Source organism: Beta vulgaris, chromosome 5 (genome assembly GCF_026745355.1).
Source record: "Beta vulgaris subsp. vulgaris cultivar EL10 chromosome 5, EL10.2, whole genome shotgun sequence".
Taxonomy (NCBI): domain Eukaryota; kingdom Viridiplantae; phylum Streptophyta; class Magnoliopsida; order Caryophyllales; family Amaranthaceae; genus Beta; species Beta vulgaris.
Window position 1 is genome coordinate 4,572,559 of NC_079206.1, and position 142,837 is coordinate 4,715,395.

At 35.6% G+C, this 142,837-nt stretch overlaps 13 protein-coding genes and 1 long non-coding RNA gene across 26 annotated transcripts; 4 read left to right on the top strand and 10 right to left on the bottom strand.

Annotated features, from left to right (window-relative positions):
- Positions 1 to 2,102: 2,102 nt before the first annotated feature.
- LOC104892325 (heat stress transcription factor B-2b) lies at positions 2,103 to 4,331 on the top strand. The gene is made up of 2 exons (XM_010678223.4): positions 2,103 to 2,798; positions 2,901 to 4,331. The coding sequence occupies exons 1-2, from the start codon at positions 2,523 to 2,525 to the stop codon at positions 3,639 to 3,641; spliced, it is 1,017 nt and encodes a 338-aa protein (XP_010676525.2). The 5' UTR covers positions 2,103 to 2,522; the 3' UTR covers positions 3,642 to 4,331.
- Positions 4,332 to 11,721: 7,390 nt separating this feature from the next.
- LOC104892326 (hypothetical protein) lies at positions 11,722 to 30,776 on the bottom strand. 4 transcript variants are annotated; one of them, XM_010678225.4, is made up of 26 exons: positions 30,358 to 30,773; positions 30,187 to 30,251; positions 29,023 to 29,311; positions 28,738 to 28,804; positions 28,452 to 28,602; positions 25,914 to 26,081; positions 25,596 to 25,688; positions 25,268 to 25,465; positions 25,066 to 25,167; positions 23,069 to 23,287; positions 22,755 to 22,823; positions 21,726 to 21,812; positions 21,449 to 21,634; positions 21,191 to 21,349; positions 20,691 to 20,783; positions 19,644 to 19,715; positions 19,090 to 19,207; positions 16,354 to 16,526; positions 15,615 to 15,699; positions 14,635 to 14,781; positions 13,691 to 13,797; positions 13,401 to 13,478; positions 13,228 to 13,323; positions 12,802 to 12,897; positions 12,531 to 12,705; positions 11,722 to 12,447 (listed from the first exon to the last, which is right to left on the bottom strand). In XM_010678225.4, the coding sequence occupies exons 1-26, from the start codon at positions 30,518 to 30,520 to the stop codon at positions 12,302 to 12,304; spliced, it is 3,402 nt and encodes a 1,133-aa protein (XP_010676527.2). In that variant the 5' UTR covers positions 30,521 to 30,773; the 3' UTR covers positions 11,722 to 12,301. The 4 variants fall into 4 exon arrangements, 3 of the variants coding, with proteins under 3 accessions (XP_010676527.2, XP_048501094.1, XP_048501095.1); XM_048645137.1 differs by lacking the exon at positions 25,914 to 26,081; XR_007274638.2 differs by lacking the exons at positions 11,722 to 12,447; positions 12,531 to 12,705; positions 12,802 to 12,897 and having other exon boundaries at positions 13,264 to 13,323; positions 13,619 to 13,797; positions 30,358 to 30,776.
- A 2,403-nt stretch (positions 30,777 to 33,179) lies between these two features.
- LOC104892327 (E3 ubiquitin-protein ligase At4g11680) lies at positions 33,180 to 38,529 on the bottom strand. Its single transcript, XM_010678226.4, has 5 exons — positions 37,927 to 38,529; positions 37,205 to 37,327; positions 36,971 to 37,103; positions 36,221 to 36,385; positions 33,180 to 33,508 (listed from the first exon to the last, which is right to left on the bottom strand). The coding sequence occupies exons 1-5, from the start codon at positions 38,379 to 38,381 to the stop codon at positions 33,338 to 33,340; spliced, it is 1,047 nt and encodes a 348-aa protein (XP_010676528.2). The 5' UTR covers positions 38,382 to 38,529; the 3' UTR covers positions 33,180 to 33,337.
- A 3,943-nt stretch (positions 38,530 to 42,472) lies between these two features.
- LOC104892328 (replication factor C subunit 2) lies at positions 42,473 to 47,686 on the top strand. Its single transcript, XM_010678227.4, has 7 exons — positions 42,473 to 42,702; positions 43,401 to 43,507; positions 43,596 to 43,697; positions 43,819 to 44,014; positions 46,810 to 46,938; positions 47,021 to 47,215; positions 47,291 to 47,686. The coding sequence occupies exons 1-7, from the start codon at positions 42,550 to 42,552 to the stop codon at positions 47,399 to 47,401; spliced, it is 993 nt and encodes a 330-aa protein (XP_010676529.2). The 5' UTR covers positions 42,473 to 42,549; the 3' UTR covers positions 47,402 to 47,686.
- A 2,400-nt stretch (positions 47,687 to 50,086) lies between these two features.
- LOC125497956 (uncharacterized mitochondrial protein AtMg00810-like) lies at positions 50,087 to 51,361 on the bottom strand. Its single transcript, XM_048645686.1, has 2 exons — positions 51,221 to 51,361; positions 50,087 to 51,085 (listed from the first exon to the last, which is right to left on the bottom strand). The coding sequence occupies exons 1-2, from the start codon at positions 51,359 to 51,361 to the stop codon at positions 50,087 to 50,089; spliced, it is 1,140 nt and encodes a 379-aa protein (XP_048501643.1).
- A 12-nt stretch (positions 51,362 to 51,373) lies between these two features.
- LOC130591666 (uncharacterized mitochondrial protein AtMg00820-like) lies at positions 51,374 to 51,709 on the bottom strand. Its single transcript, XM_057395339.1, has one exon. It carries the CDS (start codon positions 51,707 to 51,709, stop codon positions 51,374 to 51,376), a length of 336 nt encoding a protein of 111 aa, XP_057251322.1.
- Positions 51,710 to 56,690: 4,981 nt separating this feature from the next.
- Positions 56,691 to 61,239, top strand: LOC104892329 (RHOMBOID-like protein 2). Its single transcript, XM_010678228.4, has 5 exons — positions 56,691 to 57,311; positions 59,228 to 59,391; positions 59,532 to 59,695; positions 59,951 to 60,201; positions 60,879 to 61,239. The coding sequence occupies exons 1-5, from the start codon at positions 57,013 to 57,015 to the stop codon at positions 60,988 to 60,990; spliced, it is 990 nt and encodes a 329-aa protein (XP_010676530.1). The 5' UTR covers positions 56,691 to 57,012; the 3' UTR covers positions 60,991 to 61,239.
- A 1,533-nt stretch (positions 61,240 to 62,772) lies between these two features.
- Positions 62,773 to 70,357, bottom strand: LOC104892330 (protein IQ-DOMAIN 22). The gene is made up of 4 exons (XM_010678229.4): positions 69,774 to 70,357; positions 65,509 to 65,709; positions 64,002 to 64,079; positions 62,773 to 63,827 (listed from the first exon to the last, which is right to left on the bottom strand). Exons 1-4 carry the CDS (start codon positions 70,230 to 70,232, stop codon positions 63,033 to 63,035), a joined length of 1,533 nt encoding a protein of 510 aa, XP_010676531.2. The 5' UTR covers positions 70,233 to 70,357; the 3' UTR covers positions 62,773 to 63,032.
- An 8,931-nt stretch (positions 70,358 to 79,288) lies between these two features.
- LOC104892331 (uncharacterized) lies at positions 79,289 to 90,100 on the bottom strand. 4 transcript variants are annotated; one of them, XM_019249436.3, is made up of 15 exons: positions 89,688 to 90,085; positions 84,850 to 85,231; positions 84,655 to 84,759; positions 84,491 to 84,562; positions 83,536 to 84,055; positions 83,186 to 83,226; positions 83,016 to 83,084; positions 82,836 to 82,936; positions 82,472 to 82,550; positions 82,290 to 82,388; positions 82,129 to 82,197; positions 81,919 to 81,968; positions 80,593 to 80,674; positions 80,386 to 80,480; positions 79,289 to 80,271 (listed from the first exon to the last, which is right to left on the bottom strand). In XM_019249436.3, the coding sequence occupies exons 1-15, from the start codon at positions 90,044 to 90,046 to the stop codon at positions 80,154 to 80,156; spliced, it is 2,241 nt and encodes a 746-aa protein (XP_019104981.2). In that variant the 5' UTR covers positions 90,047 to 90,085; the 3' UTR covers positions 79,289 to 80,153. The 4 variants fall into 4 exon arrangements, 3 of the variants coding, with proteins under 3 accessions (XP_019104981.2, XP_010676532.1, XP_048501093.1); XM_010678230.4 differs by lacking the exon at positions 89,688 to 90,085 and adding an exon at positions 86,371 to 86,788; XM_048645136.1 differs by lacking the exon at positions 89,688 to 90,085 and adding an exon at positions 85,658 to 86,327.
- Positions 90,101 to 104,463: 14,363 nt separating this feature from the next.
- LOC104892332 (cytochrome P450 87A3) lies at positions 104,464 to 107,423 on the bottom strand. Its single transcript, XM_010678232.4, has 9 exons — positions 106,829 to 107,423; positions 106,411 to 106,732; positions 106,161 to 106,310; positions 105,830 to 106,081; positions 105,638 to 105,727; positions 105,469 to 105,547; positions 105,248 to 105,354; positions 105,005 to 105,132; positions 104,464 to 104,908 (listed from the first exon to the last, which is right to left on the bottom strand). Exons 1-9 carry the CDS (start codon positions 107,026 to 107,028, stop codon positions 104,791 to 104,793), a joined length of 1,446 nt encoding a protein of 481 aa, XP_010676534.1. The 5' UTR covers positions 107,029 to 107,423; the 3' UTR covers positions 104,464 to 104,790.
- On the top strand, positions 105,252 to 108,365 carry LOC109134988 (uncharacterized). The gene is made up of 2 exons (XR_008969300.1): positions 105,252 to 105,382; positions 108,093 to 108,365. It is a non-coding gene; the product is annotated as an uncharacterized LOC109134988 (long non-coding RNA).
- A 4,791-nt stretch (positions 108,366 to 113,156) lies between these two features.
- On the bottom strand, positions 113,157 to 116,918 carry LOC104892334 (adenylate kinase isoenzyme 6 homolog). 6 transcript variants are annotated; one of them, XM_010678235.3, is made up of 5 exons: positions 116,697 to 116,832; positions 116,259 to 116,339; positions 114,669 to 114,886; positions 113,690 to 113,835; positions 113,157 to 113,581 (listed from the first exon to the last, which is right to left on the bottom strand). In XM_010678235.3, exons 3-5 carry the CDS (start codon positions 114,852 to 114,854, stop codon positions 113,365 to 113,367), a joined length of 549 nt encoding a protein of 182 aa, XP_010676537.2. In that variant the 5' UTR covers positions 114,855 to 114,886; positions 116,259 to 116,339; positions 116,697 to 116,832; the 3' UTR covers positions 113,157 to 113,364. The 6 variants fall into 6 exon arrangements, with proteins under 6 accessions (XP_010676537.2, XP_010676535.3, XP_010676540.3 ...); XM_010678233.4 differs by lacking the exon at positions 116,259 to 116,339 and having other exon boundaries at positions 116,693 to 116,870; XM_010678238.4 differs by lacking the exon at positions 116,259 to 116,339 and having other exon boundaries at positions 116,708 to 116,868.
- A 12,561-nt stretch (positions 116,919 to 129,479) lies between these two features.
- LOC104892335 (hypothetical protein) lies at positions 129,480 to 131,576 on the bottom strand. The gene has a single exon (XM_010678239.4). The coding sequence runs from the start codon at positions 131,338 to 131,340 to the stop codon at positions 129,631 to 129,633; it is 1,710 nt and encodes a 569-aa protein (XP_010676541.2). The 5' UTR covers positions 131,341 to 131,576; the 3' UTR covers positions 129,480 to 129,630.
- An 851-nt stretch (positions 131,577 to 132,427) lies between these two features.
- On the bottom strand, positions 132,428 to 141,737 carry LOC104892336 (uncharacterized). 2 transcript variants are annotated; one of them, XM_010678240.4, is made up of 14 exons: positions 141,352 to 141,737; positions 141,199 to 141,249; positions 141,046 to 141,106; positions 140,925 to 140,957; positions 139,612 to 139,736; positions 138,829 to 138,963; positions 138,165 to 138,241; positions 137,792 to 138,051; positions 135,929 to 135,985; positions 135,640 to 135,808; positions 134,824 to 134,881; positions 134,655 to 134,740; positions 134,519 to 134,575; positions 132,428 to 132,927 (listed from the first exon to the last, which is right to left on the bottom strand). In XM_010678240.4, exons 1-14 carry the CDS (start codon positions 141,533 to 141,535, stop codon positions 132,847 to 132,849), a joined length of 1,434 nt encoding a protein of 477 aa, XP_010676542.2. In that variant the 5' UTR covers positions 141,536 to 141,737; the 3' UTR covers positions 132,428 to 132,846. The 2 variants fall into 2 exon arrangements, with proteins under 2 accessions (XP_010676542.2, XP_048501090.1); XM_048645133.2 differs by having other exon boundaries at positions 139,612 to 139,716; positions 141,352 to 141,381.
- Between the last annotated feature and the right edge of the window lie 1,100 nt (positions 141,738 to 142,837).

Here is a 142,837-nt window from a genome sequence, read left to right on the forward strand (position 1 = left end):
CACTTGCACTAGGTTTCATCTAAACCAGAGTCAGAAAAATTACATGATCAAAAGTTAATACAATTAGCCAAAGTAGGAAACTTGTTGGTTCATTAGTTATAAATATGTTCACCAAGCACCTCAAGCTTGGTTGTCATTATATATGTGAGAGAACATATTGAAGAAGGGTTATTCGGTACAATCTACACAGTCCTCTTTACAACTAGTAGATATAATGACAAAATCTTTATCTGAAACTCAACACTCATATCTTTGCCTCAAGTTAAGCCTTTGTGTGATGGAAAAAGTCCAACGTGAAGGGAGGGGGTGGTTTGAAGAAATTACCACTTGTTAATACATACTGTTTGCCTTACCGAGAGCTACATCACAGTGTATAATTTCTGTTATACTCATGCTCACACCTAACATTACTCCTGCAATGCTAAATATTACCCCAATATTTCTTAAAATTGCCTCGATTCCATCAAAAAATTTCTTTTCCGAAGCCACCACCTCCAGCCACAACCACGTCTAGCCCACCAGCCACCTTCTCCACCACTCACCTACTAAAAAAGTTGAAATATTTTCGAGGACATGGGGTGAACGTCCGACCAGATATTGGGGCCATGGGCATTGGGCGGGACGTTCGCCCCATGTCCCCAAAAAAAATTCAACTTTTTTACGAGGTAAGTGGTGGAGGAGGTAGCAAGGGTGGGGCTGGTGGAAGAAAGGAAAGGGATAAAATAGTGAATTAAAAGTGATCCCAGGGTAATTTTTTAAAAAATTGGAGCGATGTTTAATAATCTGTGATTACTTTTGTGTTATTTTATCTTGTAGCTCTTGTACAAGTGTCTTTTGTTATAAGTTTTGATTTGTTAAGGTTATGAATTGTATAGTAATGTAAAGTTTCTCCTAGATTAGGAATTTAAAATGTCATAAGAGGCGTCATTATTAAGATGCATGAGTGAATAAAAAAATAAACTTTTGCTCAGTTCATCAAAAAAAAATTATGTGGAAGATTTGAACTTTGTTCTTTAATTAGTTTAGAAAGTTACTAACTCTGTTCAAGATCATTCATACATTAATCAAAGCTGAATAAAACTGTCATGCCCACTTAAAAGATGTTACATAAATATTGTTCTACAACCTTAAGGATTACTAAGTAGATCAAATTTAAGTGCTCGTTTGGTTGAATGTAGAGAGTATAATTTTCTTGAAAATTTATTTTTTTCATGTAATTATATTTTTTAGGAATTGCTAAATGTTGTTTGGTGATTTATTGAAAGTGAAAGTTATCAAGAGAATTTCCACATACCTAGCCCTAGGTAAGTAAATATCCTTTATTTTGTGAAAAGTAAAACTTCCTAGAAAATTCTACTTCTTATGAATTTATCAACCAAACAATATCAAAAGATTTAAATTCATAAAAATTCCAACTACCTATGCTAAAATGTACTATATTCGTCCCAAATTAGTTGCTACATTTTGACCGTAGCCACTATTCACGTCATAACTTTCACTATCTTTTATTCTATATACATAAGAAAAAATATAGTCATGTTGGATCTTGTTTGATTCGTTCCAATTTGTATTTTTCAAATATATAATTTTTTCATATATGTAACTCAAGATATTGGTGTTTGAAGTTGCATCTCGTAAACTGTGAAAAACAAATGTAGCAACTAATTTGCAACGGATGGAGTAAGGCTATGTTCAGTTCACCTTATTTTTGCTTATTTCAGATCTAATCAGATCAGATCAGATCAGAAAAAATAAGTTCAGATCATGCTTATATTTAAAAATCATTATATCTTTCATTATATATTAGTAAAAATTATAATAAATGAATATTAATGAAGTACTCATTGATACGAATCAAACAAGACCTCATATGACTATATTTTTTCTTATATATTGAGAAAAATCTAAAAGATAAGATCTTGTAATCAGATCAGATCAGTTCAGATCAGATCAGTTCAGATCAAATCAAAAAAAATAAGTTTAGATCAGATCAGATAAATTCAGATCAAAAAATTTCAAGTGAACTAGACATAGCCTAAATCAAACAACACCTAAGATTTCATATCCCAAACTAGTAATTTATGACCACAGTTTTCCATGATATTTTCTTTAATTAATCAAAAATGAAAATGAAGGTTCTGGAAAAGACGTAGCCGTAGCTTCTCGCACTTTCCGCTCCACATTCAAGCCCCACCACACATGATACACACTCACACATTCCAATACTCTCATCTTTTTTTTTTATTTTCATTTTCCTCCCCTCTCTTTCTCTATAGGAGTAGTATTTCATATATTTCGCTCCTTCTGGAACATCGCACGCCCTCTCTCTCTCTCATCATTTAAATCCCTACCACGAACTTTCTAGAAACAAACCAATCTTCTCTCCTCATCTCATCTCCTTCCTTCCAAACTTCCAACTTCCTCTCTCTTCTTTCTCTCTCTAAACATCATTCTCTCCTTTCACTTTCTAATCTTACCTTCTCTTTCTGGATCTGAAATTTGTTCCAGATTTTTTTAACACTATGCCTCCTATGCCGGCAGATCAAAACGGAGATTCCGCCGGCGCCGGCTCCGGCAGTGGAAACGGCGTTGATTCTCAGCAACGAACTCTTCCGACGCCATTTCTTACTAAAACTTATCAGCTTGTTGATGATCCATCCGTCGATGAATTGATCTCATGGAATGATGACGGATCTAGCTTCATTGTTTGGCGACCTGCAGAATTTGCTCGTGATTTGCTTCCTAAATACTTTAAGCATAATAATTTCTCTAGCTTCGTCCGCCAACTTAATACTTATGTATGTAATTGTAACTCTCTCTTTCTTTCTCTCTCTTCCTTTTTATTGGATAAAGAAGATGATTCGTGGATCTAATTTTTTTACTTTTTTGGATTTAATTAGGGTTTCAGAAAAGTTGTGCCAGATCGTTGGGAGTTTGCTAATGATTGCTTCAAACGAGGCGAGAAATTGCTCTTACGAGATATTCAACGCCGGAAAATATCGCCGGCGCCGGCAATTAATTCACCGATGGCGACAGTTGTGACACCGATAGCTGTTCAGGCGACGGTGACAGTAGCAGCGCCACCTCCGGTGGCGGTGAGGACGGCGTCTCCGTCGAACTCCGGTGACGAGCAAGTGCATTCGTCGAATTCGTCTCCGTCTCCTATCGTTGTGACGCCGCAGAGAACGACGACAAATTGCGGTTCTTCGACGGAGATTTTGGAAGAGAATGAGAAATTGAGGAGAGAGAATTTCAATTTATCGCAGGAGTTAAATCATTTGAGAGGATTGTGTAACAATATACTAGCGTTAATGAGTAATTATGCGTCGGGGCAACATGAGACCGGCGGATTAACGGAAGGAAGGCAGTTGGAATTGTTACTGGCTAAACCGGTGACAGTTGAACCTGAACATTGCGGTGGTTCTAGCGGTGGCGCAACCGCGAGTGGAGGAGATAAGGTGGAGGAAGAGATAGAAGAAGGAGAAGGATGTCCGTGTCAGCCGTGTCCAAGGTTGTTTGGGGTTTCCATCGGAGCGAAACGAGTGAGGAGAGAGGGAGACGAAGAAAACCGCCGTAGTGGTGAGCCGGTACCACCACAACAAGAAGAGCAAGGTTCCGGTGATGATCTCACCCGACAATAATAAATTGACAAGCGTGAAAATCAAACCGTATTAAAATTGTAAGATTAGTAAGGGTAAGCCATAAAGTATTTGATGATCAATGGTTAAAGAGTGGAAGAAAGAGACATGAGTAGAATAAGGACGCGTGTGCAGAGGTGGGGCCCGATGTCCGTTTAGAGGATAAGAAAATTGATGATGATATACGGCAGATAATTTGAGGAAATAGAATTTGTGGGATTCTTCTTTAAGTTGTTTCTGGAAAGTCAATGTTAGGATGCTTTCTCTGGAAATTGTGAGGAGAGAGACTGCAGTATACAGCTGGGTGGAGCCAACATCAAAAGTTAGAGAGTTGAGACCCACACGTGAAACACGACAAAAGATTCGCAAAAACTTTTACAAGGAAAAAGTGTCAAGAGATTCAAAGTTTTACCCCCAAAAATGAATAAAAAATTATAAGTGTGTTTTTGTAGCACATTTTATTCTGTTGTAGGAATTGCTAGATTAAGATGTAAATAGTTTAGTTGTATAATACAAGTGGGATATGAAAATGATAAAAGTTGACGTTGGAAAAGCTTAGAGAGATTTGGTTGATTCAGGATTACAAGGACAGATCAGCATTTGCTTTTTTATTTTCTTTTAGGGTAGGAAAGATATTGGTTGTATACTTCATGTTTTTTATTAAAAAAAAAAGTAGTAAGAAAAAATTATCTAGACTGACAGGATTTTTACCGAGAGGTTCATTATAAGTCAGGCATTTTTAAAATCTAAACTCTTATTACTCCTTAAATCTCAAGTAAATATTTGAGGATTTTGAACTTCGGTTCATCATAAGTCATATATTTTTAAAATCTAAACTCTTATTACTCGTTAAATCTCAAACAAATATTTGAGGATATTGAACTTCGGTTCATTATAAGTCAGATATTTTTGAAATCTAAATTCTTATTACTCCTTAAATCTCAAGTAAATGCTTGAAGATAGAAATTGAAAACCTAGATCTTATTAGGAAAGAAGAAAAAATTTACCACTTAAGCTAATTAAAATTTTATATACTTCATGTCATAGGTTCATGAGATGTTGCTTTCAATTATCAAAAGCGTGTGCAGAACGAATGTAGATTAGTCAATTACAAGGACTTAGAATTTGAAAATAATTTACGAATTCTATATAATATTAGTAGCTAATTAGGCTGCTCAACCGTTTTGAATGAGGTCCACGTTTTGTAATGTTTTGAGGTGAACTGCCAAGCTTATCTATATTAAACTGGGGAAACTTGTTAGAAGATGCGTTAATACAACAGTCAAGAAAATATAAATTTAGATTATGACGTGGTTAGATCACTGTACTTGAACTTTTATATTATTGATCTTGTGATTTGTCTGAATTTACCCTTAGAATTACTAAATGTGTAATATGATAGAGTAAGAACAGTTAACTGTTGTCCATGAACATTGACGTAAACTATTGGGGTATAAGGTGGCCCAAATTCTTAATTGGCCCATGTTACCCAATTAATTATTAGTGGTATTTGTTGGGAAGATTTCCCTAATCAAAATGTGAAAGTCAATGCTTACTTATATCATGAGTATATGGCGCAAACTCATTTCTCAACTTTGTTAAATAGTTCGAGCACTTCATCTTGAGATTTTGGAGTTAGAAATATCTTGAGATTTCTTCAACTGATTTATTTTGCTGGCTTATTTTTTCTGGTGAAATACGGAAAATAGATTAATCGTTAATGGCTAAAAGCCTTAGTACAAATTCTGGGGTGGGGTGGAGGGGAGGGGGTGGGGGATGCCAAGGGGTTAGGATTAGGGTAAGGAGAAGGGTTTAGGGTTAGGGTTAGATTAGGGTTAGATTAGAATTAGGGTTAGGGTTTAATGATGGCAAAATTGTAAATAATGCTAACGGTGAGTTAACGGCAGTTAGAAAAAGGGTATATGGTGCACGTTTTCGAATAGTCGGGGGTATATGGTGCATTTCTGACACATTGAGGGTATATTGTGAATTTCGTGATTTGTCGGGGATATTTGTTGAAATAACTGTTTAAAGATTTAGTTGTATAAATATAGAGTTTCGGCCCCGTAAATAAATTTAGTTATGTATATAGAGTTTTGGCCCCGTAAATACAAAGTTTTGACTTCTCTCCTGACTAATCTTATGGTAGTTGAATGTGAAACCTCGAGATCACAAGTAGAATTCTCGCAGAGAGAAAGTGTCATTTTTTAAGTTATAAAAAACCTTTGTGCCTATCCAAATTCCAAACAAAGGCTTAAACACACCCTATAGTTATCATGAAGATTCAAATGCCATAATTTAATTCTTTTGGTGAGCTGCACTCAAATATCACCTACTCTCCCATTAAATCATACTCTATTGATTACAAGACAAATATAGAATGACTTAAAGTTGACCTATAAATTAAAAATAACACACAAAACTTCCACAAATGATAGTCTTTATGTAGATATCACAACATTGATATCAGTTTAAAATTTTCCAATTTCCTTCCAAATAATTCCACAAAGGAAACTACCCCTACACTTCACTACTAACATAACCTCCCTACATAAATTTCACCAGTAGTAACACACAACAAACAAACAAACAAACAAACAAACAAACAAACCTCAAAAACATCCATAATATGTTGGAAATAACAGTTATTTCAGCTCAAGGACTCAAAAACTCATCCTCTTCTTTCTCTCTTTTCTCTCACCACCTTAAACCCTTCATCACCATCACTACCTTAAACCCTTCATCATCATCATCATCATCATCATCATCATGTGAATACATCAAGGGCTATAACAACTGCCACGTGTACTCTACAAGTGTAGATGAACAAGGAGGTAACAACCCAACATGGGGTGATAAGTTTCTTCTACCATTGGACCCCACATTCTTCACTAGTAACAACTACTCTTGTGTTTATCTTGAGCTCTTTACTAAACGGGCCTTGTTGGGCCCTTTATTACTGGGCTGGATTCAGATACCTTTTTGGGATATATTTGATGGGCATTTTCCTCTTGGGTTAGCCCATCATTTGAGTTACCGGTTAAGGGAGAAAGACGGTTCAAGAGGGTATGGGGTTGTTAATGTTGCTTGTAGATTTGTAGGTAAAGTTCCGGTTATACGTCAACCTTGGAGTTCAGGTGAAAGATGTTTGACGGCGGTGGACACGTGGCGGAAGGTGACTGGTATACCGGTGACTGCGTGGCAGATGAGATTGAAGTGTAGAGATAAGATGGATAATGTAAGACGTACCATTTAATTTGATTTATGAGCAGTTAGACAACGAGAGAAAGCATGTAATTATTATTGTGGGCTCACGTATTAGTCCCATCAAGCAATTTGTCTTGGCCCTTGGGCTGTTCATCATTTTTTTTTACTTTCTCCGTTCTCATTTGATGGCTAGCTTTATCGTGTCATATGTATGGAAAATGGAGTAACTTGGGAATTGAGACCAATGTTATCAGGATCGAAATCCTACTTTGGATCATAGGGGTTGGTAGGATTGAATTAGTGAGATTGGATTGTAGGATCGTAAGATCCTACAATTTTGTAAAATAGAGATTATTATACTAGAATATGGTGAGAAACTCATATTAAAAATTTATAAAAATTAATACTGACTTATTACATTAACAAATTGTGATAGTTGTTCAATACTATTCCATCCGTTTCATTTTAACTGTTACATTTTGACATTTTACACTATTCACAAATTGCACTTTGACTCTCGTTTGTGATTTATATGTGAATAAAAACATAGTTATGTGGGATTTTGTTAGATTCGTCTTAGTATGTATTTTATTAATATGTACTTTTTATAATTTTTACAAATACAAAACTTGATATATATATCGTCAAAGTTTTGCATTGGCATAGGTGAAAAGGGTAAGTGTAACAATTAAAATGAAACGAAGGGAGTATAAGATTGAAGTAACATGCAACCAAAATCTAATAGCAGAAATATAATATGTGAAATTATTTTATGATTTTTTTATAATCGGATCTCGTAGAATCGTAGGATCGTATCAAGATCCTACCATGTGATTTCTTGTAGTTGGGTAGGATCGAAAGATCCTACAAAATTAAGATCCTACGTAGGATCGGGAATCGTGAGGTCTTTCCGGATCGTAGAATCGTAGGATCGTAAGATTTAGATCAGGATTTTAACAACAATGGTTGGGACCTTGTTTAATTCGTTTCAATGTGTACTTTATTAATATCTAATTTTTACAATTTTTAGCATAGCATGAGAATGCATACTTACATGAGAAATGAGAATGAATTTTACGCGCTATAATTTTAATGAACAAGTGATGTGTAACTCTAATGAAAAAAATGATGTAACTCAAAAAAAAAAATTTAAAAAATTTGGCCTCAAAGTTTTCAAAGGTATAACTTTAATGAACAAGTATTGTAATTCTAATTCAACCATGTGGTTGAAATTAATTTTCATTTCTCATGTAAGAAACATTCTCTATATACGAAAAGTGATTTTGAATTATTGCATAGTCAGTTTTTAATATAAACATGATTAATGTAAATATAACGATTATCAATCAATTGTGTAATATTGAAGTAATTTATAAAATTTTAAAACGTAATTAAAAGATGACGGTGTTGGATGGAACTCGATATAATTTTTTCCTCTTATTTTCTCTATATTCTTTTTGTCTTCACCAGTTCCCACTTGATTATTTTCTTGTGGATAATAATTTCAAATCTCATATGTGGAGTTTTTGGTAGGAGAAGATTTGCGCTCTTTATAAAGTTGGTTGCAATCACACTAAAGAATGAGCATGTTCATGGCATACTGAAAGGTGGAAAAAGAAGGGAGAAGAAAGAACCTTCATTGTAAGTTCTCTCGCCGAAAACAAACAATTGCACGACTTCCACTAGTCTTGATCTATCAGTGCGTTGTTACATTTCAATCATAAAATATCAATGTGTTGGAGATCGTAGCATAAAATAGCATTTTTTTTTTTTTTTTTAATATATGTGGATTACATAGCATAAAATTTTCCAATCGAAGGCGCCACGTGACATCGTTCCGTATTTAGGAAAGCTTTTTAATATATCAGTATAAATCTCTATTATATAAGCCAAGGGAGGAGGTGTGGTGTCCTCTTTTGAAGTGACTAAAATACCCTTAATGATCTAATTAATGGAATAAAAAAAATTACAAAAGCAAATCATTTAAAAATTCTCATTCCAACTTGCCATTTAAAATAAGTTTAAAATGGTATATGCATCAAATACTTCAATCAAAAATTAAATGGACAAAATATTTATACCTTATAAAAAAAGATGGCATACATAACGTGCACATGAAAAGTTTGAACATTCACTATCTTTGATACTATTTAATTCAGTTAAACCGACTCATTATTTTTGTTTCATTCTGTTCAATATTCATTCACAAAAAATTAATGTTAACAATCACTCACAACCTTTTTATTTTTTTACATTAGCGAATTAATATATATCTAAATTCATCTAACTGTTAAATTTTTCACATTTAAGTTTAATCATAAATAAAATACGAATAGAGTATCTAATAGAATAACAAATTTTGAAATTAACGCACGCATCGCGTGCATATGAAGGCTAGTATGATTAAACGGAAGGTTCAATTATTCCTCAAAAAAAAAAAAAGGAAAGTTCAATCATGTAACTTTTGCTTTAGTATTATAAATTTTATGCTATATAATCCACATACATTAAAAAAAATAGAAAATGCATTAGGTAAGATTCGATCCCAAGATCACAAGCACATATACTAATGTCTTAAACCACTAAACCAAGTGATATTTAATGTTAATATTTCAAAGTAAAATATTAATAAATAAAAGATACAGTTACCTGGGGCGTAGCTCGGGCCTAAAAACTAGTTAAGATTGGTTAAATCATTGCGTCACAACTCTAAATAGAGGTCTTACAGGACATCAATTAAAATTTTGTATTGAATATTAAATTTTATTATTTGAAAAACTACATTAAAATTCAGACTTTTTATGGGTAAAAAAATGTATTTTTAATTCAATAGTATTAAAACATTTCATATTTTTTAATAGAAGGCTATATGACTCTAATATTATGAACACTTTCCTATATGAATGTCGCGTGTTCAATACATGATCACCACATTTTTATTGCACAAGTACATTTTTTTTTCTTGAAGTGAAAAGAGTAAAGTTTGTTTTTTGGCAAAATAAAAAGTTTAGAAAATAACAAAAGAAAGAGAACAACAATTCTGTGTGATAATGCCTAATCTAGTTCACTGACCTTTTGAGAGACAAACTTACTTAGCAATTGGCTTCCTGCATGCTGAATCGTCTTCCAGCCTATGCATTAATCCATATCTTCGGCGCCTTCCTGTCTTCCCACATCTTTTAGTCAAGGTGGAAAGAGTTGTACGTCACTTTATTACGTACAAGCCGTGATGGAATAATTAAGAGATACTTTTTTTTCTTTTATTCATTTATCATATTGAGATAATAGACTTTACGTAAATATAATGAGGACTCTTGTGAGAACGTCTCCTCTATGTAAAAACACTTTTTCATATGAGAATAAATCAGAACTTTTGGATCTAATCTAATCTAACCGTTTGAAAAACACTTATGAGAAATGGCAATTTCATAGTTTAGGTTTATACTTACCTCCTTCTTCCATGCCACTTTGTTTCTCTCTCTAAATATTTACACAACTTCTCTTTCTCTCTCCTCTGTAGTATGTCGTTCATGGAGATTTCTTCAAAGTTCAGTTAGATTTTTTGCGGATTCCACACTATTCTTTCTAGAATTCAACAGATACTATTCGAACTTTTCTTGCAGATTTTAGTTCGTTTCCAGATATTATTCGAATTCAGCAGTAATGGCAATTTTCTTCCGAATTCCACACTATTCTTTCCAGAATTCAACCACGTGGTCCGCCAAGTGATCGCATTAAACAGGCACACGCCGTCAGTACACCAGCGCCTACCAGCACCCACCATTTTAACGCTTACGTGTAAGGTCAGAGATTGTACTGTACACGTGTAAGGATAAAATTCTATTACGAGGGAACCGACCTACTGATCTCTTACTATAAATAGGCTACCTGCACTGACTACGAGGTATGTAATTACTATTCACCTACCTTCTTTACCTGCACATACCTGTTGTACCTTGTATTACTTAGGCATCGGAGTGGGTTTCCTCGGCAATAAGCCGAGATCAGTCATCCTTGTTCATTGTGTAGGTACACCGACAATCCAACTAAATCATCACCGCCATACACGACGTCGCCGAACCTTGTCTACCCCTTGAAGGCCATCGGTACCTTGACGTTCACTGTTTCACACCCGAAACACTAAATACTTAGCTATGACATACAAGTGATGTGACTCTTATGATGACAAAATTATCAAAATACCTCATTAGATTTATGGGTTAAAAATTAGCTAACTAAAATCCTATTCTTTTGAACTGAGAGCAACTAAAACTGAATAATGAATAAATAATAAAAAACAGGGCCTAAAATTTGACCAAATAGACATACTCCTCTCTTACTTTTAAATTAGTCCTATAGTGAATTCCCTACTCCACTCGAGGACAAACTCCTTTCCATCACTGTCCAAGTCTCTCTTAAACTAAATGCTTATATTTCACACTCCTCCTTAAACTTTTGTGACAAGTGAAATGGAAAAATTTATACTCTTTATATTCTACTATGATTATTAGACTTTGTACTTTAACACTATGTATAAACTTTATTTTGACCATAGTTTATAATTAACATATACAGCAAAAATTTTGTGTGAAATCTACTTTAACTCATGTGGTCAATCTCATAAGGCTCTGCCATTGTTGACAATTATTTCTTCCAATTTTTCAGTCCTTCCATTATGACTTTTAGCGTTATTCACTATTCATCTTGCATCATTTATACGCAAGGAAATATATACTAATGTAAGTGAGTTCCTTCCAAATGTATGTGATCGCATCATCAACTATTTATAATCTTCACAATATAAATAATGAAAATTATGCATTGACCAGCATACAAATTAAAATTAGTAGAAATTACAGAGGAAGCAACTTTGAACTTGTCGCATAAATTGCCACTACAAACAGATTGGCATTCCTTGGATGCGTCAATTGCGCAAAATCAAAACTTTATCAATCGTTTATAAAACTAAACAAACCGTAAAGACCCAACAAAAACTGGGTACAGAACTTTTGTTTTTTTTCACAAGAACCTAATAAACCTATCTAATCCACTCTGCAAACTCTACCCACACATTTTCCCTTCTTTAGGTTGTGTATGAGGTGGGGAAATGGTAAGTGAATAACAGTTATTGGCGAAATCTATCAATTTAACAAAACTACTCCATACTCAAATTTTCATTTCTGAACACCTTTTGTTCTCTCGTCTCGTGCTTGTCAAATATTATTAGCTGATTTTGCCAATAACTGTTATTACCTGTTACTCGGGGTATCGTAAAAATAAACTAGCTACCTAATTCTTTTAATCATCTCAAGTTTATCAATCTTACATTATAGGCCAAAATCTGCACCAACTAATTTCAACTACCTAATCTTGCAATGAGAGCAAATCAACCTCCGTCTTCGTTCCAACAACATTCGAGTTTATACACCTCAAGTTGAAGATATAATCACATTTTCTCACCATGCTTCATGAAATTTTTTCTTCAATGACTTAAAGCTACTTCGTCCTGATTCTGAGAACCGAAATGATGAACTTCTTTTTAGCAGATCTGATATGACGGCTGAACTTGATGTAGATTCAATTTTTGGATTTTCTTCATACTCTGCATATAAAGGATATTATAGGTTACTAACAATATTACTACAATAAAATCTGGATAGAAATTCCCAAATTAAAATGTTTCACCTGAAGATGGAGGGAGGCGATATTGCCTCTTGAGGAACTTTGACGCTTCTGTATCCTTTTTGTGACATAATATTCGAATCAAAGTATTAGCATCATCCAATAATCTATGACCTGATGGAACCCCATTTGAGATGCGCTCGCTTGCAGTCATTAACATTTGGATGATGCTGCTCGTCTGCAAAGGACCAAGAATGAGCAAGGATAGGAAGCAGCTTTAATACTAACTTTAAAAGCCACATAGCTAGCAGGTGCATCAAATTATCAGTCAAACCTGAAGGCAAAACAAGCCTAACACTTGATGTGCAAATTCCGTTTCTCGCAAAACCATAGAACGAGGAAGGCCTTCTCCATCAGCCACAAAGAAGTCCTGCCAAAAGGAACCTAGGTTCTTATATATTTTCGAAAACCAAACATATGTAAACAGAAGTCCAAGCAACTAAAACTAAGTCTTGATCCCCAGAATTAGAGTAATAAAAGGAGAAAGAAAAGATAGCGACTGAATTTCAGATGATCACGATCTATATCCTGCAGCATCTCCACATATCTTTCTTTTTTACTTGGTGGATCTGCTCAGGGATAAGATGCCATTCACTGCACTGCTTCTTTCTTACCCCTTTTCCCTCAAACACCCCCCCCCCCTAACACGCCAAATCAGACAGAGTAATTCAACCACCACAGAGAAAGAGACATCATATACCTCTAGTGCTCTCAAGTCATCCTTCATCGAAATCATATCTGACTCAGAAAATGCACGGGAAGGCCCTCCATCTAGCAATACCCAAAGGTATGCTTCCTGAACCAGACAAAAAAATCAGAAGCATGGGTAGAAAGGAGAATTAATACCCAAGCTAATTGAACTCCAGAACATACCAATGATGCTTGAAAAATACTTGAAACCACAGGATCTCTGACGGTGTCATCAACTACTCCACATATTTGGTTCAGCACCTACATCAATGCACCTCATATTGTCAGTATCACTCAGAAGCAAAAATTTAGTTGACCCAAATTCACTAAAAATTAATAATACTCTACATGAGATTTAAAACAATAAATGAGCATAAATTGCTTCACTAGCACACTTCAACCTTTCTTTAGTTGGTGCAGATTTTTGGCTTGTATTGTACGTAACAAACACAGATATGAGGTCAATTACTTACAGCATCAACATTTGGAAGAACCGTGTCTAGACGAGCTCTTTCAACACCACCACGGTATAATTGAAATAGGAAACTCTCTCTAAGGTCCCAGAAAACAGCTTTCGTTCCTACATAAACAGTACATGGGATTCAAACTACTACTCTCTACTTCCAGTGTCAATTAGATAATCAAAATTCATGCCATCCTATGAAGGGAAAAGAATATGTGGAAACTGAAATCATCTCCCTTCTGGGTAATCAGAAGAAATATTGTGATAGAAATTGTCAAAACAATCACATAGATCTTTTGCAACATGATCAAAATCACGGACACATGCGGTCCAAAGAAACAATGTAACAAATTGAAGTCAGAATGAATAACAAGTGGTGCTTGCACACAGTTCTGTTCTACTGAATATATATTGCTAAGAATTTGGCAAAGAACTAATTCATACACACTTTGTATTGTCCTCTAATTTCTATGAAATTTTGAGGCTCAACAGTCATCAGTGGCCAATAAGTCTGGTGACAGCATCTACAGCAACATCACTATTAATATATGTGGTTATCATGCAATGTTGTTACTCCATCTTGTGCAAATTAGCAGTGGTTTCAACAAATTCTACTAATATTCAGACTTAGGTTATATTTGGTTAACAATGCATTGGTATTACAAAGTAGCATTTACTATTGTCTTGATATTATGAGATGACCTAGAATGTTATATTTATATTTTAAAGTCACATGAAATGTGGTATTAATATTGCAAATTGACTTACACAATTTCATTTTTATAGAAAGTCACTAAAATGAATTATATTTTGGATCAGATTCAACGACAATATATTAAGTAGATGGACATATTGCTCCAAGTTTGGCGAGAGATTATACTTTAGAGCTTTGAAAACAAATTATTAATTCTCTTTTTCTCTAAGACATAACCACTTTGAAAGTTTGTCACTTACCGGTAAACTCAACAACTTTGATGATAGCATTTGTGGTACTATTTAAGATTCCATCAAACGTCGTAGCAAATAACTCGTCAATCGATTCTTCATTCATTGACATAGTTCTCTCCAAGACTTCAGAAAGTTCTTCTTCTATAATGTTAACTGTCAATACAAATAGATATTCAGGTCAACAATCAGAACACCCAGCATGGATCCCATGGCTGGCAGGATGATGCAAGTTCCATAGTCTGAAAAAGTACTATAAGCTGCGAAAATATAATGCCAGTGAATCACATTTTAAAAAATCCATTGTTCAAACATTATCGACATTATAATATCCAACCAAATATGGTCAGCTAAATAAGAAGTTAACCTAATTTCCAAATCTTATCCACTGATTATATTGGTTTAAACCAAATTTCTTCTTTTTCTCATCACTTACTCTGATCAGTCTTTGCTACCTGAAGTAGTCTCTTTTAAGTGTGAGAACAGCATTAATAAAGATTGACGACGCTTGGTTGATCAAGGCAATAGACTAAATTAAAAAGAAAGTGTTCTTGGATATAGGAGAAAGACCAGCATCAAAGATCATATAAGTCAAAAGTTAAAGACCTAGATTAAATAAGTAACCCTCCCTCTACCGATTTTTGGAACGCGAATAGACAAATCACTTGCTGCCCACAAATCCAAAAAAGCAAGCAAGTACAGGAAGTATCAGTAACAAGTAGAAAATGACAACGGACAAGTCAGGAGAAAGACCAGCATCAAAGATCATATAAGTCAAAAGCAAAAACCTAGATTAAATAAGTAACTCCCCCCCCCCCCCCTCTTCAAGGAAACTCTACCGGTTTTTGTAACGCAAACAGACAAATCAACTTGCTGCCCACAAATCCAAAAAATCAAGCAAGTACAGGAAGTATCAGTAACAAGTAGAAAATGACAAGGGACAAGTCAGGTGAAAGGACGAAAATTGCTAGACAAGTGAAAGCACTTACACCATCTTCGATTCACAGATGGTCTAACAAGTCCCCATGATTTCCTCATGCCATCTTCCAACGAACCAATTTGATTTCTGATAAACTGCAAACAGACATGGAAAACATATTAATTAAGTCAAAATTTCATATTATTGATAGCCAAGGAGCTAATGTGGTAACAAAGATAACTGAACAAGCTTAATACTAGAAGTCAATGAGAAAATGTCTCAAACACTAAGCATTCAACAGCTAAGCCATGACAAACAAAAGCATCAAAGTAAATTTTAATCCATTCTAGCTCTGGAAATAAAATTCTCCAGTTTCAAGCAATGTTACTCGGACTGTAGAACTCATTTGAGGTAAGTGTACGTATCAAAGTGTTAGACTCAACTATTTTATGAAAAGATTCTGTCATTTTGGTCCAAAATGCCGCAGTCCATTCTCCAAAACCAAGTTGCAAGGCCAATGTGGAATAGAAACTAGTAAATAAAGAAATGACACAACTAAGCAGATCTTTCTTTTTACACAGTTCTTAATTTTCATCGATTCTACAGATTCTGGTAAATAACAGTTTACAGTCAACTATCTTTTCAAGACAGTTACCAGATTCAGATAGTGAAGTATGCTTACGTCCAGATACATGGCTGAAAAAACATGGTTCTGGGGTATTAAGACTGGCATTCTTCACAAAAAAAATAATGCTTGCTTACTTTTCTTTTCCTTTTTCTAGGAGGGGGTGTGGGGAGGGAAAACTCACCTGAAGAGTGTTTAGTCTGACACAGAGCTTGGATATTGTCAACTGATCTAGAGTATTGCTAGAATTATCATCCAAGATCTTGAGCTCAATCGTCTTCTTCCTAGTGATAGGAACAAGAGTTTCTTCATACCGTGTCAATGAAGGAGCTTGTGGATAAAGGTGGCTCTTGTCAACTGCAATTTGTCACCCACAAGAGATCAATGGTGGAAGGGAGAGAGATATAGTACAGAGATTAAGATATTTATCCTCAAGCAAAGCAAGACACATGAGGGGAAAAAAAATAAAGAAGGAAAAACAGAGTAAAAGAGAGGTTAACTTTTCAGACTCTTGACAAATCTAAATGATCCGACAACCTACTCCTATTTCAAAACATAAGACACCCGTGTTTTTTGAGATCAAAAGTTAATCGTTATTTTCTCTCATTATGCATATATATTTTTTTATTGATAAGTAATAAAGAACCAGATTAGAAAGACGCCAAAGGGGTGTAACCCATACACAAAATGAGGGTAATGACAAAAAGCTTAGGCCCTCCAGCTATCGTGGAGCAATTTATTGTAATGAATTGAGAAATTGGGCAGTGAAGTAAAGAAGTAGATGATGATATTTGATTGATGGAAATGCAAATTACAGAAAATAATAGGATAATTACCAAGTTTTAAAGTGACTTTGTCACACTCCCAAACTAACCTCTATAATAAACTTCAATATTTTCTTGATGATTTCTTCCCTCCCTAATCTCCTCTATATATAGTCTACTTGCCTTATTCCCCAAGCTAGCATATTAACTAGAGACTAGAGTATATTACTAAAATACTCTTGCTCCCCTAGGCTAGTCTATTCCATTTATCTACAAACTCAAGAAAAGTCAAGTGGTGCTCAGCTACTATAACTTGACTCCAATTATGATAAAGTCTGAAATAAATAGAGCTTAAAAGTTCACAATAGCTCCACAATACTTTCTCTCGCAATCTAGTGGAACTTGAACCATTATATAGATATTAGCTCAAGTTTGTACCAAAATGTACCATAATATTATCTTTCATAATTTCTATAATACATTAAAGAAAAAAATCAACACTCTAAATTTTAACATTGAAGACCGTGGGTGCCTTTTGTTTCCAAATAGGGAGATAGTTATCCAAACAGTGAACACAACACAACACAACACAACACCTGAAAAGCTTGCCCTAACTCCCATAACTTCAGAAGCATCAGCACCATATTCAGAAAAAATCACTTCAACTATGGATCCATACCAAATCAGAAGTGAAAATGAAAAGATATATGATATGCATGTCTTACAATCATCACATGGACGAAACATATCCTCCATCCCACAAGTTACAAGAGATATTTCTTGTTGAACATATAGAAAACGAAAGAACAAAAAACACCGCTTCCTTGCAGCTGGGAGTGGAAACGGGACTGGGGCAAAAAAAATTAGCTCAGCAGATTGACAGAAGAGAGACCAGCACGACTAGAAAAATTCTAGATTCTAAAGTTGGGGATTCTAGAAAATGAGTGGATCTTTTGACTACCGGGTTACTAGACGAGGCTTCCTTCCAGTCTCCTCCTCCATCTCCTAACAGGTCATAGGAGGGTCGTCTACCGTGATAAAGTGGTATCCAACCAATCAGATGGTTGATCAAGACCCTAAGTGACTAAGAATGACTCACAGCCAGGGAGATATCGCTCGACTTTCTGTTAAGACTTCTCACTTCCCATTAGATGTGTGTCATATATACCTTACTCCAGCTCCACATATCTTGTGTTTGGTGTTAAATAAAAACCCCATAACTATTGACAGTTCCCGCAAGCCCAGGAGGATCTCACAAGTCATAGGTGTGATTCTTTGCCTTTGGAATGAGTTCATTTTCGGTCCATTACTGATCTCATAGACTACATCCCCTTGAATTGATGGGCTGTAACGAAGTCAGAGATTTGGTTCCACTTTCTGTCACGACTTTCCACTATTGTCTAGATTGGGTCTCTCACGCTTTATTTATGCAAACCCCATATTAGCCTCTCTTAAGCTAGTCATGTAATTACATTTTCGTCCCCTTCCTTGCTCTTATCTCAAGCTACCACATATTAGCCTTATGATTGCCCCTATCCCCTTCCTTGTCCTAGCCTTGTAGGTGTCGAGGCATAGGTTATTGGCCTTGTCAATGGCAGTAGATCCCTTGGTCTGGGCATTGGCATCAGATTTCCTGCCTTGCCAAAAGTGGCTAATTTAGACTAACCAAGTAACCATCACAAGAATGAGGAACGTCTAAGGGATCATCGAAAAGAAAGACACAATATGCCCACCAAAGTGTTCTACCCATTTTGGCTTTATGAGCATCTAATTAGGGCTTGTTCTCTTCGGCATAAAACAGCTGAACTGAACTGAACTGATCTGATCTGAACTGAAATGAACTGAATTGAACTGAAATGAAATGAATAGTGATATGTGAGACTGAAAGTATTGTCAAGAGCTGAACTGAACTGAACTGAAAATAAGCTGGGAAGAACAGGCCCTTAGTAGAAGAATACACTTGTACCAAATTTTACATTTCAGACCAGAATTAGCAAAGCATCAGGCCCAACATATCCTTGCCAGTTCTTTTCTTTAAAAAAAATTCTTTTCGTAAAGAACACATCATAAGAAACTCAAGATCAAGGAAGTAATACACTCAGCAAGCAACATTTCTAAACTCAAAAGTACAGTTATTTTCCTTGTGTACACATTACCTAATTGGCCAACCATTTTGGTCATATAAGTGTCCAAGCTGTGTATGACTAGAGAAAGTACAGCTTGTAAATGTGTGATATTCACAGGAAGATTCAACCCAAAAAATTGATCAATTGTCTGCAGCAAGAAAAGGACCAGGTCAAACCAAGAATATCATGCAAAAGAAACAAGCAAGTTGGCTTTATACCATCAGAAATTAGCACACATGTACAGACGAGTCAACAAATATAAAAAAATATTTTTTTATTCCTCCCCTCCCCCTGTCATTGTCAATTATTCTAGTTCCTCTGCTGTCAGGTCAGGGGAATTTTTGCTCAAGGTAGATTAGCTTTCCCTTTACACTACGGAATGTACCTCAATTTGCTAGTACAAGCAGACAACATAAATATTAACATAAATATCCACAGTTGCTAGAGGGCCTTCTCGACTTCTTATTTTTTCTAACCCCCCTAGTCATCTTGAAGGTTATCATACAGCTTTCACAAGGAAATGAGAGTCCAGGCTCTATTAAGCCAATAACATAATTGTAAATTGATTAAGACAAAGCACTTACCTCCTCAATCATCCTAAATACCTCAACAACAGATATTGCATGTTTCTGTTGAGATGACAAAGGTTCCCACTCCTGCATCAGCCAGAAGCACAATTATTTTGGAACAACCAGTTCTACATTCAAAATGGGGTGCTTTTTCAGACGGGATGCTTTCCACAGATCAAAGATAAAGATTACAACAGAGGAAGCATGATATCCTTGGCAAATAGATGTCACATCTAGACTTCGACCCTATTTAGTTCATCTTAAAATAATAATATCTAGTAAAAATGAGTTGAGTTTAATGAAAATAAGTTTTAATCAGTAAATTGTATAAGAGTAAACAATAAAGAGTCAGCAAAATCAGTTTTGATTGGTAAAAAGAATTTCAGTTCAGTAAAAATTAGTTATAACCAGTAAGAGTTATTCAATTCATTAAAATAGGTGAAGAGGACTTATACATTCTATTTTGTTTCCTGTCCTCAATCACATAAAAATCATCATCAGCATGTATACTTACGGCCCGTTTGGTAGTCGTTAATAAATTGCGGTAATGGGAATGAATTTTAAGTGTAATTTTATTAGGGAAGCACTCCTAAAATCTCCATGGGGAGGTATTTTTTCTCCATGGACAAGCAATCTCACCCCATAAACTTGTGTTTTTGTCTCCAAGGGGAAGCAATTTTCATTATTACTTATTACCACCTATTTATGACCATGGGAATGGATAATGATATTTCTCACAAATTTACACACAAATTCATTCCAATTACCACCATTTATGACCAACTACCAAACGGGCCATTAATGCATTTATCCAACAATAATAACCGCCCAGGCGGCTCGAAAACCTTTAGAGGTCCAAAGGTACTCTCACCTCCACACTTTAAATTACATTAAACAGAGAGGTTGCTACTTAGAGACTTGCTAAAAACACATTCCACACATAAATATAAGGGTAGTAGAAAAAAAAAAATCAATACTAACAATAATTATAATATTCATGATGGAAATAGTAGGAGCTCATTGCTTTAAGACTCATCAGAAAGATCCAGAAAGAGCACAAACCTCAAGATCAAAGGCACGGCCAATCCAGTCCAGTATATATGTATGTTGAGAAATCAACCAATCAAGAATAAGTGAAGCAGAGACATCTGCAATCTGCCAAACCAGATGAAAAAAATATATATTTTTGTTCTGTTATAGTAAGCAAACAATAAACTATTCTTTCGTACTGTTTAGCCAGCAACCCCTAAAAACAAAAGCATCTATCTTAGATGAGATAAACCAAAAAGGGACCAAGTCTTGCAGAAATTCAATACTCCTTCTTACTAAGACTGCAGAATGTTCTTGTAAATTTATGGTCAATACCGGGTATATAAGCAGTGAACTCGAATTTAGAGGTTAATTGTATTCTGGCAACTTTACGTAAGGCAGAGTTTGGTTTTATGGGGTGATGTACTGGTTGAGAAGAGAAGGGAATGGGTCAATTGGACTTCTGGATGCATCAAAACAGCAACCTATGGAAATCTTGGAAATAGACTACATGATACCCTGACAACCCTCACCTGATAATGGTCCAAATCAGCTTTCAAAGGCTGATGAAAGCTATTCCCTTTACAGCTGAAAGAATATAGTTGAGTCAGCTCCCGGTCAAGCATACGAGCAGCAGCAAGAACCACCTTGACATCTTGAGAAAAGCATGATATGCCCTGTATAAATGGTCTCTACTCATCCGAAAGAGACGGGAGACCCCGTCAGAATACATAAGCCAATTCGAAAGAGAAAATAAATAGATGAATATCAATTCAATTTGGATAAAATACCAATCTTTCCCAAAAGAGTTGATGCAATAGTGTGGCTGAAATCATCCCGGCTTCAGGACACCATAAATGTAATACAGGGCAAAATACAGTAAGTTCTCTCTCAGCAATCAATTTTACAGCATTTGCAAGTAATGCCAACGGATGCATCCCCTCTAGATTAGATTTCTGATCCAGGGAATCAAGCACCTATTCAACAAAAGACGTCATGTCAAATACAACTCATGATCAACAAAATTGACTCAAATACATGATACGATAACATATTAGTCAGACTCACTTGCATGTATGCAGCTTGAACAGAGCTCTGAATATAGATCTTTAACCTTCTCGAAGCATCTCCAGTGGAAGAGTCAGGTTTAATTAACTGCATAGCAAAATAGATCGTTTTAGAAAAGACCAGAGATAAATGTAATCCTGAACTTGTTACCAGCAAGATAATCTGTTTTCAAGCGGAATCAGAAAAGCCATTAACTCACACTAAGAATGGCAAATGAGGGGGTGATTCATTTAAGCCGTCCCAGAAGAAAAGAGAAGTCTTAATACCAAATTCAGTTTCATATTAGCAACAAACGATGGGTATCTTTTTGAGGAACGGGTAACAGCTTCTGCACATTTCATTGCAATTTCTGAGTACAGCAATGTGTTCCAAAATTCTAAGCAAGAAACAGTCAAACTCACCATTAGGGGTGGGTAAGAACAGAACTGTCTGTGAACAGTTCGAAATAGGTTCGATAAAAGATCGGTTTGAACTCTTTTGGTTTGTTAATAAGCCAAGCTTGAGCTTAAAATTATAGTTCGAATATTAAACAAGCCAAACTCAAATTCAATGGTGTTTGACTCGCAAGCTCATAAGCTCATTAACATAAGAAATAAAATACATTTTCATGAGATTGTTATATAAATGTTACATCAAGCCCTAGATGATCAACCCAATGGCAAAGATAGGGGGATTTTCAGCAAAACTTGTTCAAGCAGAACACTAATATAAAGTCGTCTAACAACAATATTCATAGTGCTTATTGTTGGAACATGGGTTAACTAGTTGAGTTCGAAAGTCGGATTATTCTTATCAACCCAAGCTTGAGCCTGATTTTAAAGTTTGAGGTGGGTTCGAGACTTCGAGTTCAGACTCGGTAAAATTAATCAAACCCAAGTCGAGCCATGTTAGAGTTCGACTCAACCCGCGGCCAGCGCCCAGCCCTACGCACCAGCATCATTCATGATAAAAAAGCAAAACAGCGAGCATCATGAAACCAATGGATTCTTCAAATATTAATGTCTCTGCAACAACTTATCAATATCTTACCTCGCCATCTAGATCAAGAACTGCCGTCGCCATAGCAAAGGTCAGTATCCTCTTCAAGTTGGATGGTTTCTGCAAAGTCAGCTCATTGTTAGGGTAAAGGATCTGACAAGGTGATAGGCACCAATAGAGATATACTAACATAGATCAAACACATATACTAAAATTACGCGACTTCAGTGGCTAGAAATTCAAGCATAAACAATATAGAAGATTAGGATGTTAGGCAACAAAATGCAACCGACATCCACAATTCCATCCCATATGAATCCATAATATACAAATAAAATAGTAAATACGAAAACATAAGAGCTAACCTGATTAAAATGCCCATGATAATCTTGTAGTTTCCCCTCACACCAAATATGCATGGAGAGCAATATAGCTTGAACCAAATTTAGTCGAAACACACTTTCTTGCCATTCAATTGTACAGAAGAAGCATTCCACTCCTTCATAAAGGGATTCAGCACCTAGAATGTTCTGCACTTGGGTAGTTGTGTACTCTAACAGATCTTCTTTATCTGTTTGAACAAACTTCGACAGAGAAACGGCTCAGAAAGGTCAATGATATATATTCTTCTTAAAAGGAGAACAGGCTCAATAGATGTTCTAAGTTGGTATATCGATAAGTCATATTTATATATAATTTTTAGGTGCATTTAGGTTGCATTTTAGAGCATTTAGATCCATATTTAGGTTCAATATTGCGTCATATTCTTAAGTTATGTTATTCTACTCCTATTCTGTATGTTTTCTTGTTTGTGATGAATTTTAGGTATTGAGAACTTATTTGGAGTATGATTAGCTAAACTTTATAAGCACTTGGAAGGAAACTACAATGTATAAGGATCGTTTGGATATTTCATAGTACGAGTTTGAGCTATAACAAAGCGTAAAATCATTAGAAGAATTGTGAAAAAAGAGTCACGTCTACTCTTATGGCCATAACTTTTGACGTATGATAATGGAATAATTCCAACAGATTTGGAAACTAGACTTGAAGAGCTTTCCAACGGTAGGTGACACGCCCCAGGAGACTTCTAGTCAAGGAGTTATGTCTTTCTGAAGATTGCACTGCTTCTGCTCTAATCTGCTACCGTACGCGCGGATCACTAATTCGCCTATTTAGTGATTTATTCAAGACTTCCTTATCTTGTAAATTACTTTCCTAGTGATATTAAGTTATTTAATATTATTTAGATTAGGAAAAACTATTTTTCCTCTCTCCCCCTTTTTCACGTTAAGCTTTTAGTTTTAGTTTTAGTTTTCTTCTTCCTTTTCCTCTCTAGTTTTTAGTAAACCCTAGTTTTTATTTTTCTCCATTAATACATAAGTTCTATCAGTTTCTTTCATTGAGTTCTTTAATAATTTTTTCCTATGTAGATTTAGATTTTATTTTTTATTTCATGATTGAGTAGTTTTGATTTCTAGGATTTGCGAATCCATGTTTATATGCTATGATTCTTGATTGATACTTATTGATAGTTTGATTAGTTATTGATATCTCTAATTGATTAGTTTTTTTATTGTTAATCTTGCAATCTGATGAATTGTCCCATTAAATATTGCTAATAATTGTTTGTTTTGACTAAAATCTTACTTTTAGAGGTTTACCTACAACTAGCAAATCTGATTATGTTAGCGACCATGCATATGTTGATTTGAGACCGTTAAGACCCAACCGTAGGATTAGCCCGTGTTCTAGATATCTGATTAATTGAACTATTGATGATACTTTGATAGATTATAGTTATAAGCATGGTGAATCATTACCCTAGATCCTTTTAGTTTGATTTTCGTAGTTTAGAACCTTAATTATAATATTTCTGATCTTGTTTAGGTTCTCCATACCTTAGAAGCTAAATTTATAACTACTATCTCTCTGTGGATTCCACCCTACATACCCTACTACATTGTTAGAAAGTTTTGCAGGAACTATTTTTGACAAGTGTCTATCATATATGGAAAAAAAACTTCATCCTAAGCCGTGTTGCGCTGAATGTCTAAGCATTGCTCAAGAGACCCACTGTTCGTGAAATATATATTGATCACAAGACAAAAGAAACCACTTCAACAACTTGATTTGGTCAAACAAGGATAGATGGAGAAGAAGCTAACATCTAATTCCTAGCCCTTCCCACGCCCACCACCTCACCCCTTGTCCAGAAGTTGTATTTCATCAGAAGTAAACTGAACAAACAAACAATTGATAGACTCCAAAAGGCAATTACAACTCAAGTTCCAAAATGATGACATCTGAGACACCTCAAGAAACTACAGTCAATATCGAAAGCAACAATGAAACTTGATACCTGTTTAAAAAGAACCCAACTGTATAGTGCATCATGAATGATCTGAGTGATCCCAAGGGCAGACCACGTCAACTTGATGAGCTTCAAAATTTCTTTCACCTCCTATATTAGTCAATCACAAATTTAGTTCTCACATTGATACCTTTAAAAAGATAATCTGAATGAGAAGGCATGAATCTACAAGATGAGCAAAAGAAAATACCGCTAAAATTTGTCCTTCTTCAAGGATATCGAACACTGTAGACAACAGTTTCTCATAAAGCCGGACTTTTAAGTGGTTACCACCGGGTAAGTCACAGCTATTATCTCCATGTCCTGGCTTGTGGATCATCTCTGACGCTGAATCTCTGATGGAAGTTAGAACCTCAGATCGTTCAGTGGGAGACATCATATCCCATTCCTAAAAACAAAATAACACAAAGTACTTGCATGTTGAATATCAGCCACCAAAGGAGACATGCATTCAACCACTTTGTATGAAAGATGCTGAAATTAACCAAAAGACAATAGCTGATTATCAAAGTCCATACCCTTGCATTTCTGATCTTTCCAATAAAATATTTCACAGTTGCATATTCATTAGTCAAGTGGCTTAGGCAACAGAGTTCTTCCAACATATTTGCCTGAGATAAAAGACTTGATCAGAAAGTCACAAAACTGAAGGGTTAGCTAAGCAAGTTAGAATGACCTGAAGATGTAATGCCTGTAAAACAGCTCGACATAAATCACTAAACAAGACCCGTAGTTTGCTTGTCAGCTGACTGCCAAATCAATACCAAGGTCCTCTATCATGGACCAGCATCTTGCTCCAAGCTAAGATGTGTACATTTACTTTCTCATTCATTTACCTGTCGATTTTTCCACTGGACATAGGACTTTTCATTTGGAAAACTTGATCTTGAAATGCCTTTAATAAGCCACAATACAATTTCCAAAACATCAATTTGTACACAAGATGTCCTAGAAGCACATCGCGTCAAACTTTGCCTGATGCATAAATCCATTGCTTCTGAAACCTAGTACAACTTTCATCAATCAGAGAAGTGGACAGCAAAAAAAGAGTATAATAAATAGTTCAATATGCTAATTGCTAATTACCCAAATCTGTAAAGTATACAACAAAACATGCAGGAAACAGAATAAAAAATAATTTTGAAAGCTGATGTATATGAACAAATCAAATTCCATTCACCGATTTGTGGCAACTTGATACTACATTACTCAGAGGGAGAACTGGCCGTCGGGAAGGCATGAAGCACACACAGCCAGCACAACTGTGGCACTGGCTGACACAAGATACAAGGCATGGGCCATGAGTGGTGCACACCATGCGCTGAGGTGCACGAAGCATGGTGGGAAACACAACATTGGCCCACAGGCCAAGCACAAAATGTGGCGTGGGACTTCACAGCAAAAAAATCATTTACATTATTAGTATTGTTAATTAATCTTACTTTTCTAAATTATCTGATATTCTAACTTCTTTCAATGGCATATTACGAATAGTATTTAGTCATCAGTAATTTTAAAAAAAAAACTTAAAATCGACATGAAAGTTCTTTTTCTTAATTACTAAAAAATAAAAATTCAACAAAAAAATAAAATAGCCCTCAGTCAAACCTACTCAGGTCAAAAAATTAACTTTTTGTAAAGTCTTGAGAGCACAAATAAAAGAAATGCAAATGGTTAGCACAAACCCGACCTGTACGACATGCAAGCTGGGCAGTGCGTTGGCTGAACTTCAGCTTAGGATGGGAATGCACAACCCCAGTGGGCCACGCTTGGTCAAGGCCTTGGAACAAAGGCATGGCATGTGAACCGACCAGAAAATTATATTATTATGTATCAACTGGCTCAAAGAAAGTCAGCAGCCAATACATCAAGGTTCAAGGTTGTGAACTCTACAACTCCAGATAACATGTGAAGATGAAACAAGATTCATCCTTCTGGGAAATCCTTAATTGTTAAAGTCATAAAGGAAATGATTAACAAGCCATACACTACTAAAGACGGTGTAAATGTTGAGCAAAAGCAAGAAAAGCACTTATTTGATTTAATAACTGACCTCTAACAATCATACAAAATCAAACATGGAAACATCAAAATATTTTTTGATCTCACAATAAGGATCATGTATCCTACTCGAATCCTTATCCCATGTTCTGTGTAGATAGTACAAGTTGAGCCTTCATGTCAAGTTAGATAAAGTCAGCCTCATGCACCTGGTCATTTATTCTTAATCTGGCTCTGTATTGTATTGTTTTGTGTTTGTGCTTCAAATTGGCACCCAAATAATCGATGATTACAGCTTTCAGTCCCCAAGCTTCCTGATTAAGGAGGGCAATGGATCCTAGAGCTGATGCAAATTTTGTTGGACATGATTGCTCTAATAGGACTTGCATTGATTTTTAAAATTCAATGGAATGATCAGCCTTTTTAACACATCCGATTCTTTATAATTGCAACATATGGGATTGACACATGAAAGAGAGAGAGAGAGAGAGGGGAGACATGACCTGTCACCTATGTGACAAATAATTCAGTAAGGCTTTTGTTGTATACATAGTTACCCAAATAGAAATGACGTACGTATTTTGTGACTAAACGTGATATTCATCTATGATAGGCATCTAGGATTCGAGTAGGATAAAATGAAATTGATTTTAGCCTTTATTTCCATCTTCTCCAAAACAAAAACCTAAATGACAAATTACAGTTATTTAACTTTTTCTCACACTTAGGAAACTTAGTGAAGAACCTTCAAATCTCTTCCATCTAAGGGGTTGCAGCTTGAGAGCGAGAGCGAGAGAGAGAGAGAGTTTTTATGTCTGATATGTAACAATTGAAACCATGGCAAAGGAGGGATTATTCCATCATTTGAAGAAGACAAGACATAAGTAGGGAGATAGAAGGAAAGCAGTCAAGAGCCTGAAGCAAAAGGAGCTCATCCATTAGTCTTTCATGTTTTATCACTTCAATCTACCAAAAAGTATTGTGCCAATAAATCAGTCTTGTAGTTGTTTTAGAAAACTATACTATTTTCAAAAGCTAATATAAACAAGATAGGTTTCAGAAAATTTTTGCTAATATAACCAACTTACATGGATTTTGAGTGGTTGTTTGTCTATAACTTATAAAGAAAATATTAATGTGCAGAGCCAACAACTTGCATAAATTAGGAAGAATGCTTCCTAGTAAAACTTGATTCCTATCCCCTTTAGTATTTGTCAAATGAAGACTTGTGGATACTCAAATTTAATGTGTTAGTTCAATTAACCAGATACATGAGAACAAGTAGATAAGCAATAGATGAAACTTTGAGAATTTGAGTTCAAGCACAAGCCACAAGCCCAATAAAAGCAAAAGAAAAAAAATAAGAAACTTGCCTCCATCTGAGTGCGTATGGTGTTGAGTAGTTCCAAATTTCTATCTTGAAATTGGGCTGGCAAATATTCTTTGTTCTTTTTTCCTTTCAACCCTGCTAAAAGTTTGGAAGTCTTGTCCCTTTTCCGATTTTGTTCACATAGCACTTCGATCCTAAAGCATGATGACAAAAAGGTGACTACCAATCTTACTAGATCAAAGCAAAGTATTGCATAAGGAGGGGAGCACTTATATTGACAATAAAGCACATAGAAATATTCCACAAGAATGTAAGGGAAGTATAGTTACCCCGAAAAGACTAGAGATGCAACCAGTACTCCATAAGCCGACTCCCGCAAGTCATCATCAGACAATCCTTCAGAAACCCTAGAACTGAATATGAGTTGTCTAAAAGCCAAAAGTCCACGACTTATTCAATCAAAGGTAAAACAGTGTTGAATTCATAATGAGGAACAGTTAATTCCACGCAATACATCATAAAAAAAATTAATATATCAATTGTATGATTTGATGAGTTATGATTTTTCAATAAGAGGTAAAGGAAAAATATGCATTAATAAGCTAGCACCACACCTGTCTGCAAGTGAGGTAATCCTAAAGGAGGAATAACTCCACTATCAGCCAACTTCAAGGGCCTAGTTATCATATCTGCGACCTTGAACCCATTTTCATCCTTCCTTGTGGCCATCTTGTAATTAGAAACTTCCCCTACTTGGGTTGACAATTCTGGTGCAATAGTTGATTGTGGTGCAACAGTAGTTCTCTTACTGGCTGCAGCCGGAGGAGGCCGACGCTTAGGAGGTGATCTGGATAGCTGTGGTTGTGAGACAGTATAAAAAGAACTCCCTGATTGAGAATGGATCTGCATGGAAAATTTTCAAAGCATGTAATGAGCATTTGTATAATTAAATTAAAATCTCTTAAAACAGCCAACTTTGAGGGTTTATCATCATTATTCAGTATACACAAACTAAAGTTCCAATAATTCTTAATCAAACGAGGCAGTAAACTCAGATATTAACTTATTAAAGTTCTATTACTATTAATGGGTGGCTCCGTGATTTCCTATGGGTGCAGGCATCCCAGATAATTCAGTCTTATGGTTCTTCACTATCTGCATATGGTCTCTTTTTCCTAGGTGCTCATTTTGTATGGGCTTTTAGTTTAATGTTTTATTTAGTGGGCGTGGTTATTGGCAAGAACTTATTGAATCCATCGTTTGGGCCTATAATAAATTAAAAGTTGCTCCTGCTACTCAGCCTAGAGCCTAGAGCCTAGAGCCTTGAGCATTGTACGTGCTGTAGGAGTAAACCATTAACTTCTGGGTGGAATTGCCACAACATGGGCGTTCTTCTTAGCAAGAATTATTGCAGTAGGATAATGGCTAGGAGGATTTTGAAAGGCATTATGGCATTAAGATTTACAAGGTTTAGCCAAGGCTTAACTCAGGACCCCACTACTCATCGTATTTGGTTTGGTACATGATGATATTACTGAAGAACGTCCTTATCAGAATATTTTCGCTTCTCACTTTGGCAATTAGCAATCATTTTCTATTAAGAACCACAAATTACACGTATCATCTATCAAAACAAAAACATGCTCATCTTTTCACTGACTTATTTTTGTGTTGGTGCAACCAAAATAAAGATATAAATTATGACAATTCTAACATACTCAAGCAATAATCAATATCACAATTAAAACATCAATGCTAAAAATGTTTCAGACTTTTACCATTGTAGGATATGCTAATTCATGATAATAACAATTCGTCGCTTCATCAACATCCAAAACACGCCCTGCAGAAAAAAAAAAAAAAAAAACCCAAATTCAAAATCAACAAAAACTTGAAAACCCAGAAATTACAAAACCAAAAAAAAAAAAAAATGAAATATCTCTTCTCACCAGAGTTGACGCAATTGATGACGTAGTCAGCACTAAGAGTGTCGAGGTTGATGTCGGAGAGAGAAGAATTGAAGCCAGAAGATGAAATTATGAATTCTAGAAGCTTCTGACGATCACGGCGGTAACGTTCAAATTTCAACGAAGTTTCTTCTTCCATTTCCATATTTTCATGGAATTTTGAGCTGGAAAAAGAATTGGTGAGAAAATAAGAAGAAGAAGAAGATGAAGATGAGGGTTTATTTTTTTTTTGAAGGTGAAGAATTTGGCGTTGAAGTTGATGGTGCAAACAACTTCTGTAAGACTGAGTAATGCGTGCTACACGCTTTTGAAGATTTCTATGTTTGTCTTCAAAGACTCAAAGAAGAACACTAATGTGTAATGTTTAAATCTAATAGAGTAAATCTTTTTCGGCCGTTACTTTCTTTGTTTACTTTGTTTATGTTTTGATTTCTTTCCTTTTTGCCTCTCTTTTTGACTTTTGGTAGGACCATCAACCATGAGAGATGATCATTTGCCTAGGAAAAAAAGTTGAGAAAATTTAAAAGAATGGGTTCCTAATTCCTACTTTTGAATAAAGAATTACAATTTACATCAATTGTTTTAGGGTTTTGAATAAAGAATTACAATGTAGGATTTTAGGATTAAAATTTTCGAAAATTTTAGAGGTGTTCTCTATATGTATAATAGATTTTAAAAAAAAGAGTTAAATTTAGAGAAAATAAATTAAGTTTAGAAAAAACTTTCAGTTTCCAAGGAACAGTTAATCCTTCATTCACCTGCAAATCATCAACAGATAAGAAATAGTATAAGGTGGAAAGTCAAAGCTCCAGACTCTACTACCTAAGTTTCAAGTAGGGAGGTGTGCTAGAACATGAGTCACCTTATTGTCGTACCTATGAAAAAAGACCAAGAAATAGAAGTAAAAACTAGTATTTGGGCCCGAGCGTTGCTCCAGATTGGTACTGTTTTACAAACTTGATATGACTTTTTTCCCATTTTCATTAAAATATATTAAGGAAAATCCAACATTTAAAAGGTACAAATATAATAATGTGGACACTTGTAACATGATTAAAAGTTGATTGAGATGATAATTGTATCATATATAATTGCAAGAGGTCATGGTTTCAAATCTTGTTGCAAGCTAATTTTACTTTTGTTATTGACATGACTTGTCACTTGTGAACACATTGGACAATTCTAGTGGAATAACAGATGTGTCATGTGGCGTGTATACATTGTGTGAAGGTGTCATATGGTGTGTATACATTGTCACGCACGCCTTTTAATATATTTGTATAGATATTAGCAAGAACCAAAATGTCATTAATAAGTAAATGAAAAGTATTAAGGCATTTTTCTTTGCAATTGATCCCATGAACCACATTTAAGTTTTTTATTTCCACAAGCATGTTTATGAAGCCGAACTGCAACACGATCTTCATGCCATTGAGAACAACACTCTCTTCAAGGCATTTAGTATCTAATTGTTATTGCAATACAGCACAACCTAGTAAGAAACCCTCCGAAGACCTTAACCCAACTCCAAACCCCACCCTACTCTCAAACAAGACACCCCCATCGACATTAATCTTCACTACACAAGAAAGAGGATCAATCCAATGAACTAGGAGATTCACCACTAACCATTTATGCAATCAGCTTCCTAACATAAGAGCACATTTAAATGGGTGATGGCACCTCGTTTTTTAAGATAAATCGATTACGAGTACTCAAAATAGCCCAACAAAGAAACATAACACGGACTTGCAAATCTTCATCTAATTTGTGAAACACCTCAATGAATGATGGAAACTGACGCTCCAAGCCTCGACTACCTACTTAAATGGGATGAGTTTCATAAGGAAATGGGAAAAGAAGGGAATGGGGATTGGTGTTAGGTCTCAAAAGTATACATGAGGAGATAGAGAGATGCAAGGTGAATAATGATAGTATACAAAGAAAAATTAAGAAGGGTAATTAATTCTACAACCTGGTATAGAGTTTGTCTTATAAAAGACCGCTTATTCTAATAATTTTTGCTTGGTATAAGAAATATAGTCATTACTTACTCTCTAGGTTTCATAAAGATGTTATTCATCCTATATTACTTGCAATACTATTCAAATGTCTCACTTTGACCATAATTTTGAACTAATTTATCTAAACATATGTTAGTAGTGAAAACTTCAAGATCAAATAGAATATGTTTCTTTCCATTCCTCGTGAGCCACTTATCTATCTCAAACAAGAGATCAAAGTGATTTTCTGAAATTTAGAGCAACATTTGATTTCTAATAACAAATTAGCTAAAGAATTAGAGTGGGGTTTAATATCATTGTTGGTAAAGGAAGTAATCTAATTTCTATAGTTATTAATTAGGGTGTTTAACTTCACAATTGGTAATAAGTCGGTAGTGATTTGCTACTTTTGAAGGATTTTAGTAAAACCCATCTGAATTTAAGCATTTTAGTGAAACCTCTTACCACCACCTCTTATGCTGAGCTCTCTTTATATCAATTATTGTTGCACTGGAGAAAATGAACTACGAAAATTTATATGAATTATTTTTGCGATGGCGAAAATGAACTACTCTTGCTCGACGTTTCATAATTATACATTAGACGTTGCTCAAGGAAAATAGAAGATCACTCTTACAGTCTTTACTCTTACCCCCTTTCTCAAAGACAACGTGTTTCCATTTTCACAACAAATATGAGATCAAAAATATCAGTTTGGGTGATTAATGTTTTCTGCTACTAAGTAAATTCCTAAGCATATTATGTTCACACAAAAAAAAAAAAAACCGCTAACTCGTAGTGTACATTAAAATTTGCTTATTTGATTGCGCAATTATAAGGCTCAAAGCCATTATATCTGGATTCTGAAGAATTCCAATAGCAGATGTAAACATGATAAATTTACACATACTGTACAACATTTTACAGCTATGACAACTCAAAACTTTTCCCTGCAATGTTTAAACTTCTCCGTCTCGGTTGTAACGCTTCGATATATCGTATTTGCAAAGCGGGCAGGTGGAGTTGATATGTAGCCACTTGTCCACACAAGAGCAGTGGAAATGGTGATTGCAAGGGAGCTCTCTAAGCTCAATGCCATCTTCATAAGCACATAGGCAGATGCAACACTCCTGAAAAAGATCTAGCAACATCAGGAGAAATTTGACTGTTCCAACTATAGGAAATACCCATTGATTACAATCAAAGAAATAATAACTGATAATGTTCAGAAAAAATTGTGAACCTTCAATATAAAGTAGATATAGTAAGATCTAGTGTATTTAGGAAACTAATGCTGACTTGCCGCTCAAGGGCCAAGGCCATGGATCCTTGCAGCACAAACAAAACTACACCAAAAGAGCTTTCTAGTCCAATACTCCCCCTCAAGCTGGAGCATGGAGATCACGAGCACTCAGCTTCGACAATAGAATTGGAAACTTAGTGCTAGAAATTCACAATGGACCTTCAGAAGGATATAGATAAGTACACGAACTAACTTGATTTTTCATATTGTTATAAGCTTATAGCTAAAGAAAATATCCGCTCAAAAAGAATCAGATTACATAAACCTAGTGTATAAAGTAAAGTAGATTGGAAACAATCACTATAAACAATCCTAAACACTAACAACCCAAGAATGCAAGACCAAAGCAGATTTCAGTATCGCCAAGACAAAGTAAAGAGTATTTACAAGAAGACCTTATTTTCCCCAAAAAAAATTGAAATTAATGAAATGAAAAAAAAAATAATGGAAGAGAAAAGACAAGTAATGGCTACAACGAAGACAGAAAACAAGTGAATGTATTCTACCAAAAAAGAAAAATGTGAAGGGTGAAGAATATTAGGAAACCAACCACCATGAGGTAACAAAAGGCAATAGAATATTAAAAAAAAAAAACATTATAATTTGCAACGGAGCTGAAAAGGCTCTACAAAGCGGTATATATCCTATATCCTAGTAAATTTATCCAAGTGAAGTCTTGTATGATCACTTCCTCGTGCTCTTAGGCCTCCCTCGTATTATAATCAATTTACATATCTTGGTCTTCAAAGACCTAAACATAGAAGAATTGAATCTGATCCTAATGTGTTTAAATAATGTAAACCTACCATTGTCAATTGTGCATCATGTCTTCAGTGGAAGTGCAGAAGCCGCTTTCACTAATCCCAAATCCAAATCACCTAGTTCCTAAATCTGTTCTTCCCACCATGGATGCATATCAGAAAAAGTACCCTCACCCTGCCACTCTGTTTGTGCAAGCATTCTTCACCAAACAAAACATCATCAGTCCAGTTGCAATTCGAGCTTAACTTTAGGTTTTAGAAAATCTTCAAGCAACTCTCCATTCATCATGTTGCCACAGCAGTTGTGCTTGGATATAACCCCCAGATTCTACACTATCTCGAAAGCTCCAACAAATTAATCAAACTAGTCTCATCTTACCCTCCATAACACCATTAGCAAGCATGTGCCTAGGCAGATAATCTTCAAAAATATCCGGAAGTACATTTAAAACCAAAGCAACGTAAAAAGGATTCCACAAACCAGCTACAATCCAATATTCTCAAGGAAGTGTGTCCCTTGGTGTCCTCATGGCTCATGCAGCACAACCCCCCCCCCCCCCCTTCTCCACTTCAAGGTTTTTTCGCCTATCATATGTGCCTCTGATAACTTGATTCCATGGCCTCTTTCTTTAAGCACGTCAACAGGGCCTCTCTATGTGCTCTATCATACTACATTATTACTAATTCTCCAAAATGACAACAAGAAATCTAAATCTTTTAAGACCAGAGGCGAGTCGCACTACACTATCCAGACAAATCCCTATCATGCGCTCTATAGGGGGGGGAAAGAGTTGTAAAGCAAAGGAAGAAAATAGAGAGGAACAAAAAAAAGACAAAGAGAAAGGAGCGAGCAGAAAGAGCTTCAAAGAGGTGAAAGACTTGCTGTTTGTCTTAATCCTCCTTGAACTCGGAGATCTAATCTGATCGTCCTCGACACACTATTAGAAGAAAAAAAAGAAAAAAACAAAAAAGGAGACAAGGATAGTCTTAGCTGGAGTATAGTTTGTCAGGACTTGCACCTCAAAGCCCCAGCAGAACGCTCTGATTCTGAAGCTAATAAATTTCGAGTTGTAGAAGCTTTTAATAGTATCGCCTATAACTATATCTATCTAATCATGTCATATTTCCCTATGCATACACTATTGAGGGGACATTTCTCACTACATCTCATGCCAACTGTTACTTGGTGCATTGATTAATTTATTTCTTGCTGCAATCAGGAGCTTCTGACGGACTTATATTAGATGCACAGATACTGATGGTACTCAGATGCAACTCCTTAAAAACAAAAGACAGAAGGAAAAGTTCTCAAGGATATTGAGCTAGTTAACCTTAACGAAGAGATGGGGAGGGGAGAGAATTAATAGAGTTAATCCTAAAAAATGTGTTTCACTGCTATCTTGATTACTTTTAACTTTTAAGTGCCCATGCACACATCCCCTGTCTTACAATTTAGCCACCCCTTAATTTAGATTTTAGTCCATTTAATTGAACATTTGCTTCATTGGAATTGTTACCATTAGCATGATCTGAAAAGACAATTACCACATTGGCATACAAAAGACTCTCCATATAGGAGAACATTACTCTTACGTCGAAGGACCACACAACTTAGCCTAGTTGTATTTGTTTGGCAAAAACTTAGTCTAGTTGTGCAATTACGCAAATGAGCATACATATTAGTCTAGGAATGAAGGGTATATAAATAAGGGAGCAAGTACAATGAAGGTAAACAGTCAAATTAGAAAGTTTTGATAGCTGGAAAGCACAGAACTTACAGCATCTTCTGCTGTTAATGTACGTTCAACAGCGCAATCTGTTCCACACCCCTTTATAATTCCTCCGCAAGGTGCTTCAGTCTCTTCATTCATTTTCTTCTCACTATCACTCCTGTGAAATGTATATTTTGGTAGGTTATCGATCTCTTCTTTGGATGCTCCCCCCTGCTTAAATCCAAGATAAATAGGTCATTATGGAGAGGAAGTAAAGCAGAATTACAAAATAAGTGAACTCAAAAGTCAAAATATACTGTGACAGATGTCAGTGGCAGCAATAGCAGAACTCTAGTAGTTCAGATGCATTATTATTAAAAGAAAATCAGTTTGATCAGTAAAGATAATTTCAGTTCATTAAGATCAAGGCCTTAGTATCACCAACGCCGTAAGTTCCAATACTTAGCACATGCATACAACATGTTTTTCAGTTACCCTATTCCCAAAGTTAACAGGAGACCCAGTTCTCACTAATACTTTCCTTAGAGCACATCTCCCACAAAAATCTCAAGAAGAAATGAAAAAATTGTGTTAGCATCACTTAGTTCAGTACTCCAATGGGAAGTGCAACTCGCATTGGATAGTGATGCCCGCATAGTGTTTATTAATTAGCAATGAATTACCAGAACAAATTTCTAAGACAATAAAGTTGACATAAATTACTCACGTAAATGTTACTAGGGATACATCCGCAAGTGTAGCAACAAAGTAAAAACTTTAAATGGAAGCAAAAAAGGCATGAGAGATGAGAGTTACCCGATCTGCCAAAATATATAAGATAGCAATAATACATGGGAGGCAACAACAAACAGCCGCAGCAATCACAGACGCCAGAGCCACGCAGAAGATGACAAAAAACAGATCAAGAACCAAAAATGCTATGCAAAGCCTGCAAGCCCATCACAAAGCCAAAGAAAGTTTCAGATAGTTTGACATCTCACTTCCACAGAATCCACACAAGCATAACGAAGAATCAGAATCAGGACATACCAGTAAAGGGTGGGGGAGTCTTGCTCCAAGGCATGGCCACCAATACATATCCAATAAAATCCAAGTATCCACCACATAAAGGAAAACATTGTATTTACAGATTCCAAATGCCTTATCACGGTACTGCAAAAAGAAATAGGAATCAATCACTAAACAATGTGTTATATAAAATTAGCCAAGCTTTAGTCTCGAAACCCGAAAAAAAAAGTTTAAAAAGCAAGATCACTCAATCAAGTTCAACTATAGATGTTCCTTTACAATCAGAAAACTACAAATTCACGCTCTATCAATAAACTTATTAGCCTAATATAAACGTAAATTAAGCCCTCTAAAACAATTGTGCACCACCAAAATCAACATCCTCAAAGAGTTGGCCGTCATCGAAACGTCCATAGTCTTTTCACACACTTCCTATAGCCTTCAAGCTCAAAACTCAACCAATTCAACACCTCTCATACAGCCCTTTCGACATGCTCAGCAAGAATCCGCAGATAGTCTTAACTCACAAAAAACAATATTCTCTCCTCTTAAGCTATAGCACATCGTTAAAAAATTCTACTCTCACTCTCTCATATCAGCTACTGTACAATAGTAAAAACTTCACAATCTCTAATTAAATCTAAAACATAAACATATATGTAGTGTTAAATTGTTAATGCCACAACAAATCATATAAACTCAAAATTAAACCAAAATAACATCAAAAACAATCAAATCATCACCTAGATTCCTCATAGTAATCCTCACGGCCATCTTGAAGAGCAATCCTCCGTCTCCTACGCCGGCGAAACTCAGCAAAAACACAAAAAACATGAAGAAGACACTGAAGAGCATATCCAATCACCCAAACCCTAAGCGGAAGGCGAAGTGAGTCATGACGAGTGAAAAAAAGCGCAACGGAAGCAGCGAAGACGAAAGCGGAGTTCCAAGCAGCGTCAAGTGCGACAACTGGAGAAGAATAAGCCCAATCAACTTGTCTCTCTTCAATTTCTTGTGCTGCCGTTTCTCTTACTGCTACTGAAGCACCTCTCATCGACCTCCTACCTCCGCTTGCGCGACGAATCATCCGCGCTGCGTGGCGTAGGCCTTGAGCTCGCATCGACGATGGTAGGTCTGCTGCCGCCGTCGCCGGCGCCGGCGCCGTGGATAGAAACGGTGTCGCATCGAGGCTTGACATTAGAGTTTGAAATTTGGCGAAATATGAAATTTTTTGGGATGTAGTTGTAAGAGTTAAGAGTGGTGTGAAAATGAAATGGAGCGTTAAGAGTTTGGGGTTTGAGTTAGAGAGAAGGAGGTGATGACTGTCAGATGAGTATGGTGGGGTCCACTATGATGCTTGGTGATGGAAAGTTTTATGGAGTGTGAATGTGTGATTTTTGGCATTTGGATTGTAGTATGATTCATTTTTTTCCCTCGTCGCGCCACTTTCATTTTTTTTATTAACAAATCGAATTTAAAATAAATACAGTTGGTGTTGTACGGCCCCGTTTTTTTAATTTGGAAAATATGATCGGAATTCAATGAGAGAAACTTAACTGAAGAGATAATTTGAACGGAAAATTAGTATAAAATTAGTTATTAGGCTCGGGTATATAACAAAATTTTCATTTTATTAATATTGTACTTTGATATGATAGTACTAAATACAACTTGATCTAGTAGTTAAAACTTTAGTACATGAACTTGAGGTCATGGGATCCATTTACAGTGTGTTTGGTTCATTTTTAGTAAAGGAAAGAAAGGGAAGAGAAAGGAAGGGAAGAGAAAGGAAAAGAATGAAAGAGAAAGAAAAAAAACCTTAATTTCCCATGTTTGGTATAAATTTTCTCTTTCCTTTCGAATTCCCCCGCTTTTGGGAGGAAAGGAAAGTGAAATTTTATTAAAGAGTCTTTCCTTCCAATTCCTCCCATTTCCTTTCCCTTAATTTTTTTTAATGAACCAAACATAGGAAAGTAATATATTTCCTTCCACTTCCTTTCCTTTCCTTCCAAATTCCTTCTACCAAGGTCTACTTTTATAATAAAATTAGACCGTCTCTTTTTTTTGCTAACACAATGCTTGCTTTTAGTTTATAACTAGTTTTTTTTTGCTCGGACGATGTTTTGAGTCAGTTACAATAAATAAATGTGTTATTATTTTAAAATTTTATAAATTCTTTTGCTACTTTTCTTATTTTTTGTACATTAGGAAATTAAAAAATTCACGTCACGACATGATAGATTAAAAAAAATAAAAGGTTTGAGTTTGAAAACAATACCTTAATGCTATGTTTGGATATCAAGATTTCATTTCAAATCCTGAATTTGGATGAAATCTATTGTTTGGATGGCATGGAATTTGAAATTATGGAATTTGTCCAAATTCTTATCAAAAGCTTATATTAGTAGAATTTCAAATTCAAGCTATTACCTTGTCATTTGAAATTCTCTCCTCATACATATCCCAACTCCATGAGTAAACCCACACTTTCTAATATTTATTTCTCTCTCTTTTAGTAAACCCACACTTTTTCTCTCTCCTCCATTAAACCTCTATTTGTCTCTCCTCTATCAAACCCCTTTTACAAAACAGTGATTAGGAATTGAAATACAAACTTTAAATTCCATATTTCAATTCTATTATTTGAAATGAAATACAAGTTTCCAAACACTACCTAAAAGGAATTGTGGTAACAAAATATGACATCAATATTCTCTTGTAAGCTACGTAATGAGAGTGCTAGATATATACATACTTGTTTAAGTCTTTTTAATTAATTATAATTATTACAAGACTTCATGATATTTTATTTGAAACATTAGACAACAAAGTCATAGTGTATTGATGGTTAAGTGCTTATTTTTCATTTCAAATATCACGTGTTCGATACCTTGCGCTTACACATTTTTTTAAAAGTGATGAGTAAACATAAATATAAAACATTTGCATTAGAAATATGAGGAGAGTGCCACGTGGCACATAGATTTTCTTTCACACACCTTTTAATATATTTGTATATATAAATTAGGCTGATGTACTGAGGTACTAACATTTTCATGTTAATAAATTTCGTATAATGTTGCATATTTTATTGGTTAGAATTTTAGACTTTAGTATACTACATTACTAGACCTCTCTGTTTTTTAGTTGCATCATTCGCTTTTTCACATTTGCCAAGGCGATTCTTTGAACGTTAATATAAAGAAGATAACAAACAATCTCTCTTAATACAATGGCCTTTAAAATATATTTATTGGTTAATTCAATCTATGTAGTAACTAGTTTTATTCATTAAGTATTACATTATTTGATATAATCAGTGACTAAAATAATCCATTCAGTTAATAGTGCACTGCCAAGTTATTTTTACAAAATTTATGATATAGTTCAAGATTCAAAGGAAAACAAAGGAATGAAAATAAAATGGACTATTAGGTTGTTGTTGTTGTTGTTGTTGTGTTGTTGTTCAATTTAGCCCAAAAGAACATGTCTTGAATGTTAGGCTCTACAGTCCATTATTATAGGACAATAAAACAAAACAAACCTGTTCATTATTTTGGATTTTTACCAAACTATGACATCTCAAATCAGACTTCATCAAACTAATTAATTTAGGCTAACATACATATCGGTTTGGACTACAAATCAAAAAACTAAATTTCATTTAAAATTCGACTATATCTAAACTAAAATCCAAGCTTTCACATATAAGCATGGATAAATAGTGTCGTTTGTCTTGTAAGAGACCGCCTACTTTTAAATTAAAATTAGGCAATGCGAAGCCCAATATTAAAGCCCAATAGTGACTAGCTTAATTTATTTCTATCACTAGTTTAATCCATTTAGTTACTAGGTCTACTTTTATATTAAAATTAGACCGCCTCTTTTAATAATTTTTGTTTATTCTATGTACTAAGATTGCCTAAAGGAAAGATACTTTACCCAAAGTAATATACCCTAAAATTGAACATTAGGGAAATTTGGAACATGCATGTTTGAAGAAAGTTACCTAATATTTTTCCCAAAAAATAATTTCAAAACCTTACTACTTCAAAATAATCTGGATTTTGAACTTCTCAATTTTATTTGTGGGTTTCCAGTTTTATAAGATAATTTATTGGAGGAATTATCACATTTTTTTTGACATATTTCGACTTTTCGTAATTGTACTAAAAGAGCATATCAAAAAGTTGTTATAAAAAAGTTGTTTTAATAATAATAGTAATGATGATGATAATAATGATGATGATAATAGTAATAATAGTAATACTAATGATTGTAAATTTGTAATGATAGTATTGTAGTAGTAGTAATAATAATAATAGTAAGCTATAATAATAGTAATACTTATAATTGTAATAGTAGTGTTATAGTAGTAGTAATAATAATAATAAGCTATTTTTCCATCTATTTCCATTTGTTAGTTTTCCAAATAAAGTTGATTAAAATGAGTATGAAGACTTTTAATTTAATTATATAAATTACTAACATACGATTTTAGAATCTAAAACCAAAAACTTGAAACCTCATAATAATGCTAAATAGATAATTCATTTTCTTTTTGGTATTTTATACGTTTTACACCTGTGTTTATTTCATCCCAACCTCTTTAAAATTCTACATAATAACCTTAAACTTAGATTATTATTTTTATGCAATGGCCTTACCGCTAATTTCATTTAGTTTTTATAATCTAGTTACACTAATATATCTTATACATAATTTAACCCTTGAAAGGGAATATTGACAACTTGGATTAGTTCCACTTAATTATGAAAAATAAATAAAATTGATGATGTATAATTAGCGTTAAAGAATACTCTTCTGTCTTTCTTTTCCTTCTAACTTTTTTGTGCACGTCTCCCAATGTACATATTTGAACTTAAATTTCTTTTATTATATATTAACAAAAATTATAACGATTAAATATTAATAGAGTACTAATTGAAACAAATCAAACAAAACTCTACACGAGTCATGACTATATTTTTCTTATAAATTGAAAAAAAAACTCTCTAAATATAGATAGTGTCAAGATATCAAAGGTCTGTTTTTTTCACCATAGAACAACTAAACTGATTGCAGCTGACCCGTACCAATTATAGCCGAACCGAATCAATTATAGCTCAATTGAATTGAACTGATTGCAACTGAATTAAATTGAACTGAAAATAAGTTGGAAGAACCGGCCTAGGTGAGATAGAGAAAAAAAAAAAAAAAAAAGTAGAGTATTGTTGCATTAAAAAGTAAGTTGTTCCAAATACACAAAACCTCTATTCGTTTAGTCGCCAGGTCGCCCTAAACAAAAAAAAAAAATTCTCACTCAACTGTATATTGAGTGTTTGGTTGTAGCAAAAAAAAAAAGCATGGCGTCGTCTTCATCGAGCAGCGGGTACGACATTCCATGGGTGGAGAAGTACAGACCCACTAAAGTTTCTGACATTGTTGGCAACGAAGATGCTGTCTCTCGCCTCCAAGTTATCGCTCGCGACGGCAACATGCCCAATCTCATCTTAACTGTACTTTATTTCCTCTTTTTCATCTACTTCCGTCTTTCATCTTACACTATAAGACAAATTTGTACTCGTTTATGAATTATGCCTTTTAATTTACATACTGTTTCTTGCAATTACTGATTTTTTTGGTGGGTTTTATTCTAAATTTCGTCTTTTCCCGCCAATTTTACATCTAGGTTACTTTGTGGGATTGGAGCTTTGTGTTGTTAAATTATATAACTAGAGAGTTTGATTTTTATTTAGTGCTGTTTTGGTATAATTGAAAGTGTGCGTATCTGTCAGATTGTAGGAAAATTTCTTGTGTAAATGACATATGCTGTCTGTATCTTTGCAATGCTGTCTTGGTTTGTGAATAAGGTAGATTTAGAGAACTGTTGAATATGATGAAGAGGGGAACTTTCTCTTCCCTTTCATGCCATGAGTTGGGTTATGTTGGGGGTAACTTAAGGCGTTTAACGAGCAAAGCGACTTTTGATTGTTATGTCCAGTATATAGCATACTGTATAGTGTATACTCATTCACAAGTGGTATTTATTGGTGGAATCGGAGTTTCTAGTTTTAGGACGATGCGGTAATGTAAGCAGAATTTGCCTGGAGCTAGGCTGGAGATATTTGTGTGAGTGTGTCTACTTAGGATGATGTTACTGTGGCAGGTTAATGCTTTATGCTGCAATTTGATGAAACTTCAATCATATGTTCAGGGTCCTCCAGGTACAGGAAAGACAACGAGCATATTGGCTCTTGCACATGAGTTGCTAGAATCAAACTGCAAGGAGGGAGTTCTGGAGTTAAATGCTTCAGATGATAGGTATTCTGATTTTATACCCCCTAAAAGATTGTAGATTGCTCCTGAACTTCCGAAATATTTACTGCATTTGTTGCTTTGTTTTGTGCAGGGGTATTGATGTTGTCAGAAACAAAATTAAGATGTTTGCGCAGAAGAAAGTTACTCTGCCTTCTGGGAGACACAAAATAGTTATATTGGATGAAGCGGACAGGTAACTGAAGTTTAGTATTCTAATACATGCTTCATTCATCATTGAGCTTCTCTGACATTCCTCTTGCATAAATTGTGTGCTGTTTTGTTAAATTTGTTTTTCTTTACCGGGGCTGGAACAGCATGACATCTGGAGCTCAACAAGCTTTGAGAAGGACAATGGAAATATACTCAAACACTACCCGCTTTGCTCTTGCATGTAATACTTCTTCAAAAATCATTGAGCCCATTCAGAGTAGATGTGCATTGGTCCGCTTTTCAAGGTTGTCAGATCAAGAAATCCTTGGGCGTCTCATGATTGTTATTGAGGCTGAGAAGGTAGTTCTTTTTGTAAGCTGAAGTTTAATTGTTCATTGTTAACTTATGCTGTTTCTCCTTCAATATGGTCTTGTTTCTGGGGTCAAATACGATAATGTGGGATTTGAGCTACTTCTTACAAATGATGGTACTTGAAATATTGTATTAACTAGTAAAAATTAACACCAATGGTCTGGACTATTGTTGACCTTCTGAATATAACCTCAACAGGTGATTAACTCATAATAATCACAACTATTGTGTCACCCTTCACAAAAATTAAAATAGTCTCAATTCTTTGTTAAGCAGTTGAAGAGGTGACGTGACACATTTCTGATTGACATGCTTTTCAATCTTTATTCTTTTATTTATCTCCCCTGACCTTCCTCCTCTTCATCCTTCCCTGACCATGCCAGCCATCCAACACCCATCCAACCAGCACATCACCTCACCATATCCACACCTGATTAATATATTGAAAGTAATGGATACCTCTTATGAGATCATTGATATTTAGGTAATGTTATATTATTAGATTTATTCTATTTACTCTATGGCGAAATTTTTCTCTGAAACAACATGCCTAGCTAAGCTAAATCTTCCTATACCAGACAGAATACTTGTTTGCTTATAAAGAAAAAACTCAATTGATTTGGATCCACTGACTCCAGTCTTTCTTTCCATCCTTCATTCAATAGTTTCATAGCATAGGTATGCACTGCAACAAAATAAGACTGCTTGTTTCTCACGATGTACGAGTCAACCAAATTGTTGATCAATTATGGAGAACTATCTCATAAGAGCTGTGGATTCTTTTTCAGTTTGGGCTTGTCTGTTGTCCCCCTGGTGTATACTAAAATTCTGTTTGAGTCCTTGGATCGGGCAGCTTGGTGTTGCCAGAGCTCCTCCCCCCTGAACGTAGCTGTGTCCAAGATCTAAAGCTATTGGAATCAACATTTTCGATAACAGGTCAAGTGAGTGGTGATATGATTGAGGCAAGGTTCTTATGGGGTCACTAAGTATTGACCTGAAGCTCTTTGGCTTCCCAAATCGTGGTTCTTTAGAAGCCATACTTTTGTCTAAGTGGATACAAGTTACCAATTTCTTTTTTCGTTTGCTTTCTTCCCTCTCCAGTTACATACTTGTTAGGCTTAGGGTTCATATATATGGATTTTAGAGCATGCCAAAGATGTGTTTTCGTGGAATTGAGTGGTGGTGGTAATGTCGGTAGTCATGGGGGTTGGGTCATGGGTTGTTGCCTTGTGGGTTGGTGCCTTGGTGGTGGTGAAGATGGCTATGGAAGGGTGTTGGGGGAAAGGGAAGGAGGTGAGGATCAGAAAAAAAAAAAGGAAAGGCCTCAAATATAAAAAAAGAAATTAATTAGGTGAAAGGATGGATTATTTTGGGAAGGGTAGGGTAATAGCTAAATAGTTGTGTATATTTTGATTTAATCTATTACTAGAATTGAAAAGAGTAATATCTTCAGCCGCAATTTATTACAGCACCTATGTTAGTGCTAGCCACTACTTGTCCTTTTACTGATCCAAGAATGATTGTATGATGTCACACTTGATGAGTCATTGTCCTTTCTTAAACGGTTATTTTGTCTTTCCTAGAAAGATTCTAGGTAGACTAGTTGGCACTCTCTCACAGGGAGTTTTGCCTATTTATACTGCTGTATTTTCCTACTGCTGAGACTACATGATTTTGCAATGCAATGAAATCAAACAATGAGATCACATACACACTTGAATTACTCATTTAGCAGTCTTCAGGGATATTTTGAGAATGTCAGCAATAGTTAAGACCTATCAGCTATAGGTTTATGAGTTGTCACAATCATGTAGTTTTCGTATATGAAGATAGAGCTGCCATTCTAGGTTTATGAGTTGTGACAATCTTCTATTTTCCCTATCAAATATTGCTTTATTGCTGTTTAGGTTTATGAATTGTAAGGGTATCTAGTTTTCGTATATAGAGATAGAATTGTCTTCTAGTTGGAACTTTTAATGTGCATTTATCATTCCTTCAGAAACCAACTCAGTCATTACCTTCAATATATTCTGAAGAGCTTAATACGAACTTGCACAGTAGAAAGCGGGATCCATGTCGTGCAATAATTCTAGAAGCATTCTTGATGTGAATTTATATGCTACAGTTTTGGACTGAGAAATATTATTTCATTCTGGGACAGTTAATTTAACTTGCATTTTCACCTTATTCTCTGTTTTCTTTAGTAACTCTTTGTGGAGGTGTTTCTTTTTGTCATATCAGACAATGGCATTCACCTGCTTGATTGTTGGGCTTCATAACAGAAATTCTTTTGTTAGCGACCATGTGAGCTTACTAAGGATTCCAATTTTTTCTTGATACATCAATTTGGATCTGATGCATCATTGTGCTATAACTCACTATGTCCTCTAAACAAGCTTAATTAGGTGGCTGGTGATCTTTGCTATCTAAATGGCTTCCCTAATCCATGGAAAATGATGTGGACACCCGATACCCCTACCAGTTTTGTTACTATTGGAAATCCACTATAGGCTTGCAAGCAGACCATGATCTCTTGGCACTGTGATGGGTCTTCTTTTTGTGATTTGTGTTTATTTATAGAGTGAATGATGAAAAAATTTCTTTTCTGTGAAGGCTTTATTAGTTTGTCTATCACTTCATTATTTACTGTGAAAGCTACAGAGTGGAGAGTGGGAAGATCTGTTCTTGTTGCATATCAGTTATGGGTTCTATTTTTTATTTTTCATGCAGTGTGTTGATTTATTTGATTAAAACTGAAATACATTATGTATTCTGTGATGAAGGTTCCGTATGTTCCAGAAGGTCTTGAAGCCATAATCTTCACTGCTGATGGTGATATGCGGCAAGCTTTGAATAATTTGCAGGCTACTTACAGTGGATTTCGATTTGTCAACCAGGAAAATGTTTTCAAGGTAGCTACTAATTACCATAGTTATCTTAGCTTCAAAAATATGATGATCACTATCTTATTGCTCACTATCTGTTGGATGACAGGTTTGTGACCAGCCTCATCCTCTGCATGTTAAGAACATAATTCGTAATGTGCTTGGAGGAAAGTTTGATGATGCTTGTGGTGGTCTGAAGCAACTTTATGATATGGGTTATTCCCCTACTGACATAATCACAACTTTTTTCCGTGTTGTCAAAAACTATGACATGGCTGAGTATCTGAAGTTGGAATTTATGAAGGTATGACTTGCTCATTGACCTTGTATTTCCCTGTTGCTGGTGCAACGCCGCCTGATTTCTCTTTTATGTATACAGGAAACTGGGTTTGCACATATGAGAATTGTTGATGGAGTTGGCTCTTATCTACAATTATGTGGACTTCTTGCCAAGCTATCTCTTGTCAGGGAAACAGCCAAAGCAGTCTGATAAACTAGTTAGATAGTCGACTTAAGAGTGGTTTCTGTCGATCTAGTGCAGAAGCTTCTCTGCTGCAAATATAGCTGTTACTTTGTTTCGGAGTTAGCTAAGTGTTGTAAGAAAAGCTATATCTAGGCAGGGCCTAAGACGTCTGGTTAAACCTCTGAATTCGACGTACCAATGCTGACATGCATTCAGACAAAGAAAATTGAAAGCAAGTTGTTAGTGTTCTTATGCTTGTAGTTGTAGCTAATGATGATGTTCCAGACGAAATGAAGCTGGAAAATTTTAGCACTTTGACGATTTCAACTGCGGCTAAAGAAAAAGACCAAAAGGCTATCTTGCACTTTAATCAGTATTGACAATCGTAGCTGTGGCCTAAGTATCGATATGCTGGTTAACAAGTCTTTTGGCTAAAGCATCAATTTTGGGACCTAAAGTGGAGTGCATCAATTTTAACGTTACATAGTTGGAAATCTTTGATTTACGTTTATCCAAAAAAGTTTATATTGTGATATCCCAACTAGTAAATCACCAATTTTAGGGTAATTTTATAATATAAATCACATGAAACTCTATCTATAGATAGAATACGGTAATTCAATTTATCGATTTCATATTTCACCATAATTTGGAATTTCATGTCAATATTTCACAAAATATTCTAAAGTTGGTCAATCTTAATATCTCGGGGATATTTAGATGACAATAATACTTCCTCTCTCTTTTACCCAACTCATGATTTATTATTGCTTTATATGGCTTCTTCACTCCCAATTGATGATCTGCATCTTGCATCTTCACATTTTTTATCCTACAATTTTATTATTCTCTACCTTGTAATTTGAAAAATCCTCTTCTAAAGCAAGCATTAGCTCTATTCATAAGCCGTAACTAATGAAAAAAGAAGCTCTCACTATGTGATTGGATAGAGAAAGAGGTGAGAAAGAAAAGGGAGGAGAGGGAAAGGAATAGTGACGAGTTTTCCTTTCAAAGCTTTCTATGGTTGAAGAGATTGTTTCTTAGTAAATATGGAGGAATTCGTAAGTCCGTTTCCCTTGTTCAGTCGTCCCCCTTCCCGCCGTCGCATCACTCCTCCCCCTTCCTTGTAGTCGCTTCACCCCTTCACCAACGTCACGTCACCTCCTTCCCCTGTAGTCGGTTCCTTATCTAGGTTTTGTGCCATGTGCTTCCCGTTCGAGTAGTCTAGGTCCACTCCCCTACCCATTTCCATGTTTTAGGCCCTTGAAGTGTTAGGTCATAGGTTCCCCTTCCCAGATCCATGGTTCCAGTTAGCGGTAATTAGGTTGTAGTATCCCCTTCCCCGTTCCCTGCTAGTGTTTGTTGTTGTGTTTGGTTGGCTCGTTAAGGAAGAAACAGTTTCATAATTATTTCATACGTATGTGAAGGTTTCTTTCAGTTTTTGAAGGTGCAGTGTTGTGTATGACATGGTATAATGACTCGGGTGACCAACATAAGCCAAACTATTCTAACAATGAGAACATTAGCAGGGCTGGGGGTGCGAATTCCAAATCTTATGACGAGTTAGATAATGAATTTTTCATCAAAGTTAACAAAAAGATACTATTACATACGAAAATATTAAAAAAATTATTTCAAAAAGAAGAAAGTAATATATTTAATAAACCATCAAAATTTCCCCCTTCAGAAATTTCTTAAGAAAGTAACATACCCCGTATTTTGCATAATCCTAATTTTAAAAGAATAATGACCATAGTTGTATGTACCTAACTGGTATGCATTGTCATGATTTCGGTAAAAGGTTGCTTTCTACTGCCTTTCTCATACAAATAATTACTCATAATAGTCACAACTTCTGCTACTTACCTTCTACAAAATTACATTAAGAAATTAGAGGTTGATGAGAAGTTTATTTCAAACTTTCAAGTTATCATTTCATCATCTTTTCGCTAGTTCTACTATGACTATTGATTATGTGGACCCTCTAAAATATCCACTAATTCTCATTTTCTGAGTAGATTGTACTGGAAATGAAGTTTGTCTGCTTTGCGAAGGTTCCACATGTTTCTTCTAATAATGTTGACCAACATATTAAATGATTAAAGAAAAGGTTTAGACCACTAAACATCAAAATAATAACCAAAAGTAGTAAATAGTGACTAAGAGCATATATTCTCTAACGAGGCTTAAACCTAATGTATTACAAATGATAATAATTTGTTTACCAAGCCGAAACAAACAAGACACATCAATGTTACTACATCAATAATGCGTTCTTTTAGTCTTTTCCCAGTGAATAAGGGTACTTGCCCACAGTGGTGTAAGAAAAAGCTGGTAAATAGGTTAGGTCGAGTCGAGTTTGTGTTAGGTTTATATGTAAACTGATGACATTCATAGTGTCACTAGAGAGCTTCAATGAAACAGTAATTGTTCTCTCAATGTCAGCAGATTTCTCATTCATTCATTCTTGCTTAGCCGTCATACAAACATGTGAGACCTTATATAGGCAGCACATTGTGGATCCCTAGGTCATGGAATCAAGTGTCCTCTCACAGTGAGACACATATACAATCTGGCATTTAGCTAGCAGACAAACAACATTAAGCTGGCAAAACAAAATAGGATCAGGACCACACTACTACATTATATGTCCTATATTAGCTACCCTACACCAGCAGCATAATATAATTCCCTCTAGGAATGTACACCTCTTTAACACACCCCCTCAAGCTGAGAGTGAGGAGGCATCTGAACTCCCAGCTTGCCAAGAAGACTCTGATGTTGGTGTGTGGAGAGAAGCTTAGTGAACACATCAACAACTTGATGCTTGGTGGAGACATAAGTAGGAAGCACAACTCCTTCATTAGTCTTATCTCTGATGAAGTGACAGTCAATGTCCACATGCTTGGTCTTCTCATGATGAACAGGATTGGAAGCAATAGCCAGGGCAGCTTGATTGTCACAAAATACAGGAGTCTTGTGCATGTTTGTAACCCCAAGGTCCTGAAACAACTGTTTAAGCCACATTACTTCACAAATTGTGAGTGCCATTGACCTATACTCAGCTTCAGCACTGCTTCTAGCAACTACAGATTGCCTCTTGGACTTCCAAGATATTGGTGAATCACCAAGTAAGATGCAAAAACCTGATGTGGACCTCCTAGTGCTGGCACACCCTGCCCAGTCACTGTCACAGAAGGCTTGAAGATGAGCTGAAGATGTGTTGGCAAGAAGTATACCTTGACTCATTGAGCCAGCAAGATATCTAAGAACCCTTTTTGCTGCCTGCATATGAACATTGGTTGGCTTATGCATGAATCTACTCAATACATTGACAGTGAATGTCACATCAGGTCTTGTTAAGCTCAGATAGATAAGCTTCCCAACAAGCTTTTGATACTCTTCAGCACATGGAAGAAGATCTCCAAGAGTAGAGCTAAGTTTTGTGTGGCTATCCATAGGAAGCCTGACTGGCTTACAGTTCATCATCCCATATTCCTTCAGCAGGTCTTGTATGTACTTCTTTTGACTTAGAAAGATCCCTGAGTTACAATGATCCACCTCAATTCCCAGGAAATATCTTAGGATCCCTAGGTCCTTCATCTGAAAATGACTGCTCAGCAATGCTTTTGTTCTCTCAATAGCATTCATACTATTACTTGCTATGATCAAGTCATCCACATAGACTAAGATCACAAGCATCACATCTTCCTGTTGTTGAGTAAATAGAGAATAATCAGATTTAGCTTGAGTAAAACCATTAGCTTTCAGAGCATTACTGAGCTAAGCAAACCATTGTCTGGGTGCTTGCTTGAGCCCATACAATGATTTGTTCAGCTTGCAAACTTTGCTGTTGTGCAATTGTTTCACATAGTCTCCCTCACTTTGCACTACAAGTCTGTGTCCAAGCCCCTGATATCCAGGTGGCAGCTTCATATACACATGCTCTTGCAACTCACCATGAAGGAAGGCATTTTTAACATCCATTTGATGTAAATGTCATCCTTCTATGGAAGCAAGAGCAAGCAAAGACCTCACAGTTGCCATCTTTGCCACAGGGGCAAAGGTTTGATTATAGTCAATTCCATGCCTCTGTCTGTTTCCCATAATCACTAGCCTTGCTTTGTACCTACTCACACTCCCATCTGAGTTGTATTTTACTTTGTACAGCCACTTACACCCTATAACATTCTTCCCAGCTGGCAAGTCAACAATATTCCAGGTGTGATTCTCTTCTAGAGCACTAAGCTCCTCATTCATAGCTTCAACCCATTTACTATCCTTCAAAGCTTCTTTGAACCCAGTAGGTTCCTTCTGAGACAGAGAGTGAGACATAAAACAGAAGAATTGGTGGCTAGTGGGAGTTTGAGTCACACTCTCAATTTTTATAGGTTGTGAGGCTTTTGTGGAGTTAGGCTTAGAAGATTTTGTGGTAATGGTGGGTGGTAGGTTTAGTTGATTTTGTGTGGTATGGCTAGTGTTTGTGGTGATGTTGTTGGCCACATAGTCCTGGTGCCATGTGGGTGTTTTATGTCTTCTGGAAGACCTTCTCACTTCTCTTATTTCTTCTGCAACTCCTGTGTCAACAACTTCACTTCCACCTTCACCAATGTTGTCATCACCTTCACCAGTGTTACTTTCACCATTTCTTCTTCTACAGCATCACCATTTCCACCACTTATCAATTCCTTCCTCATATTCTTCCCTTCATTCTTAGTGAACAATTTGTAAGGAAAGATTCCTTCATAGAACCTTACATCCCTGCTTACAAATGTTGCATTTGTAGCTAGATTCAGCAACTTATACCCCTTTTGAGTATAGGGGTATCCCAGGAATACACATGGCACTCCCTTACTTTTGAACTTGTCTTGTTCCCTGGTGGGGTTCCTAGCAACAACAAGGCACCCAAAGGTTTTAAGGTGTGAGTAGGTAGGTGTTCTTTTATACAGGATTTCAAAAGGACTTAGGTTGTTGAAGACAGGTGTGGGTAGTCTATTATTTATGTGAACAACACACATCACACAATCTCCCCAGTACTGAAGTGGAAGCCCACTTTGAAATCTCAGGGCCCTTGACATTTCTAGGATGTTTCTATGCTTCCTCTCTGCCCTGCCATTCTGTTCAGGCCTATCCACACAACTAGTTTGATGTATGATTCCCATTTTTGCAAAGAATGGTCTGCATTGCTTATCATCAAACTCAAGGGCATTATCACTTCTCAACACCTTCACTTTCTTCTCAAACTGAGTCAATGCCATATGAACAAAGTTCTCAATAGCTTCAAAGGCATTTGACTTGTGTTTTAATAAATGCACCCATGTAACTCTGCTGTAATCATCTACTATTGTTAAGAAATATCTTTGATTGTGTCTGGTTGCCAGCTTGTATGGACCCCATATATCTATATGGATTAGTTCAAATAGTTGAGATGCTCTTGATTCACTCAAACTGAATGGAAGTTTGGTGAATCTTGCAAGGGGACAAGTGATGCATATGTCACTTTGTTCAGTTTTAAATCCTACAAGACCCTTGATCTTGCTGATTCTCCTTACTGGTGCATGTCCCAGCCTCCAGTGCCACAATGTGGTCCCACTGATGCTAGGGACATCATGTATGGTGTCTGGCACTTTCACACTTCCACTTGCATTCATTGCAAGGTTTTTTTCACTTCTCTGCAGTATATCTTGCTCCTTCATACCTCTTCTTTTCCATTCATCCACTATTTCACTCAGTGGTTTATCAATTAAATAGTACAGTCCATGCATGGCCTTTCCTACTCCCAGGACTCTTTTGCTCTTCTTGTCATGTATGATACAGAACTCAGAGAAGAAATCCACTTTGCAATCTTCATCTCTTGCAAGTTTCTGAACAGATAGAAGGTTGTGCTTGAATGTTGGAATGTAAAGCACATTCTTGAGTCTGAGTTCACATTTCAGCACAGCTTCACCACTATGAGTAATCATAGTAGTTTCACCAGTGGGTAGGTTTATGTTCTGCTCTACCTTCATCTGAGTTGGATTCTTTATCATGCTCAGGGACCCAGTCATATGATCTGAGGCCCCTGAGTCTATTATCCATTCAGATCTTACACAATCAGCTAGATTGCAGCTCACCATACCTGCATAACTATAATCCATTTCCTCTTCAGTGTCTGAGCCATGATTCCTGGAAGGAGTTGGCAACATTCTCATCAGCTGCTCAAGCTGTTGTGGTGTGATGCTTGCACTGCTTGCTGCATTTGAGCTGCTATCCATATTGCTTCTCACATTAGCAGCACTTCTTCCACCCCTATTACTCCTTCCACCTCTATTCCATCTGCCTCCTCTGCCCATGTTCCATGGCTCCCTTGCCTTTTCTTTTCCTTCTCTTCCAAACCTAGGATGTCTGCTTGGATATCCTACAATTCTCCAGCATTTTTCTTTAGTGTGTCCTACTTTTCCACACTCTCCAGAGGTCATTTCACTACTCTTGCTTAGCATAGCTATAGCCTCAATCTCTTCCTTTACAGGCTTCAGAACTTCTCTCTGGCTTTCTTCTTGATGAAGATAGCTACATGCTACATCTACTGATGGCAGAGGACTCATCATCAGAAGGTGACTTCTTTGAACAACATACACTTCCTCCAGCCCATTAAGCAATTGAAACAGCCTTTGCTCTTCTTGCTGTTCATTCATGGCCTTGACAAATGCATTGATTTCATTTGTCATGGTGGTAATAGGTGGTAAGCTGTTTAGTGACTCAAGCTCTTCCCATACACCTCTCATTTCTATATAGTAGTCTGTTATGCTCCTCTCACCTTGTTTGGTTTCATACAGCTGTTTACATAGCTTATACTTTCTTGACCCATTGGTCACTTCATATCTTTTTTCAAGTTGTTTCCACATCTCACATGAGCTATTCAGGAACATAATAGATTTTTTAATGGACTCACTGACATTTCCTATAATCCAAGATATCACCATGCTATTGCAAGTATCCCAAGCCTCTTGCTTAACATTATCAGTTGCATCACGTTTTACAGTTCCAGTTACAAACCCCAGTTTTCTCTTAGAGGCTAAACCTATTTCCAGGGATCTCTTCCAGGATCTATAGTTCATGGATCCCTGAAGTTTTTCTACATTTATGGAACTACTCCCATCTGAGGGATGTAAGTATAATGGACTTGAGCTATCTATTCCAGGCACCATTTCTTTATATATTTAGAACTCAATGAGAGATAGATGATTCACCACACACCTTAACTCAGAGAATAAAATAAAGCTGAAGTTTTTAAAGACACAAACTTTATGTATACTAAGGACTTACAGAATGAAATCATCGTTTGAAGAGAACACAACAACCTTGCTCTGATACCATGATGACATTCATAGTGTCACTAGAGAGCTTCAATGAAACAGTAATTGTTCTCTCAATGTCAGCAGATTTCTCATTCATTCATTCTTGCTTAGCCGTCATACAAACATGTGAGACCTTATATAGGCAGCACATTGTGGATCCCTAGGTCATGGAATCAAGTGTCTTCTCACAGTGAGACACATATACAATCTGGCATTTAGCTAGCAGACAAACAACATTAAGCTGGCAAAACAAAATAGGATCAGGACCACACTACTACATTATATGTCCTATATTAGCTACCCTACACCAGCAGCATAATATAATTCCCTCTAGGAATGTACACCTCTTTAACATAAACAAGTTAAATTAAAATGCTTATAGCATATAGTTATGGCCCTTATGGGTTTGCCTGTGTGCGACTGGAAGTATAAAGCATTAGCCATCAAGTATACTATAATACTCAAAAAAGGATCAATTTGAATATCTTCATTTAAAGTAGGAGACAACATAATTCTAGAAGCAATGGGTGTGCGAACAAGTTTGATTGTGTGGAAATGAAATTTCCGAGGAAGATCAAGGACATAGATGCTCAGATTGCAATGGACATGTAGAGTCTGCACAACTTGATTATTATCAAGAAAGAATTGTGCTCCCAAAATCCTTTATGGAGAATAACGAAGACAAAAGTGTTAAATACCAGTACAAATTTTTGATGGCTTAGTTTGAATCGAATCTAAATAAAAAATTTAGATTTAGATTATCGTATCCAAACCACTTATTTCCTAATAAAACAATATGGGCCTTCATAGCTTAGTTAACAATTAGTAGAAGTTAAAAGAAAAAAGATTGTAAAACTAGAAGTACTCATCAATAGCGAATAATTGATAAATGTTCTCCTTATGCAAATGGACCATGCTGGGAACATAGAGTCTTCAAAAGATGTTGGCATCGGGGGGAGTTTGCGATTAAAAAGCAAGTTTATTACGTCTTATATCTCAAACACAAACTAGGTTGGTGCGAAATGTATATGGATAACTTTGAGTTAGAGTGAGACGAAATAAGCTTATTAGGAGAATGTAGGCTTAGGCTGGTCCATGAACTTAAACTCCCTATTCTATAATTTTTGTACAACTTTTAGTACCGAACACCCTTCCAATCAATAACCAAAAAAAATGAAGCAAATAAAAATCAATGAATACATAAACATATCTCTATCTAAGGATCTTAGTTACCACTATAGCTTCTACTTGTGGATGTTATCTAACTTAGTTGATATAGTTTTATGAGGATGATACTCAAAACATAGGATTGAATTACGTTTACGTCACTACGATTAGTCACTTACATACAACAAAAAACATGTACTTTCTCTGTAATATAATAACTGTAACAAATAAATATTTTATACCTCACAAATAATACGTATTTGTTGACATTGTCATATGAAAGAAATATCATTAGCAACTAGCAAGTTACCAACTAGGGGTGACAATGATGCGAGTCGAGTTCTAGTTTGAGCTAGCTCGACTCGACTTGTTAGCATTTCGAGTTGAGTTTGAGTTGATTCGAGCTCATTTGAATCGAGTTTTGTCCAAGTCGAGTATTGACAGAGTCGAGCTTTGACCGATTATATTTCGAGTAGCTTGCAAGTGTCTCGTGTTAAAGATAACAAAAGATGGAAAAATGTCTGCGTATTCGAGCTTCTCACGAGTTTTTGAGTCGAGTAACGAGTTGTTCAACTCGACTCACCAACATTTCGAATCAAGCTCGAGTTTAATTTAAACTCACTCAATCGGGCTTTGATCGAATTAATCTCAAGTAACTCGCGAGTTGTTCCTTACTACCAACTACAACTCCTTCGTAGAACCCAAAATTTCACATTCTCTCCACCCGCCGTCCCCAAACCGAGTAAGAAGTAAGAACCAAAAAACACACGGTAGGTACACGGTTACTCATACTCATATACTTAAAGCAGAAATTTGCTGTAACAACTAACAACACCTTCTCAATTTCTATCTTTATTAATCAATCAATCTTCCCACTTGACCTCGTTCGTTGTTATTCAAGTCAATTTTAACTCCACCACCTCCACCACTCTCTCTCTCTCTCCTCCTTCAAAGAGTAACTTCACCGACTCGCATCAATTCAACACCCGTTTCTCCCACCCACCCAATCAAACACTTCTTCTTATTTCAACCACTTTCATCTCACATAAACTAAAACCTACAACAAAAAGAACTCTTTTTTGTGCATTAATTTCATAGGAAAGGAAGAAAGAAAGTTGAAAACTAGGAAAAAAAATGATGGGTAGCAGAGATCTGGAGAAAAATAGGGATGTGAACAACAATCAAAGTTATAATCAAGTGAATTACCCACAACAATCATCTGGGTATCACATTGAAACTTCTGAAAGACAATGGACTTCTTGGTTGGTACCTATGATTGTTGTTGCAAATGTTGCTATGTTTATTGTTGTCATGTTCATCAATAATTGCCCTAAAAACAACTTTGGATTTGATGGTTGTGTTGCTCGTTTTCTTGGTCGATTCTCTTTTCAACCTCTTCGCCAAAACCCTCTTCTGGGTCCTTCTTCTAACACGTTAAGTTTCCTTCTTTTTCTTATTTCTTTTGTTTGTTTTCATCTGGGTTTTATTTTTTGTCACTTTTGTTCAGTTTTTTGCTGCTTTTAATGTAATTTTTTGATGAATTAATGTGATTATTCTGTGTTGTTTAGCTTCAAATTAGGTTCTTTATTGTGGTTGATTTTTGTAGCTTTATGTGTGTTTTCTGAACTATGCTTGATTTTCAGTTCTTTGGTGGTTTTGTATTTGCTTTTTCTAATATTAGAACTTTTTTGGTTGATTTTGATTGCTTTCTGATATGGGTGTGTGCTAAATACATCAATTGTTTTAGTAATTGCCTTTGTATGAGAATAAAATATGTTGAATTTGGGAGTATTGATCCCTCATATTACCTAGGAATCTGGGATTGCTTGAGTTCTATTTTTTTTGAGGTCAAATTATAAATGGGAGTTTTTCTTTCAGCATAACAATTCTTTTAATTGCTTGTTTCTGTTCTCAAGTTTTGACTATTTTGGATGGTTGAGATTATGATTAAACCATTGATGACAGCATCATCATCAAATATTCCGTACTGATTCAGTTATTTGTTTGACAGTAGTTTGAGTCGTACACTCTGATTAGAAGCAGTTGTTGTCACATTAGGTAGTGTAGTTACTTAGAAGACATGGTATGTTAGACAATTAAACCAAATAAGTAAAAAAGTTGCCAATTCTTTGTTATGGATGATAACACCCGGTAAAAACGGGGTAACTTCTAGCTATCGTACTTACATTATAATGTTTTGGGTGAGTAATACATGATCACATCATATATTTTAGGTAGACTGTCTCATCCAAGAATTTGTATTTGGCCGGGTATCAGTATATGCCTTCTCTTCATATTTTTTTTCAGTTTTTATATATGAACAATAGTTATTAAATGTATTTCCTAAAGTGGTAAAGAAATTAGTTGGTATTGATGATTTGTGTTCTAGTGGTCCCTAATGAAAGGTGTAGATTACCATTTTGAATACATGCTGAGTATTTCATTTTTTTGTTGAACTTGTTGCTTGTACTTGGTAAACAACTACATAATTTATTTGATTTTTCGGACTTTTGTGTTAAACGTTATACTGTTTTCTTCCCATTACATGCCAATATGTCATTAAGCCAGGCAGTTCACATAGAAAATGTCAAACTTCTCTACATTAAGGTACTTTTGATGGAATTAAGATGTGTGTTTGTGAAAGGCTTATTGGTATGAACTGTCAATTGACTGTAGCATTAAGTAATACAACTTGCTATGGGATCCTTGGAAGATCAGGGATTCTGGGTCAACATATAGTTTTGTACTCTCTCTATCTCACGATGGCGATGGTTTGACTTTTTACATGAAGGAGCATAACTTCAAGATTTAGTTTGAAATAAGGAAATGGCTTAACATTGTATCAAGGGCTATGAATAATAAGCTAAATTGAAACTACTAAGTACCAAGTATTTAATCGAATAGCGCATGTTGTCATAAAGTCCCAACTTAAATCCATCTTAGGAAATATTTTTGTTAGCAAAGCTTGAAACAGTAGCGTATTGGTGACGTCATTTAATGTACCAAGTAGGATGACATTTTGGCCTAGCTGTTGTGATGCAGATGATGTCCTTAATTGGAGAATTCTATTGGTGTTAAACATTGATTCTGCTGGACACTGCGTCTTTCTTATGGGAAAGAGTATTCTGTCGATGACGCTCAAAAGTTTGTGAATGTTTACTGCTTGATATGGCGTATACCCAATATCAAGCCTACTCCTTGCAGTTTGATAGCATAGTGTGTTGCCATATTAGTTAATACATACACTTCTACTCTTTAACCATAATTAATTACTTATTTGCTTAGTGCGCTTTAACCACAAAGATGTCCTTATACTGATTGCCTGATTGGTGCTATTTGACTCCTGCAGATTACTGAAACTGGGGGCTCTTCAGTGGGATAAGGTGGTGCATCAGCATCAAGGATGGAGACTCATTTCTTGTATCTGGTTGCATGCTGGTGTGATTCATCTCCTTGTGAACATGCTGAGTTTGGTGTTCATTGGTATCCGCCTTGAGCAGCAATTTGGATTTAGTATGCTCTCTCATCCCACATTAGAAATGAATCTATGCATTTAGATTTGAGAACAAGTTTTGCCTTTTTATATGTATTGTAAAAGTTAATATACCACTGACTCAATGAGTACTCACCATTGTCTTTCGGCCTTGTGGCAGTTCGAATTGGAATGCTCTACCTGGTTTCAGGAGTGGGTGGATCTGTACTATCTGCACTCTTTCTCCAACAGAATATATCTGTTGGAGCTTCTGGTGCCTTGTTTGGACTACTTGGTGCTATGCTTTCTGAGCTTCTTACTAATTGGACAATCTATGCAAATAAGGTAGCTGCCGTAACTCTCTGTTTCTTTCATATTTAATGATTTTTGGAGTTCCAGACTTCCAGTCTAGGAGCAATAGGCTGTTACTTTTATCCTATAGAGTTCCTTGATTTTTTTTTGTTGATTTCCGCAATGAGAAAATAATGGACATAAGAAAATGCTCTCTAGACAATCCACAACCAATTAATTGCAAGATTCTTAAAATAAGATGGTATATTTCATGAATTTCAGCTCAAGTGCTTCTTTGTTTTCATGTAGGCTGCTGCTCTGTTCACACTTTTGATCATGATCGCTATCAACTTGGCGGTTGGAATCCTTCCTCATGTTGACAATTTCGCCCACATTGGAGGATTTGTATCAGGATTCCTACTTGGTTTTGTTTTACTCCTACGTCCTCGATTTGGGTGGCGGGAGCGCCATCAACTGCCAGAACATGCACGTGTGAAAACCAAATACATGCCATACCAAGTGGTGTTATTCTTTATTGCCTTGGCGGCACTGGTAGCTGGGTAAGAATTTACCGTTTTTTATAGTTCCAATACTATTCAAATTTATGTCTCTCCATGAAGATCAAAGTGTCCAACCCATTTGCAAACAGATGAGGAATCTTGTGTCTAGAAATTCCGAAATAGGTGTACTAGTTTTTTTTTTTTCCTTTCATACCATATGCCCCAATGGTGTGTCCCAGCGACAGCATCTGTCGATTATGGCATCAAATTGAAACAAACTACTTTAAGTTATAGTAAATGATTTAAATCCAGGCATGTTTCCAATCCAGATATATCAATATAGTATAGGAATATATGATATTATTTCCAGAGAGGAGTAATGAGTGGCTCAAAGGCCCTGATTCATTGTATGGATTATGGAACACACGAAATCCAAACCTAAAGCACCTCACCAATCCTTGGTTACGAAAATAGGTTCTGGGTAGTTCAAATTAGGTTCGTACTCCCGACTATAGTAAATGATTTACATCCAGACATTACATTACCGCAAATGAGGTTCTTGGTAGAGTTGATTGTGAAGGGATATTAAGCTTATGCAGCCTTGGCCTACGCAAGCGCAACCAGGCCTGTCCCTAGAGTGGGATTTTGTGTATCATGTGACTGCATTCTGTATAGTTTGTTACATATTGATGTGGAGCTTGACCAAGTTAACACGGTATTTCTTCGTGCTCATGCAGATTTATAATTGCATTGGTAATGCTATTCCAAGGAAAGAATGGGAATGATCATTGCAGATGGTGCCGATACCTCACATGTGTGCCCACTTCAAGATGGGAATGCGGGAAATGATTAGAAGACATGCCGATGCCTATCCCCTTCTTTTCTTCACTTTCATATGTTCATTACCATATTTTCACGTTCTTTTTTCTCGTTCGGTTTTGGTTTATATAGATCGAATTCGGCTATCATTGTACATGAGTAGATAGCAATACAAACATCATGTTATTTGTTGTTGTTTTGTTAATGGTTGATATTGTTGATCACTGTGTTTATAGAAATGAGTTAGTAAATAGTGGAAGTTTGTTTGATTCTTGACAATTTATATCTTCTGTATCATATTACTAGTATGAATTGCATTTTCGGGGAGTGACATGTTCTATATTGAGTCATTCAATTAGACACTTGCATTTTTCTCACGGGCTTTTGTTCTGTTTCTTTATAGATTAACATTGCTTAATATGATATTATTCACATAAAAGAAATCAGATATTAATTAGATATCAATTATGATGATAATATACTTAATCAACCATGTCATATTTATCAATTTTGTTATATAGAACTAAAAGCAAACAACTAACCAATGCACTAGGTGCATAGGTTAGAAAAGCCCTATTGCAAGTTCTCTCTTGAAATGTGCCATCATGAGTTTTGAGCTAATATGGAGACAATGGAAATTGATTGTAACCTATTTTCCCAAGGGAATGTTTGGAAATATTGCTTTAATTTCAATTTCTTGTTCTCGGTGATGAAAATTACCTGTTTGAAAAAATAAGTTATTCCACGCCATATCAATTTAAGTGTTCAGAACAAGAGAGCAGAAAGAGAGAGATGAGGAAAGACTAAAGCCTTTAGTTAAAATTTCAAATGATATTATTATACATGGAATTTGAGATACAATAACTTGAGCATGTCTTAAAATATTTGAATTTTAATGGAATTGACCCGATTTCAATTCCACCATTTTCCCAAACATCTGATCTTGGCAAAATCTAGAATTTCAAGAAATTCACATTACCAAACATTCATATTCTCATAATGGAATTTAATATGAAATATTTTGGAAAAATTATGCATATTGTATAGTAATTTCCTATATGTCCCATCTTTAATTATGTACATAGATAGACAAGAAGTCTACTAAATCGGATCACTCCAAGATCCACCAGATTTTAACTATATACTTCTTCCATTTCATTTTAAATGCAACAAAGAAATATTATTTGTCAGATATAAAATATTCATTTGTTGCATTTAAAACGAAACGGAAGAAATAATTAAGACTCACTAAGAAACATAATGAAAACCCGGCCCACATCTACTGTTCTAAATCTTGCTGACAAGTTTCGAACAAGGTAGAAATCCCACCATTAGACAAAGCAACCTTGGTTATAATGACATATTTAGCATGTGGCTGAAGTAGCACTAGTTACTACTTAAGCATCATAATAATATAATATGACTAACATTGCCTTATCATTTACATTGATGATGATGGATTAAATACAGCATGATTGCATGGATTTTTGTGACCGTACGATGACCGGCACTTTGGTGTGAATTATGACCACCACTTCCACCACCGACAGCTTACCTCATAGAATTCCTACATGGGACACTTCACTCCAGTGTACTTTAATTTTTTAACTACACAATCCCATTTTTCCAACTACTTTGTCTGCTCTAACAATAATAAAGTTCATTTATAACAACTAGCAAGGCTCATGGGACCACAAACATCAATTTTCGTCATTTAACTATTGCATTTCATTTTTATCTTCAAAGCTCGAATAGAGTTAGAATGACTAGATACCTAAATGTTAAAAAGACGAGTCTATGATTCCTACCGAGTATAGAATCTGCTACTTGTCTCACATTTAGATATCTTGTGTTTTTTCAAACCAAAAGAATAACATTAGTACATTTTAGCTCTAATATTTTTTGTTCAACAATGCACAAACAGAAGCATTAGCTTCTTTGAGAAAGATCCTTAATTAAGTTAGCCTTATGAGTAGTATACTTTGATCAATAAGAAGACAAAAAAAAAAGAACAAAAATCCTAAGGCATTACATAAGTTAGGCTAATTATGATTTTAACAAAACAACTTTCTCTAATTCAGATACCCACTGTAGTAAACTACTGTACTATCCTTCACAGGCATTCCAAGCCTATCCAATCGGCCTGATCCAGGGTAAGCCTTGCTACTGAAACCAGCCTGCATAGCGGAAACCCTATGTGCATTTGATCTCGGGTTATGCTCGCCAAACCCATGAACTGAATATCTCTTGGTCGAATTCGTTCTCTCATACTGAGGCCTTTGCTTCGGAGCGCTAAGAGATCTCATTTTTGCCTTAGCAGACTCGGTGTAAGCCATATAGCTAGGACAGTCAGAGTAACCACTAAGGAAGCTTCTACAACCATCACTCTTAGTAGGAGTAAACGACCCTCTCCTTGAACTGCTACCGCCCTGAGAGGCAGCCGAGCAATACTGTGGGCTGTTTTCTGCCGTGCAATATGAGTTGTTGTCGTCAACTATCTCTTGTGGAAGTAACAGAGGCTTTAAGGTTTGGACTACTTCACATGATGCAGGGCTATGAACTGTTTGGTGAGTTGTGGAGTCTTTTGAGGTGGTGAGGCTGTGGCTTACTTGATCTGAAGTTAAAAGGCCAGAGTAGGAGGTTTCGAAGAGGCTTCTCCTTCTAGAGCTATAATGAGGTTTCCCTGTGTCTATCTCGAGAATTCTGTCTGCTCGATCATCATCTGTCAGACATGTTCTCGTGGAGGATGTAGCTCCCCGTGGGTCCCACATTGGGTCGTCCACTCGAGAGTCTGACCAAGATGAGCCGAAGTTTGGTCTTTCCTGGCTCATGGTGTTCATCCGGCTACTTGATTTTGAACTGTTCCTCTGAGGTAAGCAAAACCAAGAAGAGTAGGCTATTTAGCTTTAAATGGAGCAAGGAAGTGGAGCAGATTTCTTTGTGATCCTTGGACATTTTAGTTCATTATAAAAGAACAAATTGGTTATGTAGTTCATTAAGTTAGCTACATCAGGTATTTCGTGATTGAAGGATATATATACCTTGATCTTTGGTAAATGATCTTGCTTTATGCTTTTAGCGCGAACAACTTGCTCGAATTTATCAGGTGTTAGGGGTCCCTAAAGAAATTAACACAGATCACCGACATCATTAAATTAAACCTAGTACATTCACAAGTAAAGAACAGAATCAAGTGAAGAAGAGAAGGTACTTTTTTTGGAGGATAATAAAAGGGTGCATGAACAGGGAGAAAACTATTCCCTCTGTCCCAATTTAGTTGCTAATCAAATTTTCTTTTCAAACATCAATATTTTTGAGTTACATATATGAAAAAATTATAAAAATTATATATTTGAAAAATTCAAATTGGAACGAATCAAACATAACATGACTATATTTTTTCTTATGTATATGGAATAAAAGATAGTCAAAGTTATGACGTGAATAGTGCCTACGGTCAAAATGTAACAACTAAATTGGGACGGAGAGAGTAGGTGACTTTATGGTAAACCATAATTCAGATTAATGATTGATAAATCAATGTTAATTACTTGATAATCACAAAAGAGCAAGACTTTGAACAGTGTCAACTGTCAAAGCAAAGAAACAAGGTTGATGCAAAAGCTGATTATATCAAATTTTACTTTCTATAATGAAATTGCTAAACATACAAGAAAGGTCAATATAAGCCTGCAGAACCAAATTTTTAAATAAGCAGCTCAAAAGCAGATTGACCGAGTCTACTACTGTTTCAACAACCACTTCACTTTTGTACCTACTAGATAGATAATTGGTTTCTTTCATTTTTCCCAAAAGGTGAAGAACAACCTAATTCACACTAGCATTATTGACAAAAGAAGAAATAAAGTACACAATACTATACAACTTGGGTCATATTTTTTCAACTTTTCCAAGAAAAAGAAACTCAGTGCAGCTTCCTAGATATTTCAAATTCAAGGAACATATACAAGTTGCATAATATAAAAGGTTTAGGTTTTTTCTTCACCTTGAGAAAAAAGGCATGTTATAGCTAATCAAGTTTACTTTACAACAAGATAAGTTCAAATTTACTATTATTTTTTCAAAATGCAATGATTGCGTATTTGGTGAGTGAATTAAAATAATCAAATATTACATCAAAAAAATAACACAGGTAGTATATTAAGGAGAAAGACCATATTGAACTCGAATCTGTGACAGTATCCAATCCATGCCCAACCCATGTATATCTTGAGGAGGATTAAAGACCTATTATTTTATTTTATTTTTGTAAGGAAAATTCTCTTGCAAGAAACGGATAAATTGATTATCCTTTTTGCAAGAGATGAGAATTAAACCCTTCACATGGGTGGAATTGAACCCTTCACAGAGGGTCTTACAACTCTAGGCTAAACTTAATCGTCATTTTACTCGTATATAAAGGGCACAATTGATAAGAAATGATATTGTGACCTCAAATGAAGCTCCAATCACCTACTACACCAAGTACCACTCAATAGACAAGTTCAAATTAACATAAAGCATAAGGTAAAGAGAATAAATCCTTACAGGGTGAAATATTGGACAAGATTTGCTACTTGAAAAAGGTGTTTCAGGGATATAGGAGCGGATCGATCTGGCCCGAGCCTGAGCCCGTAGCATGGCTTGCATGCAACGCATCGTTTCTGCGGTTTTTCTTCTCATAATGTGTCCCCTAACAAGAGCCTGCAGCTTTACTAGTCCTTTCAGTGCTCTCAATGCTCTTCTAGCCTGCATGAATTAACACAGCAAAATTGATAAATGCATTCAATATTTACTGAACCCACCAAAATTCTTACCAGATTCTGTGTTATTTTAATTCAATCATCCAATATTCCAAGTATACAAAGTTTTGGCACCAAGGATAATGCACAAAATAACATACTATGTTTTCAAAAAGAAAACCAAGGAAAATGACATATTTGATGATACTGTTCATTAGGACAAAGACAATTCAACTACATAGTTCAGATCTGCAGAAGGGTAAATGCACGAGGTCTGACTATAATCAGCAATTTATCTACAGTAAAACATAGCATTGCTTCCATTTCTCATAGTATCAAACGTGGGGAGGCCCTCAAGAAGCTTGTCTTATGGATCAACAGTAAGAACATAAAGGACAATCTACAGAAACTTGTTTATATGTAGAAGAACATGTCGAAGAATTTAGACGCTGCAAAAATGAAAAGTTGAGTGGTTCAAGTTCAACGTACACATGCATGTTATGGCAAAGTGTTTATTTGCCTTTTGGATATTACCAATGGGTAGTAGCTAGTTAAGCAATGCACAACAATCAATACCCAAATGGATAAGATCTACTCCTTTCACTTGTTAAGTACTACTACTAATACAAATATGACAAGTAATTCATACAATATAATTTATGAAGTTTGTAACTATTAGGATAGTTGACAAACAAAAAAAGGATTATTGTCATTTAATTGTGAAGTAACAAGACAATCATTTCCTATGAATCTAGTTTAAACCATCAATTTTTAAAGTAATCTTCAAGTTAGAGTCATCTCAACCACAATATGTTACTCCAATTTATAAGAAACCAGAGGGTAATAGAATGGTGAACTACATATCATGTTGATGTCTGACTATGGTTAAGTGCACCAGAGGACGATGGCCAAGGCCATGTTCTTTTCGACTGAATTAAACTGAGGTGAGCTAAACTAAAATAAAAATGTGAGAAAAGTTGATGAGATGAGGTAAATTGAAACTCTAGTGAGTTAAACTGAAATAAAACTATAAGAGCAAATTAGATGAGATGAGTTGAACTGAAACTGTGTCCAAAAGAACAGACCTAAATCACTAACAACTAACAGGAAATAGGCCAACATCACATGAGATATAATAAGAACTTAAAATTCAATGTCCATTACCATAATTTATTTCCACCTGACAAGAGTGACATGAACAACATGGTCCATCCCATAATCATCACAGTTCACCAATTCAAGGCGGAATTAGACCTCAACAAGTGTGGTTTTTCAGCCATGCATCACTTCACCATTACTATTACCTTAATGTGTCGTTTGATGAGTGATTATAAATAGTGGTAATAGTAATTTAATTTATTTTAAATTTGTAAAGAAATTGTCATATCAATAACCATGAATGAAACTTAATCACAAAACATAAATTTCCTTTATAAATTTCCGTTACCACCCAATACCACCTTTTAAAATGGTAATGAATAATAATGACATTTTAGAAAGAAATTGGATATCTTGAGATGAAATAACATTACCATTGAACATTTAGTACGAATTTACACTATAATACATTACCATTTATGACATCTTACCAAACATGACGTAACAATTAACACCCCAACCGAAGCTTCTCGTTCATGATTGAGCAAATGAAGCTCATCCATGTATTTAATATTACACATATATGCATGCAAGATAGTTATCTGTCCAAACTAATAATTATTTGAAAATATTACACATATATGCATGCAAGATAGTTCTCTGTCCAAACTAATAATTATTTGAAAATAATAAGAATAAAAAAATGAAATAGTCTAGGAGCATTCCCACATGTCACATCAACAATCATGAAGATTTTAGGGGACAGCCAGTCCTAAAAGTCCAAGCCTAAAAACCCCACGAAATAAACCAGGAACAGTTGACATAAATCCAAAACACAAAGGCAATTGAATCTCAGCTTAAATAAAATATCAAAATCAATTGTCACATACATTGTAATTTGTACTAGTAAATCTACTATATTACAGATAAGATCTGAAATGAAAACATTTTGAAAAAGGTTCGAGTTGTATATACGATTACTGTGGTTGAAGCATTTGAGACATTGACTACATGATACAGTAGCAAGGATAGTGGAGAGTTGGGATTATGAACATATTAGAAGACCAAAGATAACATGAAAATAGAGCGCTTATATTGCTCGAACTCTTCATTCCACCTTTCAAACCCTTGTCGATCCTCGACAATCGAACATGGGTAGTACACCCGCACATTTGGGCCAAAAAGATTAAATAAGTTCTACAAAATAGTCAATTTGAACACTTGAAAGCATATCCGAGTCCGAGTAACATAATAGAGCGCATTAGAAATGATACTATGTAGACGGCCACCAACCACACTTACACATCCACATCCTACTCGAACTAATAAGGTTTTGGCATTGTCATTATAATGTGAATCTGAAGTGTAAAGAAGACAAGTGCATAGTATCATAATGAAGTATGCAATTGCTGGGTAATTGCTTCGAGGGTAACAAATAACAAACCATGAACTGTATTTTCCAAATCCGTGTATTGGCATTATCAACCTCTAAAACGGTAAAAACCCACTCTTATTCAATACTCAATCCATACTTGGAGAATTACCAAAATGACCCTATTTAGTTGGCAATTCAATTGTAAACTGCTATCACTACTACTCTACTAGTAATAGATTACTACTATAACGATTTGGGGTTGGATAGCTAGGTCCTGTAAATAGAAAGGTACGGCTAAACAATGAACCATGAGTTCGTTGCCTAAATAAAACAAACCAAACATTACAATTTACAACTCACAATCACAAAAGAGATCAAGGTGTGTGGGAGTGGAACCCACGAGAATTGGAATGGGCAGTATATATTGTATCCTACCTCCGTTTTTTTAGTTGCAATATTTACCTTTTTGCACAAACTTTAAGAAATGAGAAAAGAGAATATAATTGACACACTTACCCCAACTACTATACTGTAATTAAAATGGGGAGTACGTGAAGTAAGGGTAATATAGTCAAATTATCCCAAAATAATAATACTATGATATTTGTTTTTCTTATTTTCTACCAAAAAAGTGTCTTCTAAAAAACTTGAAAGTAACATTACCTAAATTATCGTGCGTAACACAATAGCTTGAAAAGTCAATGAAATAAGTGAAAACTCCCTAGATTCTTTTATTTGCTACATTGTTGTTTCAAAATATGAACCATCAACATTGACTAATTATTTTGATTTATGTAAATTAAAAATATAGTCAATTAGTCATGTGTCGTCTTATTAAATTTATCTCAATGTATAGTTTTATAATATTAAATTTTTGTAATTTCTACTTAAATGAAATAAAAAATATTAAAAATTATATAATATCTTGAAAACTCCAACAACAATATAGCAACAATCTTGACAAGGAAAAAAGGATGTAATTTGATAAAGATGCAAGCCAAAATAATCCACCAAAAGTTGTTAGAGATAGAACAAAATCTTAAAAGTGAGCCTAATAATGATCCCCCACAAAAACAAAAAGGCTACTATCATACACTCAAGTCCCAAAGCTACTTTATTTTAATTTTAATAGCACATCACATCTTCACATCATCACATGCTATGCCTACTAATATAACAAAGTTTTAAAAACACACCCCACACTACACTTGACACTAGTGAAGTGGAGTGCGGGATTGTGGTTAATAAATTCCCGCGTTTCGTAGCGTAATACTTCTTAGTCTAAATTATAGTTCACATTTCTTTTTTTTACGGTAATTTATGCAAGTAAAATTTAAGAAAAATAGTAAAGATTGAAAAAACAAAATTCAAAAAACAAATAAGTGATAGGACACGATTTTCCTGGACAAATTATGGAAAAATATGACTAAATATAAAAATAGGAATTATATTTTGGAACACCCAAATAGAATTGGGAACTATATTTTGGGACGGAGGGAGTAATCGCCAAACTTCCGTTAGGGAAAAACTAACTAGACGACGTAACACCAAACGACGCCGTTTAAAACGAAAAAGAGAGAGAAAGAAAAGAAACCAACCAAATAACCGCGAAAGTGGGATTGAATGACGACAGTAGCACACCATATCTCTTTCTCCCCACCATTTCTCGTCCTCCTGCTAACCTGCGCCGGCTGTACAGAATTATTGTTATTGTTATTATTATTATTGTTGTTATTGTTGTTGTTGTTGGTGGTGTTGGTTAGTCGGACAACAGCAGCCGCGGCTTGAGCGGCTGCAACAGCGGCATCGGCTACAGCTGCGGTGGCAGCAGCTACAGCAATAGCGTGTTTATTAGCGTCGTCATCTCCACCTTCCACGTAGGATGACGACGTGGCAGGCGGAGGATGACGTGTGGTGTTAGTATTTGAAGTTGACGATGATTTCTCTCTGTAGGATTTGACGAAGCTCCACCTGCGTTTGTCTTTGGGTTGTTTAGGGCTCGGGTCGGGTTGTTTTAAGCCCAGAAAGGCCCGAAACCACCTGGAAGCCTTGCCCATATGAGAAGGAGGGTGGTTTTATTTTTAGCGGGCATTTGAAGAGAGAGAGAGAGTGGAAGTTAGAAATGGGAGTTGATTTTATATATGGTGAGAAAAGGGTAGAGTTGAGAAGATAAAATTAAAATGCATGAATAAGGAGGTCATTGAATATTGAAAAATGAGTTGTACTTGAATTTATTCTAATTACTCTGACTCTTCTTTTGCTTCCCCACCAAAAGAGATAGTGACTATTCTATATTTCTATGTCTTGTTCCCACGTGGACCGTGTTATTCAACCTTCGCAATTTTCATCTACTCTCCTCCATAATTAAGTAGTAGTAATATTTGATTACTTCCTTTATGGTCTATGGAGCATTCATCATTAACTCATTTAATTTCTATAGATCATTAATGTTTACGAGGCAATAATTTTGCTACCAACTAAAGATGGCCATTGGTGTAGACTAGGCGGGCTAATCCGAATATCTTAGCTAGTCCAGTTGAGATTTCACGGCACCGGATTAGATTGTGAAATTTACGGTTTGGACGGGCTAGTCCACGGGTTAAAAAATCTTGTCTGTTACCAGTTTTTATTGTTCTGGAAGTGATTCTGACAATTCGTGGGCCTCACGGATTGAACTTCGACCTAGCAGGTCAACACAAAAATATTTTTTTTCAAAATTATTTAACCATTGGAATAAGTTCAACTTAAAAAATTAAGTTTCAGGTCCAATAAGTTCAGATAAGTTCAGATAAGTTGCAATAAGGTCTAATAAGTGCAATAAGTTCCAATAAGGTCTAATAAGGTCCAATAAGTTCCAATCAGGTGCAATAAGTTCCAATCAGGTGCAATAAGTTTCAATCAGGTCTAATAAGGTCCAATAAGTTCCAATCAGGTCTAATAAGGTCCAATAATGTCCAAATAGTCAATGTTTAATAAACATTTGTATTATTGTCCACTATTTTGTTATTCATAATTTCATATCACTATTAGCGGATTATGTTATTATTAGAATTTTAATTAAAGTACCACAATGATTATATAGTATTATACTTGTATTAGTGTCTATTATTTTATTATTTATTTATATTATGTCCATTATTTTATTATTTATTTGTATTATGTCTATTATATTATTATTCATATTACTATTAGCTGATTATGTTATTATTAGAATTTTTTTATTAAAGTACCACAATGTATATTATTATACTTGTATTATTGCCTATTATTTGATTATTCATATTGCTATTGAATAATATTATAATCATGGTCAAATAATTAAGGTTAACAATAATAATAATAATAATTATAGTTATAGTTATGTATAGGCAAATATATAAATAGTATTTTTTTTGTTAAATTAATTATCATAAGAGATAATTAATAATTATTATTTTTTAAAGGACGAATTATAATAATTATTATTCCATAAAAAATTTTGAGGGGTAGTATTTACGTTAATGGTAATATTTATGTTATTCATGGTCAATGTTTTTGTCTAATAAGGTCAAATAAGTTTCAATCAGGTTCAATAAGTTCTAATAAGTTTCAATCAGGTCCAATAAGGTCTAATAAGTTTCAATCAGGGTCAATAAGTTCCAATAAGGTCCAATAAGGTCAATCAGGTTCAATCAGGTCCAATAAGTCCCAATCAGGTTCAATCAGGTCCAATAAGTTGAATCAGGCCCAATTAGGTCCAATCAGGTTTAATAAGTTCCAATAAGTTCAGTTCAGGTTCAATAAGTTCAGTTCAGATAAGTTCCAATAAGTTCAAGTCCAATAAGTTGAATAGAACGCACCCTAGGCGGGCTAATCCGAATATCTTAGCTAGTCCAGTTGAGATTTCACGGCACCGGATTAGATTGTGAAATTTACTGTTTGGACGGGCTAGTCCACGGGTTAAAAAATCTTGTCTGTTACCAGTTTTTATTGTTCTGGAAGTGATTCTGACAATTCGTGGGCCTCACGGATTGAACTTTGACCTAGCAGGTCAACACAAAAATATTTTTTTTCAAAATTATTTAACCATTGGAATCATTCATTATTGTTACATAAATATAATATATACAATTGTTAATAGTAATGAATAATTTCATTATTTTTGAATTAGATTGAATTAGAATATATGTAATTTGATTAAAATATATATACAATATGGTGGAATAATTACTTGGGTTAGGCTGATTCGGTTCATGGATCATACTTGATCGATTTCGTAGGCCTGTTTGGTTGTTTTAATTGCAGGCTTTTGCGGGTTGAAATAAAAAATTGGCCCACGACCCACCCATCAATTTCACAGTTCGAGTTGGGCAAGACCGCGCTTTTGTGGGCTCAGCCCACAAGACCCAAGAGGTGGGATGGGCTAGATGGACCTGCATTGTTAGGCATCTCTACTTCCAACTATCATAATTCTATTTAAGGAAACTAATAATGATTTATAGTCGGATTCATAGAATAGGTCAAAAGTTTTCAAAATAAGGTAGAGTATTACTCTATTTTTTGACTGATAAAAGTAAAAGGAAGTTGAATGGTATGATGGGGAGTTCACTCATGGTACACCCGGGTGTACCATGAGCATGGTACACCCAGGGGTATTTTTGTAATAAATTAGAACTGTATGTGCTCATTTGACACCAAATTTGCTCATATGGACATTTTGCTCATTTAGTAATGAAATTGTTTGCTCATTTTCTTAAATGAGTACAAATGTTTGCTCATTTGTTCATTTTGCTCATTTGGAGAAAATAGTATTGGGTGTACCATGAGCATGGTAAACCTGGTACACCCAGATGTACTATAAATATTCTCTATGATGGGGAGTTGAGCTTGTTGGACATCTGAGTAAGTGATTTTGTGCAATAATTGTCCATAAGAAATTAATTTTACCATGGGATTTTCCAAAAAAAGGAAAAAAAAAAGTATTGGTAATGTTTTATTTTAACACACTACTCCTTATATTACCGATTGATTCTAATATAAAATTTAAGGAGGTTTGTTAATTATTGCCCCAAAATTACTTAAAAGTGTCCCAAATCTATTTTTTCGGACTATTTTACCCTTTATTTTTTTCCACACCATCCCCACCACCACCCTCTACCTCCCCACTGCCACCTGTGACCCTCCACCGCCGTCACCTACCTCCCCCAAACACCACCACCCACCTACGATTGTCGCGAAATTTTTTTAGGCTTGGGCGAACGTCCGCGGTGGACGTTCCACCCATGGCCGGAACGTCGGTGGAACATCCAGGCCAGACGTTCCGGCCATGAGGCGAACATCCACCGCAGACGTTCGCCCAAGCCTAAAAATTTTCGCGAAATTCAATTGATGGTCGAGGGAGAGCGGTCCACTAGTGGTCTTGGTCTCAGGTCATCGGGGGTATTGGACCAGCGTGGCCGTCAAAAGTCCGAGTACATTGCCACAATAGGAGGTGGGCGGCGAGTGAGAAGGAGAGAGAGAACTCAGAGGTTAAGGGCTTGAGAAGGAGAGAGAGATCAGGGGTTATGGGCTTGTCGTGGTAGGAGGTGGGTGGTGGTGACAGTCTGTTAGGAGATGGGTGGTGGTGGTGGTGGTAGTGACAGCCTGGCAGGAGGTGGATGTTTGGCAGGAGGTGGGTGGTGATGATTTAAGAAAAAAAAAGAAAAGGTTATAGAGTTAATTTCAACTATTTTTTGGACGATTTTAAGTAATTATGAGACGATGTATAGAAGTCCAATCTAATTTAATCCAGTATGATCATACTCTCTTTCTTCCCTATTAACTATTTGATCCATTTTATTTCTTTTTTCATGATCAAAATTCAATCCTTAATTTTTTTTGCGAGATATTCAGAGAAAAACATAATCGGAGTTTATCAATGGAGGGTACGCATGGTACTCTAGTGCTACTACTAATATTGTAGCTGTATGCGACCTGTCTGTAACTCTGTATAACTGGTTGCAGCAGGGCCATGCCACACCCCTAACACAAAGCCTACAATGCTAGGATTCAGTACTCTTCCTTCCCTTGGTTACATAAATGACAAAATTTTCGACCTATCAGTTTGGTTGTCATATTCTTTTTACTCTTTTTCCCATAAAGATCATACATCAAAAGTTAAGCATATCTGCATTCTGCGCATCAAAATAGAAAAGAAAATATGAGATAGATGTCTCAACAAGTTCAAGACTTCTTACTTCCACTCCGTGATCCTCTATTTGTCTTTTCTCTTCACTTTAACTTACTTTATGTATATTATATCTGTCATTATTTCGATTTAGACAACACTAATGATGGCCTAATAGGAGTATAGGACTATAGGAAGTATCAAGGTATGGATTCTACACACACATCTAGTAGCGTTCTATCTACTATCTGTTCCCAAAGTCCAGGAAACTGATATACATAGCTCTATTAAAAAGTTTAAAATAGAAATAAAAATTTGTTAAGCATTTATTACCTCAAATAATGTAAAATTTTATCATAAATTCATAAACTGTTTCCATTTTAAGACATGTATGAATGAGTTCACTCATGGTACAGGTGCCAGGAGCATTTTCGTAATTAATCAAAACTTCAGTGGCATTTTCGTAATTTCCGAGGCTTATCATCATCTTCCTCATCAACAACATATTAAGTTAAATTTTCCGACAATAGAGATAAAATTGCCGTCGAAAAAGTTGTCGGTGGTACTGGAGGAGACGCTCAACGGTCAATTCCGACGCCATTTTTGACAAAGACTTATCAATTTGTTGAAGATCCTTCCATTGATGACGTCATTTCATGGAATGATGACGGATCTTCCTTCATCTTTTGGGATCCTACTGTATTTGCTCGCTCATTTTGACAAGGAGAAAAGCATTTGCTTTGCGAAATTCAACGCCGGCGAAGCAGATTTCCACCGGAGATTTGATCTTCTTTCTCGCTGGAATCACGAAATCAAAACTTAGAAATTGAAACTTCAATTCCCAGATATGAGTACTTTGCATTTTGTTCATTTGTTTTGTTTGTTGTTGTTTTATTTGCTCGTTTTCTTCAATTTATTTTTGCTGGTTGTTCGGAGTGAAGACTTGTGAAGTGGAGGAGAAAGAATCAACCACCATTGTTGAGGTGTTTGTTAATGGCGGATTATAATTGTTGTGGGAGGAGAAGAGATAAAGTAGTTTGTTCATGGTGGGGGTGGTGTAGAGCAGTGCTCATTTACATAATTTGTGCTCATTCAAGTTTGCTCATTTCTTAAATGAGTAGAAATGTTTGCTCATTTTCTCATTTTGCTCATTTTGCTCATTTGCTCATTTTGCTCAATTGCTCGTTTGCTCATTTGCTCATTTGCTCATTTTGCTCACTTTGCTCATTTGGAGAAAATAGTCTTGGGTGTACCATGAGCATGGTACACCCAGGTGTACTATAAATATTCTCTGTATTTAATGCTTATATGTAGCCTTAAAAGAAAAAAAGATTTTTTTAAAAGAAAAATAATTTTTATAAAAAAAAAGGGTCATATAAATATCTTATATTTCCTCGTTTTAATTTAGTTATCACACTTTTTAAATCACAAAATCTTGGGTAATTTTTGAAAAGGAAAGAGATAGAGAAATAAAATAAAATGGTCTCATGTGCTAGGAGAGAGATAGAGATAAGGTATTACCCAAAATGAAAGTGTTACAACTAAGGCTATGTTTAGTTCACCTGAAATTTTCTGATCTGAAATTATCTGATCTGATCTGAACTTATTTTTTCTGATCTGATCTGATCTGATCTGAACTTATCTGATCTGATCTGATTACAAGATCTTATCTTTTAGATTTTTCTCAATATAGAAGAAAAAATATAGTCATGTGGGGTCTTGTTTGATTCGTCTCAATGAGTACTTTATTAATATTCAATTATTATAATTTTTACTAATATGTAATGAAAGATATAATGATTTTTAAATATAAGTATAATCTGAACTGAACTGATCTGATCTGATCTGAAATAAGCAAAAATAAGGTGAACTGAACATAGCCTAAATTGAAACTTCCTAGAGAAAGTGTCACAACTAAATTGAAACGGAAAAAGTAAAACATTTTGGTGGTAAGGACCTACCTTATGCCGGTAGCCTAGGTAGACTTTCATCTGCTAATTCCGACATTGACCAATACCTAAATGTCACATTACCTCCAATTAAATCTTTTTAAGGGCTTGTTTGGTTGAAGTTAGGAAATATAACTTCCCATGAATTTGCATTGTCCATGAAATTTTATTTCTTAGATAGTACATTTTTTTTTTTAGGGTTGAACATGAAAAATTCTATTTTCCATGAGAATTTTCACTTACCTAAGGGAGCCCAGGTAAGTTATTTCCTCCATTTTGTAGGAGATAGAACTTCCTAAAAAATTCTATTTCTCATGATTTTGCCAACCAAACAACAATACATGAATCACTTCATAGAAATTCTAATTTCCTATGCATGAGAATTATCCCCTTGCCTATTCTTCTTTGCACCATACAGGGCGCACACAACATGCTTTTTACCTTACACGAGTATCCAAGAAACACTAACAGCTCCAAATAAAAGAAAAGGAACGACTATGATTTTGCTAATATTTCCCAATTTAACCCCACTAAATTTGTTAAAAAAAGAACTAAAAGCATAACTTGACAATTCTAGCTTTCTAAAGATAATAAATGAACCTTATCAGTGGAAAATTTGTTGACTTTTGAAAAGCAAAAATGCCCTCCATGAAGTGCTTATTTTCTTGAATTTTAAAAGTAGTTTGACAACTTCAATGGTCGAAATTAACAATAGAAACATACATTTATCAAAGTCCAACGAAATTTCATTATAGAAGACTAGAAGTAAAACGAGAGGTTAGAAATGACATATGTGATAAACTCCATTGGGTGGAGTAGAGTTTGATCACATACAAAATTAGTAGGGTTCCATCCTAAAATCGATTGGTGATAGATGGACTAACTCACGAATATATATATATTAGTCATTCTCTCTCTAATTCTTTATTATAGGATAAATAGGATAAATATTTTCTAACTCACTTGTGGATTATATTCTTAATTGGCTTTTGACTTTTCAATTTAGTCAAACAACCAAAAAAAGTGTTTGGTTATTGGCTTTTTGGTTGGCTGAAAAGCTGACTTTTAAGCTAAAATGAAAGAGCTGTCTGGAATAGTTTTTTAGATTGACTTTTGGCTTATTGACCCACAAACTCTCTAATAAACAGCCAACAACCACAATTAATGTTGCCAAACACTTTTGCAAACAACTGGCTTAAACAGGCAATTTAAAAAACCAATACATACAGCTAATGCTTCCAGAATTCAGCCAGTCAAACAAGCCAACTAAACCAGCCAAAAATCAACAGCCAACAACCAACCGCCGATTGCCAAACAACCTCTTTATATTATGTCATTTAAAAAATAGCCGATCTTTTTTACTTTTGTGGGCTTAGAACAATGTCCAATCTCTATCGTTTACAACATCACATTGGCCCGCTAATGCAAAGTAATACTACTAGTAGTCTAGTACTATATGGTGTACAGAAAATGAGTGAGAGGTGTACGCACAAGACTAGAATCTTCAAACTAAAATGAGACAAAATGTGTAACAATCAGATGATCTCAATAATCCTAACTAGTAACTACTAACTACACCCACCCTTGCAACCTTTGTTCCCTTACAGCAAATTCTATCTACCTGCCGACGTTTGACCTTGTTTATTAATTTGTTTGTCTCTCTCATATATCATATCATCATATGCTCTTATTTTCCTAGTTGGGATGACAAAGGGAGAAATTATAAAGACAACTACACCATTTCGTAAATGATATTGCTCTAGAAGCTCTTCTCGTAAGAAAGGTCTTTTATGATTTTTTTTCTTACTAGAAAAAAGCATAATAATAAAAGTCACTCAACAATCATACTTAGAGATGACAATTCATTCCTTTAGCTTCGTCTCATGTCGTATTTGATATAGCTTTAAGTCATATTGTATTCAGATCTACTATCGATTTATTTTTTATGATAATGAATAATAATCACTTGAATACTTCAATTTTCAAATCCAATAATCTATTTAGGTTCAGCTCAGATCATAGTTTAAGTCAAAACATAGACTAATAATTATTCAAATTTGAGCCGAGTAGTCCAAATATGGGTAATGAGATACAAATAAATTTTGTCAAGTGTAGTTAACCTTATCGGTAAAAAAGAAAAGTAAACGTTAGCTTTGATTTAAAACCAATTGTATTATTAGTTGGTTCACTAAATATTTTCCTGTACTAGAGGGACCGAAACCATGCAAGTGATGCAACAAGTTGCATGTATAAGGGTCCAAGAGCAACATAATTTACAAAATTACTCCATAATTTACAAAATTACTTGACAAAAATCAATTGTTCATAGTGACACTCATTTATTGAGCACCAAAGTCAAAAGATGGTTCAATCAACTTCTAAAAAGAACCTTCTTTCTGGTGAATGGAGGTGAGAAGTGGACAATTTCTTGCACCCCACTTCGTGTTAATTGATATTACATAAATGCAATAAATTGTTGAAAAAAAAGCAAAAGAAGGCGCTATTTTTATCTGTACTTGTGTGCATAACAGTATCCTATATGCATATTGAAAATAATACTAGTATATACTTCGTTCGTTATTTAATAATTGTAACATATAGGAGTTCGACATTTTTTAATGAGGGCTCGTTTGGTTGAAGTTGGGAAGTATAGTTTCCCATGAATTTGCATTGCTTATGAAATTTTATTTTCTAGGAAGTACATTTTTTTATTTGGTTGAACATGGGAAATTCTATTCCCATGGGAATTTCCACTTACTTAGAGGGGCCTAGGTAAGTTATTTCTTCCATTTTGTAGGAAATATAACTTCCTACGAAGGTTTACTTCCCATGTTTATGCCAACCAAACAACAACACATATATTTACTTCCTAGGAATTCTAATTTCCCATCCATTTAAAGGTTAACCAAACAAGCTCTAAGAAGGTGAGAAAGATAGACAGAGATGAAAAAAAAACCCATGTGATAAAAAGAGAAATAGAGAGAAAACATAATCAAATTTAGTAATGTTGAAATTAATATGAAACTTCCAAATAAAGATTATATTACAATAATAAAAGAGCGGAGGAAGTATATGTATATATGCACATTTGAATAAACATTTTTGCAAGGATACTGACAGCATTTTTTTCTCTAACTGTAGTGAGAGCAGTTACAGCAAAATACACCAAAAACACTTGTATCTTTACAAATTAATGCAATAAATTATTCACTATAAAAGGACTACACTCCATAGTCCAAAAATATACTCCTAATTATTGAAGAAAAAGAAAGAAAGAAAGAAAGAAAGAAAAGAGACCATATAATCTCCTTCGCTAAACTGCTCACTAGATCATACAGCATGAGCTGTTGTATACAAGGCACGGCTCTTTCAGCTGCGAGGATCAGTTCACAGAATTTGCACAACTCACAAACAGCAGTAACGTGGAAGTATTAACCACATTTACCACTACATTTCCACCTCCGGCAGCCAAAACATATCGCAACAAATAACATAATACTCCCTCCATCGCAAATCACAATTCGCGCACATTTGCTTTAGGTACGAAGTTTTTGGAGTATGAAGTGGCTATTTGAAGATATTCATTTGAGAGAGATAAAAGTATGTAGTATAATTGAGAATTATGTGTAAATTTCATTGGGAAAAAAAGAAACAGTTGATGTGATGAGGGATAATGGGTTAAAATCATGATTGAGATGGGGTCCCAACCCATAGTCAGAATTGTTTTAGATACCCCAAAATGGCAAAATATATTTTGAGATGGAGGTAGTAAATTAGTAATGCACCACAACAGTGATAACACAATATACAATGAAGCAGTTTTCAGCTGCATACATTCTCGGACTCCTTTGTCATGTCACTCTTTTGCACTGTGTTCTTGCTTCCTAAAATGGTAACGGTAAGTTTTTTCGTACAGGAGGATGTGCGGCTGCTGGAATACTTTGAAGTATTCCAGTCATTCTCTGGATAAGGTCTTCAAATGAAGGACGCAGTTCCGGTTCGCTGCTTATTGATTATTGCATAACAGCACCGGTGTTCAGTTTTTCTTGTAGTTAGCTTTTTAAACCTATTTTTCTTAGGAAAGCAAGAACATTTGAATAGAGAAGATTGATTTACCTTTGCCAGCATTCATTTATGATGGATGAAATTCTAGGATCAGTGTCTTCTGGTAAGTCTAACCTACTATTCATAAATCCTACTACCGCGACAACCTTTCCAAATAAAAACAAAAATTCTTTAGAAAAACATTTATATGATTGCATTTTGGACTGTTTCAATCTAGTAAAAGACACAGCAAAGGGAACATAAGGAGAAAGAAAGAACCTGCAAAGCATTCAGATTATCCCATGGGATTTTGACAGTTACCAGTTCCCATAGGATGACACCGAAACTGAATACATCTGACCTGTCCAAGAAAGCAGGAAGAAAAACCTTTAGGAAAATTCAGATCAGTGTTCGGCCAAAGAATAAGAGAGAACTCCAGAAGAGCACAGTATATTATTAGTAAATCTCAAAATCTACATCCTATATTGGATCATCAAAATTTCAAAAGAAAGTTCCTAAGATCATTTATCAGTGTTATCAATGCAATTTCATGGACTTATGTTTTAAGGGATTAAAACTTGTATTTGATGGTTGGTTACCATGCATTTCTTCTTGCACTAGTGAACTTTCTTCTTTTTCTATCGAATTTCAGTTCACATATACTATCACAAATTATCTTTTCGAGTTATCAACTCCCAATCAAAGAACCAGTGAGCTTGTGATCCCTATATTGGACAGGAAGCAGGACATTTAGTTTGTGATAGTGTATGTGTTAATGTGTATGTAATGAACTGATATTAGGGGGAGGGTAATTTAAGTATTATCTTGATTAGTAGCTTGGGTAATAAGCTAGGTAGGTTATTAACGGAAATACTCTATATATAGGGGAAATGAGAAAGGGAAAGGGATGCTAAATATCGATGAGTGTTTTTTTAGTGTCTTTTGGGAGAGAGCAAGCCTCTCGAAAGCTTGTATTTATCCTTTTATCATCAGTTTTCCAGAAAATTATCAATCCAACTCTGAGTTAACTTGCTAATCTTGTTCTTAATCAGTCCAAGTTATGCTAGTTCATAACAGTGTATCAGCATATTGCTGGGAAAAGAAAGATGCACAGCTAAAGGAGAACTTTACTACAGGTTTGAACATCTATATATGGGTAGCTAAATCATATACTACCTTTTTTTCTTATTAATCTATATTGTTTGACTTTCATGCTTGAATGCAGAACTTCTATCAATAGTATCTTTAATTATCTACAAGTAAAAGTTTGATAAGTGAAAATATATGTTGAGAGTTGAAAAAATCTAACAAGATCTCAGAAGCATGTTTTTATGTACATCTATATCACCAATGATGGTCAAGCGAAGTATATGCGTTGTGGCAAAGTACAAAGAGTGTAAATTTATTTTTAAAAAAGGGAGTATAACAACCGACAGAAAAAAAAACGATTATGGTGAGTCTAATTCTGTGGACATTAGATAGTAACACAAGCATATACTTCTAGCTTATAAGGCTTAAGGTGACATGCCCACCTTTATGATTTCTATGAAGCGGTGTCATATACACTAATTAAAGGAAAGAAGATTTCAGGCATTACGATCTTACTTTTCATTGGAGCGGTCACTCCGCAGGACTTCTGGTGCCATCCACTGAGGCTGCAAGATGATTATAGAAGAATTAGTAAACTTACAAAACAAGAGGGTGACCTTACCATTAGCAGATATAATTGCACTGAATGCAACTGCCGAGTTCTGTTATACAGTCAATGTTCAGAGTGAACATAGAGCTTGAAATTTGACTTGATGAGTATCTTACAGTTCCTCCTCCAGATTTCGCCGTCAAGAAGGTCGCATTCTTCAACTTTGATAACCCAAAGTCGCCAACCTAATACATGAGCTTTCGTGTGAGCCGCCCTTCAATATTTAGATGCTTAACTGAAAGAAGAAGAAATGAGCTTTTTAACCAGCAATAGTTACCTTCACGTTCCAGTTCTTGTCAACAAGCAAGTTTGATGATTTCAAGTCCCGGTGAACTATAGGAGGATTTCTGCGATGTAAATAATTCATACCCCTAGCCTGCAGACAAGGAAAAAAAAATGAGAGACATGCCTTCGGAGCAGCAATGATATTTTAATGTTTATATCTGAACAAAGTCATACAACATCAAGAGCCATCTTCAAACGCCGCTTGAGATCCAACACCTGATTGCTCCTGTGAAGTATCTTGAAGAGACTTCCCCTGTGATATTAACAAGTTCAAATATAAGTAGCATGTCTCTTGCATCTTTTACAGCATCGGAATCATGAACGTAATAGTAAGGGAATGACAACTTGAACTCTTGAAGCTGTGGGAACATATTTACAGATTTTATCATATATCTTTCCCCCAAGCAATATCATTTGTTTGGCCAAAGCATATAAGCTATATCTTAAGATATGATTCATGATAGGAAACAGGCAAAAGTTGGATGTCAGGGAAACGGAAAGAAAAAGAAAGCCGCGTCATCTAACATTTCAGTATTACCTTGGAAGAAACTCGGTGACAATTGCAAGCCGTTCCTGTGAGTAACATGCTCCCATGAAGAGCAAGACATTTGGATGCCTCAATTTCCTCATTATACCAATCTGCAGAGTGCAGTGTGTTACATTTATAACTCGTTTCCTCTAATGGTTCTGGAAAGGTTGAAATCATTGCAAACCTCACCTCCTTTTTGTAATCCAGTAGGGTCCCCTCACTGTAATCTTTCCCAAAATAAACTTTGATAGCAACATCCTGTGTGATGGACGAAATAATTAAGTTCCTATTCATGGAAGTACCCTTATTTTTTTCTACTAGACCAACAGCTTGAGACTCTAAATTGAACTAGAACTTACCGATCCATTCCAAAGTCCATGATATACAGCAGCAAAAGAACCTATAGAGCAGAAATGCAAGTAAATACTAATGTGAAAGTTAGGCTTTGTTCTTTTGGACTGAATTAATAAAGATTCAGTTTAATTCAGTTCAGTTCAGATCAGATCAGTTAGTTAGTTTCCTCACACAGTTTTCATTCATTTCAACTCGCTTCAGTTCAGTTTAGTTCAGTTCAGTTTATTTCATTTCAAACAAATTCATTTCAGTTCAGTTCATGCTTATTAGCAATGACACTCTTCACGTTTACAGTACCATCAACGACATAAATGGGTGGTACAACATATATAATATGATGATATGATCCAGTTACCTTGACCAATATTCTCACCCAACTGTAGGTCCTCCCACTGAATATCAGAATCAACCATTGAACTCGACTCACTATCACCTTTGCTTGACGAGCTACCAGCACTTCCAGAAAAGTTCTCCCCTGAACTAGGAGAAGTTTTAGCTCCTACTAGTCGTTCGGAAGCATCTTCCCTTTCTGCAGCCTTAGGCTCTTCCACCTCAGGGTTTGCATCCTTATCATTCATATGCAAGCCGAATACGGGCAAGATCTTTGGTAGTATAGGCTCCTTAAAATGTTCATAAAACACTCCAAGTGAAGGAACCTTTTCTAAATCATAGGACTTCCTATTTTCATTCACATGTGCACTTTTACCAGGAAGTGGGAAATGTCGGACATCACCAATATAATTATTAGATGTAATATCTTTTGAGTTTCTGGCAGAGCATTGTTGCCCGATGCCATTCTGTACAGGGCCATCATCACTTGTTTGAACATTGTTGCCATCGCTCTTCTTTCGGAATTTTGCCAAAAACTTTGCTGCCTGGGTTCATTTTCAGCACAAGCTACTGATTAGAATACTCATAGTACCTAGGTGAAATGCTAAATCGTACTCAAACATTATTATCTGGGCTGTAGCAAATTATAGCCCATTTCATCACAACCTGTTTAATATGTCAAACTACCCATTTCATCACACAGGACATACACAAACAAACTTCTTTGTCAAAGTCAAACATAGAGGAGGCAATCGTCCAAGCATAGGTAATGTTTTACCAGAGCACAAAGGCCAAGGGATCAGAATCATTTTCACAATAGTGCACCTACTAGATAGCCCCAACGTTCACATTAAATTAATAGAAGTTAACATAGTTATCCAACTCAGACATTCGACGGGAAAATATTCATAAATTTTGAAGGCTACATGTAGACACAAATCTTCTCAATCTAATGGCAAATCAAAAGAATAGATAAATACCACTTTTGCAGGTTGAGCCATCATAGACTCCTCTGCATGAGAGCCTTTACCTTGACTATCATTCTTAGCTAGCTGCAAGTAAGAAACACAACTGAAACCTTCAAAAAAACTGAAAGACCATCCAACATCATCATATCTAATGTTGAAGGGATAAATAAGCATACGTCAATTTTCTGCTTAATTTGAACCACATCTTCAGCATCCAAAACATATGCATCTTCGTCCCTGGAAGTGTCATCTCTGCGTATGCGTCCTAGGACCTTCGACGCCTGATCAGTCACACCATCACTCTTTCAGCAACTGGAACAGGAAGAATCAAGAAATAATGGAAGAGATATGTTACAGTAACATATAAGCACCAGATCGGAAATAGAAGAAGCCATCTGTGGCTTTGATGCAATCTGTGGCCTTTGTTGCCACTGAATCTTTTTCATGTTATCCTGTGGTTCCCTAGGTTGATTTGCTTTCATGTTTTTATGAAGCTCCGCAGCACTTGAAACAGTGATAACACCAACAAGCTCATCATCCTCATATAACGGACTATGAGTCACTAGCGCCATTAAAGTCTCACCAGACCTCTTCTTAAAAGGGAACTGACCTGACCAAGATTGGCCAAAGTGCAGCTTTTCCCAGATGGGCTCCATGTACGGCAAATATTCTTCTTCAATAAGAAGGTCCCAGAAACATTGCCCTGTTGCTTCATAGTCCTTCCATCCATAAAGCTTCTCTGCAGCACGGTTCCTGTAACACAATTGCGCACCTCTATATGACACATTTTTGAAAGCATCAAACTTTTCATATTAGCATTCATGAACAAAAAATCTGGGAAGTGAAATAGTTGACGAAATTCAGCAACTGTAATACTTAGTAATTAATATAAACACATATAAGCATCTTCACTTGGATTAGATAAGTCAGTGTCCCAGCTCCAAGAACATCAAATAGCAAGTTTTTACATTGTGGTCGGGATGTGAAATAGCAAATACTCAAAAATGTAATAAACTCCAATTAGTAATAACTGGCAATCCTCTTCTCTGCAAAAGTTTTCTCCAAAACCTTATGTTCCAAAATCCGAAATCATATTGCAACGTCAAGCCTTATGATGACCATGTCTTGGTAACCGAAAAATTGAAACTACAGAAAGGTATGCCAGATAGGTTCAGGTACCAAATTTCCATTCAATTCCGCCTTGTTTGGTTGAGCTTTTTGGGAACCTGGAAATGGATTCAGTAATCTGAATCCATTTCTCCTTGTTTGGTTGAGTAGTAGGTTAACCATTACCCTTACTTGAGGATAACCCAAACCCCCCAAAATGTTACCCTCTAAATTAGAAGAGTAACAAAATCATTTCCATTCACTTACAATTGATTCCTTTTCATTGTTGAACCAAACACCCAATAAACGAAACGATTATCGTTACCATTTCTCTCCTCTACTCGATTTCATTCCCTTACCATTTCTCTATTTGAATCAAACGCCCCCTCAACCTTAACCCTTGCAGAAACACAATCACTATGTAATTACCATATAACTAACTTCGAACAAGATTTTTCACTCTACTAAAGAACACCAGCTAACATACTAGACAAAATTGGAAGGAAATCACCGACTTAGAAATTCTCAGAACAAGTACTTAGTTCAGTATCTCTCCACAAATAGACATTACCCAAATCTCATACACTTCCCAAATTACAAAAATTTAAAAACCATATACTATATCCAAAACAATCCACATTCTATTACTACCCAACTATAATATATATATCCACAGATTTTATTATTACCTAACTGTTGTATTGCCATCACCAAATAACCCAGAAAACCCATTTTTTTTAAAAAAAAAGACATGAACTTGAAAAGGGTGAAGAAAATCCATATACCAGAAAATGATCTCTCGAGAAGAAGGTGAAGTCACGTGCACAGCATGATCCATAGACTGAAGCACGTGACTGTAGGGATTACCATTCCTGAAGTTACCGGGAAATGACGTCACCTGAACTCGGTCAGCACGAGTGAGTTGGTTTAACCGTGCTCTAAGACTCGCTTGACTCACCTCTAACTCGGCACATTTTTTGACCAAAACTCGGAGATTTGATGAGTCGTCGGAACCCATTTATCGAATATTCTCTCTCCTCGCCGGAGATAATTGCCGGTGATCGTGGAAAAATTTGGGAAATTGTGCGCATAATGACCTCTTCGCATTGGATTGCTTTCCAGTTTGCGACTTTTTTTTGGTTAAATTTAGTTTTCGATAATAAATTATACTAGTAGAATTTTCGTTAGGTGAACAGTGAAATAATTTTAAACTATGGTGTTAATTTTTTTTCTGTTACGTGTAGTTGCACGTAGTAATGTATTAATTAATTAAAGGGGAAAGTGAAAAGGGGCCGCCACCTTGCACGTGATGGCCGGAAGAAGCAAGCAAATGAGTACAGAGTACTCCCTCTGTTTTTTTTATTGTTCTCACTTAGAATTTTTTTTCAATTTTTTTTTCATTTAAAAGAAAAAATATAGTTATGTGAGGACGTCTTAGAGAGCACTCATGGTACACCCGGGTGTACCATGAGCATGGTACATCCAGGTATTTTTGTAATAAATTAGAACCTCAGGGGCACGTTTGTAATTTCGCATACTCTCTTTCCTGTTGCTCTTCTGCGTGCTTTCACTGCCATTTTTTCCGGCGACGCTGTCGGACCTGCCGCTGCTCATTTCCGACGGGGTGTGCGACAACGACTGACCGTTTGTTCGTCATTTTTGTCGTCGTTGTTGTTTCAAGGCTCATTTCTCTCAATTCTTTCTCTCTCTTCTTTCTCGCCGGAAACATAGAAATCAAAACTTCCACGATCTGAAATTCGCGAGATGATGATGATGAGGCGACTGAAATTCCATGATTTGAAAGTCGATAGATCTGAAATTCGCGAAACAAAAAGAAACGAGTTGAAATTCGTCGATTTGTTTAATTTCTCAATGTTCATTTGTGTTGTTCTTGTTGTTTTGCTCATTGTTGTTCATTTTTTCAATTGATTTGCTGTTGTTCTGTTCTTGTTGTTTCAATAGTTCTCTCTCTCCTCCTTCCTTCCAAACATAACAATGACAAAGTTTCCAGATCTAAAATTTGCGGAAAAAAAAAAATCCCAGAACTGAAATTGAGGAAGAAGATGATGAGCAAATGACCATGTTGGCTCGTTTGGGTAAAAGTGTGCTCATTTTCTTAAATGAGTAAAAATGCTTACTCATTTTGCTCACTTGCTCATTTTACTCATTTCCTCATTTTACTCATTTGCTCATTTGCTCATTTTGTTCGTTTGCTCATTTTGCTTATTTGCTGAAAATAACCTTGGGTGTACCATGCTCATGGTACACCCAGGTCTATTATAAAGATTCTCGAGATCAAAGCATGTACATGGCTCTCCAACTAGCTGTCCATTCTCTCTCATTTATTGTCTATCTCTCTCTTTAAGCTACACTCATTAACTCTAACCATCTAACTAAAAATACCCATGCTCGGCTAAGGGTATGTTCTCTTCAACATAAAACAGCTGAACTGAACTGAACTCAGCTGAATAGAAGTTGTAATCATTACAACCTACACAACATATATTGGGTGTACATTAATTAGTATGCACCGGGTTTATACGAGTTTTAACATTCTATTAAAACAAGCATCTATAAATATAACCATGCATCACATGTTGGAGGATATTTACCTATCCTTTTAGTTTTATTTGTTTAATTTTGTCATTTTCTTTCACTCCTTGAAATAAATCGATACAATAATAAATTAAGATATAAAACCCAAGATAAACAAATGTCATACTACTATATGTAATCTCCTTTCCTCCACACATGTACTCTCCTCTCCTCCACACAATCGATACTGCCACAATAAAACTTGAACCCATGACCTCTCATTTGATATGCTAACGTACTAACCAAAGACACTACAATGCTCATGTTGATTTTTGTGGGGGGGGAAAAATAATTTAAAAACATATATTTCTATTTTTGAAGATTTTAAATGTACATCAATGGGACGTATGATCCGGAATAAAAACTAGTTAGTAATATAAATAATATAAAAACAAAGATGTTATAATTAATAAAACAACGGTAGTATGAATGTATGATACATGTGATCATTCTTACGAAGTAAACTTCAGTCTTCACCAAAGCTTAAAGAATATCCCCTATTCTAGTTGACCTCACTCGCCGCACATCTCATTCATCTAGACGTCACATTGTTACTATTACATAAGATAGATCACCTAAATGGAGTGGATTTTATTTTTATTTTGATATTTTTGGTTTCTTTCCCTCATAAGAAGGTAAGGTAAGAGTTTGTTCTTTTCAACATAAAACAACTTAATTGAGTTGAACTGAAATGAACTGAATTAAATTGAAATTAATTAAATTATAACTAATTGAAGCTAAAATGAACTAATTGTAACTAAATCGAGTCGAATAGGTTGCAACTGAACTAACCTGAATTTTAACTGAATTGAACTGAAAATAAATTAGGGAGAATAAACCTTAAGTATACTTTTTAGAAAACCTCTGTGGCAATTTGCAAAGCCATAAACGACACAAATTATGTTGAGGTTAGTGTTTTATACTCCCTCTATCTCCTCAATCCTCTCCACAACCACCCCATCTCTCCTCAAGACCTCAACCCACCTCCAACCACCTCTTCTCTCTTTTCAACCACAAAGGCCATCGAAAGTTCCAAGAAGAAAAAAGGACGCCGGAGGATTGAGGTGTATATGATTAGTGGATGATTAGTCAAGCTTTTCATTTGAGTAAATTGCATAATCTTTCTTATATATGGTCCCATATGTTTTCTCTAAAGTCCTTGCTCTGTGTGCACTTATCTCTATTCCACTCAAAGAGAAACGGAGGAAGTATATCAACTCCAAATCTAAAAAGGAAGTACTCTAATCAATAGATTCTCCAAATAACCAAAAAAACTTTAACACGAGTATTTTTAAAAAGTTAATTTACACGGAAAAAAGATACATTTATTTGTCCCACACAGTGTGGTTATTTAATGTTATTAATTTAATATCTAAAAATCTTAACAATTTCGTAACATTTTAGAGCTAGCATTTAAGATACCAATTTAAAGAGATATTACTATAGTACTAAATTCCTAATTTGTCAGATAGATGCCAATAACAACTCGAGAAAAAAGAGTACTGACCAGAAAATGATCTCGCCAGTGGAAAATGTGCTAACATGGAGAGCATGGCCAAGCCAGTGCAACACACTAGCGTAGGCATTACTAAAGTTGCCTTGAAAGGTACGTGTAGGTCCCCAACCCCAATTCCACAATCCTTTCTTGAGTGTGTTAACTGTGTTTTCACCACCTTTCCTGCTGCTCCTCAGCTCCTCAGCCAACTCATCGAGTTGTGCTTTAAGACTTGCGAAACTAGCTTCCAATTTCGAGCACCGCCTCGCTAGAGCGCGGTGCCAGCTCGGCTCGTTCCAGCTCGACTCTTGCAACTCGGACCTATTAATTCTTCCTCCTCTTTCATTCCTGCTATAATCGAAGGGTCTCATTTTTTTGATATAGACACGGGCACACGGTAGTAGACTAGTGTGGTAGTAAGTAGTAACTACTTTCCCGTCAAAAAAAAAAAAAAAAATAGTAACTACTTAATTCAACGACTTCAAAATTTGGCTATCCACAAAAGTTGTACTACTATATTATAGTAAAGCTCTCACCTCGGGAAACTAATTATTCATGGAATCATGGGAATTATGAAACTTTTTCTTAAAGATGAGTTATGTACTTCTAGAATTTGTAGGAAGCATCGCTAAGAATAAGGAGAATATTTCACCTCCATAATATTATAGTGATGATTGATTTTGTCACAACTCACATGTATATTAGACGGTTTACACCAATATAATTACTGCTGCATAGATTATGCGATTAAAATCGAAGAATTTTTACGGAACAGAGGTATTATGTGACAGTTTGAGATGTCACCAGTGTGTAGTTACCAGCTGTCATAGACCGGCATAGAAGAGCAAACCATAGGAGGGTTTGTGTTGAAACAGGTGAAAATTGTGGCTGAGAAGAACTGCTGCTTTCAGTTTCGGCCTTCTGTTTTGTTGCTTTTTATTATTATTTTACTTTTCAACATTTTCCAAAATCGATTGTATACGACTTGTGTGTCACTTTTTGTTATCGGTTGATTATTTATATATTTTATTTTTTGAATTTTTAAAGATGCGTCGTAATAACATTAACAACCAATGAAACAAAGTGACATATAAGCGGTATGTAACGCCCCGACCTCTAATCATCGTGGTTAAGTTAATTAATCGATTATTAGCAGCGGAACCTAGATAGTCGGCGCGTTACCGCCGTACTTTCCATAAGGAAAATACAAGGCAACATAAAATCATAAACTTAAACATTTATAACATGAAGCATAATATAGATCCAACATTAGTCTTGATTAATAGAAGCTTAGTTACTAATCAGAGTTTTGACATAAACTTAAATTAAAACCATGAGAGTCTAGATAATCTAGATATTAATTAAATCCTCACTGCTACGCCATCCCGTTATCACCATCGGTACCTAAAACATAAAACAAAACGTCGTGAGCCGAGGCTCAGTAACATACTACTCTAACATCGTAAATTCATTTCACATCATTTTAGTTAAAAACAGGAAGGAGAGAATAAGTAAAACATTTCACAAATATATCATAGTAGGTTACATTATCTTCTTTATCATGTTCATCATCATATATCTTTTACTTTGGTAACTTGGCAATTGTCGCATATCACATATCACATATCACATATAGGGACGTCTCCCTAAACACATATTGCCCGAAAGGCGGCCACAAATGGATGACACTCTCGGTGTCCACATATTGCCAAAAAGGCGGTCACATCATAGGTGACATTTTCTATGCCCACATACTTGCCAAGAACCATCTTTCACTTTACCTTATCATGTTTCAAATATCATAATTATATTACATCATAAGAATCATAATCATGGAACATTATTAAAACCATAACATTATCGTACTCATATTTTCATAAACATCGAAGTCATTTCATTTCATCAAAAATCATCATATTCATAAAACCTTTCATATCCCACAATCCATACATCAACAACATAGTGCGAAAAACCATAAAACATCATTCGAAAGCGATTGTGGGTGTTAGCAATAGACGTTACCTGAATTCCTGCTTAATAACCTTGATAGCCGGGGGAGGCTTGTAATATCCTTTATCTTCCTTAATCTATTCAAGAATAATTTTATTAATGAACGTTTTGTTATTTAGCTTTTAAGCCTAAATATTGGTTAGCGCTTATTAAGGTCATAACGGTTATTATAACGTTGTAAAGGTCTCCTTAAAGGCCATTATTTCTTAATCGTTAATAACTTTTTAATTAATTAAGGTGACTCTTTAACAATGAATTAATGAAATAACTCATTTAGCTATACCTTTAGAATTATCGAAACATTGAAGTTATATTACTACATATTATGTATAACATTTCGAAAGCATAACATTATTCTAGTTCATAGTTAATAGCTAATTAGTTGTTTATTAATAAATTAATTAAGTTTAAAGTTATAATAGATCCATTAACATTATTTTTAATATTATTTAGTCATTTAAAATTAACGAGTCAAGTAACTCATTATTATAAGTGAATTTAAGGATTAGTGAAGTACTCATAACTTAAACTCAATTATAACAACAAGCTTAATGAATTATTTTTAATTAGTTTTAAACAACTCAACTAGTTTAGAAATCATGAATTATAACCCAATAATAGATTTTAGTAAATAAGTTGGGTGGTTTAGTAAAACTAACTAAATCAGCCCACTAAAGCTCAATATATTAAAGCAACAAGATTAACTTAAATGATTTAACTAAGTAAGTTCAGATTATAAGCCCAACATTATACTTAACTTGATTAATTAAACTAACATAGCTTAATGAAATACTAAATCAGTTTTAGTTTAACTCAATTTGGCCCATCTAATATAAGTAGTTTAGCTAAAACAATAAAAGTCAGATTTGAACCCCATTTAGTGAACATGCAACACTTAAATTGGGTTGGTCTAACTAATATAAATCAGTCCATAAGTATAACTTAGTAAGTCCATGAACAAGTTCAACTACATCTAAGTCCAACAACAAGGATTCAGTTTTAAGTTACTTAGTTTAGGTTCTAATTGAACTATTCTTGGCCCAAAACTATTATCATTAACAAAAGGAATTTAGACTTGGGCTTGGTTTTGATAAATCAGAAATAAAAGGGAGATGAGCATCACCTCTGCTACTAGGAGCAGGGAAGACGAAAATTCCGGCAGGGATGGGACGTCGGCTCCGGTGGACGGAGAGCAGCAGAAATCTCCGGCGGTGGTATCCGGTGGTTCGGCGAGCGCGGCCCGTCGGCGGTGCTGCGCGTGCAGCAGCGTCGCGCGAAGAGAAGAGGAGCGAGAGAGTGCGAAGGGGAGAGAGAGAGAATGTGAGGGTGCTGGCGCGGCGGTCTCCGGCGAGTGACGTGCGAGGCGGCCGGCGAGCGATGACGAGGTGAGGGCGGGACTGATCGCGGCACAGGTGGCGCGCGCGGTGGCCGCGGTGGTCGGTTGAGTGGGGTCCGAAACAGAGGAGAGAGATTATGGATTTGGGGTTTTCTCTTTTCTTTTCTTTTAGTTACAATTTTCCGGCGATTATTGACTGAATTTCAGATAAGAGGGAGAAGAGATGATGAAGGTTGTTGTTGTGTTCTTGATGTTGAACTTCCATGGCTATTTATAATGGAAATTTGAGAGTTAAAATCAGTGGTTGGGAGGAGGATGGTGAAGTAAGTAATCTGATTTTGTTAACTTGAAGAAGCAATTGTGAGGATTGGTAATAGATTTGACTGAAGAAGAAGAAGAGAGTGATGTTTGCATGAGTGCCAAATGGCCATGAAAAGGTGAGGAAGAAGGCAAATTAAATGGGGGAATTGACCATGGCTTCTCTTTTTCTTTTGCCCTTTTTGTTTCCCAACCAAAAATCAGAAAATTTTCCACACTAACACCTTCAAACGTGGCTTGATGACATTTTGGGTGAAATGTTAACATCTTGTACTTTAAGTGAATTATCAACTTTATTAGCCTTCTTGTTTAACTCATAAAATTGTAAATTATAAATTATCGTCATAATTTAAGTTAGTAAATTTTTATGTTAAAATTATATAATCATTTTATTATACGTTGCTTAAGTAGTGGAACGAATAAAATAAAATATATTCTAACTACATTATTATTCACTTAAATATGTTTAAGATTTTTAGGATATTACACGGTACACCATTTATGAGATAAAACTTCTGAAACTAACATTAAAATAGAAAGTGTTGGTTGTCGTAAGTTCTTTATGCATCGGTATATATACTCTATGCCTCTATGGGTAACACAATCTACGAGAATCACCAAATTTAGCACTAAGTGAAAGTAAAATGTTTGGGTTAAATTTAGTCAGTTAGAGGATAATTTGGGAATTTACAAGCCCAAACATGATTTTATCTTAAAATCAATTGGTCTAGTGATTAACCCCTTACCTGAACCTGACCCATTTAACTTTCAGGTCGGGTTCAGGTCGACCCATTTAACTAATCGGGTTGAAAATCTCAACCCAAACCCGCTAATTTCGGGTCGGGTTCGGGTCGGGTTGTCGGGTTGGGTCGACTTTTGCCAGGCCTAATTTCCGTAACTGTAGCACCACCCCCTATTTATCTCAAAAATCACACCGGAAAATTGAATTACGTTTCATCTTGCAAAAAGAAAATTAAGTTTGTGATTTTTTTTTTTTTGCAAAAAATACTTTAAAAGTTTTATTTATTTTTTTTCGCAAAATTGAATTTCTAAAAAGTTATTTTTGGCAAATTTTTCTAGCCTTTTATATAAATTGAGTGTAAGAGTTCATTTGACCAGTTAATTGTACTTGTAATTTGTAAACCAGTTACCACAAGGTGATGTCGAGTTTCGAGTTTATTCTCACCAATTTTATACTTGTATCAGTGTATGACTTTCTTTTGTTGTTTCCAAATAAAGTAGCTATTAATTAAAAGATAAAAATCAGGAGAGAATCGGGAAGGAAATTTGTAGTCTAGTTACTAATAGAGGATTGTTAAACATCGCCCATAAAGTACTTAAAATCGCCCAAAATATATTCTTATAGACCAATCTACCCTTTCCTCTTTTCTACACTACCCACCACCCCCCCCACCACCAACCTACTGTCATTTCACCTTCTCCGCTTCTCCCCACCACCCCACCACCACCTAACTCCCACTACCACCGTAGACCTCCACGCATCGCCTAACGTCCTCCACCACAGCCACCACCGCGTCGATTTTTTTTATACTGACAAACGTCCGACAAAAACGTTATTCATTCCTCGCGTTACGACATCACTCACAATGCAAAATAATTGACAAAATTTGGCAAGAAAAGGGAGAAATACCTCATCGTCTTCAAGAAGCTTCATGATCGAATGATCCACTGCACACAACTGAACATTCAATTCAAAACTTCTGCAAAATTGACAATTATAACAAAAACATATTAATGCAGAATCACTCAATCAGCTACAAGAAACCTACAAATTTCCGCGCGTAAATTTCTCTCTCCTCTCAACTGTCAACAATTCCATCCTACTTCTTGCTTTCGCATTAGTAAAATTTTCTCTCTCCTAATTCTTTCGCATGTTCATTCTTGCTTTTTTAAGGTCTGTAATTATTACTTTCATGGCGGCACAATAGAGAAATTACTAAGTCGATTTTTTTTTTTAATACTGGCGATCATCCGGCCAGGACGTTCGCGCCCCATGGGTAGAACATCCTGGTCGGACGTTCGCCGATATAAGAAAAATTCGACGCGGTGGTGGCTGCGCAATGTAATTCGAAGGTGGTGGTGGTGTGCGACGTTACGCGAAGTGGAGGTGAGGGTGAAGGTGAGGGTGGTGGTGGTACGTAAATAGTGAAGGAGAGAGAGGGGTAATTTCAATGGAGGTGAAGGTGGTGGAGTGAGGTGCATGGTGGTGGAAGGCAGGAGGTGAGGGAAATGGTGGTGGTGGCAGCCAGGTAGGTAGGAGGTGAGGGGATGATTTTGATTTAAGAAAAAAATGAGGAAGGTTATAAATGGAATTTCAATGTGTTTTTTGGGCGATTTTAAGTAATTGTTGGGCATTGTATAGAAGTTGAGTTATGACATTTTTTTTGTAAAAATTGTTATATATCTCCTCATTTGTTAACTACCTGACTCACTCGTTCACCTTGTGGATGACGGATGGATTAATGTGGGTGATGAATGGATGCGGGTGTAGCGGATAGATATAGGTGACGGATGCAGGTGAAGCTCCACCGGCTCCGAACTCGATCAATTTCCATCCCTAGTAAGGACCCACATCACATGAATTGAGTGGGTTGGATGGGGTAATTTATTTTTTTTAAAAAAGGTAAGTTTTTATATAAGATAACAAAGTAATTCATTTATATGGACTAACAATGGTAACAAATTGTAATCTAACATGATCCGAGGAATTGACTCAACTTGTTACCCTGACCCTAAAATCAGAGCCACAAACTTCATCATGATCCAAAGAAATCCATCCCGTCCAAACAAAAAACACATGTCTGTTTGGCAGATAGAGTTTAGATTTTAGGTATTAGACTTTAGAGTTTGTTGTTAGAGTTTTAATTTTTTGTTTTACAAATTTGACAATTGTTTTTTGTAATTTGGTAACGATTAATTGATTGCTAAAAACTTATTGTCATTTGTTTGTGTGAAATGAAATTTTGATACATATGTGTAGTATTATTATTAGAGGCAAAAAATTTATTAAACATATATGTAGTATTATTATGAAAGGTGCTTTTTAATTACTTCATTTGTTTTCGAAAGTGCTTTTCATGTAACTAATTTTCTTGGATAAAAAAATTTCAAATAGAAACAACAAAAGAAAAGGGATTGAGGATTGTTTAAGGAGATTGTGAGTGGAGCATCTCTTTACTAGAGGTGATCATGGACCAGGCCGTGGTCAAAAAATTTGCCCATTGGTCGGGCTAGGCCTAAATTCAGGCTGATTTTTTGTGCCCAAAGCCCGCTATTTCGGGCTTTTCAGGCCAAAAACGAGACGGACCAAAAAAAGACTAAAAAGTCGTTTTTGACTTGTCCAAAACCAAAAAATCGGGCCAGGCTAGGCCGTAGGCCGAAAATTTCTGCCTAAGACCCGGCCCAAAAACGGGCCGGGCCCAGCCAAGATGATCAGCTGTACTCTGTACCTTTCACTTGAAAAGCTAGTACCCGTTTACCTGGTACGGCGGTACGGCCCATTTGAAAAGTTCATGACCGTTTGTGCATTGGCGGCTGGAACAACGGCACTTTTCTATCTTCAATTTCATTCGCCCCCAATTTGCATTGATCATCTCCATATGTGTAATCTCAGGTATATTATACATAGCTAAAATTACTCCACATATAGAAATTTAAGAAGAAATTCAAGAAGTATATCCGCTTTTACAAAATTTTGATGTAATATATGTGAAATTGTGAATCACTAAATTTCTGCAAAAAAAAATGTATCATATGATGTAAAGTTTTAATTCTTTGATTACACATAAAATTCTTTTCTGGTTCTTTTCGCTTGTTTGGGTGTGATCGTCTCTTTATTATATGATCCTTTTTTTTTTTTTTTGTTAATTTGTAGTTGCTGTTTTCTCTGTTGCATGTAGAAGTTCAAAAATTCTTTACAAGATTATTTATGCATAATTAATGTTGAATGGTAAGTGAATGTAGCATATGTTAATTGTAAAAGTCAAAATATGGTTAATGATTTAGGGACGAAGAGTATTGAAGGAAAAAATAGCTTTCCTATTTTATCCTTGGCATATTCTCCTATGGACCACCTTAGGTGTCATGTAATAAGAATTCTTCTTTTTGTATTTTGTCCTGTAGTGTTCAGTACTTATATGAGGTAGTCACCAACTTTGTGGGGTGAGAACAATATAATCAATGAAATGATTTATGCCTACAACGGCTCTTCTCTCTCATCCTTTCTCCTCTGATTATTCTCTGCATTTCTGGGTATTGTGATTTGTGACTGTAGAAGTCTTCATGGTATCAGAGCAGGCACATACCATCAGAAATCAGAGATCATTTTTCCAAGATTAAGGAAAACTCAAATTTCTCCTTCCTCTCTCCTCTTCAAACTCTTCTTCTCTCTTGTTCTTCTGATTTCGTTCTAAGATTAAGCCATGGCAGCACAGAAATATACCTATCAGGACATGATAAGTCCTTTATTTCTTCATCCTTCTGATAATGCCACCTCAATCCAGATAGATAAACTTCAGGGCTCATCTGATTACAGATCTTGGCGCAGATCCATGGAGATAAATCTCTCTTCCAAACGCAAGCTTGGCTTCGTTAATGGTAAAGTACCTCTCCCTACTGATGATGAAACTAAGATAGATATGTGGGAAACTTGTAATATAATGGTTATAGCTTGGATAACCAACAATGTTTCACCTGTTATCAGAAAATCTATCATGTATATGGATACTGCAAGATCCATATGGCTGAATCTCGAAAAGAGATTTTGTATAACTAATGGATCCCGGAAGTATAAACTGAATAAGGACCTGTTTGAAGTAAAACAAAATTCTATGACCATTAGTGAATACTACACTACTATGAAAAGTATGTGGGAAGAACTAGACTCAATGAATACTTTGCCTGTAGTTGATAAACCTGCTGCTGATGTTGTTAAATTGCTGGAAGTTATTGAATGTCACAAGGAAGAATCTAGGTTGTTTCAATTTCTAAATGGGTTGAATGAAGTCTATAAAACCCAAAGAAGCAATCTCTTGATGCAAATTCCTTTACCTACGGTTGAAAGCTCTTGTGCTGTCTTTGAACAAGAGGAAGCTCAGCGAACCTTGCTTGGTGGACCTAAACCAGAACTTGATTCCATGGCTATGTATAGCAAATATATTCCTGAAAGACCTGGGTCATGCTCAGTGTGTGGAAAAGGTCACAGCAAAGATAAATGTTGGTTTGTTGTTGGCTTTCCACCAGGACACCCTAGACATAACAAATTCAACCCACCCCCTACCAAACCAAAAACCATCACCACTGAATTTCAACCTGGAACCTCCAAGTGGAGAAACCCTCAACACAAACCAATACCACCAAAAATGGCTGCTGCTGCTCAACATAACAACCCTGAAAATGAACCCTCTGGACTCCTTTTCACTCCACAACAACTAGAACAGCTTGCCAAACTCATGCCTCAGTTACAAACCACACAAGCCAAAGGCTCTGAAACGGATGAAGAATTGGAAACATTCTTCTCTGGAATGACACACTCAACTGTTTCTGTGGATGTATCCAATGATTGGATTATTGATTCGGGGGCCTCAGACCATATGACTCCTCACCTCTCTTACTTGACCACTGCTCGTCCTTTTACTCTCACAACCAAAGTTAACTTACCCACAGGTGCCACTACTGAAGTCTCTCACATTGGTGATACTACTCTATCTCCTGATCTCACCTTGCACAATGTGTTGTGTGTCCCAAACTTTCATCACAATCTTCTTTCTGTGCAAAGATTGGTGAAGGATAACAATTGTGAAGTGCAATTTTCTTCAACTCACTGTGTTATCTTGGACAATGTCACCAAACAACCAAAAGGCCAAGGCATAGCAAAAAATGGTCTTTACTATTTACAACCCTCTAGCCTTGCTTGTTGTGCTGCTGAAACCATCACTGATATCTCAACTCCAAACCTAAAAAACCCTCTGGATGTATGGCACCATAGATTGGGGCATGCACCAATCTCAAAAATACAACAAATACCTTCCATTCCCAAGTCTCAAAGCACCTCAAAAATATGTGTAACCTGTCCCATGTCAAAATTCACAAAATTACCTTTCACCCTTAGCACATCTCATGCCAAAGAAGCCTTTGAACTCATTCACATGGATGTTTGGGGACCTTATAGGGTCTGCTATAAGGAGAAGTACAGATACTTTCTCACACTTGTAGATGATCATACCAGAAATACTTGGGTGTTCCTTATGCAATATAAATCTGATTCCCTCTCTCACTTCCAAACCTTTCTTCAATATGCTCAAACACACTTTCAGAAATACATTAAATTCCTACGCTCAGACAATGCCCTGGAATTTGATGACACACCTTGCAAAAATTTCTTTGCTGAGCATGGTATCTTGCATCAAACATCATGTGTCAAAAGGCCTCAACAAAATGCCAGGGCCGAGAGAAAACACAGACACATCTTGGAGATTTCAAGAGCTCTTCGATTCCAAGCTGGCCTCCCATTATCTTTCTGGGGAGATTGCATCATGGCAGCTGTTCACATCCTCAACAGGTTACCTACCCCTGTCCTAAACCATAAGACTCCCTATGAACTTCTACATCACACTCCTCCTACATATGAACACCTAAGAGTCTTTGGATGCTTGGCTTTTGCATCTAACCCCTCATTCCCCACTGATAAATTTGCTCACAGAGGTGTCCCATGCCTATTTCTTGGCTATCCTGCTCTTCAAAAAGGATACAAACTTTTAAATCTGCTCACACATCAAAACTTTGTCTCTAGAGACGTTCTCTTTCATGAGGATATATTCCCTTATCATTCCAAATCCTCCACAGCCTACATGAATCCAATCCCACCTTCCACACCAGCCATCACTCCTACTACCATATATGATGACCTCCTGCACCCAGCAGCAGATACAACCCCCAACCCTACACCTCCTGCCTCACCATACAAAACTCCCCCACACACTCCTACAACTACTATCTTTACTCAAAATACCACACCTCACTCCTCTCAACCTAGCCCATCACCCCCTCCTATCCCTCTCAAACCTAGACAGTCCACCAGATCTCATGTAACTCCTCACTGGTTACAAGACTACATTACAACCAATGCCTCCTCCCACTTTGCCATCTCTAACCTGGCACATACCACTGTTAACACCTCTTTTTCTTGTTTCCTAACCAGGCTCTTACCCTCTCATGATCCTACATCTATCAAAACTGCTATCACTCACCCTCATTGGGTGCAAGCTCTCAACACTGAACTGGATGCCCTGGAGATCAATGGAACATGGTCTGTCACCTCTCTACCTCCTAACAAAAAAGCCATTGGATGCAAATGGCTTTTCAAAACCAAACACAACCCCGATGGCTCCATTGAGAGACATAAAGCTCGATTAGTTATCCTTGGATGCAGACAGAAATTTGGGCAAGATTATGCAGAAACATTCGCCCCTGTGGCCAAGATGACCACAGTTAGGACCCTCCTAGCTGTGGCTGCCATGGAGAATTGGTTCACATTCCAAATGGATGTAACCAATGCTTTTCTCCATGGTGACCTCATGGAAGACTTGTACATGACTCTTCCCCCTGGCTACACTCATTTTGGGTGCAGATTCACTACTTTATCTGACCCCTCTCTTCTTCCTCAACCTAATCCTAATCTTACATGCAAACTCCACAAATCATTATATGGCCTCAAACAAGCACCCCGCCAATGGTTCTCTAAACTCTCTACTACATTGCTGCAAATGAGCTTCTTTCAATCCAAATCTGACTATAGCCTCTTTCTCTCACACTCCTCCAACACTATCACCATAGTTCTCATCTATGTTGATGACCTACTCATATGTGGTAATGATCTCACCAAAATCAATCATCTAAAACACATGCTTGCTCAAGTTTTTCACATGAAAGACCTTGGTCACCTTAGGTACTTCTTAGGGCTTGAAGTTGACAGATCATCCTCTGGTATTTTCATCTCCCAAAAGAAATATACCACTGACATTATCTCTGAATTTCACATGCAGCACTCTAAACCCCTCCTTCTTCCCATGGACTCTCATTTAAAACTAACACCAGACAAAGGTGACCCTCTTCCTGACCCCTCTTTGTACCAAAGACTGATTGGAAAACTTATTTATCTTACCATTACCCGACCTGACATAGCCTTTCCAGTCCAACTTCTTTCCCAATTCATGCATCAACCCACCACCATACACTTCCAGGCTGCAAAAAGAATTTTAAGGTACCTCAAGGGTACTATCTCTCAAGGGATTCTTCTAGCTTCCTCTACCTGTGCTCAGTTAACCGCATACTGTGATAGTGATTGGGCAAGCTGCCCAATCACAAGGAGATCTACCACAGGATACTGCATTTTCCTTGGATCCTCTCCCGTGTCCTGGAAAGCAAAAAAACAACCTGTTGTGGCACGCTCTTCTGCTGAGGCAGAATACAGGGCAATGGCCCTTACTACCTGTGAAGTAACATGGCTCACTGCACTCTTAAAAGACTTAGGTCTCACTAATCTCCCTCCTACAGTGCTACGATGTGACAACAAGGCAGCCTTAGCCATTGCAGCTAATCCCGTTCTACATGACAAAACTAAACATGTCGAGATAGATTGTCACTACATAAGGGATCAATTCAAGGCTGGCACAATCCAAGCTGAACATGTCTCCTCTACTGATCAGGTAGCTGATATCCTCACCAAAGTACTATCTGTCAAGCAGCATACTGCACACATGGACAAGCTGGGAGCTTACCCTCTGTCTCACTCTCCAGCTTGAGGGGGAGTATTGAAGGAAAAAATAGCTTTCCTATTTTATCCTTGGCATATTCTCCTATGGACCACCTTAGGTGTCATGTAATAAGAATTCTTCTTTTTGTATTTTGTCCTGTAGTGTTCAGTACTTATATAGGTAGTCACCAACTTTGTGGGGTGAGAACAATATAATCAATGAAATGATTTATGCCTACAACGGCTCTTCTCTCTCATCCTTTCTCCTCTGATTATTCTCTGCATTTCTGGGTATTGTGATTTGTGACTGTAGAAGTCTTCAAAGAGTTTGGCCATTCTTGGCAATTGGTGGATAAACTCTTAGTTGTTACCTGATTGTATTAGCGTGTTTGATTAGCTCATTGTATTAGCAGGTTTGACTAGTTGATAGTAGTAGCATCTTGTATATGAGTGTTTGGCATATAGCTAATAGCAGATCGAGTTTAGCGTAATCGCTATTTTATCTCAATATGCTCATTCTTTTCTCACCAAAAAGCTCATCCCAATAGTGCTTTCAAAAAAAAGATTTGACTACTCAATTCTCTAAGACGAGTTAAAACTTCTAATTTATACCCAATCCTCTTTTTACCGAACAAGACCTTCATCTCGTTAGGTTTGGACACACGTTTCAAGAAATAATAGTAGGGATGTCAAGGAGTGTAGGTATATTGGGCTTGGAGTTAAAATAAGAATAACCAATTGATTGAGTAAGAGAGAGAGTTAGTGGAGGATCCCACATCACATAAATAGGAAGAGAGAGTGTAAGAGAGATAGTGGAGGGACCCGCGTAACATGGATTGAGTGGGGTAGGTTATTCTTTTGTGGTAATAGATGAATTATTGATGGATTGATTAAATAGTATAGAAGACAATAGATGAAGGGAGTACTCAATTAGGGATGTAATAGTTTATGTTGGTACTTAGTAGAAAGTGGAAATGATAAGCAATGGGTGTCAAATTCCGAATGCTAGTATATTGTAGTACTTGTGAGGAAAATTGAGGAGAACTCGTAGAAATTATGGTCAAGATCTGTTTCATTGTTAAGGACAATTAGAAAACATAACGTTAATAGACCAAATCATCACTATAGGACCAAGGGAAAGAGTTATGTCAAAGATCTGTTTGGTTGACTTTGAGATCCAACTAGAAGAACTACATCTTGTAGGCAGTTGTATTGGTAATTGCTAGCTTATTTGAAGATAATTGGCCTTTGTCGGAATGCTGTTGTAGCCTTGTAGGTATCCTGCAGGATACTTCCAACCTGATAAGTGTAATTGCATTTAGTCGCTGCCAATAATTACTTAACTTGTTTTCTGCAAGTATCTTGTGATTTGGTGAATTTAAATCTAAATATGGTTAACTCACAGTTAAATTTGAAATTAAACCTGACACAGATGGGGGGTTACCGATGGATAGATCATAGATGTCTCGGTGTAAGAGTATGAAAATGGAAATCACAAGGATCAAGTTCAACCTTACAAGTATTCGTATGTTTTGAATATTTGTATGGCATATGACTTTACCTTGAAGGCTTGTCGATGTTAGATTGCTTTGAGTTAGTTGTCTGCTATATATATGATCATACTACCTGATCTGAGTACATTCACCATTACTGTTGTAGAGCAGAAAGGAAGGGTAAGGGGTTTAGATATAGTCATACTACTTATCATTAGATGAGGAATTTCTACGTGTTTTGGGTTTAACATGCTTGTAGAGTAACTACATTACTCCCACCATCCTTTTGGTTCTTCCCACTTTTACTTATTTCCTCACACTTTGAAGGACTTGCATCATCTCCTGAAATTTTCTTCTGCGTAGGACTATTAAGAGTTTGAGAAGCATCAACTGATTCTACTCCCCTTAATATTCTCTTATAGCTTTTGGCAATCCATAAGAACTTGCAATAGTTGTGGGTTTTCTTCTCTTTCATCTCTGTATGATTTTGGAATGTTTTGGTTGGTAATGAAAATAAATAAAAAGTTTAATTTACTAGAGTATTGATCTTCTCTTATCATCAGCATATTTGGAGCCTTAAAACACAACTGATTTGGCGTTCATAATTTTTTCTACACTCTTTGTTGGCAGCCTATATAAATGATGACTAAGATGCTGAAGTATGTTTGTAATCTGTAGTTAAATCAGGGAAATGGGATATCGTTCATATATTTTACCAATCCTTATTGCCATCAGCTGCATTGATGTACTGTTCTCCAATTTTGTCAGTGAGAGTAATCATTTGCATCGACTAAATGCTGAGGAAAATTAGTATAACTGTATAAGTGTAGGTGTTCTATACACTTGCAACATGAAGGATGACATGAATCCAATAATAATGTATTTCTGTAAGACATCTTAACCCCTTCTACTTTAAGTCATATGTGATTTCACAGATAGACGAAAAGATAAAAGGGTAAAAAATTGACAATGTATACAAAACTGTAACAATCACGATAGAGCTATTCACAGCTGCTTTTGTTTTGTGGAGAAACTGTTAATAATTGTTCTCCTTTACTGTTCTATCTGTATGTTGATCTGTCTTTTTAATGCAGCTTGAGAATATAGTATCATATACTGGACAGAAGAATAGGGGTATGTGTTAATATCACATTGAACCTGATTTCACTTGTAACACTATATTCGTCAAGCAGGATTATTTGATAGATGCTCTGCTGACCTCTCAGCCAACCGAATATGTAAGCCATCTGGAAACTGTAAGCCAGGGGTCCTTACGATGCTCCCTCCTTTTGTTGGATTCCACCTGTGATATCATTTGTAAAAGTAGATAAAATAAATTTGCCTGTTCATTTAAGATCCATGTTGATACTTGAAACGAATGGTGTATATTGGCCTCTACCTGTATTTTGTAACTAGGCAGTGTAGAAAAACAGCCATTTGCACCTTGGTAAAATCTGTTCCAACACAGAATCTCATACCTCCCCCAAAAGCCATGAAATGTTTGGATGCACCATTTATCTCTCCTCCCTATTTGCAAAAATAGTTCATGCTTATTCTTTGTATCGTACAAAAGTTATTTAACATAGTTATATGACTCTTTTTTCCCTTCATGAATGACAGAACTACAAAGTATGTTGCTTACCTCCCATCTCGATGGATTAAACTCGAGGGGATTTTCATATCTGGCAGGGTTTAAGTGTACAGCTGGAGGACAGACCATGACACCCCAACCAGCTGGAATGGTATAACCTACATCAATCGAAAATTCTTAGTTATGGTATGTTTTCTTGAGTAAAAAAAGTAAACATTGACTAAAACCCTAAAACATATATTCCTTGAAAAGAAAGGATGGTGGATGCTTACCCTTGAAGCTTACATCTCTCAGTGCTTTTCTGAAAATTCCTGGAACTATATTTGCCACCCTAACTGTTTCATTGATTACCTGCAATTTTTAGACCGGTTAATTAAACTGAGCTATTTTGAGAAGGCTTGCTGATGAAAATTTTCATGGTCTGGAACATTCTTAACTAACCTGAAAAGTGTAGGTCATTGATTTATATTCCTTCCATGTGAGGTGAGAATTCGGATCTTCACGCCTCTTCAATATTGCCTCATGTTCTTCCTGTCAATTTTTGCATAGTGTCAGTTGAGCTTCATTCTGATACAGGATGTAAAAGTCTAGACCAGAAAATGACAAACTAATTGATTGCCTCATAAATCTTACTGTCAGTTTTTGCAGCACGAGAGGGTACTCTGAGAGGTACTTTATAGCCACAGTTAGGGCCAGGGAGGTTGTCTCAAAGCTAGCGAAGAGAAGCACAAACATTAGGTCCAAAGCAATTCCTTCTGTTAAAGGTGTTCCCTCCTTTGCCAATTCCTCGAGGACATAATCAAAAAAATCTGTGCTTTGTTTTTTGGGCATCATTCTTCTCTTTTGTAGCATGTCTTTGAGCATCTTCATCGCCTTCTTTCTTCCCTATTACCACAATGGTAGTTGCTTAATACTTGATTTGCTCAAAATTGACGCTACTTATTATACGTAGTTGGTAGTTTACCTGTAAGCACTTGTGGAATGCTGTACCAGGAATGTTCAAAGGAAAGGAGATTAATCCCTTTATAAAAGCAACAAAGTTCTCCCTTAAATTCTCTGAAGAGTTTTCAGCATCATGACTGATTAGCTTTTTGGCAGTTAGATTGAAAATCATCTGCACATGAATCATAATGAGCATTAGTAGATAGTTCTAACTTCTAAGGGTGCCTTACTTCATATATTGGCTACTGATAGCAAAAATTCAGAAGGCTTACACTAGCTGTTGCATCTTTTATCTCCACTGAATCCAGTTTAGTCCACTGATTCATCTGTTTAAGCACCGTCTCTTCAACCTCAGGTAGCATCTTCTTTAGGCTTTCAGGACCAAAGAGACTTAACACCATATTTTTTAGGTACTTATACATGAACCCGTGTAAGGAGCCCACATTTTGTTTCCCAAAAATCTCTGTAAATGTGTCCGGATACCAACTTTGAAATGTTTGGCCCTCTTGTTGAAAGATTAAATAGCTAAGCTCTGGATCAGCTGAGACTATAATTGGCCTTCCAACTAGACTGGTTTTGAATATTGGCCCATATCTGAGTATATCCAATGTACATACATTAATGAACAAAAAGGTTAGCAAAACAGCATATAGAATGTGCATTACAATTTGCTCATCGTTAATTAGTTACCTTTTCATCCGGTTTTTGACAAAGGGAGGGATATCGAAGGAAGTGTTAGGCGCAAAGAAACGAAGAGTTTCACCGAGGAGTGGCCAACCCATTGAACCCGGTGGGAGTTTCCCATTGCATCTCGGGTTCCACCATCTATAGAGCCAACGCGTGATGCTTATGATGGCAACCGCTATCAGGCTCAGAGCAATAGGAGACATTGGATTCTCAATCAATACAGTGGGTGATTAGTGCGAAATTTGGGAATATATGAGATACAGTTTAAGATGATAAAGATAATCAGAAATGATGATATGAGTCAAATAGAGGAGGGCGTTATTGAAAGACAAAGAAGAGCAGAAAATGCTGGCATGCATGCATCTCTGCCTTACTAACTGAAGTTACTTAAATAGGTACAGGATGACTTGCAAACTAGTTGGAGGAAAGTAGTTAAATAATAGAATGATTTGTAATGATTTTTATATGCTGTTGCGGAATTTGCTGAAAAGCTGTATGATAGTAATAGTTGTTACTTAGTTTGAAGTAGTTGGCTTGGAGATAGAATTAAATAAGGTTAGAAGAATAACTTGGGTTTTAAAAAGGATTTTGCTTCCACTCTTCGTTCCGTTGTCAACGGCTTCTTAAAATACTCTCTTTAAAGCCTAGCATGACGATGAAGCCTACTGGATGCTTCCTCTTCTCTGTATTGAGTTCCCATTTGCTATATGCTTACACCCCTATCATTGTATATGTGTGTACATGTTCATTAATGACGGCATCAAACATGATAAGAAGCACGAGCCTGAATTATGGCCTTTCTTTACCAGTTCTGGCCGAATCAGGAGTTTCGGACTTTTTCTTTGGGTTGACATTCACAATGTTGTAGTGTAAATTTAGATACTGGTGCAACTAGATCTTGCCAAAGATTATCAAAAATATTAATTTCTGTTTGTTTCCCATCATCTATGCTTATTGCACGAATTATCTATGCGTTTCTTTGAGAATAAGATCTTATCTTGGATTGTTATTGTTGATAGAATGTCAATGTTATAATCTGACTTGCATCTTTAAGATATGCATGGAACTACCATAGATCTTGTTGTTTCTGTGCCTGTTTTATTTTAAATCTACTTGCTGATAGTCTACATTTTCATATAGTAGTTAGGCTATATTGATAGCTTGGTTTTAGTTCACTTTGACACAATTTAATGGCATCTTCATTACTTCATTACTATAGTGCTTGATGAAATTTTGAATCTACTTTACTTTTTCTATCTGGGCATAGTAATGGAGAATGAGACAGGATTTGATGCAGTTTTTGGACATATCCACATCAAGGATACAGGGAGCCTGCTTATAAGGTTGGATTATATGCTAATGCTTGCATTTACGGTTACCATGTACCAAAATCTTAAACATGCACATAAGTACTTTTTGTATTTTAATATACTACCTCCGTTTCAAATATTGTATTGATTTTACTTTTTAAAGTCAAAGTTTATCAGATTGACCATGTAAAGGGTAATTTGGAAGAAACGGGGTTGAGAATCGACTTTTATGTTCATGGTTTAATATTTTTTATCTTTATTTTTTCGCTAAAGATATGTTGCAGAGGGAGAAAGGCATGATTGCAAGAGTTAGTATACGTGCAATTTGAAAACTACTGGTGCTGGAAACTAGGAACGATTTAGTTGGTACTAGAAATTGTTCCAATATTACTTGTACTCAAAAGTATAGTTTTTTTATATTAACACTATATTCTTTCTCATCTTGTACCCTAAAGTTTATCTTTAGACGCCTGTAATAAGTGAAAAGATCATCTTGTGTTCATTAGACCTGGTTATTGGACAGGGTAGTCCAATAGCTAAAGGGTTAGGGCTTGTATGACTATCATTGGGCAAGGCTTTATTGAATAAGGTTGTTATTGGACAAAGTCATTATAGGGCCAACAAAAGAACCTAATAATTTTGTCAAATGAAATAGATATCGTAAAGCAAATTACATGTAAAGTTTCCTTTCCATTGTACTTATTTTCGCTCTCATTGTTCACTATTTTGCTTGTCTGTTTACCGACCCGCTAAGACCCATTACCCATTTAGGTCGACCCACCATCAATCCTTCATGAGGTGACCCTCTTATGACCCAATCCACTTTTGACCATACCGACCCTAACCCGTCCCACGGCCCCCACCCAATAACCAGGTCTAGTGCTCATATATGGTCTTTAAGGTCTATAGCATCTTTTTTGTATTGCGAAGACAAAATCTTAAAAACGAATAGTATTGATCATAAGTCTTCATTACTTAATCTATAATCTTTTTCATGCAAAGTATTGTTACATTGTCAGGTATTGACCTCTTAGATTATTTGACCCTACTTAAATTTTGATTTTTTTTATTTTTTTTATTAAGAAAACCAATTATGTAGTATCTACTCTAGAAAAAATGACCACTTCATCTCACTAAAATATGTAAAATTTATTTTGAAACCACTATTATCAACACCAAATCTGTGGACGAACTGAGTATATGACCTAATAATTCAACCCTTGCATACAATAATCATGAAATCATCACTTGCATTAAATTAGTGATTGGCTTTTGGTCAGCTCCTTTTTTTTTCTTTTGTCAAAAGGGGGATCCATCTCTATGGCATTCGAGTACAAGATACTTCTTTCATGTCAATATTTAAAACATTGTAGTCACTATGTGCATATTAAATATTTACCTAACTTCTTCACTTCAAAAAAATAAATTTACTTTAGTTAAATTTGTATTGCTTATAAAAATCAACTTTAAAAATATACTTTTTTCGTTCTGTTTTAAAAGAAAACGTACGATCTTAATATGAGGATGTATGAGAGGAAAAAGAAAAAGATGAGGAGAAACATATAGAAAAGTGAATACTAAATAAAGTATTGTTTTATTCATTTTGAGATGATTTAAAATAATAAGTGTTTCATTTATTTTATAGCGGAGGAAATATATAGACCGTAGTTAAAAATTTTGAGCGAAAAATCAGCTAAAACTTAATGAAAAGCGTTGCAAGTTAAATTGGGCGATTCCAAACTTGAGTTTGTAGAGTCTCATTATTATTACCTCTATAGTAAGCATGATACACGTCTCGCTGGTTGTTATCACCTCTTGCTTAAGATTGTTGCATAATGTTTCACATAATAGCTTCATACATACATACCTATTAGAATAAAATCCAAGTAAAGCCAATAATTGAATGACATGTGCAATGCTCGGAAGTATATGGGTTTCTGTGATTCTTTGAAAGCAAGTGTTTGCCGACTTAAAGTTTCTAGTCAAAACACTACTAAATACTATTCCTAAATGTTAAGTTTAGACGTTGTCACTCGTAAAGTTTGATTTTGTTTGCATCTTCAATTCCATTATTCAACATTTCAACTACATTAAATACGACCCATGTTATGTTACCGTGTGCTCATCTAACCAAGATGAAGATGAGCAGGAACAGTAATGCGTCGAATATGGATTAATTGACCCGGCCACGTATGTTGTATTATATGTATTGTTAATTATTGTATTTCGTTTCACTTTTCTTTTTCGTCAAGTTACAAACACAAACATGAAAATATTATACAAGTCATAACAGGATGAGTTTGGTTTGTAAAAGATCGTCTATTTTTAAATTAAATTAAAATAATTTATACATACATACTGGCCTCTTTTCGGAAACTCCGTTGTAAGAAGAATTTTCCTCTTGACTATCGCCTTTGAACAAGATACTCACCCGGAGATGAGACTATGAGAGACTCAACAAGAAAAGTCTTGTTTTTATTAATTGGAATATTTGTTTTTTCACTTATATCTAATAAAGTATATATAAAGGGAGATGGAGAATAAAAATAAGAGAGAAGGAGAGTTAATAAAAGAAAAGGTCTACTTTAGAGTTTACTTATGTATGAAATGAAAATGTACAAATTAAAGAAAAGTCTTTGTTCTGAAAATAATACACGACTTTTTTTTTTTTATGGCAAGTTCTATCTAACTTTAGTCCTTATTCTATCCAACTTATTTTTAGTTTTTATGTAAGTTCAAATTAGCAAAAATAAGTTGAAAAATAAATGGACACATCTTACTAATCTATCACATATCTTGTCGTGAATATGACCTATTAGGTAAAAAGAATAAGATTTCTCATATTATTTTACGAGTCTTACGATTATACTTATCTTAGTATAATAGATTATTTTAGATCAATTGTTGATTGTTTCAAGCGGTTAGTTGTTCTATAATAGATGATGACTTTGTTCATTCCCAATAAAACCCATGAATCTATTAGAGAGAGTTGCATGCATTACATGTACACCATTGATTATGCAATACACCAATAATTATATGATCAAACTAATCAAGAGTACATTGTTCGTGCAAGTGTGCCATGTGTTTGACACCACATTGTCCTTTGTGCAAATTGGGGAAGGTCTTAATCAACTTCTTAAACGTTCGCATTCATGAACGTACAACCTCTAGTACTTTCAATCTACGTAAAATCTAAATCATATGGCACTAATTATAGTTTAGATGTAGGGAACAAATCCACCTTATACTGGGTGTATAAACAAGGCCAATAATAATGTTTATTTGGTGTAGCGAATGACATATCATCATAGTATTCGATAATTGTTGTATTTTTGGAGTTAGACAAGTTTGGAGCAGAGAGTAGAAAAGAAAATGGAGGATTTTGAAAGTGGATAAAGACAGCATCATACATCGTGATATGACATAAATGTATCAAAGTAAAACGAGTGATGTATCCAACATATATCCTGTGTGCATGTATAATATGATTTGCAAATTGTTCCTAAATACTACTCCCAACTCCCAAATGCAGCTTTTGCGGTCTAACCAACTAAGTTTGTAAGTCAGACTTCTCGATCTCAATCCTAAAGAACTTATAGAATCATAGTGCCAAACTTTTAGCATTAAACCAAACCTTGCTTGGTATACAATTGGGTTCATAAATGGACCATATTTAAGGTATTACTTCTATGATACCGTACTTCTATTTTGTAACCATAGCTTGCTGGGTGCAGTTGTAGTAGGTTGTATGGGAGTGAGGGATAACCTAGTGGTTAGAGCTTCGTTTGCGGTTCCAAGTTGTCTTGGGATCGATTCTCACCCTTAGCAAGTTACGATCCCTTTTTTCCCCCCTAACTTGTCAATGTTTCTCCTTACCTTATTGAAAAAAGAATAAAGCAATAATTCAAACTACACTAATCTTAACGAACAAGAAATATTGATTTGACCGGAAATCTTGGAAGTTGATTGAGCGAAGACAATGAACTTGAGTATATCTGAATAAGATTAAGATTGACCACTAGCATGTTTCAGCTTCGGAAATGATTATATGCTTAAGGATATGAATTCAGTATGTATATATACTGATAAAAGGTATTTGAAGAGACATATGGAAATTGCTTAATTTCATTTATGTTTAACCTGAGTATCCTTGTTTAAATGTCAACATTCATTTTGAATCCAATATATGCTATACATTATAACGTAAACTTGATTGTTTAAAATCTGACTCTCTATGCTTGAATTTCAATCTTATCCTAATAATTTATACCTTCTCCGTTTCATAATACTCGCTACACTTTTCATTGTGAAAAGTTTCACATTACTTGATACACTTCTTTTTTGGGCAATAAACTCTCTCTATCTCTCTCCTCTCACATGTATCCCTTTTCTTTTTACTCTCTGCCTAGAAGTCCGTGAATTGAGAAATATACTCCCTCCGTCCCATAATATAGTGCTTGCATTCCTCTTTGGATGTCCCAAAATGTTGTGCTTATTTTTTTTTTATCAATTTGTTTGGACTAAATTATCCTTCATTTCTACATAAAACTTTCCAAAATACCCCTACTTTCTTTTAAAATGTGTGCCCCTATTTATTGTTTTACACCATTCCAAGGTAAATTTATTGCTCTTTCATTTTAGTTTAAAGGAAAAAGAAGAAAAAAACTAGTTCCAAGACAAAAACACCCAATAAACATTTACTTAGATATATATTTTTGTGAAATCCTAAAACTCTTTCCATTTTCTTAATTCTTGTAAAAAATGAGAAGTGAGCACTATATTATGTGACGGATGGAGTAGCAAGTAATTTGAAACAGAGAAAGTACATGTTTTTCCGAAATTGAGTATATATGTACTGAGACTGAATGTCCAATAACTAAAACTCGATGAACTGTCTTAAAGTTCCATACTACTACATAATGGATGTTTTCTAGTAATCTCTTTTAGCGTCTTTTGTGAGGCAGCTATGAACTTCTCATTTTCCCCCCCTACATTGCCACACACAGCAAGAAAACAAGTATCCAAAATAAATAGTTCCAGCTCATGTATTTCACATCCTGCTCAACCAAAATTGTTGAAATTCCTGACATAGCACAACCGATAGCAGAATTCTAGGGAACAAGCCAAAAAAGAGAAATAGACATTGAGAAGGAAGGCTGGCTAGTATCCTACATATCAATATATCACAATCTAAAGCAGAATACAGGAATAATCTCTTTTCGTGTCTTAATCACGCATGCTATTGCTATCACTCTGAACTGACTGATTGCACCAACTTGTGACCCAGCCTGTCAAATCTGCCACATTTTTGTCGATGTCATCTATGGAGTCACTCCTCAATGCCACGACTATGTCTTCCTCATAACTATCGTTAGCCTCATCAAGTAATATTTGAAATATTTCACATTCAATATTGTTCGAAAGCTTTGAGCCAGTATAGCCTCTGTAGGTACAAGAAACGATATAGATGAATACATGGTGAATACATGCCTTACTATTACCCAGTTACAATTGAAATTAATGGAGTAATATAGTCTAGTGAATGGCATACCTTTTACTTAGGCGGTCATACAATATAGAATTGTCTGTTTGAAGCACCACAACACGATCAAACCACCGCTCAGGGAAAAAGTCACAACCATGGTAATCCACTATTATACCACCCTCTTCCATCGTATCTTCAAGCTCATCACATACCTGTCAAGGCCAGATGAAATTTTACAACAAAACCAGATCTTAACCTTGGCAAAAACTGGCCAGAAGAAACTGAACCAGTCCATCGAAAACGCAAGCCAACTGACATCACAAATACATTGAATCTGAAACCTACCCAATCTGATCCAATCAAGCACAAAGTCCAATTACACAGTTACACCTAATAAGTGATGATTGAATCAACTAGAAGTTCATTATATATGTACATGGTAAGTCAACTTTGAACCTGTTAACTAGGGGGACATTGTCTTCACCAGAACTTATAAGACATGTAACATCCATGAATTCACCTTAGTTTTGCACCCGATGGGACCTAATCAACCCTAGTAAGACTTCATTAGCTTTAAAACTTATTTTTTTCAAGGTAAACAACACGAACCCAACAAGGGAAAAGTCAAATATGCTAGTTAGTGGGAGTCAACCTGGTAATTTTCACCATGCAATTCATTTAATTCCACCAATGCCTAAGGAATCCACTGTTTATGGGGTGCAAGGATCTTTAAATCTCTTTATTTAAACACTGCCCAAGAGAAACTTTCAAATATGTCCCAAAGAGGTAACACTGCAGGTTTACACAAGCAACCAAATTACGAGATAATGGATAACACCCTTATTATTTACATCACACAAGCACGTATGGGCAGAATTTTTCATAGACAGCAATAAAGTAACAAACATCAACAATCTGAAAGAAAAAATTTCTCTTAACGCATCCACAAACGTACTTGGACAAATTTACTAACAATGGAAAGATGAGAAAAGGGGAGCGAAGGCCAATCTACCTACAAATAAAAACCTGAAGGACTATGGCATACCAGATCCTCATTAATGATAGGACACTCGAATTCCTCGTCCCAACCATCGTGCAAGTTCTTCTCCTTAACCAATTCACCAATATTCACATGGCGAAGCTGGGTTGCCTCTGCAAGAGCAGATGACATAGTTGTTTTCCCTGTCCCAGGAGTTCCAGTTATCAAAATGTTCGGCTTCCCTCTTGCCATAGTTACTTCACGTGCTAGTCCACAATTCTTACCTGGACATTTCAAGGTATTTCTTGATTATATAATTGATTATAAACTAAACATATGGGCCAAAAAATGCCAACTATATGGATAGATATTCAGAGAGGTGACAAAACCTTATACTTCTCAATGCTAAAGCGATGAATCAATAAAAGATGGACATCCCATACTCATTCACAAACACATAATATGAGTGATATCACACGTCCGTTTACTACATACTAGTTTGTTATTTCACCTATGGGGGGGTAGAGGGGTTGCTCTAGCTTAACCAAAAGTCTTAGGTTCAAGCTCATAATACGCAGTGGCACTTGTTGGGAGAGCTTTGCTCCCAGCTGAGCGCGCCTGACCCTGTCTCGGCTTGAATCCAACTCTATTAGGCTCTAGATTAATGGATGGTTCCTAACACAAACTACAAAACAAGACACTTGTGCTCTACTTCCTCCGTTCTCTCTTAGTTGCAACGCTTTCTAATTTTGGGTATTTCAATTCAATTTAGTTGCAACTAGTGGCAGACTCATGAATTTCAATTTGTACAGACATAAAACAAACGCATAAAGTAGGAAATTTTTTTGCACAAATTGTTTAACACGCAAGAATTACAACCAGTATATCCAAAATATGCCGTCGTACAAGCCAAATAAATATGCAGTCTCACATCTTTCCCCTATTGTACAATTTAACTTAGCCCTTGCAGTGGTGTATCCAGGATTTCACCCACGTGGGTTCGAAATTAACGAGACATTAAACAAAAAAAAAGACCAATTTAAATTGCTTAAAAATAAAATACATCAATTCAAGTTCGGAATTACAACCGATAAATACGAGAATAATTTCGTAAATTACAAGAAAAAAAAACTAAAAAATCATTCTACGAGTTTACATATTTTGAAAGCATTCTTATACATCATCATCACTAACTCGAGCAAAAAGATCTCTCTCAAGAAAGGTGACTACTATCATTCAATAATTGATTTCTTCACATAAGTCATTGAAAAAAACACTCTTTCATCCTTCATTCACAAATTCAATTCAACATCACTAAATTGAATTTGACATCACTAAATTATACTCTAAATATCTAATTTCTAATGATGAATAATTCAATTCAACAAAGTTCTCTTCAATAACCAATAACAACACCCAAAATCCAAATTAAACTTCAATAACAACAACAAATTCACCCAACAAAGTTGAAACTTGAGAGTCTCAATTAATCTCATGGCAATGAGGCAATCAATAAGACAATAATTTCAATTCATTCAAGCATTCGATTAATTTAATTTGTAAATAACCATCTATCGAAGCATTACTTGATTACTAATTACTAAATGAATAGGTAAATGAAAGTTTAAGCAAAGAGATTACAAATTAGTCAATTACCTAAGGAATGGCGGAATGCGAGCAGTGGTGACTGACGTGTGTGGTGTGCGAGCACTCAGGCGAGTTGACAAGTTCTAAACCCTAGGTTTTGTGAGAACTGAGAATTGAGAAGAGAGAATTGGGGAAAGTCGGGGAAATAAAATCAGATTTCCTATATGCTAAATCCCTAAAATAAAAATCAAATAAATATATAACATGGCAATTAAAACAAAACATAAAGCCATACACATTTAACACAAACCAAGTGAAAAAAATTGAAAAATTAAAATCTTGCCCTAAATTGCTAAATCCCTAAAAACTAATTTTGACTTCAATTTCAATAATCCCCTAACTAATGAATAATCTGAAAATTTTACATGTAATATTCAAGTAACCTAAGCATGAAAGTATGGAAATTGAAAAACACAGAATAATAAACCTAAAATAAAACTTACTTACTGTCAACTGACCGAAGTGATGAAGGCGTGAAGCCGTGACCGCGTAAGGCTGTGGCGAGCTGGCGACTGGTGGGCGACCGGGCGGCGATCGGCGATGGCAGAGAGACAGAGAGGGGAGCGTGAAGTTTGGAAATTTAGAGAGGGAGAAAGAGTGTCTTTCGTCTTTCCTATGTTTATCGTTTTTTTTTTTTATTGTTTGTTTTTTCATCTACTTAGTCTTAGTTGGGTCCACTGTCCACTGGTTGCAAGTTGCAACATTGCTAAGTCCTGTTTTTTTTTAATTTATTTTTATTTTTGGCTGAACTAAAATTAAATTTACTTGACTAAATTGAAATTAACTAAATTTAAATGAAATTAAATTAATTAAATTAAATACATCAAACTGAAATTTACTAAATTAAATTGAAATTAATTGAACTGAACTGAAATTAACTGAATTGTATATTTAAATTTCTAAAATAATAATAATGATTATAATCAATAAGTATTAACATAATATTATCAATTATTATTATTATTTACTATTATTATTATTATTAAAAATATTATTAGTAATAATAATAGTAGTAATAATATCATCAACAACAACAACAACAACAGTAGTAATAATAATAAAAAATAATGACTATATAAATATAAAAAAGTAAAAAATTATATAATAACAATATTAATAGTAATATTGAAAATAAAAATAATAATAATAATTGAAATATTAGATAAGATTGAACTGAAATGAATTGAACTGAAATTAACTGAACTGAAATTAACTCAAAATAAGTTCAAAAGAATAGGACCTAATTTTGTAAAAACTTATATGAACCTGGTTCACACACTTAATTAGTACATACTACATACACACGTTTGTGGATGAAAACCATGATAAGTACATATTCCAACATCATTTAGTTTCATATTATGGTGCATTTTCATGTAGCATTAGAGCATTTACATTGCATTTATGCATATTTAGGTCACTTTTTATAAGCTACAATGCTTTCATAGGTTGTTTGATGTTTTGATGTAATTTCAGGTACTTTGGACTCCTTTTTAATGACATGATGATTAAGGCACTTGTATTACCATCAAAATAATATATCATGTGCTCAAAACATAATGGAATTGAAGAAGATACAAAGGACTTCATGCACTTGTACAAAATATGACACCTCTGCACCATTATACCAATAACTTTTGATAAAAAATGGTAATGTGGTGATTCCAATTGGGTTGGAAACTAGACTTGAAGAGCTTTCCAACGATATAGTATACTCCCTCCGTCCCATAATATAGTTCTTGTTTCTTTTTTACACAGTCTCCAAGACGTAACTTTGACCATTAATATCTTCAATTCCGTACAAAAAAAATATAAAAAGTTGATATTATGAAACTACACATTGAGACGAATCTAACAAAATCCCACATGAATATGTTTTTTTATATATACAAATGAGAATATTCGGTCCGATATTTTAAAGTTTGACCCACCAAAAATGGAGTAGGCATTATATTTTGGGATAGAGGGAGTATGTGCCAAACGGATCTCCGTATCAAAAGTTATATCTGTTCGAAGTTGAGTTGGGGAATTTGACGATTACAGGAAAACACGTCCATGTCACTCTGATTTCTTCAAAGCAATAACTTATTTTTGTATATTACATTTTATGATTACAGGTCAACACACCCGAGTCATTATTGACACGTCCGTGTTGGTCTGCTCCATGACACGTTTTGCGATGTTAGTTTTATTATTTTAGGATATTATAAATACTCTTTTGTTTGTTTAATGATGGGAGATAATCGATGGTATACACTTTTTTAGGGTTTTTAGAGAGAAGTTAGAGAGAGAAACTTGTAGATCTTCATTGTTCTCCAAGACTCTACCTTTCTTCCATTAATTTAAGTATTTATTTTCATCTTCTTTTCTCTTTGTTTTCTAGTATGAACTTTAACTATTATTCTCTAGTTTATTTATCTATTTCATTATGCTTGAGTAGTTCTTTTATCTATGGTTAAGTTGAACCCTAGTATGAATTAAACCATGATTATTTTTTAAAATCTCCAAATTAGTTGTTTATTTGTTCTTACTTAATTGATTGTGCATACTCCAATACTAGATTAGGGATAACTAGTATTGCTCTAATTCCATTGTTCTGATCACAATGGGAGTTGGATTTTGACGGATTTGGGTATTTCAATTAAGGACATGAAGTTCTCCATGGGAGTAGGTAGAACGGATTGTTAGGAAGTTAGAGTGTCACGTTTAATGTCTTTAATTTGCATGATTCCACAGGAGTAGGTTTAAGTGCTTATTAAGAAAGCCATAAATACTCAGGAGAGGTTTATGGTACTTTATAGGGTGAACTTTTTCTTTTGAACATTTAATTGATTAGTTTGGGGTAGGAATTATTTTGTATTAGTTCATGCTAGTGGAGATACTTAACTGTAGAATATTTTATTTATATATTGATTAGTATAGTTCATTCAACCATTATTAATATTAATATCCTTTAGTCTTACGAAGGGCTAATCATAAAACAACTTTTTCTTTGTGGGATGACTTACTCTACTATATAGACTATCGTTAGGAGGATTAGTTAGGTTATTTATTTTTGTTAGGTGCGCGACACATGTTCATTTGACTATCAAACCATACGCACGCCAAATATGAAGAACTAGATTATGAACATTTTGACTAATACAAATGAACATGTACCAACAAAGATGCACATATGTTCATTTGGCTTGTTAGTCATGTACTTATGTTCATTTGACTTGGTATCCATATATATTTGGCTTATTAGCCATGTACATGTGTGCGCACCATGCTTTATGTACAAGTGTGCGCACCATCTAGGATTTGGATTCAGGCTAAATCATGTGCTTTATGGAAAAAAAAGGATCACTATATTAAAAAAACTAGATAATAATAAAGATGAGTAGATATAGATTGTAAAGGTTGATTATGTAAAAGAAAATGTTACTATGTCACAAAGTGAAAATTTCATTGTGATAAATCAATGTAAGAATAAGTGAGTACATTGAAAAAAACGGTCACTATGGTAGATAGTAACGTGTAAACTAAGATTTTAAAAAGTTACTATATAAAAAAGGGTTATTATATTAATTAAGTGAATTTGGTATACAATAATATTAATATGGACTAGGTTTATACAAGACTAACTCATTTTAAATATCCTCTAGTTATCTCTATTCTGATACCTTAAGATATTAGTTTTTTTGAAGTGAAGGGGTGAACCTTTAAATTTGATAGGGAATGGGATTTACAAATTGAAACTCTTTCTATTTCCTTAATTTTTCTACATTTAATTTGCTCGGGAAAACATCATACGTGTAGATGGTCTTCTTTTGTCCACAAAGATGACCTTTTCAAGGTTTTGCTTGTGAGAAGGAGGTCCAGCATACCTCGAACTCTCCAGAGTTTCTTCCTCCATATGTTTCTCATCCATTTTGACTATATCTTCTCCTCCACTGGTGTTTTCTGAAGAGAAATGATTTAACTTCATCCTGAACATTCAAATTCATCACATGAAGTTCAGGGGTTAGTACGCCTAAATACATACTCCCTACTCCCTACTCCCTACTCCCTACTCCCTCCGTCCCATTTTATAGTTCCCGTTTATTTTAGGCACGAGAATTGAAAAATAATGATTATTATATACTTGTATTAAGAGTTGTTTTTTTTTTGAAATTATTGTCATAAAAAAATGAAAAAGAATGAGAACATCATACAATTAGTAGATCCTGGACCAAGGTGTAGGATGAGCATCCTACACCAGCTCCAAAATGCAAGGCAAGAAGAATGAAACGCACCATTCAACATGCAAAAAAGTAATTGATTTGACAGCTAATGTACATTTTCATTACATCCAGTGTACATGTCGAAAAGTCAAAAAGTAACTGATTTGACAGTTACTGTTCACCATTTAATAACTGATTTTAACTGATTTGATGTCAACCGTCATCATTTGCCCCCATATATTGTTCACCACTTCTCTCTTTTCCACACTCAACCTCCTTGTACATTCTTGGCTTCGTGGTTGTTCATTAACAAAATCAAAATGTACAATGACAACCCCCCAGCTGAAAGTAACCCAATTCTTGAAGCTGATGTCAAGTGAGTAATTTGCAATCTTTGTACACTAGTGGGTTGATGTTTGTTCACTAATGAAATTCAATATGTACAATTACAGTACCATATCGAAATTCAATAAATCACAATGTACACTGATGGTCATTACTATTGTTCACCAAACCATATACATTTGTACATTAAAAAAAATTGTTTTTCAGCAAATAAATGAGAGAGAAAGAAAGTGAAAGAGTGAGTGATGAGAGAGAAAGAGCTGATCCACTTTCAAAAACACTGTCAAAAGCCAGCCACATGGGCAAGGTGTAGGATGCTAATTTGCGAACATCATATGGGTGGGCATGTAAAAAAGGAGAGAGAGTAAAAAAATGTTTTTTGTACCCAACCAATGAGAGTTGAAAAATATTAAATGAGGGTGTAAAAAACCTATGTGAAAAGGTGGAGAGAGAAAATAAAAAGTGATGTTCAAAAATAAAAAAAAAAGAAATAGGAACAACATATTAGGACACCTAAAATAGAATAAGAGAACTATAAAATGGGACAGAATGAATAGGATCTTGACCATTACACGTCTTAGCATTATCTATAAACTCAAAAAAATACCCTCAAAACTTGAAATCTTCTAAACGATGGCCTTATTTTTTTTATTTTTTTTTTATTTTTTTTTTTATTTTTTTTTTCAACTACTTTTGTTGGCCCTTAAATCATCATAACCATTCTCCAATATTTTCTGAGTTTTAGGGGCCAACTTTCATAATTTTACTATAAATGTAAAAGAATGATCACGTGAGATCTCATTCTGGAAATTTTAGACCTAATGAGTCCGGGTCGGGTGTGGGACTTGAAGAGCATGGGTCGGACCCAGGTTTGCATATGTTAGATCCAGACCCAACCCGTAGGCCCATTTACATATTAGAATTCTTTTTTTTTTACTAAAGTCTAAGGTTTTATGAGTTGTGATTTTGTTAACTCGTTAGTGTTATAACTCAATCAAAGACTTGTAACTTTGTAAGTTGTAGCATTTTAAGATTTTATTAGTTAATTTTTAAAATTTTGTTTAGATAATGCTTTAACCTCGGATGGATGACATATATTAGGGCGAAATTTTTTAATTACATATATTAAAAATTGTGATGAAAACCTAAAACTAAGGACCCCTTTAGGACAGGTAGACCCGCTAGATCCAGCAGATTTGGGTGTGGGTCTGAAAAATCTAGACCCAACGGATCTGGGGTGGGTTTGAAAAAATAAACGGGTGTGGGTCGGCCCACTACATTGTCATCCCTACAATTTTTTATTATTACGTAATTAAATGTATCATAGTCAAGGTTGAATCATGCAAACTGCGAAAAGCAAATAGAGCAAACAATAAAGATGGATGGAAGAGGGAGATGTGGTAGTTCAGTGGAGTACCACCTAGAGATGGCAATGGGTAGGATCTGGACAGGGTCCTCTAGAATCCAGATCCGTTTTTAGGTAAGGATCCATATCCTACCCGGATCCACTGGGTAATAAAAATGAGGATCCAGATCCGTATGGATCCTATGGATTTGGGTCCAAAACGGATCCAAAACGGATCCTTGCCTATTGTCTTCAAACTAACCTAATTTTCATAATAGTTAAAGATTTTAAATGATAAAGTTATCTAATATCAACCAAAAAATACATTTAATTTTTGAAATATAACCATTTCAGCTACTTACAAGTATTCAATTATCAAACTGTAGATTAGTTATCAACCCAATGTTTGAACTTAGTTATCCTGTAAATTCGCACAAAAATCACACATTAATTAAAATAATAATCCGAAATTCAAGCGAAAATCCATTTTACATGTACTAACTAATATTATAATATTATAAAAATATAATATTAAATTATAATAATATAATAAAAATGGGTACACGGATCTAGATCTGGGTAATAATTTAGGACCCGGTCCAGATCTGTTTTTTTAAGGAGGATCCAGATCCTACCCGGATCCATAGGGTCCAAAATTTGAGGATCCAGATCCGTCAAAAATGGATATGGATCCACGGATCTGGGTAGGGTCCATTACCCACTGTCATCTCTAGTACCACCCCGAATTCCAGGGCATTGCCCAATATTCGAATCCTCTTCCCAACAATATGTTGGACATTTAATTCTGGACTGTTTAGCTTTATACCCAACCTCTAAGCGGTGTGCCCTAATCTTTGGACCAATTATTTTTCCTAATCAAAAAAATAAAATAAAAATAAAGATGGACGAAAAATAATTTGACTATACGACACTAGCTATATATATTGGGAGCATGAAGCAATTTCAAATACTCCCTCCGTCCCAAAATATAGTTCCCATTTTCCTTTTTTCACGGTAATTTATGCAAGTAAAATATAAGATGGATAATAATGATTTTTTGTTTATTTAAATAAATGTTGTATGTAAAAAGATGATGTTAGGAGAGAGAATGGAGAATAATTGGTGAAAGAGCATTAATTGTAACATTTTGGTTGAATAAACAAAGGAAAAAAACAAATTTCAAGAAGCAAATAAATGATGGGACACGATTTTTCTAGACAAATTACGGAAAAATGTGAAACTAAATATGGAAATGGGAACTATATTTTGGGACACCCAAAAAGAAAATGGGAACTATATTTTGAGACGGAGGGAGTAGTATTTCATCAAACACTACTTTCTATTATTTATAGAATTTTAACTTAGTCCAACAATTGAAAGCTACTCCCTCCGTCCTCTATTAGTTTACACGTATTCTTTTTAAGGGTGTCCCTTATTAGTTTACCTCTTCTTTTTTTTTTTGCTTTTTTTGAAATGAGACTACAAACTTTCATCACACATACATTCAACTTTAATATAAAATAATAGTTTCACTTTCTTTCTATGAGCCACAATATTATTTCTCCTAAATCTCTGTGCAAAAGAAATGGGTAAACTAATAAAGGACGGAGGGAGTATTTTAAAAGTTATTGTCGAACATGTTCTAAGTCGGTGATATATAAACCGGAAACTTCTCGAGAGTATTATGTCATGCATGACCCTATCTAATTAAATTTATCAATTATCATGAATCACGGTGCCTAGGAAACATGCACCTCGAACTGCTAGCTGGTGCTTAAAGCCAGAAACATACTATTAATTCAAATAATTAAGCTAATTAATCAACCTGTTACAACAACACAGGTAAGCTAGCAATAAAGAATTGTGAGAAGTAACTGCTCTAAGCGTAATATTGGCAGTGAACAATGTAATGCTATGTTTCCTACATCGAAGACAAACGACATGAAGTATGGGAAGAGGTTCGAGACACTTCTTGCCAAATTAAGAGAAGGGGGGAAAAAATTAATGGCTGTTGAAAGTCTAAATGTATAATTTTGACTCTTAAAACTAAAAAGTCGTTTAGCCCTCCCAAAAGACACTTGATATGTCTCAAAATATAGTTTCCATTTTTCTTTTTTCACGGTAATTTATGCAAGTACTCCCTCCGTCCCATAATATAAGTCCCAAAGTGTCCCAAAATATAAGTCTTGTTTCTATTTTCAATCAATAATTATACCCAAAATACCCTCATGAAAATAATTTAACTCCCAAAAAGTCCTCATAATTTCAGCTTCCAATGCACTATTAATGATCAAGTAGTATCTCATAACCCATTGAACTCCTCTACACATTAAACTATGCAATATTAATGTTAAGTTTTTATCTTTTTGTTAAAAAGAAAAAAACATGTAAGTGCTTCCCAATAAAAATGAATCTTTTTATTCAAATAAAACAAGATTCTAGTTTACCTTAATTCCCATGTAAAAACAGAATCATGACTTATATTATGGGACGGAGGGAGTAGAATATAAGAGGGATAGTAAAGATTTTTTGTTTATTTAAATAATGTTGTATGGGAAAAGATAATTTTAGGAGAGAGAATGTAGAATAATTGGTGAAAGAGCATTAATTGTAACATTTTGGTTGAATAAACAAAGAAAAACAAAATTCAAGAAACAAATAAATGATGGGACACGGTTTTCTAGACAAATTACGAAAAATGTGGAAATAAATATGGAAATGGGAACTATATTTTGGGACACCCAAAATGGAAATAGGAACTATATTTTGGGACAAAGGGAGTATATTACTTGTTGAAAGATGTTACAGACATATCTTTTATTTACCCAAAACAAAGACATGTCTTGGCAAGCGGGAAAAAGAAAAGGTTAGAAACAAAGTCAAAATTGACTCAAAATAAAATAAACCATATGAATAAATTTGTAAATCTTATACAAGAATATGATAGTTTATCCTTTAACCTCATATTCTTAATTTCTTATGATTTCTTAATTCCTACTACATACTTTTGAGTATCAAATGTTAACCCTTTATAGTGATTGAATAAAGGTAGTAATGTGGATTTCTCTATCACTCTATATTTCCATAATATAGGATCTATATGTGTGCATGGATAGTGCACAATGAGAGTGTTGTTTGTCCAAAAATCTCCAATCTCCAATCTCAATCAGTATTTTGTATGATAAAAAAAACTCATATTACATATGCTTTTTTTGTCAAGTAATTTGACATTTATTAAATTTGCATAGTCATAATATACTAATAAAGAGCGTCCCTTATATTATCTATACTTAGTAGGTAAAGATTGAGTATTTGAATCTGTTACTAATTTGTTGTTTGCCAATTGTGCTAATCGAATAATCAAAGGGTCGTATTGTGCTAGTTAGTACTTTAATACATCTGCATCCTTTGTAATCAATCCCCCGAGCTCGGCGATCACCTTTTTCTTCACTGTCAATTCTCTCGCCAAGTGTGGGAATAATGGCTAGGGCTATGGAATGTCAAATGGGTCTTCCGATCCCTTGCTGCCTAAGGGACTTATTTGACCAATGGCATGTTGCGTCGAAGAATTGTTTCTTCAAGAAGGTGTGGTGAGCTTCCTTTTTCATCATAATCTGGACCCTCTAGAAGGAAAGAAATGCTCGGGTCTTCAATAATATCTCAAGCTCCTTGTCAAGCCTTCAAGACTTGATTCTCCTAAGGATAGGATGGTGGATCAGTGCGTGGAGTGACCCATTTCCATACTTCCCCACTGATATCCAAAGGAACCCGAGCTGCCTGTTTTGGAGTGCTCCCCAGGCATCGAAGTCTGTCCTTCCTCAGCCTTCATCATGGTCTCCTCCAATATCTGGGCGTCTAAAATGGAACGTGGATGCGTCTTTCAATCCCCGTCTCAACCGATCCTCAATTGGTGGTGTCCTTCGAAATCATATTGGGCACTTCATTTGCCTATTTTCGTGCTCCATTCCCACTATGGAAATAAATAGGGCGGAAGTGCTTGCCATTCATAGGGCAATATCAATCTCATTAGCCCATGATTCTTTTCAGTCCAGTTTATTTGAAATAGAATCAGATTCCAAAAACGCAGTCGCCTGGTGCAACGGAAGTAGTGGGGGGCCATGGAACTTAAACTTCCAACTCAACTTCATTAGAAGATCTTGTCAATCAGGCTGCATCGCCAATATCTATCACAAAGACCGCTCTTCAAATTCAGTGGCGGACGCCCTAGCCAAGCAAGGCCTTCTTAGGCTGGATAACTTCGTCGCATGGTTATGATCCTCCCATGTCCAAAATTATTCTCAATATCCATGTATCTAGCTTGAGCCTTATTCGCCTGTCGGCCTAGTTCTAATCTCATGTAATCTGTTTCACTTGGGCCTTTAAGTGGCCGTATTAATGAGAATAAACAAACTATAAAAAAAAATACATTTGCAAGGAGGAATTATGTTATGTTGATGTGATTACTCAGTAGAGACGGAACTGTAAATGACATAGAGTCCTGGCGAACTTGTAAATACAAACTTCAAATGTTTACACTTTATTTGGATAGCAAAGAGAGTCAGGTTGGGATGGAAGGATAAGATAGTGGAGGGTAAGACTGAGCTTTATGTAAAATCTGATTAGCGGTCAAAAAGTTGTGTATTCTCATTAGGTTATCACAATATATAGTACAAGTTATTTGGGAATCGTTATCACAACATTTAGTACAACCTATTTTAGGATTCCTACAATGAAATGAATTCCTACTATGTATAAATACTCCTTTTGTATACATATCCTCAACAGATTCCTCCCAAATCTTTCCAACATGGAAAGAATTTGGTTTATTAAAAGTACACCAAAAAAAATAATTTCAATGTTTGATTGGTGTGGTGAGCGCTAACTTCAACTTGGTTGATTTTGTCAGAAAAGAAAAAAAAAGTTGAAATTCCCTCTTCCTCTTCATGTTCTGTAAAAAGTTAGCCGTTTTTGCGATAGATTTAATTTAAGTCTTATATAAAATTTATGTTGTTTTGGTTTCAAATCGTCCAAACAATTAAACATAATAAACAGAAAAAAGAAACGTCACATAGTTACATAGACACATCTCTTGCACTTTAATAAATGCCTAAATGATTTTTCTGAGGGAACTTAGCCACTTAGGACCCATTCGTTATCGTTTTTTGTTTTCAATTTTCATTTCTTTTTGAAAACTAAAAACCAAAAAACAGGAAACCAGAAAAAGTGGTTTTCACTTTTTAGTTGTTAGTTTTCAAAATCATCATGTTCCCAATAGATTTAACTAATTTTTTTATTTATTATAAGACTATATTATATGACTTTGAAAATCAAAAAACTAAAAAACATAAAACCACAGTATTATCGAACGGGTCCTTAACAGTTTGTTTTGTATTACAAAATGGCCGTTGTGGCCTATCGGTGGTTTATCGGTGATGTATGCCCTAGTTTTGCTGGTTGGTGGGGGAGGTGGCCTTTTGGTACCTTATAATTTCAGGTAAGGTAGCGATGAAAATGGACTCTTTAGGTCTGTAATTAGGAGGTGACAGTTTGATTTTTAGTTTCAATTTGGTCTAATTCCAACAAAATCTGAAATTTTATCAAAGCCCAATCCAATCAATTTTCTTTTAATACTTGTTAGTTGTTACTTTGTTATTTTGTATCCAGTCCAAATAAGTGAGAGTACTTTTATTTTTGGGCCCAATGGCTCATTCTTAATTTCTAATACGTTGCCACGTGAGCCCAGATAGTGGCTTATTGGCCATAAACCTTGATATAAATCTTTAAGATAAACATAATTACATCCTAATTACATTAGGAGTTTACAAAATAATATATACTAGCTTCAAACCCATGGAAAACTTTTTTTGTTTTATAAATTTACGATTTTATGATAATTTCCTTGAAAATTGAAAAAGTAAAGATATAAGTAGTGACACATAATTTAGCCTATATACTAAGGTCTTGTTTGGTTGTATATAGAGAATCATATTTCCTAGGAAGTTATTTTTCCATGTATTTGAAATTCCTAAGAAGTGTAAAATTGTCTTTGGTTGATAATGGGAAGTAGGACTTCCTATGGGAAGCTCTACTTACCTAGGGGGACCTAGGTAAGTAACTTCCTCCATTTTGGAGGAAGTAGAACTTCCTAGAGGTGATCATAGGCCGGGCCGGGCCGTGACCAAAAAAATTGCCCATTGGTCGGGCCGGGCCGAATTTTTGTGTCCAAAGTCCGCTATTTCGGGCCTAAATCAGCAGGCTTTGCGGACCAAAACGGGTCGGGCCAAAAAATAGACTTAAAAGTCGTTTTTGGCTTGCCCAAAGCCCGCCCAAAGCCAAAAAAAATACGGGCGGGCCGAAAAATTCTACCCAAAATCCGACCCAAAAACGGGCCGGGCCAAAATGATCACCTCTAGAACTTCCTAGGAAGTGCAAATTCCCATGGTTTTGCCAACCAAACAACTTCATATACTTCTACTTCCTAGGAATTTGCACTTTCTATGATTTATTTTGTCAACCAAACAAGGCCTAAAAGTAGATAAATAAAAGTAACTGACTATATGTTATCCATTTCGGTTAAAAAAGAAGTGTCACTCAATTCAGCTCTTTCTTCTATTCTTATAAACAATAAGGTTGGAACTTCTCTAGATTACAAAAAAAATCCAAATATGTTGCTTGCAAAACCTCTCTAGATTATGCATAATACAAAAATGAATCAAAAAATTTGATGTTAGCAACAAGAGTAAAGGTTTCCGATGGACATTGGAAAAGGCCTTGACGGTCCGTTTGGTAGTTGGTCATAAATGGTGGTAATGGGAATGAATTTGTGTGTAAATTTGTGAAAAATATCATTGTTCATTCCCATGGTAATGCTAATTTATCCTAAATGTCCACTTTCCTTCTTGAATTTCCATTCCCATCCAATACCACCTTATAGGTGGTAATGAGTGGTAATGAAAATTGCTTCTCCTTGGAGGCAAAAACACAAGTTTAGGGGTGAGATTGTTTGCCCATGGAGAAAAAATGTCTCCCCTTTAAGGGTGCTTTCATAATAAAATTATACTTAAAATTCATTCCCATTACCGCAATTTATTAACGATTACCAAACGGGCCGTCACGAGTGCATTGATAACCGCCTTATTATCGCTTCAATTCAATATCTAAATGGAGGAAACCACGACTTATGATCACTAATAGACCATTTCAGAGCACAAGGAAGCATCACCAGTTGAATTTCGGATGTTAAACCCAACTGTTAGAGTTATTTTAGAACTCTAGAGAATCCAAACACCTCATTGAGTAGTATCCATGACATGTAATGTAATGGCGAAATCCAAGCAGCATGAAATTCATGTAATATGAATTAATATCCGCAAAAAGAGTCAATATACCCAAAAATAATCCCACATATACAAGCTATGTATTGAGCTTATAGTATCATATAGTACAGTACAACTATTCTTTTTCTGGAAAACAACGGTCTTGAATTTCATAGCAAATCCAAGCAGTAAATACAACAATTGTTCAAAATTCTTGCTACCAAGCTATACGGTTCTGGAACTAGAGCTGAAGTTAAGCTATTCCAGAAATGGAAAGTGTAGGACTCGTTGAGGATCTTTCCTAACATAGCATCCTGATGAGCTTTTTCACTGTCTGTTACTGGCGCGACGAAGTATCTCTGAATATGATATGAACTGATAGGAAAGAACATCGATGCAGGCTGCACTTTCAACATCTTCTCTTTATCACCATCAATTGCTTCAGTAGACAGATTTCCAGCCACTCTAGTTAAAAGCTCAGCACCATTCCATCTCAGCAAGGTATCATCATACGACGAAAAGAACTCCAACATACATTGCTTAACAAACATACTATTCTTACTGAAAGCCATGACAGCACCATTCAGAGCACTTTGAGGGGCTAACTCCTCCATGCCAACCGAATTTCTAAACGAAGATATCGGCTTGAGTACAACAACATCACAGTCGAGATATACACCACCATACTTGTATAATGCTGCAAGCCGGATAAGTTCACTGTAATGAGTAGAGTAAAATCTTGTAGTCCTCCAATCATGCCAAACAGTAGCAAATATACTTGTAGGTGTATCTTTCAGCAATTCCTCCAAATTCGGCATTACAACAGCAATCCTAAAACCATCCTTAAGAAACTCCTTGAAGAAATCAAGCTCAATTGTCTCAGAAAACACAACAACACATGCATCCGGGTGATGAAAAAACACACTCTCAACCCCTCTTCGATGCCTCACAGTATACATCCAAGGAGGTGAATTCCACACCATAAACACCCTCATAGAACACTTAAATTTCCTGAAAAACACATCCATAAAATTCGAAAACGACAAACGACGTTCCAGTCCTGGAAAATACCCCCACCTTCTACCACCACCACCACCACCAGTATACACAAACCCTGAAGATTCAGACTTGTTAACTACAACAGAATCTGCAACTTTCTGGGTGTTTTCTTGATCCATCTTTTTACCCAAATCTTTCACCAACTCAATAATCAATGCCTTCTGCATAACTTTATCTCCTCTAGTAAGTCCAGTAACACCAAACCCATCTGGGTCTTGCAAAAGCGGATTATTCACCGGATTCAAAACATCAAAATTAGACCTAAACATTTTATCTCTCCTCAAAAAATCACTCTTTTTATCAAACCAATCTCCCCAACCTTCTCTTAGTGGCCAAATTTTAGACCCTAATTTCAACAAAAGAGCATCTTCAATTCCATTCACTTTCACCAATTTCCTTCTAATTCCCTCATCAACAGGCACATCATCTGAACCAAACGCGGCCTTACTCCGATCATCACCATCAACATGATCATCATCAGAAAGAAACGGTGTCGTATAATCACCCCATTTTTCGATATCGTCGATAGATCGCCGATTAAATGCGAGACGAACAACGTTGGAAACATGATCGAAATAATAACCAGAAATTTGAGATGGGTCGTTTTGTTTACCTACGAAATCGAGGATGTCTTCGTCAGATAAAAGGGTGGTTGTGATGTCTTCATCATCGAGTTGTGGAACGTCGTCGTTTTGGTGGGATAATGTTTGACGGTCGGTGGAGAGGCGTGTGTAGAGGAGGAAGACTGATGAGAGAAGTAGGAGTGTTGCAGTGAGTGCGCAGTAGTAAGCGACATAGTTGTTGTTGTTCCTCTTCTCCATCAGAATTTAGAATTCAGATTTTAGACCAGGATGTTGGTTAGTCTACTACTGTCTACTCTACATTGGGGTGTTTGTAATAAGAGCGGAAAAGGAGCTGAAACTGATAAGTTAGCTAAAATTCGTAATTTTTAGTAAGAGATTTGTTTATGGGTTCTTTGATTTTGGTGTGGGACAAATCTAACATGGGCAGAAGCTCAGAAATGCAGCAATGCAGCAATGAATGGAATGCTTGATTAGTCAAAGCTAATGTAGCAATAAGCCGCCAGTATGAGAATCAAGTTCCTGTAGTTGGTATCCAAAGCACAGGACAAGTTGAATGAACTTTGTCACTGACTCTCCGTCTTGAGTCTTTTCACGTTGTAATATAAAAACCCAAAAAAACGAGTAGGTCTCATCACAAGCCTACCCGGGGTTTTTCCGACAATGAATGAAAACAATTTAGGTGACTTATGTCAAAAGATCTCCTCATTAAAGGATTCAGGTGCTACTACTCGAGTTGAAGCTGCTGCTTTTACCTCTATACTAGTATATTTTTACATCAAGTAGCATTTTCATTTTAAATGTCACTATATTCAATCAATTCACTATATGCAATAGTAATTGCTATATACTTATACAACTATACATTTGAGATATATTTTGTTTCATTTGTGGATGTACCAATTCCTTGTAAGTGGGAGGATTTTAGAGATCCTGCTTTGCAAGGAGGGAAAATAAAAAAGACCAACCATTAGATCAACCCTGATTCTTATTTCATTGACTTTGTAAGGGGGAAAAAAATCTAAAACTCCAACGAACGATACCCGAGTGTAATAAATGATAACCTGTTAAATGGGAAATGATGCAGGTATGAATTTCAGTTTTAAGTTACTTCACATTTTAGTGGTGTGTCTTTGCTTTTCTCCATTTTTTCTCTCCTCTTTTCTGAGATAGGTATGTTATACATTTGACATTTTCTTTCTCTTGGATAGGTAATCAGGAAGCTTGGTTCTTTCCCTTAATTAAAAAAAAAAAAAAAACAGAAACAGATTGAACATAGACACCATGGACATAGTAAACATAGACTAGTGTATGATTCAGATATTGATTTAACTTAAGGAAATAAAGTGTAATCTGTAAATCTGTTCAGTAAAATCCAACTGTTCTCACTGAATCAATACATTGCAAACCCTGATGCTAAAAATTCTTCTATTAACTGATTTTGGTCAATAACAAGGCTCAACCATCTAAATATCTAACCAGTATGGAAAACTACTGCTTCTCTGATGCCAAAAATACTTCAATCCACTATGTTACAACAAAGATTCCTCCGTGGGGATGACTACCAGATGAGCTACATTAGCCACATGTTTCTTTTGGGACCTTCACTGGATGATGAAAGACGACGAATGTCACTGGTGAATATTGCACAGCACCTAACTTTAAAGCACCAACATAAATGAACCATTTATATGCTGACAATTGTCAAAGTTGGACAGACTAGGAGCTGTATGATATGACTGCAACTCAAGTCACCGTAGTAATCAACTTCCTCAACCATCTGTCGTGGTTAAGCATTGCACTTGTACTGTCAACTACCAAGATGATCTGGAACAAAGATCCAAAAGGACACTTAAGATACTTTCTGGAATATTCAATATAGCAAGTACTATCCTCTGGACAATCATCCAAAAGGTGCACACTTCCAAGTTCAATCAACGAAATTAATATAAGAACAATTTCACATTGTCCCTTGGCTATAATAGAAAGCAACTACTACCATTAACAATTAACATAACACCAAGATTATGTCTTGGGTATCAGCTAAAAATGACACAAACATAACCAATACGAAAATAATAAAAAATGTTACAAGTTGGACTATAGAGGTAGTGAAGTGACTAGAGGACTCTATCCGGGTACTTGTTTAAGCTAATACCCCCAAAGTGACTATAACTTTACTTGAAACAAACTACTCCCTCCGCCTCAAAATACATAGCCCATTTGCTTTTGGCACATAGATCAAGGAGGGAGTATAAGGTGTGCATTTGGAAGATATTGAAGTTTATATAGTGGATGTGACTGCCTGCCTAAAGATAGAGGAAAATATATAATATTATATTGAGGAATATGAGTGGTAGACGTGAGTTGAATGTCCTAAACTCCTAATCCAAATATACAATTATGTGTAATAAGTTGTTAACTTAGAGAATCGAGCTAAAAGTTCACACTTCAAGGCACACCAAAGAGGAAATAACTGCAAAAAGCGCCAGTCAAATGTATCTTAGAGAAGCAAATATCTCCAACTTAGTCGAATCATCGATCATTATGGAAAAAGTTGACAGAGATACACATGCTCGTCAACATTTAACATCTCTTCAAAGTTTGCGGTTAACACTCACATGGAGCCCTCCAATTCTTCTGAAGAATCAGACAATGCCTACTCCACAAGTAATATTCCAGAGCTATTAACACACTACCCTCTATCCTAGGTAGTCCCACAGCCGTTCTTTATCTCCCAGCATTTCCCCCTAAGTGAGTTATATGGTCAACAAGAGCAGAAAGCTAAGCAAGGCATTCATTAGTCCTTGAAGCGGCAGCCGCAGTGCAAGGATTTCTGCAATGAAGCATAGGATACACCAAGTATCAAGTTTCTCTTTTTCAAACCATGCGCATATACAATGAGAAAGCATCCTCAACCAAAAGTAAAAAAGGATAAGTGGATAACAACTCTAAATTGAAAGCCCTTTCAATTCATTGCCTTCTACCCATTTTTCTACAGACAAAGTGAAGCTAAAGACAGGGTAAAGACCTTAAAAATCCTCATATAAACCCATTTAAGAGACTGACCATACAAGCCAACCATAATTAAACTTAATTAGCAAGCTTCAAAGTAACTATTGTCCTCAGCTCAAAAGCTTCAAAGGCTGAAAGCAGGATTTCAGGGCAAACACAACATTTACTTCTTGCAGTAAAGTTGCAACATTGAAGCTTCGATCAAATACAGCCATAAATTTTCTATTGTAGCCTTTGTCTTAGAAAGCGACTGGATGACAGCAAGAGAGGTATCCCTATTTTTGTCAAAGACCTTCAGCACCAAATAGACTTTATGCAAAAAGAAAAAAGGAACAAAAAGAGCAGGGCCGAACACAGAGAAAATCCTTATAATTATTATATGCGTCTTAATAAGAAAGCAAACCTGGAGCGCCGCATAAGCTATAGCAGTAGCATAGTAAAAGTTTGCATTTCCAGTACCCTGTCACAACAATCAAGTGACAAAATGAAGCACGCTCTCACCAAGGTAGCCAAAAAGAAGAGGGGTAATAACAACATACCCTCCATATCCACAGGTTGTGCATAACAGGACTTAGGAGATTAACGCCAACATACCCACAGAAGAGGACAAAAGAGAAATGCATATCTGCAAACCAAAAGAAATTTATTTTCAAATGCCAATCCATTTTAAATCCAAAAAAGAAAAATCAACGATTTTTTTGGACTTGCCCGCTAATTCGTTTATAAACAAGCCAAGCAGACCTAGGCACAGAGCGGAATCTGCAACCTGCAAAAACAAGAAAGAACCAAGTGAAGGATACGTTAGGTACATAGCATGATAGCACAATAGTAGCACTGAACAAATGTCAAGTAGTTGTCGTTCCAATAATATTGTGATTATTATCAAATAAATAGTTGGCGGAATACAAAATGAGGCGTGCCATGCTTGGTCTTGACCTCAAAAAGCCTGTCGACTTCCCCATCTCCAGCAATTTCTCACTATGGCCTTTCCCAAGGACAAGTAACCAATAAAATATGATCCATTTTGGACAGATCTGACCACCAGTTTCAAATGAACGACTTCATTCTTAAGTAACTATTCATAAGAAATTCCAATTTTTTATTCAGCCAAACTAGCACATTCTTTCTTTCGAACAGCCTATTACAGCCAGTCCCAAAAGCACCCACTCGTTAGATCAGATGTGAAACCTTCGAGCACTACACTTGACGAGCATTGGAAATCAAAAGTTGCCTTCCATGATAATTCCTCAAGACTCCAGGTTTCATATAATTTATCAGCACGGAAAGTAAAGAACAGAATTCTTTCTTAAAGATTGGTTACATGTTACAAGAATTAGGACGTAGATCTCATTCAGATGAAACCATACCACAATTTAAATCGGATGCCCCTGCCAACAAATATTTGACTTTGTATAGATATACAATTCAGAAAGACTGACGATAAGCAGATGATAATCAGCATAAAGCCGAATTAATCTGCAATGCTAACGAAAATCTAAAGCTATTCAAAGATGGGGAACTTACAGAAGGGTAAGTCTTCAGCATTGAACAGATCGCAACATAGACAAAAGCCAAGAAACAAGGCCTATGTTTCAGCCGTATGGCCAATGGCAATATCATGAAGAGAATGTTTATGTGGATTACTAGCAGGAAAAAGTTTCTGAAAAAATCAAAAACTTCTGCAAAGAAGTACCTGCCATTAGCATATCAAACAAATTAGAGCAGTCACATCAAGATTTATAAGCCAACTTCCTCTCAAAAAGAGACTTATAAGTCAACTAAATATCTCTGTGTTTCTGCAGGGTTAACTCACCATAAAACACCTATATTGGGAGACAAGTCCTCCACTCTCAGAATGAACCCATAGGTCCTGCAAAAAACACTCAAACAAGTCAAACCACAATGTGTTATATTCCCTTATTCAAAAACTTATTACACCAGAATAAGTTTCATGATATATGAACAGCTTAATATCAACATTAATCCCAATATGCCACATCGTTTCTCCCAATCAACTTTGCACAATGATTATGAAAATATACATCAATAGGAATAACTCTAACCGCATAAAGAGATAAGAGGCAATCAAGATATACAATTTTGTAAGGATGGCAATTATCACATAAGTAAGTAAATTCATCCATCTCAAAAAAAATCAACAAGGAGACTTGGACCGTTCAAGTTACTAATATCGAGCTAAGTTAGCCAGCTAGAGTATGGACATCAGACGTAGTTTCTCTAGCATCAAACTTAAGCATTCCCAAAATCTATCCTAAAACATTTTTAACTCTTTCATATTTGATTAACAAATAGAAAGGGTGTTTTATAGGGAAAGACCTGATAAGAAACTTTTAGTAGAGATAGACCAAATAAGTATAATTATTTGTTCTTTAAGACCACATTAGAACTTTCCAGCAAAGTCGGTTTTGGGGGGTTGACTTCTTATGTCCCCTTCTTTATTGTCATTTTATTTAGCAATTGCCCCCAAATTCAGATTTACTCTTTATAAAACCCTTTCAAACTAGGGGAGTTGCTGAACAAAACGACAAAAGAGAAAGGAAAAATAGTAAGTTAATCCCAAAAGGTTGGCATTTTTGCTGGAAAGTTGCAATGTGGCCTTAAGTAACAAAAATTTATACTTAATTTGTCTTTTCATTCAAAAGAAATTTAATTATCTTCCTACAAAAAACCCTTTTAATTTGGTCTTATCTAACCAAAAATCCGTAAATTAATTAGGAAGTAGAAAATATAACGGAAGAAAGCATGCAGTCTTTCCAAAAGAAAAAGTTCAACAAAAGTTGCCTTTTAACCCCCAACAAAGAATAACAAAAAAAGTGTATGACTGATTGCAAACACACCAGAAGTCAGGGCAAGGTAAGAATGATAGTAATCACTTCAGGCATGACTGATGGGAAAATCACTTGATTAGGCATGACTCAGAGGGCATTCTGGTCACTTAAGGTCATTAATTTTCTACCGAAAGCCAGTTAAAAGCAGTGATCTACAAGTCAACATGCCACACAAAGTAGTTATTTCTGTAAATAAATAAAAAACAATTACGAAGTTTGTAAATTGACTGAAAACAGCAGTTATTAACAAATCTTCCTTTTCAAGATAGTAGGAACATCTCCTAGTAAAACATGGAAATTAATTTAACATTTACAAAACCGAAACAGTATGCAGCATTGATGCTCAAGTTCTGTTCAGTTGACTCATACTTGCAAACACTATTTCAACAGAAAAAAAAAATCATCAAGGGAACTGCTCATCATATTTGAGGGGTAAAAAAAAAAATGAATACACTTCACTGATATAGAGTGCCAGAACATATTATAACATTACCCCCAATGGCCCGTAGTAAGCTGTGAATGAATTTTTAGGTAATCTTGTGAAAAAAAGGCTCATGCAATTGTTCACAGTAATGGGTGTCCATCCTCTACCTCTTTTTCTTTGTAATTTTGAATTACCATCTTTTACCAATTTAGACGTGGTACAAGCTGTAATGCCTCTACAAAGGCTCCAATTTACGGCGGGTATAAGGGACATATATATACAGGCTAAACCTAAAAACTACGAGGATCTATTTAGCCTCATTCTTACAAATGCAAAGAGACTGTTTCTTGTAGGTCCTTGACTCAAGCAGGCAGTGACAGGAAAGCCATATAATTCTAACTACCTTTTTAACATCTCTTGCAAACCACCATACTGTCTAACAGAGATTCCACACAGGACCATAATATATATTGACCAAGCTGATGCCCATAAAAGGAACAAGATAACTGGTCTCCACAAAAAAGAAGGTGATGCTAAATCAGTGTTTGGTTTCACATGTTGCAAGCTACTGTCACTTGAACTCTTTGCAGTCTCTCTGGAATTCTTTTGCAAGAACAATTTCTTAGGAGGTGCATCTGGACCATAGCCGAGCAAGAGGATCACCTTGAACACGAATATGCCAGTTAATGTGAATGATATAATTTCAAAAAACAGAGAAAGATAAAGCTTAAATAAGACAATACCAGACAAGTCACTGTCATAGAAAGAAATCGTACCGGTATAACCAGAACTGCTGGATACAGTGATACATGAGTTGCCAATACCCATCCAACAGCCGCTAGAGGTATTAATCCTGCATCCATTTAATCCAAGATGTTCAACACTAATGGAGACTTCAAGAATAACAAATAAATACTCATATATGCAAAAACCATAATTTGAAGAATATGGAAAAAAAAAAAATAGCAGTCCAGTAGAGATGCTATACATGTCATGAGTAAAGCAGATAAGAAGAAAAAAGGATGCAGATGCAGATGCAGATGCAGCGCCTACAACAAGCAAACAAAAGGTCGAGTCAAAGGTCAACTATGGTTCTCGAACAGTTCCTCTAACCTTACATTACATACCCATATCAGATACTTGATATTTCTACATTTGCGTGGACAATGTTCCATTCTGGATCAAAAACATGCAACTTTTTTTAATGAAATAGCTGAGAGTAACACTTACATATTCCCATGTCATGCACATGTAGTCAAGTCTAAAAATTTAAAATGGTTTAGGTTCTCAAGGGATAATATTGAAGCACCAGATTATATTTATAAAATCCAGTTAGATTTTCAGAAAAGGCGATTCTTCAAATCAAGTCTTCATATTGTACACATAAGAAAGAATCACGACAACAGGCAACTTATATAAGAAAAATGGTTAGTGTCTTACGAGTACATGCTCCATAAATAGACAAAACCACGAGAAAGTTTTCAAGGGGAGATGTCGATGATCCCACACATGTAAGAATTGTCAAAGGATTCCACAGGTAAAAAAGAGCTGAAATGTCCCCGGAAGCATAAATTTCTGAAACAAAAACAAGCTTACATCTAGTTAGCTCACAGAGGTAAAACTATGTAATGTAAAGGAAAAATAAGGATAGAAATGGTGAGGAGTGTGACTCCTCCTTAAAACAAGTCATCCCCCAATTAAAACTGAAGCTCCTCTTCGAGGAAAGGGTTTTAAAGCAGGAACACTCTGTTTCTGTGTTGCGAATTTTGTCTATCCAACTTAATTTATCCTATGAGCTTCCTAAATTTGATAAGGAAGGGTAAAGATCCTTTTTTTGCCATCACAACAACAAAAATGCTAACTGAATGAGGTCATGCAATCCATCCTTTTCGATGAATATATACCAAAGTAACAACCTTTCCTTCAAAGGCTAAATCGTGCATTGCATAAGAAGAAAGAAAACGTCAGTCAATGTGTAGGCTCTAGTCATCACAACTCAAATTCCCTAGATATTTCAACACATATGTTTATATTGGAAAACAACCCTTTCCTTCAACGGTAAACAATGTGCTTTAGAAATAGTGAAAAAAGGAGAGGGAAAAAAAAAGTGGGGGAGAGTAAGTTTATTCAACTAGATCGACCTAGTTGGCTACTATTTTCACCCTAAAGCAGAGGCGTGCCCAAGGCACTAGACACTAGTCCTTCTTTAATGTCAAAGATTACCTGAGACTTCCAATATTTTATCAAGGCCTAGTGATTTCAAACTCCGAAGATATACTGATTGAAGCTTTTGACCAGTTGCTCGGAGAAGCAATGCAGCAATAAAATCTGCAATCACAAATAGCAAACTATATCCAAGTGTTGATATTGACCAGAAAAATGCTCTTTATTTTGTTTGCGCTTTGAATTCTTAACTAATAAAAAGAATGCACAAGGATTCCAGGAAGTCGTATAAAAGCATAATTAACTAAAGTCCGAAATTAGCAAGAACTCGTAGAGTAAAAAACAAACAAACCCTTAGCAGTCTAGGAAGGAGGCGCAAGAGGATTGCCCTCAACAACACCAACTATGATGTGTGCAGCCAGCAGCACGACCATAAGCGGGTGCAAACCACATCAAAAACTGTGCGCTTGGGTGCAAAGATGACATAAATGACACTGGAAGTGAATTAAAACAACATATTATGTCCTTCAATCTATGTTATTTCTTGCACTCAAACCCATATAGTTCATGGAAACAACATATATCATCTTATGTGAAATAAAAAATAAATTATGTCAGTTCATCTATGTCACTCATTGCAAACAAACCCATAGTTCATGTTGTGGGCTACATCCAAGTCATAGTTCATGTTGTGGGGTCCACCCGCTTAAGGTCATGTTGTTTGCTGCACACAAACTATAGTTGGTACTGATGAGGCCAATTTTGCCCATAGCCAATTAACAAAATTAGGTCACACAAAAAGGGGTAGACCAAACACTCTGCAAAATTGATGGAATTCTATACTCCTAACACCTACTGAAAATAAGTATTCACAATGCTCATTAATTATTTTTACCATCATCCAAAAAAATAATTGTCATATATAGATCAGAACCACTAGTTTCACATTTCGTATATTATACGAATCATGATTGGATTTGCCTTGATGCCCCAGCCATTTGGAATGAATAAGGGGAAAATGGAGAGAGAGAGAGATTGGGAGATACGCAACCATTACGGATATTATTCTAGTTAAAATCATATTAAAACTGATGGTTAGGACATTGTGATAGCAATTTTTGGCCAGAAGAAGTATCATATCTATCACATTATCTCACATGTAAGCACAAATTAACAACAAAAACAAAATTAAAGCAGGTTTACACATTGTTCAATACCTAATAGCTAATCCAAACTCACTAACTAAAAGAAACAGTTATGATTAACAGTATCAACCACTAAAGTGCTAGTTAAAAGCATGAAAATACAACCCTAAAATAACAACCGAAAATCCTAAACCACTAACAACAAAAAAGGTCAAAGCAAAGATTTACCTGCACAAAATGTGGCTTGATTGCCCATCAATTCTACAAATTACAACATCAAATCATCAACAATCCAGTAAAACTATCAATCACAATCACAAAATACCAACAAAATTCACAAGTAATTTACTTTCTAACAGTTAAAGGACCAAGCACTGAGAGCAGTAATGGAGACCCATGGTACATAGATCCTACCAAAAACAAAAAACACAAAAATCAAAATACAAGAAAAACCCAGTTCAATAAACATGGAAATTAAACATGGGTTAATCTCAAAACAAACCAGCATAAGGAGAGATTAAAGCTTGGTTCTTCAACCAATAACCTTCAGCCACTGCAAAAATTTCCCAGAAAAATAAAAAGGGTAAGCACCAAAACATGTAATTTAAGTGGGATTTTATGTATGAGAAAGTAGGAGAGAGAAAGAGAGCTTTACGGCGGCGAAGAGAGGTAAGTGGCGTGGAAAGTTCAGGACGAGAAGCTAATTGAGAGAGGTTGTGTGGGAAGAAGAAGATGAGAATTAGTCTGAAAATGATTGCTGCAATTGCCCATTCCCAGAATCTTTTTACCTTCTTCTTTGAAATTGATGAAGGATTTGTGGTGTCTTCTACTTCTCCCATCTTGGAAAGTTCTTTTTCTCTCTTCTTCTATCAAATTGACAGTAGATGGATCTTAAACAGCCCGGTGTTGCGTTAGAGGTGCGATCAGTTTGTCTCCGGCATAGGAGTAGTCATGATTTGGGGATTATTATATCCAAAATTTAAACCGGATTGAAGTGAATTAGTAATTCAGATGGAACTCAATCATCGAGTTTAAACTTTTTTAACTTGGAGAATGAAAAATTAGAAGCATTGTGGGTAATAGTTCGGGTCTATTTGTCATGTTCATGTTTGTATTTGGGTCGATTTTGGTTGTGCTAAAATAATACTTCCTCCGTTTTTAATTAAATGTTACACTTTTCTTAAATTGCATGTTTTAAAATAGATGTTATATTTTTTTTATTTCCTAAATTAGAAAGTTTTATGCTGCAAAATTACTCACTTACCCTTATTTATAACAATTAACCAAAATTAAACTAACTTAATTTAACTTCATGTTACACTAATCTAAATTAATTAAACCTCCTCCTTCTCTTCTACCACCCCTCCCCCACCACCTCAGCTGCCCAGTCCCTTCCCCCACCTCACAGCCCCTTCCCCACCACCACAGCAGCCCCACCCATGCAAAACCTCCCCCACCTACGAAAACCTTCCCTACCACCACCACCACCCCCACCCACCGAAAACCACGTCATCTTCTTCGCGCAAAACCACATCGGTCCTTCATTTTCGGCGGTAAAGGTGGGATTTTCGAGGCTGGGTGGAGTTTTTGGCGGTAGAGGTGGGGTTTTGCGAGGCTGGGGCGGGGTTTTTGGCGTGTGGTAGGGGTTTTCGGGTGGGTGGGTGGGGATTTCGTCGGGTGGGGTTTTCGGGTGGGTGTGTAGGGATTTCGGCGGGTGGGGTGGGGTTTTAGGTGGTTGTGTTACCACATAATATGAAAATTGGGTCAAATGAGACTCGTTCAGATTGTTCGGATTTCTCTTCTTTGCTTTGGTTTGAGTTATTGGGTAGCGTTAGGGAGTATGGACCGCTAAGGCGCTAACTCTATGTTTAATTATCGAGAGAGATAGAAATAAATATATGATTTAACACGATTGGTATTCGAGGAGAAGTGTAAAAGTCAAGTTATGTGGATAATGATGTCACACTCTCGAATCATATGTAATATACGTTAAATGTTGCAATATTAAAATGTGTGAAACATATCTACAACATGTTTGGTGTAGTTGATTGATGATTCACCTTGTAACTTTCACATTAATTAAAATTGAAGCTGGATGTAAATGGATATGGCTCGAGTTAATGATTAGTCGTATTAAAAAA

Coding starts and splice junctions, on each gene's coding strand:
- LOC104892330 (XM_010678229.4), bottom strand. CDS start 70,232: ATGGGCAAGGCTTCCAGGTGGTTTCGGGCCTTTCTGGGCTTAAAACAA. Junction 64,080..65,508: donor CTTGTCCAATATTTCACCCT/GTAAGGATTTAT, acceptor TAATTTCTTTAG/GGACCCCTAACACCTGATAA. Junction 63,828..64,001: donor ATCATTTACCAAAGATCAAG/GTATATATATCC, acceptor TGCTTACCTCAG/AGGAACAGTTCAAAATCAAG.
- LOC125497956 (XM_048645686.1), bottom strand. CDS start 51,361: ATGGATGTTAAAAATGCCTTCCTTCATGGTGAGTTGCAAGAGCATGTG. Junction 51,086..51,220: donor AACAATTGCACAACAGCAAA/GTTTGCAAGCTG, acceptor ACTCAACAACAG/GAAGATGTGATGCTTGTGAT.
- LOC104892336 (XM_010678240.4), bottom strand. CDS start 141,535: ATGGGAGAAGTAGAAGACACCACAAATCCTTCATCAATTTCAAAGAAG. Junction 138,964..139,611: donor TAAAATATTGGAAGTCTCAG/GTAATCTTTGAC, acceptor TTTTTGTTTCAG/AAATTTATGCTTCCGGGGAC. Junction 138,052..138,164: donor CAGCAGTTCTGGTTATACCG/GTACGATTTCTT, acceptor TTCGTGTTCAAG/GTGATCCTCTTGCTCGGCTA.
- LOC104892327 (XM_010678226.4), bottom strand. CDS start 38,381: ATGTCAAGCCTCGATGCGACACCGTTTCTATCCACGGCGCCGGCGCCG. Junction 37,328..37,926: donor GATTACTATGAGGAATCTAG/GTGATGATTTGA, acceptor TTCTTTTTGCAG/TACCGTGATAAGGCATTTGG. Junction 37,104..37,204: donor GACTCCCCCACCCTTTACTG/GTATGTCCTGAT, acceptor ATGGGCTTGCAG/GCTTTGCATAGCATTTTTGG.
- LOC104892332 (XM_010678232.4), bottom strand. CDS start 107,028: ATGTCTCCTATTGCTCTGAGCCTGATAGCGGTTGCCATCATAAGCATC. Junction 106,082..106,160: donor CATTCCACAAGTGCTTACAG/GTAAACTACCAA, acceptor TTGTGGTAATAG/GGAAGAAAGAAGGCGATGAA. Junction 104,909..105,004: donor TGCCTAGTTACAAAATACAG/GTAGAGGCCAAT, acceptor ATGATATCACAG/GTGGAATCCAACAAAAGGAG.
- LOC104892335 (XM_010678239.4), bottom strand. CDS start 131,340: ATGGAGAAGAGGAACAACAACAACTATGTCGCTTACTACTGCGCACTC.
- LOC104892328 (XM_010678227.4), top strand. CDS start 42,550: ATGGCGTCGTCTTCATCGAGCAGCGGGTACGACATTCCATGGGTGGAG. Junction 42,703..43,400: donor TGCCCAATCTCATCTTAACT/GTACTTTATTTC, acceptor TCATATGTTCAG/GGTCCTCCAGGTACAGGAAA. Junction 46,939..47,020: donor ACCAGGAAAATGTTTTCAAG/GTAGCTACTAAT, acceptor GTTGGATGACAG/GTTTGTGACCAGCCTCATCC.
- LOC104892331 (XM_019249436.3), bottom strand. CDS start 90,046: ATGAGACCCTTCGATTATAGCAGGAATGAAAGAGGAGGAAGAATTAAT. Junction 80,675..81,918: donor AGTGACCGCTCCAATGAAAA/GTAAGATCGTAA, acceptor TTTCTTGGACAG/GTCAGATGTATTCAGTTTCG. Junction 80,481..80,592: donor ATAATCTGAATGCTTTGCAG/GTTCTTTCTTTC, acceptor TTATTTGGAAAG/GTTGTCGCGGTAGTAGGATT.
- LOC104892326 (XM_010678225.4), bottom strand. CDS start 30,520: ATGGAAATGGAAGAAGAAACTTCGTTGAAATTTGAACGTTACCGCCGT. Junction 25,168..25,267: donor AAGAAGGACAAATTTTAGCG/GTATTTTCTTTT, acceptor TGACTAATATAG/GAGGTGAAAGAAATTTTGAA. Junction 13,798..14,634: donor CAAAGTTGTTGAGTTTACCG/GTAAGTGACAAA, acceptor CTGTTTATGTAG/GAACGAAAGCTGTTTTCTGG.
- LOC104892329 (XM_010678228.4), top strand. CDS start 57,013: ATGATGGGTAGCAGAGATCTGGAGAAAAATAGGGATGTGAACAACAAT. Junction 59,696..59,950: donor GGACAATCTATGCAAATAAG/GTAGCTGCCGTA, acceptor GTTTTCATGTAG/GCTGCTGCTCTGTTCACACT. Junction 60,202..60,878: donor TTGGCGGCACTGGTAGCTGG/GTAAGAATTTAC, acceptor GTGCTCATGCAG/ATTTATAATTGCATTGGTAA.
- LOC104892334 (XM_048645134.1), bottom strand. CDS start 116,903: ATGAAAAAACAAACAATAAAAAAAAAAAACGATAAACATAGGAAAGAC. Junction 113,836..116,696: donor ATCACTTCGGTCAGTTGACA/GTAAGTAAGTTT, acceptor TGGCCTTGACAG/GTATGTGATGAGCTTGAAGA. Junction 113,582..113,689: donor TATGACCGCCTAAGTAAAAG/GTATGCCATTCA, acceptor TTGTACCTACAG/AGGCTATACTGGCTCAAAGC.
- LOC130591666 (XM_057395339.1), bottom strand. CDS start 51,709: ATGTCTCACTCTCTGTCTCAGAAGGAACCTACTGGGTTCAAAGAAGCT.
- LOC104892325 (XM_010678223.4), top strand. CDS start 2,523: ATGCCTCCTATGCCGGCAGATCAAAACGGAGATTCCGCCGGCGCCGGC. Junction 2,799..2,900: donor TCCGCCAACTTAATACTTAT/GTATGTAATTGT, acceptor GGATTTAATTAG/GGTTTCAGAAAAGTTGTGCC.